Genomic DNA, 144,179 nt, shown 5'->3' with positions numbered 1-144,179 from the left:
CCGGCCTCAGGGCTAGGGGTACCTGGGCCAGTAGTTATTTTGCTTCACAGTCCTGGATGACTGTGGAGCAGTGAGGAATAAGACAAGTTTGTCAGTATGTGTCCAGCTCAGTCGCCATTTTATTCTCACCTGAAATAACACAATACATTTCACCAAAATTCACTATATTCAATTTCAGTCATTACTCAAATATGTTCTGTATCAAAAATAATAGAAAAATAAAATGACATGCCCTTTAACACCACTTCCTATAGTGCCTTCAATTCTCACTCAAAGATAAAATTATATTCCAGTCAAATAATGCACATTTCACATTCATAGTATTGTTAACTGTTCCTCCGACTGTCACATAAGTTACTTCAATTACCAGTATGTGAGCATTTAATGAACTTCTATCTAACTAGACACTTTTACATAAATTCAGTGTCAAAATGTATGAAAGTGTTGACACAAAACAACAAAATTAACAATCAAACAATAATACATATATTTCTCTTCTCTCTAGAAACTAACTTACTTCAGTCTATCTACATGACCAACGTGACCCGATGGCCACCATTACAAAACTACAACGCCATTAATACTCTTCCGCGGTCATTTCATCCATAACTTATGAACTCAAAACTAATATTTTCCCTGACATAAGAAACTGATACTCTCCTGTACCTATTTTCTTAAGAAAATGAGCGTAACATCCACAAACAGTCACTTTACGCTGTTACCTCTTAGTCATTGCGAGTTACACTATGTAAACGATAGGTGTTAACTTAAAAATGCTACACTCGATACAAAACTACGTCTAACTCGACCATTAACCCTTCATTTCTCACACACATCCAGCCGGATGGTTCATTAACACCTTATGAGTCTGTAAACACAATATTAGTCAATTTACACTATGTTTCACGTACCTGTGGAGCAGTGAGGAATAAGACAAGTTTGTCAGTATGTGTCCAGCTCATGGATCTATAATATATGTATTAACTGGATGTATTAACTAATAACACATCCATGGTCCAGCTCAGTCGCCATTTTATTCTGACGTGACCTGACCGATGCGGCTGAGCTGGGTGTTCCCCACTGAACCAGGCATTATGGCGACACCTAGTGTCACAAACAAATCATAGCATTTAAATGAAATGAAATGAAATGTAGACTGTTTATATTGTAGCTTTTTAAGAGTTTTTTTTAAAAAAAGATAAGGGGGGTGTCAACATTTAGTTTGTTTTTAATAGAGGTAATTTTCCAACCCTCTACACTCGCAACACTTGGAGGCCCATAAACCATTGTGTGATGGTCAGTTATGTTTGAAAATATGTTATTATCAAGTGAGTCATCAAATTTGTACACGTTATCTTGGTGGTTGTTTGTGTTACAAAGAATTTTTTCAATGGGAAAGAAGTCAGAAATACAGCTACAGCCATATTTTAAATATTCCTTTTGAGAAGCTGCAATGCGAACAGGGATAAAATGTAGCTGTGGCTTTTCTTTTTTGACCCTTCCAGAGGACAAAAATAACCAAGAACACTTTGCCGTTGATCAGACAATCTGCCATCCATCTTCACTATGTATACAGACAGAGTGGTCCACTTCAGTGGTTTGCTTTTACCTGCTACCTGTTTTTTTGCACTCGCCTGACCACCAAAGCAGTTATATGGACATCCTTAGAATATCTTAGTTACTATGCTTTAAATAGCCATATGTCCCCCTTCATGCAGTCTAGTGAACCTGTGTGCATGGAGGAATGGTCTACATACTGTATAAACCACTTTGCTGCCTGACTCTAGATAAATCTCTGTAGACATCATCATGGATAAAAAACTTTTTTTTTTTAATCTGTGTATTAACCCAATGAATTCATTATATGTAGCCTTTTATTTGTTCCTAGTTCCAAGTTAAAAGGAACATAGACTGGTGTGATGATCTAAGAGGGAGGGGTTTTAGCTTGTGTTTGTGTATGAGTCTGCTCATCTCATAAAAAACAATCACAAGCAGCAGTGACACGATTTCTAATACATTATCAATGTGTTTTCCTGCCTGATTCACTCATGGCATGCAGAATAAATAGAACTGATGCCAAAACAATCACTGCAGATGCAGCTGGTCTCGTAGCTCTGCTCCTGGGCAAGACCACACTGTTTAAACAACCTAGTTGGCCAGGGTGGAAGTTACTTATCACATCTATTCATTTTTTGGGGTACTTGTCCTTATTTGTCCTGAGTATTTTTTCTAAGTCTGTAAATTTAGTTACTCAGTTACTTTTGAGATGATAATTGCGTACTGACAATTGACAGAATTAATATCTCAACCTTCAGTCTGATCACAAACAGGCCAATAAAACCCTGACACAGAACAAAATAACACTTTGCAGCAATCAAAGGTTTGGAGAGGTGACCATGACCATGGAACAGAAAAGCACAAGAGTAATTTAGACTAAAGATTTGCTTTAGTCTTTGCTGGCAGTTCTCAGCTTCTGAGAACTGCCAGTATGCAAGAAAAAGTCATGGTATGTCAAAGAGTGAAGTCCCGGAACTGTGTACCGGTCAGTACCGGCCCACTAAAAGCAATGGATGTGGTGGATTAAACACGTTTAAAGTGAGAGGATTACATTGTTTTGCTCTCATTATAGCTATGCTATCAGTATGGTCTGTCAGTCGATCAACCACTTTGGTCAATATATCCCAGCAACTACTGAATATATTGCTATGATATTTAGTACATACATCCATGGCGAACAGATACAGTAAATAATCCCAATGACTTTGGTGACCCACTGACCTCTCCTGTGTCAACCATGAGGTTGAGATTACAACTCTCTGACTAATTGGAATGAAATTTGGCACACATTTACATTTTTCTCAGGATGAATTGTCACAACTTTGGTGATCCCCATGATTTATCATAACCATCATCAGGTCAAAGATGTAATTCCAATAGTTTAAATTTATAACCTGCAAAACAAATAATTTACCCATCAGCATCATCTCTGCTTTGTATTTAGTGGTAGTGAGCTAAAATCTGAAAGCTAACATGCTAAACTAAGATGATGAGCATTTTGATCTTTATTCTGTCCTGTTCCTATTCCCCGACTTCCTTCCTCAGTCTCTGGCTCTCTCCTGGAAGTCCATGAATACATGGAAACATTTAGGATAATGAACTCAACATAGTATATAACAAAGTTCTAGTTGTTTTTAGGCATTAATTCAGAAATGTTACATATTATATCTTTAAAATTTGAATTGTGAAAACTATTAGCCTCCAGCTCTAAGCACTACTATGCTAAGTACAACTTCACAGAGCTGTCAGCCGGGTCTGTATTCTTATTAGGAATTAAGCAAGTCATTTCCTGTTCGCATTGTGTGCCCTACACGATATTATGGATCCCGCTGCTTTTCTTGCAAGCCTCGCTCTGCTCCACTTCTGAGCAAACAATGGCCATTTTGCCCTGTTGGTCTGTTTGGAACTGCTCTTCTATTGGTCACTCATCCTCCAGAGCCGCTTTTTGCTACCAGAGTGTCTCTGTTAGGCCAACAACCTAAGCAGCAGAGCATCCAGTTTAATCCAGTGGAGCTGGAAATATGAATACATGCCAATGCGAAGACGCAGAGATTAAAAACAACTGTGAGTTTTTGTGCTTTTTGCTGCTAGTTTTACACTGTAAAACATCGTCCTTGTTGTTTGCTTCTTTGTGCTCTCTCCCATTGTCTCTCTCTCTCTCACACACACACGCTTGTTTATTGTTTGAGTTTGTCTTAGTGTTTTAGTTTCATTGTTTAGCTGCTGTAGTTGATTGATAGATGTTTGTTGATTGAAGTATTATTGATTATTGATCAATTTACTCACATTAATAAATTCTGTTATATTGTACAGAGCAGTTTAATGTGATTATTCTTGCATATGCTTTGTGGTAACAGCTGGTTGGGATGGTCAGAGCTTGGATTCATTTCATTCACTGTTCCTTTAATTTGAAATATTTCACAAATATTTACATTTAAAGTAAACCCTTCTTTTTTTTTGAAGAACATATGTTTATTATTTTGAGAACAAGAGCAACAACAACAGACAAGGAGAAAAGGAGAAAAAGGAGGGAATGGCTGTTTAATTTTTCTCTGGAGCAAGTCTGTGTATAGTTTTAAACTGTGCCACACCTAGATATGTAAAGTTATCATAGACTGTAGAAACTGGCATTAATTCGCTCTTGTCCCAGTTGAAAGTGAGTCCTGAAAGACCATTAAAATCATCAATAAGCACCAGAAGGGGTGGTATGGCATCCACATATAGCAAAAGGTGATGTTTATATCCATATGTGTCAGTGGGAGATATAAGAAGGCTCTGTCCAATGCTGGCAGCCAATGGCTCAATAATAACTGAAAACAGAAACGGGGAAAGGGGGCAACCTTGATGGGTGCCACTACAAGTTGCAAAGGGGAGAAAGATGTTCTGATTATTAATAATTGAGGGAAATAAAGTCGGGTGGGAATAAATGATCTCAATCCATTTCATGAATGAGGGTCCAAATCCTAGCATTTTGAGCATAAACATCATATAAGGCCACTCAGCTTGATCACACGCATCTAATTAAATAACAACAGCCTCATCTGTGTATTTTGAATACAAACATTTAAAATAGGCCACGCAAATTGAAATACAAATGTCTACCTGGCATAGTCGGTTTTGTCAGGATGAATAATTGAACATATGTGCTCTCTTAGGCTGTGTCTGAAATCACTCACTCATTCCCTACTCCCTAGTGACTACATAGGGAGTCCAACATAGTGGAGTGGACTATATAGTGAGCTCATCGGCAGAATTAATTAATTAATTATTTATATAATATATATATATATATATAATATATATAATTAATTAATTACGTCACTTCTGTCGCACAGTTGAAATGTCATACATCGATGCCGGTTGTGGACTATCCATAATAAATACTTATATATATATTAAAATGAGTATTTAAAAAGTACACCGTTGATATTGAGTCAAAACACAAGCATTTTAATGTACATCCCGATGCATGTATGTGTATATCTACACACCATTTTTGCGCAACATCTGTTGTCTCTTTTATCTCGTGCCGTGCGATCAAAGAGCTATAGTTAGACCCCATTTACCTCGCAATTGCATACGAGTCTCAGAGCTCCCCAAAATGCAACAAAATAAGTTAAAAACAGCTTATAAAAACACACATGAATAAAAGGGATAAAAATAATAATTATTGCACAATTCATTTTATGACACTATGTTATCAGTTTTATTTATTTTTTTACAGCGTGAACAACCATCTCACTACTGTAGAGTGAACTACCAGCTCCCTGTTTTGGCCTTGTACGTTGATGGCCAAAGTGACCTCTGCCCGGACTTCCGCCTCTCCAGACCAACAGTGGCCCATCTTGTCCGCGTCCTCTGCTGTCCGTTTGACCACGGCTGGAGTCATGACCTCAAGGTTCTCGTCTTCTTGTTTTGGCTGGCTCTGGTTCTTAAAATTACTCACATTTGTAGATCAGCTCCCTCTCCGCGACCTCCATGCGCTTGTCCGCCATTTTTCTCTCAGCTCAATGCATGATGGTAAATATTGCTTGGTTAGTGACCATCAGTTGTACACTACTTGTGAGTAGCGAGTGACTTCGGACACAGCCTTAGTCTTTTCTAAGAATTTTAGTTTCCATGGGCAACAATGATATGGGGCGATATGACGAAACCACTACAGGGTTGCAGCCTGGCTTCAGAATTAGTGAGATGTTGACTTTATATAATGTAGGTGGTAACTAGAGTTCTGCCAGGAGTGGTTCAACATATGTTAAATCAGAGGTGATAGTTTAGAATCAAATACTTTGAAGAATTCTGTACTGAATCCACCTGGGCCTGCAGCTTTATTATTAGCAAAGGAGGAAATAACTTTCTCGATCTCATCCAGATTAATATTAGCATCTAGTGCATTAATTGAATCCACCGATAATTTGTGAATATTGACGGGCCAGTACTCTATGGGGCTTATGGCCAAGCTCAAAGGATCTCTGTCTGGTTTTTACTAATAATTTTCGAAACATTTTTGGACATAATAGAATTATATTCATACCGCAAAGCAATAATTTTGTTTTAAGTATTTCTGGTTTCTGTTCTGCTCTGTAAGAGATTTCAAGACTAACCAATTGTGCCCATTTCCGTTAACCTTCCTTTGGACCTTTTCTTTTCTGCTGCCTCATATAACATTATGTGGCCTCTGAGAACAGCCTTCATGGCCTCCCAAAGTGTGGAACTGTCAACATCACCCACGTCAATGGTGCTGAGATATAGATCTATTTTACTAGAAAAATAGGAGGAAAAGTTCTTATCTTTTAATAAGCCATTATTTAAGCACCAGCTATATTTGCCTTTTTGTGGCTGAGTTTAAGACGTAGAGACACAGAGGCATGATGAGTATATTATGGTAGGCGCAATCAACTACCGACATTAACTAACAAATAATCAGTCCTTGATTAGGATTTGTGCAACACAAAAATCCTTTTTTGTGGGGTAGCAAAGCCTCCAGATACCTACTAAATTACAGGATTGCATAAGATTATTGAGCATCCCGCTATTTTTGAGGGAGCTTACTTGGGGGTGCTGCCTGTCTAGGATAGAATCAAAGTCGCAGTTGAAATCTCGATCAATAATTATGTTAGAATCTGACAAGTTTGGTATAGTATTGAAGAGATCTGGAAAAAAGACAAAGTTTGGCCCATACACATTAACTAACGTCATTGGTATGGAGTTTAAAGTTCCAATAACTATTACAAAACTTACCCTCTGGTCAGAAATCGTTCGAGTGTGGATGAAAGTAGTATTTTTCTTAATCAGGATCACCCCTAGTTTTTGTGCTAAAGTTCGACTGATAAACCTGGTATGCCCATGAAGAACACAGTATTTTTGCTGCAGTTTTTTTAATGTGTGTTTCCTGGAGAAAACAAATATCATATATCTTTGAGCGAGCGTAGTGTGCATACACTTTCCCCCTTTTTAATGGAGTATTCATCCTTCTTACATTCCAGCTAATTAACGAACACCATTGCTGTACTACATGAATTAGGTAGTATGTATTGGACCTAGTGTTTAAAGGTTGTCTTGTCTTAACCTGTTGTCTGACTGTGGAAAAAGTGTACAACAACTTGAATTAATGGATGTGCAAATAGGAGAAGGAAAGAATAAATGAAAAAATGCATTTTTAAAAAAAAGACAACGGACTTCCATGGCGCCATGCGGTAGGAAGCAGGAGGCAAAGTTGCTCTTAAGAAAAACAATTTAAACTAGCTCTTAAACATAAAATTTTAGCAGGAAGTGAACAAAAGTAAAGAATATCTAGTGGAGAAGTAAAGTAAGAGAAATGGATAAAAAAGGGAGGCCTACCAAGAAGGAAAATGCGAGTTATAAGCACACCGACAAGACCAAGGGTACCAAGCCAGAGACGGCACTCGAAGGCGGGGAGCAGGACTCGATAATATTAGCAGAGCAACGGAGGCTACGACAAGAGTACGCAGAACAGCTACAGGCAACAATGGGGCTCTGACAAGACTAGAAGCAAAGGTGATGGAACTTATGGAGACAATAACTTCATTGGAGCAACGTACAGTCGATGTGGAAGAAACGTTGGGAGACATGGAAGACAGGACAGCGCAACTGGAAAGAGTGGTCGCCTTTCTACTTCACCAAGAGGCGTACCTGTCTGCTAAGTGCAACGACTTGGAAGCAAGGTCAAGACGCAACAAAATAAGGATACATGGGATTCCGGAGGGCACTGAGAAAAACGACACTATTGGATTTGTTAATGACTTTAATCGTTCAACAGTGCGCCTCCCGCATGATATGGCGCTCCGCATTGAAAGAGCTCTCCGCTCGCTGACCACCAAACCAAAAAAAAACACAGCGTACGCTTCCTAGATTACCAGGGCCCAGTTTTTCAAACATTTTAATCTGGATCAAATTGATCCGGATTTGGAAATCCCATGTTTTGCTATCCAGGATCACCTGATCCATCTTACTTTTATGCCAGTTTTTTAAAGGAACATTGGATTGGATCACTGTGATCCAAATACCACATTTCAAGATTACCAAATCCTGTTTACCAGAGCCTTAAATGGAACCAACAGTGTAGCCTACTGGCTTAGCAAAGAACAACAGGTAGGCAAAATACCGGTGGCAAAAATAGCCATTGTTTGTTTTAATTTTAGGAAACAGAAACAGTGTAATAAAGAAAAACATTTTACAGTCCTTATTTTTTCTAATGTTAAATAACAAAACAAAACACAAAACTCAAACTCATAACTCAAACTCAAAAAACATTCACAGGACAGATACCAGCTCTTTTCATCTCTTCCTTTAGGAGTTGTATCTTCATATGCACTTTTGTCTGCTGCAGCTGGGTAAGCAAGATTTGTGCTTTACCCAGTTGAATTCGTACTTCTGCTCTTTCGGTTTCCCGTTTCAGAAGCAACTCATAGCTGTCACCATCCTGGTTTGTAGCTGAGGAACGTTTGCATTTTCTTGAAGGAAGGTCTTGGACTGTCTCCCTTACTTACACTGGGGATCTATCTTCCTCCTCAATCACTGGAGTCAGGTCCAGCACAAATATTTCCTCTGCAGGCTAATTTTGCTCGCATTCTTCTGTCATAGTCTCTGTAATTGTGGCCTATCCATCTTCTTCTATGCCTTCAATGCCATGGAAAACCTTTTGATTTTTCTCCTCCTATTATATCAAGGACCATATCAGTGAATTCCCCCCTCTTATATGGCTTGTTACCTGTTTGGGGGTTTTTGGCTTCAGTAAGGTTTTTCGTTGCCTTGGCCCTAAGGTTCTTCCATCGCAACATCACTTGTTTTATTGTCCTCTTCTGGCCATACCCAGTGGCATTGACATGATTGGTAATGTCCTCCCAAATGTTGTCTTTTCCTTTCTTGGTTACTTCTCCACCCTTTGCAGAGCTGAAACCTCCTACTATTGATGCAGAATTGCCCCGAACACCCTCCAGCAGTGCACAGGTTTCTGCCACACTGAAATTATGCCCTTTTGAGTCCATGGTTCTTTGGTGTAGCCAACAATGACCTTATAAGCCTTGAGCATGATTGCTTAGGCTTGTGCTCAATTAGGCTTACACCACTCAGCTCTTTGCTCGTTAATGGGTGAGACCAGTTAAACACATCATGGCTGTGTCCAAATTCAGGGGCTGCAGCCCTCGAAGGGCGCATTTGAAGGCCGCAGCCTGCCTTTCCCTCTTTTTGGGGGACGCACCGCTACTATCCTTCGCGGCCTGCTATATCTTAAGCGCCTTTGCGCACCGCTGCTCAGAGATGATGGCGACATCAAGCGGTGCGGACGCAACATTCACATGTAAGTATCGTGTTCACACTTGTGACTCATTTGAACATCCAACTTCAGACATGTTAAACATCAAGGGACTAGAAAACCCCCAAATGCTATCTTTCAGTCATATGTGACGCTGGTCACGCTCAGCATTATGCCGTTGGATGTAAAGCCTTAAATGCTGTCACTTTCGATATGTTTGACGGAAAACGGAAAAAAAGTCCAGTTCAATGTTTGGATTGAATGAATAGCTAAGTTCAGTATTATTATCATTATCATCATTGTCATCATTATATTTTTGCGACATTAGAACCCTTTTGTCTGTTTACATAACACAACACGCGTGTTTCATTTCATTTTGTCTTAGGGAGCAAGGAGCAGACAGCGGCGTTCATCGCCCTCTGTGGACAGCATGACCACCTGTTCACGGGGGCGAAGAACTCGGCCGCTGTTGGATGGAGGTAAGGCAATAACGAATAGCCCAGTTGTCAGTGTCCTGGTGTCACTTGTAAATCTTTGCATCCCTGTGTGAATGTGGTCTTGTGTTCACATGTTCTCTTGCTTCTGTCTGTGTTCAGAACAATCCTGGAAGAAATGGGCCTGCAGGGGAAGGTCAAGCCCCTGCAGGCCAAAAAAAAATGGGACAATCTCAAGAAGAAATATAAGGTAGGTGCAGGTTTGAATGATGATGTGGAAACTACATTTAATTTATTTTACCCATGCAAGTTAATGAATACTTTGCTGGAAATTGCTGACATGATTGATGTCCACTGCCTTAGGACTGCAAATATCCAGCGACCAGAGAGGGGGTCGCCGGGAGCTCCACTGCTGCGACTTGGCCCTGGTTTGTCCACATGAACGAGGTATTGGGACAGAGGCCATCCATCGCCCCCCCCCCCCGTCCTAATTGCCTCATTACCTGAGGACACACCAGGGCCAAGTGCGGCGGTGGACCATGCAGGCAACGCCAGCAACCAGGAGGAGGAGGGGGGCCCGGGCCAGGAGAGAGGAGGAGGAGAGGCAGGGCTTCCCTCGAGGAGGAGGAAAAGCGATGAACTTGTCGAGCTCCTCAGGGAGGACATGAGGCTCCAGAGAGAGGCAGATGAGCGGAGGGAACGCTCGAGCAGAGAGAGGATGGACAGATTGCTCTCTCTGCTCGAGCGGATGGCCGACCGTTAATTTTCTTATTTTCTTTTGGATTGGCCATCACTTTTGATTTATTGTTAATTTATTAGTTCTATTTATTCACCATTATTTCTATTTAGTCATTATTGTTTGTGAGATGTTTTTATTTGAGTAAAATATTTCCACTTGTCATTCGTTGTCCATTCCATTCAGTATTCACAATGTTCATAATATGAACATGACATTAACAAGTCACATCAAACCTGTCTTCTTTCACCTTCTGTCCCATATTGCACCTTCGACATACTAAATATAGCTGTTATTCACAAATGGGTTAATGTTAATTTTGCAACGTTGATAATCCAATTCAGATTTGACACATCTTGTTGATTTTTGTACACATAAAAGAATGTACACGTTTGATAGATTTCAACCAAAACAGACTTTAATGCATCTCTTAACTTAAACTGAAACATAACGACATTAACCCTTGTGCCCTCCTCAAATGTACTACCCTCTGGACACCTTTGTGGCAAAAATGTACACGCACAGAAAAACTGCTATAAAATCATCATACATCAATAGTTTTTTTTTCTACTTTTTTTCATAAATCACTTAAGCAACTTCCCACTCATTCAAAACTACCAAACATTCAATCAGGATGTCATGCCTTGGCCTACAATGGGAAAATGGTTCAATCTGGTGGAATACAGTAAAAATGTCAAATATCACTACTTTTCTTCAAAATGAAATGCTGACATTAGATAATGCATGGTTTTATACTGTAATGGCAGTGAGATTACAAAATGTGGTTTGAATGGCAGTCAATGAGTGTATGAGAATATTATGAATACTATGTCATATTGTGAATACTAAGTTCATATTGTAAATACTATGTATATACGAGTTAATGCTATTTCCTATCTTCTTATTATATTGTTTCTTTTTTACTTTTTATTATTGTTTAGTGTGATACTGTCCTTTGGCTGCTGTGACTAAGAAATTTCCCCATTTGCGGGAGACATGAAAGACTTCTGATTCTGATTCTGATTCTGATGAGGCATTCTTGGCCACGAAGGTGTCCAAAGGGTAGTGAATGCATAAATAGAGCATAAAAGACATGAGAGTAAAAGACATTGGATATCAAAATTTCATTAAAAAGAAAAGTTTCATGAAATTCATGCCATAAGCTGTAACACAGCCAAAATGATCACCAAATACAAAAAAAAAAAAATGAGAAAAATGTGCAAAAATGCCCGAGGAGGGCACAAGGGTTAAACAATGATAAACCAAATCAGTTGGTCAGGCTGAGCAGGAGTCCCTGGCAGTGCTGCTGGGCTGGATTGGATGCCACAATAAAGACCCTGGTGTCAGTGGGACATCATCTGGGGTGGTATTCAGGGTGTTTGGGGGTGTAGTCTCCACCACATCGTCCATCAACAGGGTTTGCAGGGCTGACTCGATCGACGGCTGCCATGCCACTGAGAATTGTTCAGGAAAGAGGCAAGAATTATGACTTCATAATGTGATCATTATATAATAATGATGACTGATAACGACGAACACAACTATCTACCAAACACTTTAAATAGGAATAATGCCATCAAGATTATTTTACTTGCCAACTAAAGATAGCCGTGGTCAGGGATCACCTCCTCCAGGGCAGACACCTCTGCAGACAGCTGGTCCTGCCATGGAGCACCACTGGCTGCCTCCAACACGTTCTCCCCCTCATCCTCCAGCATGACGTCCTGCAGCTCATCCTCTGGGGGCATGATGTCACCTGCCCCCAGGCAGATGTTGTGCAGGACGGCACAAGCTGTTACGACCTGACATGAAAGGGAATTTTCATCAATTTTGATTTACTCTGCTTCAGTACTCAAAGAAACAAAAAATTAATCCTGTTGTGTTCTAACGTACCTGAGGCACAAAGGTGTGGTGCACCTCCAGTGCTTGCAGGAAGATGGACCTGAACCTGGTCTTCATCATTCCAAAGGCACACTCAATGATAGAGCGATTCAAAGGTATTATTGGTTTTGTTATTTAGTCTGCCTGTGAGTTTGTTGATACAGTCCCAAACCTTTTTTCCATTCCCTTTGTGACTCTCTGTTATATTTATATACAATTTGGCTTTTGCCTTTCTTAGGGTTTGGGTTACTAGGTTTCTAGCATGGGTGAATTTTTGCCTGTCCGTGGTCAACCCCGACTTTAATGCCTCTTTGAGAAGTTGGTCTCTTTTTTTCATTAAAATTCTAGAGTGGTCGTCTATCCATGAAAGGGTTACCCTCTGCCCTTTTCTATGGTTCCCCCTTCTGGTAAAAGCTTCCATCACTTCGCTGATTTTAGACAGGAAGACAGAGCAGCCGGAATCAATGTTATCACACAAAAAGATTTCGTCCCACTCAAGACGCTCTAGGGCTGCCACAAAATTTTGTTGAAGATTCTTTGGAATGAAACTGGCAGAAGGTTGGGGCCTGTGAGGTCTGTTTAAGCGTTTTTTTGATAATTTCCTGGAAAAAAAAATTATATTATGATCTGACATTCCAGTTAAAAAATTATAGGTTTTAGTAATCCTTTAGTAATTAAAGTTCAGCTTTATTAAAGTTCAGCTTTTTCTTCAAATTCATGGCCATTCATTCTTGTAGTTTTATGCATTTCCGGCAAGTGCTTTCCAGTAGGTCTACATTCAGCAGATTTCCGAAATCACTTCAGCCTTCAGCATTCACACTGTATTTTCGCAGGAAATGCATGTTTTTCTAGTTATTAAATTGAGGTCGGGTCTGTCAATCAATTATCACTGTTGTATGGCATTCACCATATGTGCCTTTCTACAGTTTATATGTCTATCATTTCAGTATTGTATTGGCATGTTACTGACCCCTGGCTTATAATGATGATGATGATAACATTACTGTGGAATGTTTAACCTCTCCACGTTCCTCACTCAACTGGAGATACACCAGCCGGCAGCATCTCCTCTTCCTCCAGGATGAGTAATATTACGAAGAACATCAGTACTTCCATCAGGTCAAACATTTTCGTCGGACTCTCTACTCGTGTTTTAGATTTTGCGGGCCTGGGCGGCAGATATAGTGACGTAAGGGTGGGGCGGGAACATCTGATGGCCAACCAGGAAATGCTCCAACGGCTAGACCGTCCCATTTCACAACGGTTGACGCGGCCTTCAAGGTCTCTCCGGCCTTGAAAACAATTAACTTAAAACATTATAAATACAACATAAAAATAAACTATTATTAAATAAAAGTCACACAATTTACATAATATCAGATACAACAATACTGTATCGAAAAATATAATAATGGAGATTAATGAGGAGCTCCATCTTAAAACTTTGGAATGAAGGACGGCTGTTTTTCAGTCAGTGATTTAAAACAATGTACCAGAGCTACCGCTCCTCCAGTAAGCACCGCTTCTCATTAATAATGATGGACGAGATGAGAGGGAGAGAGAGAAAAGAGAGTGAGTGAGTGTGCGTGTGTTGTGGTGGGGGAAGAAAGGCTGCTGTCATCGTCATCTGTGATGTCCATCACACTGGCAGCAGGACTGGGGCTTTCTTCACGAAGTCCGGGTCCGGGAGGCGCAACACTGGCGGGAGCAGCGGTGGCCGTGGATGTGCTTGGCACTGGGTCGCAGAGTTTGTCAAACACGGTGCACAGTTCAGTTTTTAAGTACACGCCGTGTGTCGCCAGGTGTTTCATCAAATTTGACGTGTTACCCCCCTTGCACGCGATTGTTTTGCGGCATTTATTACAGATCGCGGAGTCTCCATCCTTAGGTGTGTAATGAAGCCAGACTTTTGACCGTTTTCCTTTCGGCATCTTGTTGATCCTCTCACCTTCTCATCAGCGGCACCGAGCAGCGTCACTGACGTCATACGCAACACGTGCGACGTCGGTGCCCTCAAGTGCGGCACCGAAATGAGGCACCGAAACTTTTGTTTTTATTCGGTCCAGTGACTACCGTTTACGTCGGAACCGGTTCCATACTCATACTGGGTTTCAATACCCAACCCTAGTCAGTAGCACTGGGCAGTCTGATCAATCAATTTGTTTCCTTTCCCAAGGATGACCAGACAGCTCAGACTAAGTCTAAGTTTTTTCAAATGGGGAACATGCCTAGCACTATTGATTGCATTGTGCATATCCAAGCACCTTGTATAAGGGAGTGGGAGTATGTCAATCGAAAGGGGAGGCACAGCATCAACATCCAACTTGTGGGAAACGCCGATCTCATAATCACCAACTGTGTTGTGAAATGGGCAGGGTCTGTTCATGATGCACACATTCTAAGAGAGAGTGCACTATACAGACATTTTCAATCCCACCGACCAAATGGCATGGCGTATCCACTCCTACCATTGCTAATGACCCCTTTTCCAGTTGCAAACACACCTGAGCAGGCACGCTTCAACTCCTCACATTGCAGAACAATATGTGCCATTGAAAGCCTAAACGGAGTCCTGAAGAGAAAGTTTGCGTGTCTAAACTACTTGCGCGTACAACCCAAGGTGGCATGCAACGTAATCCTTGCCTGTATTGTTTTACATAACATCGCCACCAGGCGTAATGTCCCTCTTGATGACAATTTTGATGGACCTGAGCCTGATGTAAGAACCACAACAGCCGCCAGGGTTCTTACCGAATGAAGGACACACTGGACATGCAATTAGAGATGCAATTGTGAGAAATTACTTGACTGAGTATATTTTTTTGTTGTCATCGGCATTAATATACTGTGGAATCATAGAGCTGTGAGCAACAGTGACATTTATTTGACAGCTGATAGCTTTGAGATTTTTTTTTATTTAACATATCTCATTAGATGTGACATGTTTCATAGATTTTCTTTATATCCATGGTCACTGTCTTGATGAATGAATAATATGAAGAAATGTATATATCATCAGTAAACATTGATTTTGTGATAATTCACTTAAAAAAAAAACCTCTCTGATTTTATTTGGTTCAAAAGATCACAACTGAATCCACCCTTCTGATGGGATCAGGATAATCCTGTTTTTTTGGATCAAATACATCGCAAACAGAGTTCAAAGTGTTGAAAAACCCAAAGGGCAGGTTTGATCCAGATCAAATGTAAGATCGGATTACATGATCTGATCTTATCCGGAATCCCTCTTTTGCATTTGAAAAACCCATTTCCAAGATTTGATCCAATCTGTGATGCGAAACCCCACTGGATTACTTTTGAAAAACTGGGCCCAGGTGAAGGACCGAGTGATACAGAAGGCATGGAAACAAAAGATCACATATGAGGGAAGACCATTTACTTCAACCAAGACTACACGAATGAGATACAAAAAAAAGGAAACAAGTGAGGAGAGGTCATAAATAAACTAAAGGAAAAGAATGTGTCACGGTGCTACTGTGGCAGTATGGTTGCTCTTCTGTTTTCGGTTCTCCCTACCTGCTTTTCCCCCCTCCTTTTCTCCCTCACCTGCTCCTTCTTCTGTGTGTTTGTGTCTGTGGGCGTGGCAGCAGCAGCATCATCTCATCACCCTCTGGCTTTATCTACCTGGTCTCTCCACCACTTCGGCGCTAGATTATTACATCCCATACAGTGACTGTAGTGCTGCGATTTTGTGTTCTCTATACACTCAGTGTTTTTTGCCTTCTGTGTTTTTGCCGTTGCGCTAATGCCCTTGCTCTTTGGCTGCAGAAATCTCCAGTGCCGTTCTGCACTACTTCCAGTTTGCTCTCCTGTGTTCCTCCATGCCAGCTCCAGCCAACCCTGCTTGCCTGCCTGCTTGCCTGCCTTCCTGCCCGCCTGCAAGCCTGGTCTTCTCCTCCCCATTACCCTCTGGAAATCACAGTTTGTAAAAAAGTCCTTTATTCGCTGACTTCCATTTGGGTCCTAAGAAAACCCCCCACCGTAACAGAATAATCTAGCTATAAATATGGACCCAGCAGTTACTGGCCTGGAAATGATTTACTGGTTTCAGGACATGTTGATGAATCCCCCTTGTGTGGCTCATCAGGGCCCAGTATTTCAAAAGTGATCTGACAGGATTATCCTGGTCGGATTGGATTGGATTGAATCTAGATCTGATCTGAAAACTGGGTATTTCACAGATCCAGAGAATCCTAAAGATCAGGATTCAGCTCTGGTAATCCAATCCTCCCTTGAATCCAGATAAAAGGCTGGATTTGGGAATTTCAAAACGCAAGGCAGACATCTGGATCAACTTGATACCAAAATTTCAGGATCACTTGAATCCCACCTCAGAGGATGATTTGACTCGGATTGACAGTCTCATCTCCACTTCTCCTAGATATTGTTACTCAAGGTGTTCATTCAGGGGTCGCGTATTTTCCGTCATTGACCGTTTTTTTAAAAGGGTGACGGAAAAATCTGAGGGCCATCTGTCATTTTGACAGATTGCAATTCACACCACTGACCACTTGGTGGCAAAGAGCATATTACAGTAATTGGGTCTTGTAGAAGAAGAAAAATAGAAAAGAAGAAAAGAAGAAAAATGTCACGGCAGTTGAGTGTCAGAAGTTTCTTTAAAAAGCCCAATAACGATGTTGATAAAAGAGGTGAAAAAAGAGGGATAGATGCATATGAAGATGAAGGACAAACTCAGCCCTTGGCCTCGGTGGAGCGAGGAAGCGGCAGCAAGGAGGTTAGATGGGAGTACAGAGTTCAGTGGGGGCGGGAGTTCTCCTGGCTGAGGAGGGAGGATGGAAAAATGTTCTGTGACATATGTACAAAAGCGAATATGAGCAACGGATTTGTCCGAGGATGGACGAACATGCAGAAATCAGCTTTAACTGACCACAAAAGTAGCCACAGCCACCTTGAGGCTTCGAGGGTGCTCAACCAGAGTGTGGCTATGATTAAGCATGTGGAGAAATCACAGGTTGCCTGCAACGAGGCATTAAAAACACAATTTAGAGCCAATGTGATGGTGGTCGAAAGGCCGGAGTTGCACAGCAGTTGCGCCAGAATGACTGTCCCTTCCTCGTAAACATTCACTGTGGTGCCCACAGGACACGGCTGTGCGTCAAGTCAGTGCATATGTCAGCACTCTTAATAACATATACACATACTACAAGAATTCCCCCGTACGAACATACAGACTAAATAAACTTCAAAAAGAAATGGGGGAACACGACCTGCTGAGCCTAAAACAACCATCGACTACATGCTGGCTGTCGCTGGAGAGGGCAGTCAAGGGCATACGTGCCAACTGGGCTGCTGTGGTGTCGGAGTTGAGGGAGGAAGAAGATGCGAACAACTGCCCGGTAGATAAGGGCATCAGAAAGCGGCTTCAAACATACACGTTCACTGCTTTGACTCACTTGCTTACTGACGTTTTGGCCGTGGTGAACCACATGAACCTCATCTTCCAAAAAGAAGACGTCAATATCTCGTCCATCTCACCTGTCGTGAGCATGACTCTGGCCAGTCTGGAAGACCTGATGAATGGGCCAGGTGAGGCGGAGAAAAAATTCAACGAGGCCTCACAAGACGGCAGGTTCTGTGGCGTCACAGACACATGTAGACACGCAGACATTTTCATCTTTACGCAGTACGTTGCGGAGGTGATCAAATCAATCAAAAAAAGATTCCCATCTGAGCATCATTTCATCATTTCATTTCACGCTGACAGCGCGTTAAAGAGCTATGGACAGGAGGCTTTGGAGCACGTCTGTGACCACTACGGGTCACAGACCGGTGCAGCTGATCCACTGGTGCAGAAGGAGCGCATGCTGCGGGATTTCCTACCGCTGAAGCAGGTGCTTGCAGGATCAGGAAACCCCTCGTTCAGAGAGTCTTGCCGACTTCTGATCACTTCACTTGGAGAAATGTTCCCTGATTTCAAAACTTTGGCTGAAGTGGCGCTTGTAATTCCAGTTTCCAGTGTGGCAGCAGAGCGCGGATTCAGTCTCCAGAACAACATCAAAACAGCCATGAGAAGTCGTCTGTCCGAGGAAAAAGTCCAAAACCTCATGACAATAGCCTCTGCAGCAGTCCCACTTGAGACATTTGATTACGCGCAAGCAGGCGTGCGATTCAAGTCCATGCGGACCAGGAGGAAGGTGTGAGACTGTGCGTTTAGGCCACAGGTGAACTGTTCATATTTCACTATTCATTGTTCATATGTAGCTACTGGGGCCACACAGTCAGATGTTTTTGTTACTGCGGAGAAAAAGTTACATATTCTTCTGCTTGATGTGTGTATCCATGGTGTGGATTATTTGTTCAGCTTGTTTGGAGTGAATATTAATTAAAAATTAATTAAAATTAAATGCAATTGAATATTTCATTATTATCATTTAAAAAATTAAAGTGACCGGTAAAAATAGATTATGACGGGATTTTTATGACCCTGTCAGTCAAAATGACAGACAACGAAAAAGTCTAGCGCAACCTCTGTGTTCATTACACTTAATCTGAAGTGTTAGTGTTTTACTTTTAATAGTTAAATTGTAAGAAATTTAAATCATAGTAAAATATTTGACCACACTTTCTGAAACTGCTGTAAATAAAATTACAGACCCATTTCTCAAATTCTAGTTCAAACATTGTAACTTGCATGTACCAAAACATCAGAGAACGACAACAGGAATGCAGGGTCCAAACAAAGTTTAATTCCAACAAAACAAAGACATTCCAAATAATGTGGCCACTAACTACCTAACCCATCTCAAAGGTCAGAAGTGAGCCGTTTCTCCAATAGCTTTATTTTCAATTCCGTTTTTTCTTTGCTGAAGCAGCGTCAGCTTTATTTGTTCGTTGGCCAGGTCAATTTGTTTGACCGCCCCCTCGGTCTCCATTTTGAGGTGCTTTTCATAGGCATCCTCATCACCAGCATGACTCTTCCGTCGCCATCTCTCTGGCGCTGGCTCTGGCCCACGAGCCTCATGTGGTGGATCGGGTGGAGCAATGCTGGCACTTGTTGATGGTTCACCCTCTGGAGCCTCCACAGGTGTGAGAAACACACACTCAGACGAGAGGTTGTGTGGCTCGTCAGCTGGCTCCCCAACACTGGCTGGCAAAATCCCATGGAGGGCGTGGGAACTCTCCCCTCCAAGGATGTCTAGGACAGCCTCTGAGAATTCACCAGCTTTAAAAAAAACATTTGTATTGCACATTTCATATAAGACATGTAGCTCATAGTGCTTCACAAAAGTGACATGAAATTAGTACATTTACCATTAATGTAACATAAAATGGGATATAAGTGCACTGTAAAAAAGGAAAAGTATGAAAACTGACAAACCTAATTAGGCAACTAGCTGCACAGCCTTGTTGAGTTCACTCAACTTCAGGGCCCATTGGTTGTGTGCACTAACAAGCCCTGAATTTCAGTCAACTCCATAAGGCTTTGCAGCTGTTTTAAATAGCTTAAATTGGTGACAATTTAATACCTAATATTGTACATATGTGATATTATATCATAATTTAGAAAATAGACAGTTAAGTCTTACCTTTTGAAGGTCTTGTTCCCAGTTTGGGGGTTTTTTGCCTCTGCCTGGTCCTTGGTGGCTTTTTGTTTCAAATTCTTCCACCGAAGTCTCACCTGCTCCACCGGCCTTAGTTGACCACTGCCAGTGGCATTTATTTGTGCTGTAATAGCAGCCCAAATCTCTCCTTTACTTTTTGCAGACACATTGGTCTGGCCAGGGGTGCTGAATGTGCCAAACAAACTTTTGTAATGTAACCGCACCCCATCCAGCAATGCATGGGTTTCAGCAGCCGTAAAATTCAACCCCTTACTTTTTTGGGCCTCCGTGTTGTGTGGAGGTTGCCAACCGGTCACTCTTTTATACCATGCCAGTGAAATTACTTTCAGGTGTGAGAGTATCCCAGGTTCATTGGGAAGGGCTTAAATTGGGTTCTCTGAGCATGAATGGTTCTCTTTACATCAGAAGGAGGAACAGACAATGACCTCAATTGTACACCGGCACCAAAGGAGAAGGTATAAGCCACGACACTATGCTGAACGCCCCAACCTGCTCGAGCATTACTCCAATGATGAGCTTTATGCACAATACAGATTTGGGCGAGATGATATTGCTTTCATCTGCAATATGCTTAAAGCGCTACGTTTTTATGCATGTGGTTCCTTCTTTGAGGTAATTGGGGATGGACTGGCGGTGACAAAGTCAGCAGTGGGCCATGTGGTGCATTCAGTGTCATCTGCCCTTACCAGTCTTCTGGGTCAATTTGTGAAATGGCCTGAAAATGAAGATGACATGGCAAGGACCAAGAGGAAGTTTTTCTCATTGTGGGGGATGCCCAATACTATTGGTGTTATTGGCTGTACACATGTGCATATTCAGGCACCTCATGCCAGGGAATGGGAGTATGTCACCAGAAAGGGCCGGTACAGCGTTAACGTGCAGCTTGTGGGGAATGCAGACCTCGTTGTCACCAACTGTGTTGTAAGATGGCCTGGGTCTGTTCACGATGTCCGTATTTTGAGAGCAAGCCACCTCTTTCAAATGTTCCAGCAGACCGCCCCAGATGGCATCCTCCTCGGTGACAGCGGTTACCCCCTTCTATCCTGGCTGATGACCCCTTTTGCTACTGTCACCAATGACTCCCAGCAGAGGTACAGTGTCCATGCCACAACAAAAGGGACAATTGAGCGCCTGAATGGTGTGATAAAATGCAGATTTGCCTGCCTGAACGATCTCCGTGTGGAGCCACAGAAAGCCTGTCACATCATCTATGCCTGCATTGTGCTCCACAACATAGCACAAACGAGTGCCACTTTAGGAGGCTCTCATCGATGGACCTCCTCCCTGCGCGGAAGTCCCTGATCCGCTGCCTCCACCACCGCCGCCTCCACCTGATGGTCCTGCTGGAAGAGCTGTGCGAAATGCCATGGTTAATCTTTATTTTTCCAATTAAATGGTTAAACTCTGAGATGTGCGCACTTGCATTTTTTCAGTGTCAGTTTATATCATGCTGCACATTGAAGCACTTTCCAAGCATTTTCAAGGTATATTTTCATGCTTCTGATTAAATGAAGACAAATTTGACTTCAATCAGAAGCTTAATAATACACTTTTAAAATGTTTGGATATAGCTTGAATGTGATTTTAAAACATGCAGCAATGTATTTCAGTAAGTGTTTGTACACACTGATTATTTTACTTCATCATATCAGATCCTTTTATGTTAAGTGAGAGCCTTCTATATACGGGAGAGAAATTAGGATGAAAAAATGTTTCCAATTGTGTCACTGACCAAGGTATATACCATGAAAGTAATGCTATTACAATTTTGAGCAGTTTCAAGCACTTTATTCATACTTCAATTACTAGAAAACCTTAAATGTATCAATACAATTAAAGGATTTCCAGCACTCGCCCTGTTGTAGTTGAGTGGTCCATGGCTGTGAGTGGACTCTGAAAGTAGAAGGTGTATGAGTATCTTAATCCACAATCCCAAATTGTGTTTATGTACAGAAAAACATGATATCATCACCAGCATTACTGTAGCATTCTGACACTTCTGAACAAACCGTATAGTTAATACTCATACTGTGTAGCGTTATGTTTTCTAAGTACTGCAGCAGGTCTACACATGTAGCCTATTTATAAGCGGTGACTTTAATAGTTGCATCGCAGACCTGAGAGACTGTGTGGAAGAAGATGATATTCCGCCGAGAGTGAATTTGGACACAGGTGTGAACAGTCATGGGGGAGTTTTCATTGATTTTTTGAAAGACTCAAAATGCTGTGTGCTTAACGGGAGGTTAAACCCTGAGAATGATCATTTTACTTCTGTTTCTGTCAGAGGAAAGGCTGTAGTGGATTATATTGTGATACCACATGTTGACATAAATACATGTATTGAATTTAATGTTTATACTCCCTCCGACCTTGTTGTGATGTCTGGACAGCAAGCTCTTAGCCTGATTGATGGGCGCAGTAGACTGCCAGATCATTCTATTTTGTGTTTACGATTTCAAACGGGGAGCCCAATTAATAATCCTCAAAGTGTGCATTCTGAGTTGAAGGCTAAGAGACGAAACAGAAATTTCCCTGTGAATTTTTTATCTTCTGAGATGTGTTGTAAGGCTCTTCTTGAAATTTTACATTGTCTGGAAGTGGACCAGGAAAAACAAGATAATGTTAACCTGTGTTATGATCGTTTTTGTGATCTGCTGTACAAGGAGATGGATAAGAGTGGAACATCTAAAAAACAAGGCCAGAGAAAGTGTCTTAGAACGAAGCATCCATATTGGAATACTGAGCTAAATGAATTATGGAAAAAATTGCTTTCATCTGAAACACTGTTTCTTAAATGTAAGGAGCAATATAAGAAAAGGATTTTGAGAGATGAATTTAAAATGTGTCGATTTAATTTTGATAGAAAGCTGAGGTAGTACAAAAGATGCTTCAGAGGAGGGCAGGCTTTGCGGGTAGAGCAATTACAAAGCAGAAACTCACAGCAATTTTGGAAATAAATAAATAAACTTGGACCTCAAAAGAGTACATGTATTCCACTTGAAATTTTAAAGGATGATGGTGAATCTTCTTTTGAAATTGGTTTAATACTCAAGCAATGGGAAAGGGATTACTGTAATCTATATGCAGGCAATAATCTCACACCATTAAATGACCATTTTTTAAATGAAGTGTGTAGATTGAGATGTGAGTTGGAGAATATGAATAATGTAACGTATTGCTCTGATTATATATTGAATAATGACATTACTTTAGAGGAGGTGCAGAAAGTTATCAATAAAGCTAAATTAAATAAAGCTGTTGGAGTTGATGACATCCCTAATGAGGCTCTTAAATCTCCCAATATGTTATGGTTCTTACATGGTTTATTCCAGAAATGTTTTCAGGAAGGCATTATTCCATCAGTTTGGAATAAATCTATCATCAAACCTATTCCCAAATCTGTAAAGGCTGATCCCCGAGTCCCTTTAAATTACAGAGGCATCAGCCTGATAAGTACAGTGTATAAATTATATTCAGGTGTTCTGAACAACAGACTAAATAATTTTTTGGAGTCTAGGGGTGTGATGGTGGATGAACAAAATGGTTTTAGGGACAATAGGGCATGTATCGACCATATTTATGTTTTATCCTCTATTGTGAGAGCAAGATTACAAGAGCATAAAGAGACTTTTGCTTGTTTTGTTGATTTTAAGAAAGCCTTTGATTGGATAAACGGAGACCTTTTGGAATATAAATTAATTTCTGCTGGTATTGGGGGTAAATTCTATAATGCGATAAAGTCCCTATATAAAGATCCAGTTGCTTGTGTTCAGCTAAATAATTTTAGGACTGAATGGTTCCCTACTCCTTTTGGAGTTAAGCAGGGAGATGTCCTTTCCCCAACCTTATTTGCTTTTTATATAAATGACTTGGCACAAGAAATCAAACAAGCTAAGCTTGGTGTAAGTGTTGGTGAATTAAATTTAAGTATTTTGTTATATGCTGACGATATTCTGCTGATTGCCGAGGGGGAAATTAATTTACAGAAAATGTTAAATATTATGAGTTTATGGTGTACTAAGTGGCGACTTACTGTTAATAATGAAAAAACACAAATTATGCATTTCAGAAATAATTATGTGCAGCAAAGTAGCCATATATTTCAGTTTGGGTCAACACCCCTGTTGTATACTTCTTCTTATAAGTATCTTGGTTTTGTTTTTAATAAATATATGAACAACTCAGAGGGAAGGAAAATACTGGCAGAGTCAGCTGGAAGAGCGTTAGGGTCAATAATAAATAAAATTAAAATGTGTCCCGAGCTTGGTTTCTTAACCTTTTCCAAGCTTTTTGAGTCAATGGTAGGCTCAGTTTTACTTTATGCGGCTGGAGTATGGGGATTTGGGGAGTCACCTGAGAGCCCTGAGATGTTACCTTGCACTGTTAGCCCGGATTTCATTTCTACTCAAACAATCAATTTCAACGTACATAGATAATTTAAGTTTGATTGTATAACTATCAAATTTAAGCGCAGTGTACTAATTCGAAGTAGAATATACTTACATTTGAAAGTAATGTCATCAATGAGTAACTTTAAGTTAAGTGGGATAGAATTTTTTTGTTTTGGTCATGACCACGCCTCTTAAATTACCGCTGCATTCAAGTAGTGTAGGAAGGTTCGGTGTCCCGAGGTCATTTTTCAACTTTGTGGATGCTACAAAGAAGATGTTTTATGTTTTAATACTCAAAACATTTAAAAAGACATGGTTAGCTCTTTCCGGTGATAATTCATGTTGTTATCAACTATGCAGAAACACTTTTTAAGCTTTATATCAGTGATTTTATCCCAGACTTGTTGTTGTATTCTACTAGTAGACTCTACAATACCTAAAATCACAAAAAGATTGACTTGATATCAGGATTTATGGAAATAAATAACTCACTAATCTATTTTACTCTACATGGGCAGACATTTACTGTAGCCTATCAGTGTTCGTGTGATTTTTGTCAGTCGGAAAATCATTAACCCGATTATTCTGACACCACTTGAATGTAGCATAGGTAACCTGAAGGCATGTTGCAGCATGTCACGTCTCCTGCGTGTATTTTCAACTGTTCGCTGCAGTTGTGTCCGACAGACATTTTACAACTTATTAGGTTTTTTTTTATACAACGAGGAGTAGTTTGTAAGCAGTGGCAACAGCAGTTCCACTACCGTGGAGCCTGTAGCTAATTTGATCACTAAACAAGCCATTGGCGCCGGTGTTGTGGCGGCTGCCCTGCCAGAGGACGTGTATGTGCCTCGAGTGGAGTAGAGACGAAAAAAGAGGGCGACACGACAGGACGACTGGATCTGGTGAGTGAGCGACCGCGTTTTACTCTGTGGTGGCTTTTGATTTAAAGTTAGCACTAGCTCCAATGACTGTTAGAGCAGTTCATTAGCTAAACTGACGTGGTAATGTTGAGACACATTTGGCCAGCAGTGTAAAGCATTTTAACGACAGTTTTCTCTTCTAAGACACACATAGCTTTAGTAGCTGTTTGTGAGCAGTGAAAACGACGTTTTAAGTATTTACACTGATATTTTCACTTGTTAGAGTGAGCAGTGAAGACCCCCGCTCAAAACCGGCCACAGCACTGGACTCCCGCTCAAAACCGGCCACAACCTCCAGTGTTGTGGCCGGTTGTAAAGGTTGCTTAAACAGATATTTTTGCTCTTGCCACGCTAATTGGATATTTTTTCACTTAAGATAATTGCCATTAATTGTTAGTAAATCACCTGTCAAATGCTAACTGTATTCATGTGACCAGGCTGCGATATTGCAATGTGTATGTAACCCTCTTTACTTCCACAAAGTAACATTACTTTTTAAGAAGTGAATGTCAAACAAATGGCATTATACAGTTTTATCACTATCCAGAATTAAGAGTCTCAAAATACAGATAGATTGTAGAGGATAATCTAACATTACTTCCCCTTATGTTTTTTTCTTCTTTTTAATTTTTTTTTTAGTGTTTTATTGTGTCTATTTAACCATATAAAGTATGAGTGTACTTAGTTATGTCCACTATCTTCCAGACCACTGAGCCAACAGACATCAGGTGCCTTTGTCTTTGGGGACTGCCAGTCGTCTTGGGGGATGACCCCTCTGCGTTCTTCAAAACCTGCTCGGTAAGTAACTGAATTTGTTTTGAATATCTGCATTATTGATTCACAACACGACCATCTGATATGAATTTACTATAAAAAAAATAAATGACTACTACTTACTCAAAATTACAAACACATTAACATTGTACAAACTTTCACCTTTGTCTTTATTTCTGTGAAATTGCCATCAGCTAGTGTGAGATGGGGCCACAGGGAGGGACCCTTCTTTTTATTTTGCTGAGGACTATGAAAAACCCTTACATAAGTTCTTACTTTTTGAGATTAAAGGACAATACTGGTCTTAAATTTGTATCAACTGCAACAATTGCATCTGTACTGGAAATAGTTTTTACACAAGTTTTCAGCTTGACTGGGACTGAAAAAGCTTTCCATCTCTGCTGAGCTACAAAACCATTTCAGAACACAGGTTTTCAAACAGCTCGTGTAATGCACAGTTCAAATTATGGCGATTTAAAATTGGTGTTGTCCGTTCTTAATTTTTGTGGTCAACACAGCATTATTGACATTACAATGTCCTCTCTTTGTCTGTTTCATTTTCTGTTAGGATGCAACTGACAAGGACTTGTAAAGTGAAACTTCAGGGGGAATCCTCTGCATTGACGAACATCCTCAACTCAACCCATCCAGAGTGAGCATTGTCTTGGAAGGGAGTGTGGTAATGGAGGAGCTGGCCACAGGTTTTCTGTGTCCTTTTTGGACTGATGTATGCCTTGCACTTGGATTACCCCAAGTGCATGAAAAGCACCTTCCACTTTATTCAGCAGGTCAGGCTCAACTTGGGCAGAGGTGAGCTGAAACCCAAAATTAAATCTTTGAAGAATCAGCTATCTGTTTAAAACAGGGTTCTGCATACTTATACCACTGCTCTGGATCTGAGTGCTTGGTTATTTGTAATGTTGCACTTTAAAAATACCATGTTTACTTTTGGCACTGTTTGATATGCAAGTTTTTCATGCATTGCCACTGATTTTGCGATTTGATTCCATGCTGATTGGTGTATGATTTGTGTTATTAGCGCTGATCTAGTTTAATTCCTATTGCTACCTATGTTGTATAGCATTGGTATTGATTTTGTAGTTTAATGCCATCCTGATTCACAAGAGTCCTATTTGATTTTTTGATTGCAAGCCTATTTTGCTTGATAACATGATAAAGACAAGTTTAATAAAACATGTCGACAAGAATGTACTCTTGTGGTTTTGCTTTTCATTTTCTTAATTAATTTAATCTGTATAGTTTATTTTTTTTATTAAACAGATTTTATTTTACTCTTCAGATAGTGGAGTAATTGGGCTTAAAAGGAATTTTTAAGGTAAATCAACTTGGAGGTTAGTGTATTCAGCTTAAAGTTATAAGTGACATAAATATGTAAAGCAATTGATATTACTAATGTTTTTAAGTTTAATCATCTTGGAGGTTAGTGCACTTAACTTGAAGTTTTCAGTGGAATAAAGGGGCAAAGCAATTGATTTTACTAATGATTTAAAGTTAAACAAACTTGGTATTAAGTGTATTGAACTCAAAATAACAATGCCATCCACTATTTTTTTTAAGTTAAATTCACTCAAGTTTTCATCAAACATTACTTAATTTTTTTTAGGGCAACCAGTTTCCTAAATTTTTTTAAGTAAACTCAACTTATCCGGGTTTACAGTGTGGTGTTCATAAATTCACTGCCAAATGTGCTGTAGAGGGGGACACTGGCTGGGTACCATGTCTGGTAATGCAGAGGTGTGAAATATTTCGGCTCTGGAATAGATTAGTTCAGATGTCAGATGAAAGGCTGACCAAAAAGATATTTAATTGAGACAGAGCCAACAATTTTCCCTGGTCCAGAGATGCATCTGCAGTATTCTCTCTCTCTGGGTTGTATTATGTCTTCGCCAATAATTTGCAATGCAATGTAAATAAAGTTAAACAAAAGTTAGTTAATCTCTATGAGAAACAATGGAAGGAGGAGATCTGGAGCAAACCTAAACTTAGAAACTATGTTCAAATCAAAGAAAATGATTGTACGGAGTCATATTTAATGTTAAACTTGGGGAGGAGACAGAGGTCCCTCTGCGCACAACTGAGATTTATCACTTTGCCCTTGGCAGTTGAAGTAGGAAGGTTCAAAGGTATACCAGAAGAGCAGCGCTTGTGTGTTCTGTGTGACCTTGGCACTGTTGAAGATGAGTTGCATTTTCTCTTCCACTGTCCTCTGTATGATAAATTGAGACATTCCCTGTATGAGAAAGCCCAGATGAAGAACCCAGACTTATTCTGGATGTCTGAATATGATATGTTGTGTTGGCTTTTTAACGAGGAGATTTATGCTCTAGCTAGATTCATTGATGGAGCTTGGAAATTAAGACAGGGTGTATTATATCCCACGTAAATCCCACGTTTGCTGCTTGCTGTTCTATATTCTGGAAGCTTGTTTGTTTATTCCTGATCTGTTGTGCTCTGTTTGTTTGTTTTTGCTTTGTTCTGCTTTGTTTTGTTTTGTTTTCTTCTTCTTTGTTTGTTTTGTTTGATTTTCTTTCGCTCTCCTCCAAAATGACACACCAAAGCTATCTTTGAATGTATTTAAATAATGAGTGTCTTGTAAGCCCATGCGGGCTGGGCACAAAAAGATGTGCATGACACTTAAATAAATAAAAATCTAATCAAATCAAATCAAAATATAAGTCTGCTGTGTTGCCAATGACGTGACGCTAATGATAGCCCGCTAGCTGCTTAACACACGAGTCAATGGAGCCGGGTTAGCTCCCGTTAGCACAGCCGTGGATCAATTAGAGATCGCTACGGCCTGGTTTTAATAAGGTGACAATTCAAATAGTTGGCTTGCATGATATGTTGGTTGGCAGTCGTATGGTCTTAAAACCGCTACACATTAGACAACGGTAAACTTACACTTTTGACGTGAAAGTCATGCTCTTAGCTACTCCTTTCGTGAAGTAGTCCGCCATGTTTCAGATCCCGGAGGCGGAGACTTGAGATTTGGCAATCCGTATCCGGCCAGGTCGGGATCACGGTGGGGATTCTCCCCTTTTGCTCTCACATCCTGATAAGGTCTTTACAGTATATTTCTTACTGAATGGATTACTATTTAATTTCTCACACTATCCCGTTCAGTTCACCTCCAACACAGCCACACGGCTTCAACAATTAAGGATACCTACTTGGGGTGCCTCAACTACAGTCGCACTATTGTACATTCGCTGCTTCAAGTTTCGTCTGCCACATGAGGATCATCTGTATGTCGCCACTGCACAAACCATCCCCCTCAAAAATCAAAAATTCAAAACAAACTAAAAAAAACTCAAGCCGAATTTCTCCCTTCACTCACCTCTCCTTCACTACTCCATCACCAGACGTTATTCCAAAGGCCACAAGCTCTGTCGCCTCCATACCCTTACCCCAAGGCATGGACAAAAAGGTAGACCAGTGCTGCAGTTAGGAGGTTAAGCCATCTGCAATAATCTGCAATAAGTAACGGATCTGGCTGCAGCATGCCTCAGTGCAGAAAGCCTCAGTTCTGTGGCTTTGGCCACTCTCGACCTGCCCATCTCCACAAACCAGCCAACCAAAAATTAACCACATCTGCTTCAACGTCCATCAACATCCCAGCACTGGGAAATTCAATTAAACATAAGTCTTTCCATTAACAACTTCTCCTTACCTAACTGCTGCAAGAACGGCAACCACACTTCCTTTTAGATTCCTCAAGGTCGTTCAGACTTTCCTCACCTGCTGTCACTGGATCCACTTACCATCACTAACAACACAGTCGCCCTTGACTGCTCATCCAAAGATGATATATGCCCCTGGAAACATGTTCTCATAAACTGGAACTGGAACATCACCTTCTTCTATGAAGACCAACTGTCTCTTCACTAATGCTGCCCCTTCTGCTGGTTTGGGGGTTTCTACAGCCAATGCTGGGTCTAAGCTGCATGGGCACCCAAGTTCTCGAGTTCTTTCAAAAACCTCTTCAACCATCTTTGGCAGTTTTCAAAATCAACCCCATTGTAATTGCTGTTCTCCTGCGGGGACACAAATGGTCAAGAAAATCCATTCCTGTTCACTTCAATAATGTCGACTCCCGACCTCTTGTCCCGCCACTTCAATGCCCTACGTCCTAGCCTCCAACCTCACCATCTAACCCAATCAACATTCCCATCGGCCTTCTTTTAAAAAATGTGAAAAGAGTCAGGTTTCCTTACAAGTTTCCTTTGGTGCTCAGAGTTCACCATATCGTCTGCTAAATTCAATCCTCATCTCCATCCCTCCATGTCTGACCTTGCATCTCAGAAGACTGCCTGGTCTACATACTCGATCAATGCAAAACCAACCAAACTGGCATTCAATTCCTGTAATGTACTTCAAATTAGACATGCACCTAAGCCCATATGAGTCGCTCGCACATCATATGCAATTCAGAAAATCTTGAAATGCTTCTCCTTCCAACCCCTCAGTCATCACATAATCTGGTGAAGTCGCTACCTGATCATAGTTTCGTTCCAAACTTAGGCAGGTTCTAATTGGAGCAGCCTCGACGGTCTCCAGCCATAGGGTCCCAGAACACGATTAAAGCCTACTAACATTACATCCGCTCCCATTTCCAAGATCTGCACAATGCCCAGTCTTATCTGTCTTTGAGGGAGCTTTTTGGGGGTCTGCCAGCCTGGGAGCTGCCATTGATCCCTAATGAAGCCTTCCACACCGCAGCCGCTCAACACTTAATCAACATCGCACTCGTACTCATTTGACTTCTTCAACATCGTACTTATATTCCACGTCAATAAACTATAATTTCCATCTCACTGATGGTGTGGTCCTTGCTCGTGAAATGGAGATAGTTTGAGCTGAAGTTCAGGAGCAGGAACACACCTCAATCACTCTATCCCTGTCATGTGCCTACGTAAACCTTGCCACACTTCATGCCTGCCTTTCTCGTTTCTCATGCCCCACCCTCCCGCCCTCCTTTTTTTTTGTCTTTCTCTCTCTTTCTTATAGGCATCTGCCAGCCCAGGAGCTGCTGTTGATCCCTAACAAGCCTGCCCCACACCGCAGTCGCTCAACATTCATCAAGATTGCACTCATACTCAATTGCCTTCTTCAACATCATACTCATATTCCACCTCAATAAACTATAATGTACTGTACATGTCATTAATGGTGAGGTCTTTGCTCGTGAAACAATTTCAAATGAATAAATAAGTAACTGCACAGGTACCTTTCTGGTTACACTGAAGTACTATTCAAGCTACCCATCTCTCCATTAGGTGCTTCTATTATTCATTAGTTAGATCTCTTGACCAGCCCACATCAAAAATAGAAACATGATCAAGATGGTATACAGGACAAAGTGGTGGACCTCAAGATTCTGATGACTTACCTGTATGCCTACCTCCTCTCAAGCAACATCAATTATTAAAGACATGAGGGAAGCTGAAGGAGCAAAGTTACTGAAGAGTGCACTGTAACTCTTGTCAAACCACTTAAGAATAAAAAAACTGAACTGACTGAAACTGAAAATATCGGATGTTGTTTTCTGGATTATTTCCAGAATACAATGGAGCTCAAATACAGACTTTCAGGCATTTTGACAGTAACATTTTAATGTCTTGTTTAAGTCTGTTCCATTTTATGTTGCTCCAAGATTGGTATAATTAAAGGGATATTTTCCCAATCAGTAAACTGAGTCACTGTAGCCAGATTCCTTCAATTGTATCACAGCACTCACAAATACAAACGCCTCGGCACCAGGAGAGAAATTGTGTTAATTCTGAGTTGTGAAAACCCACCTTGTTGTCACCCATTGGTTTGTAGACTTCTATATTGAAGTTTGAGTTAGCCATATGGACGTTGCCATTGTGGTTTTTTGGATGATACATTGCCATGCCTCTATCTTGATTGGATCTGACCTTTCAATCACACAGTAACCATGCCCTAAACTAAGCATACCCTGCTTCATCATCTATTTTACTCTTAATGGGGCCATAATGTACACAACTAACATCGTTCTGTATTGATGAAGACTTAACTTAAAGCTATGGTCTACGATCTGAGAAAGATTTGAAAAAAGCATCCCCCCACACACACACCCCTCCCCTCTGTTCTCCTTAATCCCTCCCCTCCGAGCAGGTATCGCTCTCCCCTCGGAGCCTGCCGCGACACACCCCCTCCTGCAACAAGCAACAAGAGCAACAAGCTGGCAGAAACCAAATACGGCGCCAGCTTTGACTGCAGACTAACGATGTCGGATTCACAGGTAAATTTATTACAATGCACGTTGAAACTAATGTAAATCTTGTAAGTCATTACAAGTCCACAGCTAAGCTCCACAGCCAAGCTAGCGTAACGTCATTAGCATGTTACAGCTACGTAACGTTACAGCTAGGTAATAAGTTACTATTTATCAACAGCTAAGTTAGCCACTTCTAAAAGTTATTGAGGGCCAAGAGACTAACAGATGCTGCCGTCAGCTTTAATCACAATGATCGCTTCCACATTGTGGCTGAAAAATAAACCCTCATGAGCCTCGGACCAGCTGTGTGTGTCCCAGCTGTTGTCTGAGTAGCACCAGACTGTGACACAACCATGCCCGTAAACTGTAATCTCTTGTTTATGACAGATAAGACACACAATACACACATCGTAACGCGTACATGATAATCCATCATATTGATTTAGCAAAGGCTTCGTTGAAAACAAACGGACAAGACCGGGAGGAGGGTTAGCAAAACATTTGAGTAGTTACCGGGCAAGAGGTTGTCATGGAGAAATAAATCCAGACAGGATGAATGAAACCCCAATGCGAAGTGGCCGTCACGCTGGAATCTTGATTGAAAATCAATGTAGTTCTATGGAAGCTCAGTGGCGCTGTTTTCAAATCGGTTCAACTCGACCGCAGCAGAAGGGTGCGTTTGATTTCAGCTCCGGGCGGCAAAATGACGTTGACGTGCTGCTTGTGTTCCCGCGGGGCTCATTGGGGCTCCGCTCCGGTCAAACCTTGTGCTGAGCGCGAACGCACCTCACTGGCGCAGAGCGACGCGGTGGTTTCATTTGCTGCTTGGCGACAGGAGGACTCCGCGGCACGCTTGAAACAGGTGAGGTGAATTATTTCCCATAAAAAACACAAAGTTTCATACAAAAAACCCATGTTTCACCCATATTTAATGCTTCACAGACCTCATAATGTCGCGGAAAATCAGCGACTTTTTTAATAAGAAAAGAGCAAGAGAGGATGAGGAGGACAGGTAGAAACCGTGTAGACGGACAACAGCTCAGGATATAATAAATAAATCAATTAAATCTTATCAAAGTCGGCTGGTAGTATTTTATCCAGAAATATTCTATATTGACCTAAGGATTTTTATTTTATCTAAATGTATGATGTCTATTTTCCTACGATTTGTGCAGTGAAATGTCTGTCAGTAAACCCCGAAGTCCGTTTGACACACAGCATCTTCACGGAGCTTTCACCACCGTTTAAATGATGACCCAATGTTTACCCGGGTTTGAGACCTCTTTGTTTCACATCTCCGCTTTGTGTCTGTCTTTTCAGTGACAGACTTGCGCTTTCTTTCAGCCTTTGCCGGTGGGGCAAGCAGAGGCCGCTTGCTGTCGCTCTGCTTTCCCTCCATACCTGAACTGCTCAGTGCAAAACAAACCTCTTGTCTGCTTGTAGTTTCAAATGCGGAAGTGGGTACGGACGAGGCGTGACCAGAAGCAGGAGAGTGAGCGAGGGGAATGGATGGGAAAATTGATCCAATAGGAGCCATGCAACCCGCATCTTCACATTGTGTAGGTCGTACTATTGGGCCATAACCACCATCTAAATGTTAATAATAATGACCAATCTTTCAAATCGTAGACCATAGCTTTAAGCAAAAATAACTACACATACAACTGGACTTCTTTTGCAAACCAATGGGGTCACCCCATGCTTGCCATTACAATGGGTCGTGCAACGTGGAAATGATTTCAGATATTTTCTTGTTTTTGATTGTGTGAGAATGAGCAGACTTGCCAGCAGCCACTCTTACTTACAGTAGAAGAACAGCCTACATAAAAGCGAGTTTGCGTTTCATCTAGAACTGAAATTATTGCTGATTAATAAACCTGTCAATCAACAGATATTGATGAGTTAAACACTTAATTATCATTAATAAACGGTATTTATCGTTAGTTATTTCGATAGTTATATAATTGTTTCACTGTAAATAAAATGGTTGGTCGCACTTTATTTTACAGTACATTAATAAGACGCAACAAGCCGTACTTTGTATCAAATTAGACAAAAACAATAGCCAATAAGACGTAACAAGCTGTACTTTGTATCAAATTAGACAAAACAATAGCTAATAAGCCCTAACAAGCCGTACTTTGTATCAAATTAGACAAAAACAATACGCTTATAAGATGTAATAAGCCGTACTTTGTATCAAATTAGACAAAAACAATACGCTTATAAGACGTAACAAGCCGTACTTTGTATCAAATTAGACAACTAGCTTAATTAGATGAATGCCATATTATATTGGGCATGGCCTTTATAATAGGCTATTCGGACAAAACACACAGAGTTCTGAGGAAAATACATTTATTTGAACTTTATTTAACATAGTTTCACTTTCTTACAGAGTCATTTATAGGCTGGATCATTAGAAGAAAACTGCACCTTAACTAAAGTCAAACCACATCGGTTAACATCTGGTGCTACTACACACGTCCCTGGTAACCTGGATGTTCTCCGGAGTCTTGTGGAGTTTGTAGGTGGCTCCCTCGACGCTCTACTCCCATAGTTAAGACATCAGACCATTTAAAGCCATGTCACTAACCAACCCCAGTAACATTAGACATTGCATCTTTATTTCCCATTGTTAGACCCTTATTAGAGTCTTATTAGACTTACTTAAAGGATAATTAGTGGCACATTACAACAGAACTGCACTGTAAAATAAAGTGGTCCTCCTCACTGTTAGACACTTATTAGACTTTCGTAGAGGGTCGCTTTTCTGACCCTTGTGGACTGCCTCCAGTGCTCCAGAGCCCCGCCAGCACAGGGCTAAAGGGCGCTGTGCGGCTCACGATGCGTCACTGTGGCCCTCTCTTCACACAGGGGCCTCCGCGGCTGTTCGTAGCCGAGCTCCAGCTCAAACACACGCTGCTCGTGAGGAACTGATGGTCGCTCTCTGGAAGTCCTTCTCTGGAGGTTTGCTGAAGCTTCCAGAAAAACAACGTTATCTTCTAAATTAAGGAACAGATGTCAGTGAAATAACTGAACTGCTCAGTGAAGTTCACTGAACAGCTAACCAGTGTAGCATCCCCAGCTGAATGATGGTCAGACTCTCTAACTGATGGTCCAAAGTGTTTATTGCAGGAACCTTGTACACTTGAGCTATGAAAAAAAATAAAATAAAGGTAGGCCTAATCATCTTCCTTCATGCCCTTTTTGCATCATAAATTCACTCCAAATAAAATTATGTATTTTTGTATTTAGCTGCTTCAATCACTGTTACATTCACGGAAAAATCATATTTTAATCTGCTTTAACTTAAATGAAAACCTCTATTAGAGGGCTGTAATACAAACCACACAAAATGCGTTTCTTTATATTAATAAACAGAGAAATGAAACAACCAGCCTCATCTCTGTTCTTCTGACCCAACAGGATAGCTGAGCTAATGCTAATTAGCGTTCCCGCTAGCTCAAACAAGCTATATCAAACTGTACACAACCATAAAAGTTACCACGATCTGATCTAAACATTAAAGATATTACGATGACAACTGACCTTGTGCCCTTCATCAGCCAGGTGCTAAGTAAACAAAATGATTGTTTTCATCACTTTCAGCAAACACCTGCAGGTACACTTCCAACACGCAGACACTATCCACAACAACACCGGATATTTTCGGTTCACAGTGAGACGCTTTCAAAATAAAAGTCCCGCATTTAGCGTCTAATATACAGGTTATTAATGAAATAATAACCCGGCTGCAAACAATATCAGTAAACTAAATGAAAACTAGATCTTGTAAAATAGTGTCTAATAGTGTATTAGGATCTCTGATTTGGTTTGTAATCACAGTATAATTTGGTGTAATAGTGTCTCAGTATAGTAGCTTATATTTTAAGTAATAAGACTTTATATGGTGTCTAATAACAGTTTAACTTTTCTCATTTACTGTCTAATTAACATAACATTATTACTAATTGTCTAAAGTAGGCCTACGGCTTGTTACGTCTTATTAGCTATTGTTTTTGTCTAATTTGATACAAAGTAGGCCTACGGCTTGTTACGTCTTATTAGCTATTGTTTTTGTCTAATTTGATACAAAGTACGGCTTGTTAGGTCTTATTAGCTATTGTTTTTGTCTAATTTGATACAAAGTACGGCTTGTTAGGTCTTATAAGCATATTGTTTTTGTCTAATTTGATACAAAGTGCGGCTAGTTACGTCTTATAAGGTATTGTTTTTTTCCAATTTTGATACAAAGTGCGGCTAGTTACGTCTTATAAGGTATTGTTTTTTTCTAATTTGATACAAAGTACGGCCTGTTACGTCTTATTAAAGTACTGTAAAATAAAGTGCGACCAAATGTTTTATAAAAAAAATTGTAAGCAATTATAATGGTTTATAACATCAGATGCACATTTATAATGGCCATCCAAATAATTTTTTTTAATATCTGAACCACATAGTATTTATAAACCATTAAAAAAAAAAAAAAAAGTTTTACAAACAGTTACAATTTTGCAATAAAATAATTTCTTAAAAGCATTTCATCTTCATCATTATAATCAACTTAAGTTTAATTAATTGTCAATTTATCATTTATTAATCATGTTATAATGAAGTTTTACCAATTCATCATTTTTAAGCAGATTGCTGAAAACTCACTAGTTCCAACCTCTCAATTGTAAATATATTCAGTTTTTCCCCCCTGAATCTTTGTTGCACAATCGGAGACACTATGCTTTACTACCTTTTGTACAATTAATTATTCTTTCACACATTAGAATAACTCTATCCTAAATTCTTAGATGCTAGGATTATAATCATAGTTAAAGCTACTGTTCAGGTGTTCCTTCTTTGTTTTCAAAATTCCAATATTTTTGATTAGGAATACCAAAATATTAATCAATAGCTCATCTTGATATGCTAGTGAACGGTTGTGATATGATCAAAGCACTCTTTTAATTTGTGGTTAAGCTTTTAAATAAGCATAAATAACCAAATTATTTTCAACGCATTGATTTATTTCTCCTTTTTTACAGTTTACATTATACAAAAATAGAGAGCCCCAAAAATGTACAGTGTCCAAAAGGCAGTGTTCAGTCAAATTCACATCATTTGTATTCAGCAGAAGTGTCTTTTGGAAACAAAACAAATCCATTTAGGGATCCATTGAAAAATTGTGAAAACAAGCTTTTCTGTCACGGCACATGGTGAAGATGTACCCTCCCCCCACCCCGCCTCTAACCCAAATATACAGAAACATATTTGCACAGTTTACAAAAGCACGTATTGTACATTTACTGCATGCAGTCATAGTATGCAAACACCCAAACTTGAAAACATATAATCAGGGCTGTTTGTTTCATGTTACATAACTGCAGATGGTGAGAAAACACATTAATTAATTTCTTGGCATTTACAATTTAGAACACTCAATATGCATTGCACAATTTACAGAACAGAGTACTTTAAATATTAACAACACTGTCATGGAATGTGACAGACAACCTGATCGTATTTGAATTTGTTTTAAGTTTCATCATTGTTGAGAGCCCTATGTGTAGATTTCTGTGATCAAAGAATTATTTATATTATTGTGATTTTATTAGGCTTCTTCTCTGGAATGCATGAATTTCACAGGAGAATCCAATACTGTATTTTCACATGCGATTGGCTATCTACATATGTAAAGTAAAATGTGAAAATAATGTCACATGCAAAATTTACATTTTCACATGTGAATTACACACATTCATATGTGAATTGTTCATATTTAGGTTAGAATTTACACACATGTAAACAAAACATGACACATGAAATCACACGAAATTTTAATATTCATGTCTGAATTCCACATTTGGGATTGACTTTTTTCACATGTGAATAAAAATTTGAAGAGATAATAAAAAATGTCACATATGTACTGGTCATTTTCACAAGTGACTGGCTTTTTCACATATGAGTGAAAATATCCTGACAGGAAATGTACAATTACATGGGAATTATGTACACTTGTATGCATTTTTCTTAACATGTGGATTAAAAATATGAATTTCTGACATAACCATAGAGATGGTATTCATCTGGTACAGTTCCAATTAATTGCTTTCATAACCTCGAGATTCTTGTAGTCAGCTAAGAGCAGGTCAGTTGAACATGCAAAAATGTCACATTTATCTACCAGCAAACACATTCAACATATATGGTGGATAAAGTTTCTAAGAATATAGGAAAAATAAATTAATGAAATACATATACTTAGATTTAAATGAAGCAATTCTATAAAAACAAAACCTTTTTTTTAACGATAATTTGTACCAAATGACATTTTTCCAGATTTTTTTTTTCCAGAATTTTTCCAGGATAGAAAATTACTGGGAAATAATTGAGAAATTACAAACCCCTAAAACAAGTTATAACCAAATTTGTATATCAAGGAGTCTGCAAGCATAACACGTACATAACCCACAGTTTGTTGAAACAAGCAAAAGAATTGTGAAAAACAGATTCATACAAGCACTGGCAATGTTATCCACTCAACATTAATACCTGATACACAACAGTCATTCATATGGATAATTTACAGTATCTAGGTCATCTAACCTGCATGTTTTGGGACTGTGGGAGGTAACTGGAGCACCTGGAGGAAATCAGTGCATTCACAGAGTGTAAAAAGCCAAATAATGTGTTGCTCACCATTACTTGTATTAAAAAATGTAGAAGAGAAAATAGTCAAAGTCCAACATCTTGTCCCTAATGGGAAAAAACAATGTTTTGCATATTTTATCAAATAACAAAGTTATAACTTTTAGCATTGCTGCAAATATTTTGTACATATAAGTCTTACAGATGTTTTTCCTGCTTTTGGGCAGCCATTACTTTCCATTCATTTCAGTACACAGTTAATAGAGTTAATACATCAGTTATATATATTGTTAAGCAACCTTTTTGTTGCATGGCATTGCAGGGGGACTCATTTAAAAAGCCTGTGGCTGATTTATGGTGTGTTCATGTTCTGGTGAGAAGCTCTTAAATATACAGTTAGAGGTGTATTGTACTTGGCGACAAAAGAGTGTGACTGCAAAAAAATACGCCATATGTTTAGAAAATCAAATAATTTTGTTTCAGCAAATATAGATACAAATGCCCCAGCCCAGTCACCAGAATGAAATGTCTTATGTATTTCAGCAAACCACTGATACGTTCACATCTGAATGTATCAGATGTACCATAACAACATTTCCATTATACCTGTCACATCACATTCACATTACAGGCACATCTGTTGAAGTTTTGGGGGATGCTGGTGCCATGTCAGCTGGGCTGCCAAGCAAGAGACCCCTTTTTGAGGCAGCGTTTCAACATTTGAAAGTGTGAAACCACTGGATATTATGAGAGGACATCAGAACATATTGGATATTTTCTGACAAGACATTGGGACATTTTCCAGCCAGTGTTTGTGGCGAAATAACCAGGTATTTTAAGACAAAATATGATCTTTTCGTAACCCTTACAAAGTGTTTTTTGTCCTTAGGAGCAATTTGTATGATATGGCCAGAATAATAGTTTAAAACATCCCAAAAAATGTACGTACATTATCAACAGGGTGTGAAAAAACACCATTGTACCCCTTATATACTGTGCTGCAGAGATCTCTTCTGAAGTTAGCTAACCAACTACCCCTGGCACGCCCTGTCTGCAATATCATATTGTACTGGCAAGACGCAATAGTCCAATAACCCCTGTAGTTTCAGCTGGCAGATATATGCCAGCTGTTGGCAGAATAAACAAACCAAAAAACTCACATGTAAAAAAATTAAATAAAAATAAATACCCTTCTTTCTATTTTCCATACTAAACAGAAAACATACAACCATACACCTCCTGAATTCAAGTTTCTCTCTTTAACAGAACTAAGATGAGCTTAATTGCCTTTTAACTCATTGTAAAATACACTTAAAATACACAAATACACTAATTAAAACTCACTAAACATTCTTGGGTTGTCTTTCCACATCAATTCTGTGTTGGTCATAATATTTACATAATTCACTGAGTAAGATGTGAAAATATTTCAGCTCTTCACTCCATTTTCACCCGCTGCTGATGTCCGACTCTCTGTCGCTTCTCTCCCACTGCATGCCTTGCCTTGGGGATGACAAGAGAAGGCAGGTCCCCACCTGCCTGCCTTCTCTTGTCATCCCCGAAGTAAACTCATGGTCAGAGCCACTGTACAGCTCTGTACCGTATCTGCTGGTGCCAAACTGACATAAACATTAAAAAATGTGTTTTGCCGTTATGACATCGCTCTGTAGCTCCTTTAATCTTTGCTACATTTTCACTACTTTTTCACCTTCTACTGAAGCACACTTTACCGATGATGAAGATGCACTCATGTGGTGGTCTAGATTATTTCCACCAACGCCATCTTCTGAGCTGCCAGCCAGGACCAATGGGACAAAACATAACAGAAAGAATAGCGATCATCCCAAGAAAAGAGGAAAGAGAGACAGCATCAGAGCTAAGCTGACCCGACTTTGACCTAAAGCTGTTCATCTACCAAGACTTCTTTTGTCTAATGCCTGGGAGCAGAAGGATAAAGTGGTCTAAATCTCTAGTAAGCCATATCAAAACATCTGAACATTACCTCTGCCAACTTCTATGATAATAAAGTGAATCAGAACAAAATTAGAGAGGTTTTAGCACAGAGTACTCAGGCAGAATCTCCAAATGGGCTATTTTTTTTATTTATTTTTTTAATTTAAAATTTCTCATGTACCAAACTATATATTTCACTTATGTTACCCTAGGTGCTCAAAAAATAGTGCTCTACTTAGGCTTAACAGGTTTATCAAACAGACTGAGAGCCGTTTTACCTATTTTCTACCAGCATGCCCAAATCCCCACCAGAGGAACAAATATCCTGGATCATGTGTATACACATATTCCTGGCAGCTACAAAGCCCTCCCACATCCTTACCCTGGCCTATCAGATCGTAGTTCTCTGCTTCTTCTGCCTTCTTACTCCCAGTTGATCAAGAGGGTCAAATCATCAGTAAAAACTGTAAAAGTGTTGACAGATGAAGCTACAGCAGCCATTCAGGACTGTTTCGACTGCACATACTGACAAATATTCAGATATGCTGCCACTCAGGATAACAACTTCAGTCTTGATGAATATATGTCTTCAGTGACATGATATGTCAACAAATGTGTTGCTGGTGTGGTAATCACAAAGACAGTAAGATAATTCCCCAACCAGAAGGCTGAGATGAATGGAGAAGTGAGGGCTCTATGCAGAGCCAAAAAAGCAGCCTTTCATTCAGTCAGGTGACAAGGAAGCATACAATACCACCAGAGCAAGACTGAAAACTGGCATGAAGACGGCAAAGAGGAGATGTCATCAGAGACTGGAGAGGGACTTCAACACCAAGAGCACTAATGACGTGTGGCAGGTGATCCAAATGCAGGAGCATCCCATCATGTGTGAGGCCACTCTGCTGGATTCACACATTACATTGTGCTCGGCTGCATAATTAACAATGATGAGTGTTCATAATTAACCAACAATTTTGCATAGTGGTGCACAGAGTGGTTGAACAATCAACGTGAGCAAAACCAATGCACTAAATGTTGATTTTGCCACTGGCTACATCAGTGGAGCTGAGGTGGAGCAGGTGAACAGGTTCCTTGGAATAACCATTACTGAGCGCTTATCTTGGTCATTACACATCACCAACCTGGCTAAAAAAAGAACAGAAAAGACTGTACTTCCTCCAGAAATTTAGGAAGGCTAAATTCTGGAGCCAGATTATGATCAACTTTTACAGAGGAGCAAAAGAAAGCATCCTGACTGGAAACATCACCAACTAGCATCGTTCTTGCACAGCCCAGTACAGGGAGGCTCTACAGTGGGTAATTAAAACCGCCCAGAGCATCACTGGTACCCATCTACCAAGCATCAGAGACATCGGTGAGGTGAGATGTCTGCACATAGCCGAAAGGATAGTAAATGACACCACCCAGCCGAGCCATAGTCAGTTCACCCTGCTGCCATTTTGAAAATGATCCGCTGCCATAAAACCAGACTACGGTGCAGCTTCTTTCCCCAGGCTGGAAGACTCAATTCATTATCAACACTCCATTTTATAAAATAGATTGATTTGTTTTTGTTTTTTGTGAATGCAGGACAAAGGACTTAAATATAGTTTTGTTTTTCCAAATCCTTGTGTTTTAAAAAATGATAAGAAATTTACCTTATTAACATGTAACCTTGTAAAGTTTCAAAATAAAGAAGCTTACATTTTTGAATGAAATATCAAATGTAAAGTTTCAAAATATCTGTAGTTTGCAGGAACACACATTGCCAACATTTACTCTGGCGATTGGGTTGAACACAAACAGTTATATCAGTGAACACGCCTAAAATCTTCATATAATCTGATGACAGAAAAAAGTCCACAAATTGGCATTTTTAAAAAAGTACAGTACATACTAAGAGTGTCAGTGTTATTTTTCCTTTGAAACATGAACATTAAAGCCAATAAGCCAGAGATCTGAAAGTCTGTTTAGTTCTTTCCTCCATTCACACACAGTGAAGGATGAAGTACAACGCATTATTCTTTTGTTTTATCACTTTTTTTGTTTTTCAGTCTTTACTGATGGCAATCCAAACGTATGTGTTCAAGACAAATTATCTACAGCATCATCAAGTCATCTGAACCCACCTGTTGAAAACAAGAAAAAGGAAAATCCCCAAAACAATCTTCAGTCCAGTGGAAGTCCAGGTACATCTAATGTCTGAAGTCTAGTTTGAACCCTGGAACTATGTACAAGCGGAGCACCTCAGGGTGGGTGAAGTGAGAGGAAGGGGACACCTGCACCCGGCTACACATAGCTCTTTGTTGATGATTGGCTCATTGTTTGTGCAACCAGTGAACCAGTCACGTTTTCTTTCACCTCAAACAACAGAATCAGCCTTAAAATGGGAGAAAACACCTAACCCGTCAGCTTTCACAGGAGGCTTTGCGAGTATTGTGAAACAACAAGCATTTGAAAAACTCCAACATACTCAAGCTGTGGCCACATTAGCACAAATTTCAATTAATATTCAAGCCTGTACAAGTGATGAATTCAAGGATGTGTTTCTTGTTTCGGTGCGCAACCAGGCCGACTCTAGCAGACTTGTGAGTCGGAGCTCACTTTATTGTTCAACTTTGTCATGTAAATTTTGACTGTAGGTCATTACCCCTTTGACACTAGACAAAAAAAACGCTAACATATGGCTTGTGTCTTCTAGGGAAAGGGTACAATCAATATTTATTCCTGGGTCAAAAAACACTGCAGTAATGTTGGGTGTTAAGCGGCCACAGCTCCATTCGGTAGTGATGGACATGGGACAAAGGCAAAAGAATCAATCGCCTATTTTTAGTGGATTTCATCTATTGAAAAAACATGCATGTAGACGCTAAATTTGGTGTAAAATGGTATTATTTTGGTGAATATAACACTAACAGAATACAAACTGCAGCATCACTCATATCGGCTGAGTACAGTCACTGTCTAATAAGTGTGTGGTTAGGACAGGTAACAGAAGGCTAATGGAACCAAACTTCACTAACAAACATTTTCACTACAGCGCCAGCTCAAGTGTCTGAATAGTAACAAGAACACAGTAGCATGTACAGGAATTTCTTTTTCTTTTTTTTCGTTTGTACTCAAGTTGTATGCAAAAAAAAAAACGTGTCCAATGAATGCTCTGAATTTTTATGACTCTGCCATAGATGTATAAAAAGAACGATGCAGCCAGAGTTTACTGTACAAAAGAAAGAAAATATTTTATGGTTTTCCCTCCAATTTCCTGTTACAGTAATGAGGCAAATACAGTAATGAGGCAATTTATGGGTGTCCTACCAGATACACAGATTCTGGTAGTGACGTTACTAAAGTAAGTGCTAACTGTTGCTAAATGTAGCAGCTTTGTTTAGTTAGCTGTGCAGCGAGTTTAGGGGTCTATTTGCTGTGTTCCCTGAGAGCTGCCAGTCCACAAAGTTAGCAGCAGACTGGCAGCGTCAGTGGCCGGGGTGTAATGCACAAGAAACTGCTTATTTTACAGGAAACGCGTAACTATGCCGAAGCAAATTTCACTCCACAAGCCATTTATTCTGTTTCCAACAATGTCACATTGAGTTACTACACACAACTTGTGAATTTGAAGTACCTTCTACTAAAGAAATAGTCCTTGTTTAACAGTTTGCAGTAGGGTCTGTGGACTATCCAAAGTCAAGTTTGCTTCTGGAAAGAGATGTTGCTCAATATTGTTTTAGTTTCTGTCAGCGCATATCTCAAAATGTAGATAAAGAAAACCAAAAATATCTACATGGCAAGATCACAAAAGATGAGCGTAATTTAGGTGAACCGAGCCTTTAAGATCTCATTAACTGTTCTACAAATTTGAACGGAAGAGAAAGGCAAACTGGATCAGAAGAGAGATTTTAGTGTCCACTTGAAGACTCTCTCAGCCACTCTTTGATAATCAATCAAAATCTTGTTGTATTTTATGAACAAGGAAACACTCCAGGGTGGTGTTTGGGTGAGTAAAGAGGGTTGGTTTGTTTTTAGAGGCTGGTTGCGTATTCTCAGCTGTGCATGTAGCTCCTGCAGGGGGAGTCTGGATGGAAGTCATACTTGCTGAGGCCGGTAGGGTAATAGGTCGTGGTGAACATGTTGCTGGAGGCCAGCGGAGAGGGGAAGTGGTTGCAACTCTCTTCGTTCACATGGAGATTGTTCTTGTTTAGCGTCTGTAATGAGGAGATATCAGGTAAAGGCAGAAAAGTAATGACCTTTGCAAAGACTGATCTGGTTTGATAACAGGCAGATTAAACACAGCATTACAAATACTTAAAAAAAAAAAAAATTGCGTGGTGGTCATAAACATGCCATTAAAAAAACACAATTACTGATGAAAATCTAGCTACGTGACTCAGGCACATATGTTTATGAACAAGGTAATGCTTTAAAATGTAATTCACGTAATGGTTGGTCTTGTTTGCCCTTCCTCACTCACTGATGATGGAATTCTCTGGGTTTGAACAATGTTGGAAACATTTGGGATAATGTAAGAACACCAATAAAACTCTAAACTCACCAAAATATATGACAAAGGTCTAATTGTTTTTAGATATTTTGATGCAGAAATCTTACATATTTTATCTTGAACTGGCTAAAAGAGGTGACAGTAGATTATATTATAACCAGCCCACCTTAAACTCCATGGGGATGTACTTCTCATTCTTTGGCATGCTGTTGCCCTGCTTGTTGTAGGTGAGGTGGTTGGGTGTGCTGGGGTGGATGACTGCTGACTCTGCTGACGGTCGGTTCAGGTAGTGGCAGTAGGAGTAGGCAAGGGCTGACAGTAACGCTGCTGCAAAGAAACTGGCCGAGCCCACAGCTACCAACTGAAACAAAGTAAAGGCTGGAGAGGGGATGGGATGGTAGAAAGCAAGGTGGATTAGTCAGTTAAGGGGTGTAGCACCCTATAATGTAATAATTTCCTGAAAATGTAATAACACCTGAAAATGTAATTAAATTTGCACTTAACTCAATTGAAAATGTAATAAAACCCAATGATGTAATAACTTCACCAATAATGTAATAAAATAATCTGACTGATATTGTAATAAAATTTTTACCGATAATGTAATACCTTATTACATTATTGGGAATTTATTACATTTTCAGGAGTTTTTTTTCTCTTCAAAACTGATAATGTAATACTTGACAGATAATGTAATAAATATGTTCATTTTCAGTCCAGAGTTCTACATTTTGTGTTTTGAGAATCTAAGAATGTTATATACACTGGATTTGAAACAACAGAATGACTATTGGGTTAAATTGCAGACCTTGAGTACCATACGCCATATGTGCAAATACTCAGGGACATGCAACAACATCCTGGTCTTATTGAGTGGGTGATGGACTTACCTCCTTGGGAGCCCAGAACTCCAGCTCAGATATAAGCTTCTGAGTAGCACTGGAGACCCCAGGTAACTCTTCCCTAAAGGTACCTCTTCACTCCACATATTTCCAACAAATCACTACCTCATGAAAACAACCACAAACCAAAACCAAAGCAACTTTCAGTAACACTTCATTTGAAGAGAGTATACATAAGCATTCATAACACCTGCATAAACATTACATGACACCCGACATAAACATAGGCCTACAAATCCACTCATAAATGGCTATTAAATCAATTTCAATGTCAAATTGACATCTCTATGTCAAGTGACATAGTGGCTAGTTGACATACTGTCATATTGGTATATGAGATTTACTTGTATAAAAAAAGATTAAATACAAATAAAAGAAGACACCACTTCCGCCTGTGCCTCTTCTCAGCACTGCGCAATTGACAGGCAAGTCTACAGGCGTAAAAGAGTAAAAAACAGGCGTCGCCGGGAAAGACTCAATAATGAGATGACAGAAGATCCAACGACTGCCAACAAAAAGAAAGCTGTTTTAAAGAGACTCCGAGGAGTTTGCTTTTGGTAATAAAAGAGTCTCATTAATGTGGATGAATCTACGTTGCCCACTTGTTAATGAGTCCATTTTCAATAAATATATTGTTTTGTCTTTATAGTTATTTTGATATCATTATTTAGTGGTCGGCTTGCCTAGCATTTCCTTGTTTTGGTTTCCCAGACGCTGCCCGGCGGGTCATGGGAATAACGCCGCCGGATCGCCGTTTATGGTCGGAACTACGACAGTATCTGTTCGTCTTCGAACCTCCGACTTTCATTCTTGATTAATGAAAACATTCTTGGCAAATGTTTTTCATTTTAGTCCATCTTGCGTCGGTCCAAGAATTTCAACGTGTGCACAGAGGCTCATGGGAAATGTAGTGTGAAAACACTTCGCTTTCAGAAACTACTCATAGTCACTTTAAAAGAAAAAACAGTCCTGTTTAAATAATGGGTTCATTGCAACAGGTGATTCACATGCTCCAAGCCCGCTGTGTGTATTAAATGTGGCGACCGGCTCTGCACCGCTTCATCACTTCACAGAAAACTTAAACTCTGCCTGCGTTCTGGGTTAAAGCAGATTATCCTGAGATGGCCACAAAAGCGCTGAAAACCTGCTTCCATTACAAACATATTATCTTTGTGAAGCGAGGAGTTTTCCGAGGTGACGGCAGCAAAAACGAGATTACAGAGAGTATATTATGGTTAGTTGTAACAAAGATGTATTTATTGAATTACAAATGATAACAGAAAACCATGTGACCGTCTGCAATCGTTTTTATATTATATGTGTAATGTAAACAGGTAAACGTATGTTAGTCTTTTCTAAAACAACTTTTTCACTTGAAAAAAAAAAAATTGTCCATCCGTGAACGGTCCACAGTGAAAAAATGCGAAAAAAATGAGAAGTAGCCAAGCCTTGGCTAAAGTGTCAAGAAGTTAGCATCAGTAAGAACTATGGTAATACCCCCCCTTAATCCACAGGACCTTTTTGAGCAGGCGACTATAAGACAGGCAAATGCTATTTTATCGGACAGTGCTCATGTATTGAATTGTGAATATGCTCTCCTGAATTCTGGGAGGAGATAAAGGCTCCCATTGTGCAGGCACAATCGATACAAACATTCTTTTGTTCCTGTATCAACTAAGCTTCTTAACAGCCTGAAATGAATGCGATGGTTCTGCATATGGAAATGAATGTACATTCATGACCCCAGCTAGTGTATGGATGTATGCGAGTGAATGGTTTGATGAATGAAGGCTGTGATAGAGTGCTGGGATGTGTGACTGAACCTATATTTATGACAGAATGAATGTTTTGGTAGGTTGACATGGTGTTATGGTGAGGTGATGTGGTGTGAATGCTAATGTGAATGCTTGTGTGGATGTATATTTATGGCAGTATATGTGTAGGTTCATCCAGTGTTTGTCCGTGTCTATTCCACCACTGTCTTAACCTGATGTACGTTGTACTGCATGTTGTTTTTTATGTATTTTATGTCCGTTTTGTGCTGCAACTTCTCCCTATCTCCGAGACAAATTTCTCCCTGGTGGAGACCAATAAAGTAACCTAACCTAACTAGCATGTAGCCACATGGACAATAAAAACTAGTCTAAAGCCTACAGTACACTATTCTACCATTATCAACCTTTTTCTGGTATCCTACAGAAATCTGAAGGTATTGATGCTGAGACGTTGCATACTCACTTACCAAGTGTTCACATAGAAGGAGATATGTCTTTATTGGCCAGTCACCAGGGCCTGCAAGGTAGAACACGATCTAGAACACGAGGCAGCCCATCTGCCTGTAAGTGACATTACCAGCAGACGGCGTTGCAGAAATGACGTCACTTCAATAAAACAGGATTTAAATGGACGTAATACCTTTATACAATTACTTTCCCCAAATTTGAATTGTACTATCATAGACACATCATACAACTTCAGAAACCCTGTATAAACCCCAAAAAGGATGCCAGTTGTCATCAAGTTTTGTCATTTTGATGCTGACATTTTTATTAACCTTTATTTATACAGGTAAATCTCATAATATACTATCAGTATGACAGCATGTCGGCTGACCACTATGCCACTTGACATAGAGTAAGATGTCCATTTGACATTGAAAGTGATTTAATAACCATTTACAAGTGGATATGTAGGCCTATGTTTATGTCAGGTGTCATGTAATGTGTATGCAGGTGTTACAGTATGAATGCTTATGTATACCCTCTTCAAATGAAGTGTTACTGAAAGTTGTTTTGTTGGTTTGTGGTTGTTTTCATGAGGTAGTGATTTGTTGGAAATCTGTGAAGTGAAGAGGTACATCTAGGGAAGCAATAGTCATTCTGTTGTTTCAAATCCAGTGTATATAACATTCTTAGATTCTCAAAAAACAAAATGTAGAACTCTGGACTGAAAATAAACATATATATTACATTATCTGTCAAGTATTACATTATCAGTTTTGAAAAAAAAAAAAAAAAAAAAAACCTCCTGAAAATGTAATAAATTCCCAATAATGTAATAAGGTATTACACTATTGGTAAAATGTTATTACAATATCAGTCAGATTATTTTATTACATTATTGGTGAAGTTATTACATTATTGGGTTTATTACATTTTCAATCGAGTTAAGTGCAAATTTTATTACATTTTCAGGCGTTATTACATTTTCAGGAAATTATTACATTATTGGGTGCTACAAGGGGGACTGTAAATCACTAAGACTTCTGTAGGCTTTTCAATTGTTGTTCATAAAGGACCGGGTACTGATTGATAGATACTGCATAACACTGAGAAAGAAGATATTATTTGTGTCCGCTTTTGGACTGGACTGGTGGCCCAATTTATCTAAAGGACAAGAAGGATTATTAACCCCATCTGCTGTTTGCCCTAAGCTTCCGGCCTCCTTGCAAGTGCATCCCACGTTCCATGTCTCAATGTTGAAGCTGGTGTTATCCAGTGACCAGTGAAATAGGTGGAGATTCACTGGAGAGCATAAATGTCTTCGATGTCTCTGTATTGATGAAGGTTCTCAGTCATCCAGGTCATGGTAATTCTAGGTGCTGTATCATAGGCAACTGGACTTGTTTCGGCTTCTTCAGCTCTGTGTGGGAGTGTCCTTACAGAGTAGTTAAGGACACGTGTGAGCTCTGAATTTCAGAGTCGTTAGGGCCACTTGTGGGTCGTTGACCCAACCGGCCTTCATGTGGGTTGCTAAGGCTAGGTGAGCCCAGGTATGAATGGCTGTTAAGCTGTCTGGGGAGAGAATTCAGTACTGTATTGTAGGTAGGTGATAAGTCATGTCTTAGGCCACCTCCTCTGTTCAAAGACCGTTGTTCCAGTTTGACATAGATGGATTCTTCTATTTCTCTTTCAAACCATCTGTCTTCTGTGGCCAAGATGTTTACATTGTTGTCTTCAAAGGAATGATTTTCGTCCTTCAGATGTAAGTGGACAGCAGAGTCTTGACCTGAGGAGTTGGTCCTCCTGTGTTGTGCCGTTCGTTTATGGGGAGGTTGTTTTGTCTCCCCAATGTACAAATCTGTGCAGTCCTGGCTGCATTGAACAGCATAAACTACATTAGTCTGTTTATGCCTGGGTGTTTTGTCCTTAGGATGGACAAGTTTCTGCCTTAGTGTGTTGGTAGGTTTGAAGTGAACCAGGATATGATGTTTATTGAAGATCCTCCTGAGTTTCTTAGATGTTCCTGCGACACAGGGAATGACAATTTTGTTAGGTTTTCTCATCTCCTCCTCTCTGTCTGCTCTGGATCTTTTTAAAGGATTTGACAAAGGTCTAGTTTGGGTAACCGCAGGTTTTAAGTGCTCCCCTGATGTGCTTCTGTGTCTTCTCCTTCCCCTCTTTCTTTGTGGGCACGGTCTCAGCCCGATGGTTTATGGTTCTGATGACCCCCAGCTTGTGCTCCAGTGGATGATGAGAGTCAAACAGCAAGTATTGATCTGTGTGTAGGTTTTCTGAATACCTCAATGTCGAGGCTTCTGTCTTCTTCAATGTGTACTTCACAGTCCAAGAAGGGCAGTCTGCCTTGTAGAGATTACAAATGTTGAGAGACTGTGAATGTGTAAAGCCAGTGTGGATGGTCATGGCAATTTTAAAGCTGACAATTTGACTTCCGGGTGGCACATAAGGAGAGATCAACTTTTCTAAATAGAAAGGGTTAATCCTCTGAGCACCATTAAATTAACAAATGTAATGGATGTGGATATTTCTTTTGTACAATGGAAGTGGACATTATGGACTAATGGTATCTTCAGGAGGACGTGAACAATACAAGTCATCCACTGGGGACCATCAATATGTGGCGGTGCTAGCTGTAGATTGCTTACAGGCCAGCCCAACCTACATAAAAATATGAACAAAAACATGTAAAACTACTATGTCCACTACTAGGACAATAAACAATAAACAAATGCCTCTTCCCGCTATAATAAATAAATGTGCTCCTCCTACTAGCTCCAGGGAAATAAAATTATGAAGGTGTAAAGGGGCTTGGGTTTTAAGGGGTTCCCAAATAAACAAAGTTCCCTCAAGAAAGATGTTGGCAGCCAAGAAAACAAAATAGGGCCTAAACAGACCAGAGTTTCTGGCTGGTAATCTAAGGGAGAAAGGCGAGATTCAGACTGGATCAGGGGCAGATTCAGTATGAGGGTGAGAGCCCCCGGTGTGCCAATTTCCACCTCTTTTAAGCCTTTCAAACAGGGCGTCGTCACACCCTGATTAGCTGGGAGGGAAATGCCCCAAGCTGCTTCAACTCCTCAAATCAGGAGTCAGTCTCCCCACCTGATCTGAATCACTTGCAATCAGTCATGATCAGCCCAAACAAAGAAACATAGCAAACAATTGAACTGCTAAAAATATCCAGCAAAGTTCCTGGTAATAGAGCCAGGGATTTTCAGAGGTGTCAAATTGAGGGAAGATTTTGTCTGATGGTGGCTCCAGACAAATTTTTAGAAATCAGGGGCTCAAGACTATTGGTAGGAACCATCATTTGGGAACCATGCATCACCACACGAAATATCATGCGAGTCTGGCCACTAAATACCAAGATTTCTTGCCTTGGACCAAGGACAGACAACTGACATTGTCACTGTCATTGCAATCCTGAGGCCCTGCTGCCAGGAGGGCTGTAAAAGAGGAAACTCAGTCTGCATTATCATTATCTGCTGCTGTAAAAGGCCATCAAAAGGCCAATACCAACCCCACACTAACCCAGTCCCACATATAAAAGCCAATATGCTGTGTTGCACACATCTGATTGTTTCCACTTACTTCCACAGCTTTGGTCCTCCTGTCCGGGTAAAATAACTGGAGAGCGATGGACAAAAGAAATTAAAAAGGAGAGACAGAATAAATATTAATGTAGGGAAGTAAAATCACTCCAGCTCCAAAAGATCAAACAGCAAAAATTGCAAAACCAGTTAATTTCTCTCAAAGGCTTGACATGCTGGCCAAGATGTTTACATTGTTGTCTTCAAAGGAATGATTTTCGTCATTTGGGAACTGCTGACATGCTGACATCTTCATTAATTCATCTTTTAATTGCTACACAGAGGGATGAAGTCAGCCTTTACTATGTCTGATTAAACTTTTGTGTAACTAGATTTTTCCAGTTTATATCAGCAACACTCTGCAGAAATATTCAGCAAAAATGCAATTTTAACTAATGAAATGAAATGAAGATGTGCTTACCTGGCACCTCATGAGGTTGGCATGGCCTAGACTGGGTAATGTTGCCCTGGCAAGAACTAGCCTCAACCTCCTGGTCTTCCCCACAGTGACGATTGCGATGCTGCAGACCCTCGTCATCACAGTCTCCCCACTCTGCCCATTCACCCCAGCCTGATGACCAAAGAAAAAAGAGTGGACAGAAAGAATGAAAACTTGCGATTAAGATAGACAAACTGAGACAATACAATAGCTTTGTTCTGTCTAGGTCATTGAAAAAAGTTGATTGCATTGTGTAGACTGCCGATACTTTGTAAATCCAGGAAGCTAATCTTACTTAACTTTTCATGCAAGCTTTGGATACTAGCTAAGCTAATTCAGTGTCCAACCTGTTTTCAAACATCTTAAAAACTGTCACTGTCACAACATATAATCTACAGGATTTGTGCGCATGGTCACAAGTATTGAATTGTTTTTGTGACTCTCAGCAGGTTGTCTTTCATGCCTGCACCACGTGTCTTTGACTGATGACACTACATTTAGGAACCACACCAGAATGCAGGGATGGCAGTCAGGTTGTTAGGTTTAGGCAACAAAAGCACTGAGGTTAAGGTTAGGAAAAGGTTCACTCAAAAGTTAAAATTCAATCATTATCCACTCAACCCCAAGCTGATGGAAAGTCAGGTCAAGTTTTTTGTAGTGCACAAAACATTTGTGGATCTTTAAGGCAAAACAGCATTGCAGTATTATCCGAAACAACTATAGTAGCTGGGGACTTGCTTTAAAACGTTAAAAAACAACATAAAAAAAGAGCATTAAATGGCTCCATACAACTCATCTGTAGTCCAAGTCTCCATAAGCCCTGTTAGTGTGCACACCATTTGACCCAAGTTTCTAGGAAGAGTGCCAGGCTTGAAAGAAGCAGCTGTAAAACAGTGGACACATTTTTTGAGCATCACAACTCCCATGAAATGACTCATTCCATCATTCCACACAATTATATCCTCATTCAAGTTAGCAGAGGGCTAAACTGGAAGTTAGCTAGTTGGCAAGCAGAAGCTTCCCGGACACACACTCGATTAACCCAACAATGCAGAAGATCCAAGTAATTTTATACCCAGGAAGTTGATTTTCTTTTGCTTCATGCACCACTGAACAGATTTCATAAAATGTTCACAGTCTGACCTCTATGATCACTTGTCATGGGAGTAAAAAAATCTTTTGAAATCAATTTCAGATCTCTGGGATTCAAGAGACTTGGATGAGCTGTAGGGAGCAATGTTTTAAAACATGTCCCCATATACTTCAGTTGCTTGGGAGAAAACTACAATATTGTTTTGCTGTTAAGCTCCAGAAATGGTTTGTGGACTACAAAACTTCACCTGTCTTTCTATCAGCACAGGATAATGAATGAATTTTCATTTTGGGGATAACTGTTTCTTTACGTTTAGGAAAAGATTGTCATTTAATTATACGTATTGATAAAGGTTCTTAGTCATCTAGGTCATGGTAATTCTAAGTACTATATCATAGGCAACTGGACTCAGTTTCTTGAAGACGTTTCACCTCTCATCCAAGAGGCCTTTTCAGTTCTAACTAACTGGAGGGGAGTTGTGGACTTTTAAACTCTATCTGGGAGTGTCCTTACAGAGTCGTTAGGGCCACTTGTGGGTCATTGATAGGCTCAGTTTGTTACTGAAATGATGCGTGTTGTTTGCTTACACAGAGGAGAAATTACATTTCCTGTCCATGCATTGTTATTGCGCCATCTTCATGCAATATTACTGCAGAATTGGTCCGGACACATTTTCCTATAAATCCTTCACAATAATACCTGCTGTAAGTAGTTATTTAAAAGCTTTTATTTTGAAGCAGTAAAATCAGAAAATGTTGGGTTTTCACCAGAAGTAACTGGCTTGACTTCTGAAACAGCCGAGAGAGAAAATGAGGTCCCAGCTATGAGTCAGGCTGATATAGGTGTCAGCTAATTTCAGTTTCAATGTTAATGTGTGGAGAAGAGCCCTGAATTGGGGTTCGGAATCTGTGGGACCCAACACAAGTTTCACTGAAACTAAAACACTGATCTTCCTTGAAAAATAGGGGAATATAGAAAGATTATGGGGATGGTCTTCCATTTCTATAGCACTTTTCAAGTTTAGTGACAGCTCAAAGCGCTTTACAGCACTTGTCACACTCACGGCAGGGGTTGCCATGCAAGGCCTGCTCATCAGGTGCAATTTGGGGTTCAGTAGCTTGCTCAAGGATACTTCAACATGCAGCAGGGAAAGCTGTGGAATTGAACAAGCAACCTTCCAATAACTGGACGACCACTCTGAGCTACAGCCACCCCAGACAACTGTCTTTCCAACTGTTCTTAAGTCATAAATTGTTAAATAGAAATAAATAAATTGATTAAAATGTAATATTGTTAAATATAACATTATAACACAGGACTCACAATGAGGATATGGAGTCTAACAATTGTGCGAGAGCTATTACTGGCATTAATTTCAGGCTTTGATCATTTATACATCATTTATACACCATCCAGTGATTGTAAGGATATACCAGGTCCTGACTAGAGAAGGTAGAGTGTATATGCATGTGCACTGTAGTGCACTGTAGCTACACCGGTCCAATCAAACAATGGTCCTGATTCATACCGATGTCTTTTGAAGATTTATTTGCTCTCTCTCTCTATTTTAGCAGACACAGTGAAAACTTCAACAAAAATAAAAGACATAAAAGTTTCAGAAATTACATACAACTCCCACTCACTGTTTAAGTCTCTTAAGCTTTTGTCCATTGAGCAATCCGGAACACATTAGCATAACGGAAATGTGCTGAAGGAAACATAAAAATGACCATGTACGGCTCTTGGACCACATATAGAATATTGATAGTCTGGAGTCGTATGTTCCTCTCCTGCAGCCATGTTGTTGTGACCCACAATGCTACTGACATGACCTCACCACACAACATCACTTTTCCCACAATGCCCTCAACTAGACAGTGATCATGTTACATTCTGCAGTAAAGACCTTATATAAAGGGCAATACATTTTTAAACAAACATTTTTAAACATACTCCCAGCACAGTCGTGACCACTGGCGACTTCACACACAACAACTATATGAAAACTAGAATCACACTTGGCGAAATATGCACAGTATTCATTTTTTAATGCTATTTGATGTAATCTTGGAATTCTACCATCAATGATGAACTTCCATAAAAGTATAGAGTATTAGAGGACTTTCCATTTAGAGTAAACCAAGTTTTACAATTTTGCTGCCCCAAAAAGGGAGCAAGAAGTAGCTTCTTCTGATAAGGGATCTCCAGTGAAACTGATTGACCTGAACTGTGAAAAACTGTGTGGAGGGTCACCAAGTCTGCATGTTTAGAATTTTTGGCCACAGTATAATAGTCATCATCAGCCAACAGCCAGTGACAGTTCAGCCTCCTTGTGTGCCTACTTGGGTTACTTTGTTTACTGAACAAGAGTGTGAAATAGATGAGAAACTGATGGCCTCAATATGATTCCCATGTCTCTTCTTTAATTTAAAAGAGTAAATTGTAAAATGTAAAAAAAAAAAAAAATTAACATTCCTTTCAGCTTATTTTCTGACTTTCAACCACTGCATGCTGGGATAGGCTCTAACAAAAACATTATTTGCCTACTTAACCCAAATGTTGATCCTTGCTGAGTGGAGAGATTTCCCATCAGTGTCCAGATAAACGCCATTATTTAACTGTGGGAACAGCTGCAAACTAACTAGCTTTCCTCCTGTCAATTTCAGCCCTGATTTGTTGTTCACAATGTAGCATCATTAGGTGAAAAAAATGTGATGCTGTTTATATTATTAATGCAATAGGCTCTATTATATAAAATTCAAAGTAAAAGGAATATAGGAAGATTGGAATGAAAGGTGAAAAAATAAAATGGCTTAAATAAAATCACTGTAGTCTAAGCTTTTGGACAATTTTGTCTTGGCTGAGTACTCATTCACATTGTATCTGTAATTAATCACTGACGATACAGTTTAAGTGTGGACTTTCAGTTTTAATTTGACCCTTTTTACACATTTATCTACCTAAAATATTTTTTGATGCAGTTAGAATCTGCTATCTGAGAGAGTTTAGAAGATTGTTATGTCTACAGACAATATACCCTAAATTAATCATATCAATAAAAAAATAATGTTTCAAATACTACTTTCAGAAATAGAGTGGGACATATATATCTTTTATGAAATGCACATCTGTTTACTTCCTGTCAGCTTTATAGTAATGTTACCTTTGTCTCCAACCTCTCCACAGTTACCTTTGTACATATTGTTAACAATAGTTACCGTTTGTTTTTGTATACAGGATTTGATCATTTTGATAATCACCTTATTGTCTTAGACATTAGCTAGTCACTCAGTGTGCCACTAATGCTGACTTGATTTTCTGAGCTGACCTAGAATTATGTTGCCGCATCTCTTTTTACACTGTGCCTGAAAGAGCTGAGAAACATTAGAAACATCAGAGTTGGCAGGAAGTAAACAAACATGCGGTTCTTAAAACGGGTCGACGTCACACTACATTGTGCAAGCAAAGACGTGGACCCAGGATTAACCCCTCTCAAGTCGACCTTTTCACATGAAACCAAAGGACAGAAATACAGTATATGTTACAGCTCTACTACCCACAAGGGGTAGGCTGCTGTTTATTGTTTCACGCATATTTTGAGTTTCTCTAAAGGCTATCTGGTTTTACACAAAAACCTTCCATGATGAAGCTTTACAGATGCTGTCATACCTTCACAGACATGTGTATTACAGAGCGCCTCTTCAGTGTGTAGGCCTATACAGATGTCACCTCCACTGGCAGGGGCTGGATTACTGCACATCCGTGTCCGCTGGTAGTGTCCACCCCCACAGCTGGCTGAGCACTGGGACCAGGAGGACCAGCAAGACCAGGCTCCATTCACTAGAACAGACATAATAAACTTCATTTATGTAATGTACATATTCTGCTCTAGCAACCCTATTCTGCTATAGCAAATAAGCTAACAGCCAGAACCTCTCTGTTACCTGGACAGGGTTGAGTGTTGCAGTCCTGATACTCCACCGGGGATCCTATACAGGCGCTGGGGTTGGTCCTGCCCTCAGCTGTCGAGCAGCTACGTTTGCGAGTTCGGAAGCCCTTAGAACACGGTTGAGAACAGCTGGACCACATTTCCCATGGTCCCCAATGCACACCTTGGGGCTGCGAGAGAGTTTGTCCGCTTGTCTTCACCAAGTCTTCAATCACAGCTGGAAAAATACAGAGAAAACACATTTTATTTGCTTTTTAGGATGTAAATAAAAAGGGATTTTATCGATCGGCCACATACACATAGGCATCCATCACAAATTATTTACACATGAATGAGGAGTACATCCTGTTGTTTCAATGAGGCCAGCAGAAATAATGTCATCAGGTGGGAGAAGTTGCAGAACATTAGATGAAATGATAAAATGACATTCTCACCTTGTCAGCTTGAACTATTTTGGAGAAAAATTGCGGAACTGATTTTCAGTCCTTTTTTTTTGTATGAAAGAGATTCCATGAAGCCTGCATGTCTGGAGGAAGTGGACATGTGCTTCCCCGTGACGGTTCAGTGATGTTGAACAATCTGCTGATCGATGTCTACAGGCAGTTTGGCCACATCCTGCTTTTGAATAAACCAGCTGTGTTTATTGAGGCACATTGTGAGCTTTGCCACCAGCATCACTTTTTCAAGCCCAATCACATACTTGTATAAATGAAAAAAATGTAGAGGTAGGGGATTCCTGGAATCAAATCTATTTTTTAGTGGTGCTCTTTGGATAGGGATACATGACATAACAATCACAAAAAAACCCTCCAAGGCAGTCTCTTTTTAAAATACCCTTATTGTCAGAACTCTTTTGTTCCATGAGCTCCATGAGAGTTGACTCCCTTGCAAAGGCTTGTTGCAGAAAACTTATGAAAGTTTGTTTTTAAGGTCTAACATGACCATGTCCTGACCATGGCCTTACCACAGTGTTTCTACATGTGTAAGCATGAAACTAGGGGACATTTTTGGCAGTCACGTTTGTGCCAACAACAACAACAAACAAAAAAAATTAACTTAATTAGACCTGTTTGACTTCATTTCAATGCACCTGTTACTATGTGTCTATAACTCTCGGATCAGGAGCACTGTACCAAATTGATCACAGCTGTAGGTGTGACACCAGTCGCTGCACTACAACACTGCGCACCTCATAATGCTCACACATTTAGATTTACACTACTGTTAATACTGACTTACACACTCCACATCTGTAGTTATTGATTTTCAGTTCTTTACTTCATTATAATAAATGATTTAATTCCCAGTCATCCATTGTGTCCATCCCGTATTTTTCATGGCCAAGAGCCAGGTTATGACACTTATTAGTTGCCACTCATGACATTTCATACTGAATTAATAATGTTTATCATGCATTTCTGAATATGTGATGTTGTACTTATTCATGCATTTGATATTTGGTATAATTTAATAGCTGAGAGTGCCACCTTGTCAAATTTGTAAACCTCAATCCCTTAAAAGACATTAAATAAATAGTTGTCCAAATGCAAATAAATATTTGTCCACAATAAATCGATTAATAGATAAATAAATAAATTGGATTGGTTTAAAAAGAGTAGTTAAAATACATTTGTCATTGTGTTGTAAAATGCGGAGTTCATGGTTAAAAATGCTAAAAAATGGTTTTAAAAAATGCTTTATTTCCTTTGATTGTTACAAATGAATTAAAATATCTTTCTGGAGAAATGTTTGGAGTCACATGGGTTTGCTTATCACAGCATGTGTGACAGAAAAAAGAGAGCAAGGAGGGATAACGAGTGAACACGTTTGTGTGGAGGTGTGTGAAATTGTACAGGAAAGGTTTGTATCTCCTTGTGTTTTTCATTGTCGGTTAGCTAATCTGCAAAAGGACATGCTTTTGTGAGTACCAGAGAATTTCCACCTGAAGTTTCTTGTGCTGTTACCTGCAAGCAGCCGCTCGTTAATTAAGTGAGTGGTCAACTAGCAATGAGAACAGACTGTAGCTGCTGCTAGCTAGCCCCACACAACAGGTGGCTCCGTCTGGACTGTTTCCGAACTGGATACGAGAGACTACAACCAGATAGCACTCTGATCCACCCGGGATTGCTCAGAGTTCCTCTGGCAGTGCTGGATAACCACCGAACTCTATGACTCTTCCACTCTGCTGCCATCCTGCTCATGGACAGATGCCTATGGACTGCTAATCTTCTCTGACGTTGAGAAGCGACCGGTATGTTTTTGGTCTCTACGTTCACAAGCATTGACACAGGCCTGAAACGATTTTATTTTTGAAATATCCCTTTGCCAAGTGTTTATTGATGTGTGCATAATATGTTTTGAGTGACTTATAAGTAAAAAGAAAAGCCCAGGAAAGCTATTTAATTTGTCGCAAAATGCAAAAAGTTCATATTTTTGTTTATCTTTGCCTCATAATTAAAGTAAGAAATTACTTCTTTTCATTTTAATTTTATTTTGTGTTTCTTATTTTAGAGGGTAAGGGACATATTCATTAGACTGATTAGACTTTTAGATTAGATGTTTTTGGTTGTATCTCAGAGGTTAAAGGTTTCCAGAGTGACCCAAGATAAATAATATTAAGTTAAACAGAGCTAGTTGAATGACATAAAGAACTTATCTACCTACATATAGAAGGTAGATGGGCTGCACAACCAAGAACACCTGCTGGCAACTGACAGGAGGGAAAAGTAAAAGGGGAAAACATATCTACTTTTGCTAACAACACTGCACAGCAGGAAGTAATGTTCCTAGTACTCACAGTCAGTCTTGCAGACTCCAGACCCATCATTAGGGCAGAACCGCGTCTCCACCTTCTTCTTGCCCAGCTGGAGCTGCTGGGGGTCAGGTATCAATGCCCGACAGGTGTACCTAAATCTCTGCTCTTGCCTCGATCCATCATGACTGATGTTGACTGGCATCCAGGGGGTCCAGGGGGTGTTGCGGCGCACCTCAGGGCAGGCCTCAAGGTTACAGGCCTTAAACTCCTGGAAAACAGGATGGAGGAACATTTTTACCATTAATGGAAAGAAAAAGTCTGAACCGAGCTACTGCAGGTTTTCATCATCTCCCACAGCCACAGGATCCCACTGTTTGAGTAATTCAATATAAACTGCTTGCAGAGACACACATGCTGCCATAATACATTCTATTAGACAACACAAAACTTGCAGATCTTTCTGGAGGGACTTTATTATGCAGCTAATTTCTGTGTTTAATGGGACAATTTAAACTCCAGTCTGGTGGCTGTGAAGGGGCAAAATTGAAGGCAGCATGGAGAGACAAAATGATTACTTCACAGGCAGTTTTGAGTTTTTCAACCACTGACAAGCAGCACTTCTGGCTCGTCCATGGGTCCAACAAAACACAATTGGCATTGTTTGTGGATGGAAAGCCAGCAGGAGCTTCTGCCTCTTGATAATCAGCGCACCTGTGGCAAAGTAGGTAGAGTAAACCTTGTTACACTTTCTCTGCGATGCTCCTCAGCAGCAGGGGGAAATGAAGCAGTTGTGGAACTTATATGTGATTTATTTTTTGAATTTTCCACAATTACAGACACAAACCCTCGCACACAGACCTGGACAGAAAGCATGATTACAATTGGAGGGGGGGGACATTATAATAAAGTAAAAGACAAGACAAAACAAAACAAAAATAAGTAGTGTTTCCCACACATGGACTAATTTGTGGCGGTGCGCCACAGAATCAACACCGACCCCCACATATTGTGTTTCGTTTTTTGGGTTTTTTTTTAATGCTATTTAAAAACGCAGCGTATTCGTTTAGCTGCATTTCCTTCACCTGCTCTCCCTCCGTCTCTCTGTCACACACATTGAAATGACCAATTCTGGAGTGTCTGAGGGTGAGGGTGAATATAATATATCAAATAACCATCTGACGTTGTGAAAAGAGTGCCTATCGTTAATAAAACCTGTTTGGTCAGTTGAAGTAATGCTCGCCAGAACTGATTCTAAATGTCTTGCCACTATCTTAGCCAATAGCAGCAGATAGATAGGGTGAAAATTGCTACAGTAAAGGGGATCTTTGTCCTTTTTTAATAGAAAGAAATAGTGGCGTGGCGTAATGTGGTGGGGAGAAGGTCAGATTGTAATGATTCATTGAACATATTTAACAGTAATGGAGATAGTTTATCAGCAAATGTTTTTAAAAATTCAGCCAGGAAGCCATCGGCCTGGGCATTTCCTACTCTGCATCGACACTAAAGCACTTTTATGTTCACCGATTGTAAAGGGTTCATTCAAGCCAGAGGATGTTTAAGGGCCTAAAAAAGTTTTCATATTGCGTCTCATTAGATGAGCACTCAGAAGTATATAATGAACTATTAAAGTCCCTGAATTGGTCATTAATGGTTTTACGATTAATAGTTGCTCCACTGGTAGTATTTATTTCTGTTATATGTGTTGACAAAGAGGACTGTCGTATTTGGTGAGCAAGCAGTCTACTTGGTTTGTCTCCGAATTCATAGCAATTATGCCGGGGTTTTAATATTGATGCTGTTGCCTCATTAGAGGCCAGGGCATCAAATTCAGCTTTTTTCATGAGCAGTTCCTTAAAAAGATCTGCACTGCGTGAGTCTGTGCATTTTGTTTGTAGTTCTGATACAGCTCTGATGAGACAAGGACTCCTTTCAACAGTAATCTTTCTCTGGTAAGTGTAAGAGTAAGATATTACTTCTCCCCGCAGATAGCATTTACATTTAGGGCGTTTAGCAGCTGCTTCTGTCCAAAGTGACTTACAGTATTCATACATACATTCATACGCTGATGGCAGTGGCTGCCATGCAAGGCACCGAACAGCACATCAAAAGCGCCGCAAAGCGCCACGCTCGGAAATTCTCGTGCGAGCCACAGCCCACCAGACGCGAATTTCTCCGCGCCGGTTGGCAAGCAGCTCTGCTCCTTGGCTGTTCTGTAGTCACAGTGTTGGAAGCTGTCCTTGTAGAATGTATACTGGGGGACATACAACTCCCTGTACTTCTCCACTTCCACAATCAACTTCACATCATCCATCTTCAACAACTCTGGCGTCTCTCTGCCTCTCTCTCTCACTGTCTCTGTTTGCGTGAGTATGCTTTGACACCCCACCCCCACCCCTTATAGCCAGCCCACTCTGTGTGTCTCTCTCTCTCTCTTTTGAGTGTGTGTTCATCTCATGCTCTGATTAGATACACACACACACATACACACACAGAGAGACATATATATGGCATTCGTCAAGCAGGGTGTTTAATTAATGAAAATAGTTTTATTTTGAAATTTGTTTTATTTTGAAAATCGACTCTCTCGTGGTTGCTTTGTTCGACTTCCTGCCCGGCTTGACACCAGGTTCAGACAGGACGCCGAAGCGCCGCGCTCGGAAATTCTCGCGTGAGCCACAGCCCTTCTGTTCACACCAGACACGAATATCTCCGCGCCGGTCGGCAAACGGCTCTGCTCCTCAGCTGTTCTGTAGTCACACTTGGAGGTGTTTTTTCACCACAGGAAAGTAAATAACCACATAAAATTACAACACCATGTTTTCCTGACAACTGTAAATGTATGTCCACTTCATAGTAATGAGTAGTTTTCTGTCCATCGGGGTGTTTAATTATCGAAAATAGTTTTATTTTGAAATTTGTTTTATTTTGAAAATCGACCGGATTCTCTCGTTGTTGCTTTGTTTGACTTCCTGCCCGGCTTGACACATTCGGCCGCAGCACGCGAAAAAAATAGACCAGACGCCGAAACGATCGCTGCACGGCGCGCGCCGGCAGCGGAGCAGGGCGCCGCTGCTACCTATGGAAGGAAAATGGCTCCGCTCCACAGCACTTCGCAGCTAATCGCAGTGCTTCGGAGTCCTGTCTGAACCTGGTGTAAGTCAGGGAGAGAGAAAAATAAGTTTTTGAAAAAATCCTCTTTGTCCCAATTTAGACCATACACATTCGCCAAAGTCAGATTATTGCCACAAATTTTCCCTGAGATGATAATAAAGCGCCCGTTGGCGTCTGATATGACCTTAGACACTGAGAGCGGGACTGATTTGTGGACAAGAATTGCAACCCCACAAGCCCTACTTGAGAAGGAGGAGTGGTAAAGCTGGCCTACCCACCCTCTACGGAGTTTAAGGCGATCTGACGGCTTGAGATGAGTTTCCTGTAAGAAGGCAATTTTAGTGTTTAGCTGTTTCAAATGGTTAAGCACTGTATTATGCTTTACAGGAGAGTTCAGCCCTTTGACATTCCAACAAGTAAACCTTAAGGCTTCCTTTGGTGTTGTCAGGGGGAACTTAACATAGAATGCTATATGGGGGGCTGGGTCGGTGTTGTACCAGTACTCCTCTATCCCCAAGACTGGCGCTCCCCGCCTGCAAGCTAGCAACCTGATAAGAGCAGACATGGCACCTGACCGGGCTGAGCGCATCTAGTTAAAAACAACAAAAACAGAAAAAACAAACATCAAACATACAGGCCCCTCCCACCCATCCCCTCCCCTTAGCCCAAGCCCAATCAAGTTGCTGTAAGGAACGACAGCAACCCATAACACTCTGATACATAGATCAGCATATCTTAATACTTCCTTAATCCTACCACTCAATTCCCACATTGTATTGTAATAAACTTTAAGCTAAACCTTTTTAAATACCTCTAGCAACGCATTAAAACGCTTGTAACAATTGTAACAGGCACTTGTAGGTTATCCTGTTTTCTTCCCTACCAAAAAAGCATCGAAGCCTTGTTAGTGTAATGGCCAGCTGAATAAGTAAATAAGTAAATTAATAAATTAATAAACACTAGGGAAGTTGGGAGATGACTGCTATGTGAAGCAAAAGCAGTGATATGTAAATAACCACCACGATAATAGGCTGATGTGGACAAAAATGTTTTAAAAGTACAGTAGTGACCCGATAAGCAAGAGGACATAACTTGGTGAATTGTTAATGGGAATAGTGATAAAGTGCAGATGGGCTTAGTTAAACTATATAGCGTGTGTCAAAAATGAACAAGCAAAGTTACAGATCAAGACAAAAAAAAAAAATGTTGCCAGAATGCCAGTTCAGTTGCTTACGGATCTGTGTTCAAGTTCTGGACAAACTTGACAGCCTCTTTAGCAGACAGGAGCCAGGTCTTCTCTCCGTCGGGCATGGTGATGCGCATCTGGCAGATACAGTTCGGCCATGGCACTCGGTGCGCTGCATTAGCACATCGGGGCTATAGTCATCATAGAAGCGGACCTTATGGCCTTCGTAGATCAGATCAGGGTTGGGTTGCCAGGGAACCAGTTTCACTATGTTGTATTTTGTTTGATTATTTCTTCTTCTTCTTCTTCTTCTTCTTCTTCTTCTTCTTCTTCATCCAGAGAGTTTTGTTGAGTCACCATAATAATGGAGGTACTCCTCTACTGTTGGAGCATGATTGATCCCAAAAGAGGACCAATAATGCATGGCGACAAATAAATGAAGAGGTTCGTGTGCCAGGTTTTTAGCCGGTTTTGTGACATATTTTGTTAAAAGACATTTGAACCACAAATGTTATGCATGCACTCTATGTGTTATATAGTGTGTCCCACAGGAATTAATGGACTTAATGCAGTATTTTTGTGTTCTGCAACTATAACTATATTGTAATTTTTAAAAATACAGGTAATTTTCACGAGATAACTTAAATGGCTATGCACTCGAAATTATAGTAGGCGGAAGTCACCATGGAGTGGAAACACAAAAACACATTTAAATTGTGAAAGACCTGAGTTATTTTATCTTAATTGACATTGCAAGTCCTGGGATTGACTGTTGCACATGAGCACATTGCGATGTTGATGCTAAAACAAAGTATTTTGTGGAGCCCTAGTGTAAACCATATTTATCCTACAGTGTATACTGATTTTTTGCCAAACCCTGCAAATCAGTCATATCAGTGCAGGTTTAGTAGAATGACACTGAGCATTAGGATCAGACAAACAAACACCATTTACCTTGGGGATAGTTATTTCATAAACATAATATCCCACAACAGAATGTTTACATTTGTTAATACATTAATAGAGCTGATCACTTTTTCAGTGTTCTTCATAGATAAAGCAGGTGAACTGACTTATAAAAAAATAAATAAACAAAATAAAAATATAATAATAATAATAATAATAATAATAATAATAATAATAATAATAATATAAAAGCACTATATTACCATGGAACACCCAGGACAGCTGTTGCCATTCTCACAAATTCTGGTCCTGGAGTGGACCCCCCCTCCACATTCTGCATTGCAGTGAGCCCAGGATTCCCATGCTGTCCACAACACTGGCAGAGGACAGGGCTTTTTCTCATTGCACAGCCTATAAACACAGAGACACATATATATAATTATAATAATATATATAATATAGTGATGGCTGTTAATGGAACTTCTAGCCATGCTGTTACATATTTTGTTATCAGTTATTTTTTTTATATTACAGTACATATTATTTCAGTTCTTACAGTGCCTTAAAAAGTATAAACCCCCTTGGATGTTTTTTCCCTATTATTGCTTTTATAAATGGAATCATGGTCAATATAATTTGGCTTTTATTTTGAGAAGAACAAAGTTATGTCAAGTAAATAAAAATATATCATGTACAATAAGTGATTGCATAAATATTCACCCCCTTTAAAGTGACAGTTAGCGCTAGTAGTCTCACAAGTAGTGAAATGGAGATCACCTGAGTGCAGTGAATGCATCTCAAGTGATTTTAGTGATGGCTGTTAATGGAACTTCTAGCCATGCTGTTACATATTTTGTTATCAGTTATTTTTTTTATATTACAGTACATATTATTTCAGTTCTTACAGTGCCTTAAAAAGTATAAACCCCCTTGGATGTTTTTTCCCTATTATTGCTTTTATAAATGGAATCATGGTCAATATAATTTGGCTTTTATTTTGAGAAGAACAAAGTTATGTCAAGTAAATAAAAATATATCATGTACAATAAGTGATTGCATAAATATTCACCCCCTTTAAAGTGACAGTTAGCGCTAGTAGTCTCACAAGTAGTGAAATGGAGATCACCTGAGTGCAGTGAATGCATCTCAAGTGATTTTAGTATAAAGTCCCCTGTGTCTGAAGGTCCAGTCACTGGTTAATCAGTACTCCTGGCTACAATTACACCATGAAGACAAAAGAACACTCCTAGCAACTCTATGAAAAGGTAATTGAAAAGTCAGGGGATTGATACAAAAACGTTTCCAAGTCACTGAACATCACCTGGAGTTCAGTTAAATCCATCAATAACAAATGGAAGGAATATGCAACGTGTAAATCTCTAGAGCAGGCCGTCCTCACAAACTGAGTGACCTTGCAAGAAGGAGACAAGTGAGTGAGGCCACCAAGACACCTATGACTACTCTGAAGGAGTTAAAAGCTTCAGCAGCTGAGATGAGGGAGACTCATCTGTTGCCCAGGTTCTTCACCAGTCAAAGCTTTATGGGACAGTGGCAAAGAGAAAGCCACTGTTGAAGAAAGCTCATTAAATCTCAACTAGAGTTAACCAGAGGCATGTGGGAGACTCCAAGGTCAACTGGAAGAAGGTTCTTTGGTCTGATGAGACCAAAATGGAGCTTTTTAGCCATCAGACTAGACGCTATGTTTGGCGGACACCAACCACTGCACATCACCACAAACACACCATCCCCACCGTGAACATGGTGGTGGCAGCATCATGCTGTGGGGATGCTTCTTGGGGGCAGGCCCTGAAGGGCTTGTATAGGTAGAGGGTAAAATGAATGCAACTATGACTTGGTAGAAGATTTATTTTCCAGCAAGACAATGACCCAAAGCATATAGCAGAAGCTACACAGAATAACAAGGTGAATGGTTAGGAGTGGCCGAGTTGAAGCCCAGACCTCAATCCAAAATAGAATTTGTGGCTGGACTTGAAAAGGGCTGTTCACACCCAATCCCTGCGCAACCTGTAAAGTAGTAGGAGTAAAATGGCAGTGTCCAGATGTGCAAGCCTGATTGAGACCTATCGACACTCAGTGCTGTAATTGCAGCCAAAGGTGCTTCTACTAAATACTTACTTGAATGGGGTGAACATTTACGCAGTCACTTATTTTACATTATATATTTTTAATAAATTGACTTAATTTTGTAGAAATCTGTTTACACTTTGACATTAAAGAGGTTTTTTTTTTTTAAAATTTGTCTGAGTATTTCTGATTCTGATTCTGATTTATTTCATTGATGGCAACAGTTTTGCCTCTCGGTGCAGAAAGTGATCTCACCTCTCCTCTTGACCCTGGCCGACACAGATTCGACCCCCGTGACGAGGTGAGGGGTTGTTGCAGGACCGCTGGCGTACTTCAAATCCGATACCACAGCTGCTGCTGCACTGGCCCCATGAAGACCAGGGGGTCCAGCCGCCATTCCTGAGGAACAGAGCCTGTGAGGTTCCACTCTTATCAACCGTGTTTCCATCAGCAGTTGTTAACTACTGTTAGGTATTATATACTAGCTCGCAAGTCTAAAATATGTGCCTCATATTTCACAATTAATTCAACTTCACATGCTTTTTCCAACTTATCCACTTTTTAACAGTTTTTTAGTCCTTTATGCACTTTGTAGTTCTAATTATGTAAGCACAAATCCATGAAATGCAACTACCTAATGACTCATTATCATTCCTTTCACAAAGCACTTTATTGATAAAAGAGTGAGGTCTATAGATTTGTTAGGCCAATTTTGCCTCGTTAAGAAATCAGTAGCTGACAATAACTGAAGCAATGAAAGGTTAGGGTTAGGGTTGCCAGTACAATACGGTATTTCAAGGGTGACGGTTTAGATTACTATCTGCATACTGTACCTGGAACAGTTTGCCACCTGGATAGTCGAACCCTTACATTCAACCCCGCCACATCGGGCCGCGGGTCCATCACACATGCGGGACCGACACACACAGCTGCTGACAGAGCCCTCGCCATCGTGGTGATTACAAGGCTGCCATGGTGCCCAAGGACCAAAACTGCCATCCTGTGTCAGGTTCCTCACCTCCAGAGATTATTTAAGGGGAGCTTAAAGTCCATGCCACATGCACATAAATAAGTAACATTTCCCTAAATGTACCATTTTGGTGTATATCTACAACTAGATACCTGTCAGAATTGATTTAAGGAAAAATATTACTATAATATTGTTACTTAATAAACAGCTGAATCAACTGTGCAATAAAGAAATGATAATTAAATGAATGCGAAATGCATTTTAGATTTGATATTACTATAAAATCACTCACATTAAGGGTGCAATGTTTAAGATATAGCCAGATTAAAAGCTAGCTCGAAAATTATAGGAGGCAGCATTTCACCAGAGCAAATGCAAACTGATGCTCACTGTACTCATTGCTAGCTATCTTTGGCTGTAGCTAATTGACATTAGCTAGTTAGCTTTGTAAACCATGGAGATTAATGGCTCTTTTAGCCTGCTTGAGTTTGCCTGTGATGATTGGGGGAGATACTACAAGCAACTGGGCTCAGCTCAATTTAGCCTCCTCCCAGTCAACATGGCTAGACACCAGACTGGGACGCTTTTCCCTTCAAAAGCCACAAATTTAACTTTACCAAACCAGAGGTAATTCTGGAAAGACAAACCAAGAAAGTTTTGGTGAGTTTTATTTAATTTTATGTAGAGTTGACAATTTGTTTTAAGTTAACGAGGGAATTAAGCTTGTCTTAGTTTGGTAAAACGCATACATTTGAATTCAGATTCAGAATTTGGTTGTATTTTTCTGTTAACTGGGAAAATAGATGTAATATATTTATTTTCTTGTCATTTTGTGAGTTTATTTTATTTACTTATAAAACAACTAAAAAAGGCTATTGTCTCTTGAAGAACAAAGTGGTATTACGAGACTGGACGGCCAGGGTTAGCTGACACCATAGACATCTTTGACATACATTTCTTACATTCAGTTAATAATGTTAGTGTATTTTCTTTATTGTTTTAAGCTAACCTTCTGGCCATATCTTACATATTGCACCTTTAAAGTTACAGTATTTTTTTTTTTATCATTGAACAATAACCTCCTGTAAATCAATAAAACTGATGTAAAAGTTAATCATTAAATTCAGTGGATATACTGTAAAGACCAATATGCCAGGACTAACTCTGTGTGTCTTACTGGGCACTCAGTGATGTTTTGGGTCCACTGGTTCATGTTGGAGCTCCCCTCAATGGTGGTACAGCGCTTCTGCTTGTGATCCCAGCCACAGTAAGGGTCCCGAGCTTCCATGCAATGACTAAAATGAGTGTAGACAGACATTTAATCAGCATTTATCTAATCTTAGTCTGTCTGGGACAAAGTCTTGTTTGCTTTTAAATAGTAATTCAAAACAATATGGAACACTACAGTCTACAGTCAGTAGGATGCTTGTTGTTGTTGTTTTCTCTGTATTAAAGAACGTTCATTTATATTTAGGGCCATGGTCAAGCAATTGAAAATATTATTCCAATTAATTCCTTTGTGACTAATTATTCAAAATGAATTGCACATACCAATATTTGCTGTAAGCATTTAAACATATTTCAATACAAATTTGTTTTAGTAGGAGAGTAAATCAATGAATAAATAGACATTCTAAACTTTAAAAGGAGGTGATAATTGAAGCTTGAACTACTACTGTTTTATGAAGCCCCATTCCAGTGTATTTTGGTATTTTTATGATCTTCCCTGACAGTGTTTTTAATATAAGTTAATTTTGTGCTTAAGCCTGTCACTAGAATTAAATGGACTACACTAGAGTCTGGGACTTTTATGTCATCCACCAAGCTTGTTATAAGAGTGCTGTGGCTCCTTTAAGAATTGGACAGTTTGTAGTGAATGAGTGGAGAGCAACGGTCGGTGGCTGCGCTCAGAGCAGTCGCTGGAGCAGACGGAAAGTTTATCAGTGAAGTTGAAGCAGTGAATGTACAGTGCAGGTTACAGTTTGCCCATGAATAAACTCTGCAGCTCCTTAATATACAAGAAGACATGCTATTACTGTATATCTGTGCTAATACCCCAGCTAGTGCTATCCATCGTAATGATGTAAATCATGCTGAAACGGCAGTCTAGTACTATCCAACTACTAACCACAACCCATTCTCGCTTTAATAAAGAATGTTAACTGTTAGACAGGAAGAAACAATGGTTGGAGTAGGATTTTGTTCCATCTAGGAGGCCTCTACTCAGCAGCAGCTTTTAGTCATCTGCCTCCATAATGTTTACAAAGCTACTGTGGAAAGTGAAGGGATTGTGTTCAGTGACCTAAGGTCACGGGCATCATAAAGAGTGATTAACCTGCCAAATTTTTTTTTAAACGCATAATTTTTTTGGAATTAATTATTCAAGTTACATATTCCATATTGACAGGTACTGACCCACTGGGGCAGTTGATGTAGATATCTCTATGCACCTCTCTACTATGTGGCCCATGTACAGACTTTAAAGGTCCAGGTGTGCATGAATTCACTGATTAACACTGACTGGAACCGAAACAGAACATTCTTATACATATTCCATATGTACAGGAACTCCTATGAGACACACCACTAGGAGACCAAAGAGACAGCAGATTGGCTCCCTAGATACTCCTCTGGATTTATGAGCCTGGTATTGAAATGAGACGTCCCCACCACCAGAGTGCTCTTAACAGTGTGCGTCAAAACAAACCCCCTGTGAAACACTATATACAAATACACATCTTATATTGGCGCACATTAGCCAATCACGCCAAACGGTGAATATCACTGCCTCAAGTGATATGCATCAAGCATGGCCAACCCCGCAAGACACAAAGGTTGGTTGTGAAAGGCCAAGCCTGTCTCTGTGTCTGAAACTGCTGTCAGACCACCTCTTCAAAGTCTGGGAGAAGAGGTTTCTGGGAGCGTGTAAACCGACCCCCATCATCGTTTTTATACCCCAGCCCATGCAGGGAGGTCTTGCCATACTAGTCCAGGTGCCATACTGACGTCAACAAAGTGAGCTTGCATGCCGTGGTTTACGTTTGTGACCTAACTGTTGCTGCAGCACTTTTCTCAGTGCGTTTCTCTCTTTTTTGATTGCCTGAATATGCCAGACAATGTGATTTATGTGATTGTGATTGTTTTACACACAGTGTAACCAGACCATACTGGCAATATACCCTAGGACACGGAGCGAAGAGGAGTGCCACACCACACCCACTGACTAGGTTAGCTTCGGTAGTGGAACATACCAAGGCACATTAGCCAAGCTGATTTTCCAAAATGCTATACACTACCCCTCTCAGTAGGGGTGTATATCTTTTGCAATCTCACAATTTGATTTGATTCGACTATTTTTAGTCTCCTGCTCCAGTATACTATATGCTGAACCATTCACTGGTGTCCTTAATCTGCTGAATGTGTCCATCGTTGTACAAGATGCTAAGCAGGTTTTGAGGTAAAACAGACTGAGCACCGAGTTATTTCATTTAAGTTATTAAATGCTGTGGCGTGTGTTGGTCACCTAGCTCCATTAATGTTAATCATGTGGCATACTCTTGCAAAGCTAATGTTTCAGTCATTAAATTATAGAAATGCTTGCAACCGCTGCCTTTTTTGCAGATGAACTACAAGACAACTCAATAACTTATCTGGGTGCTGCACTACGTTGGCAGTCCCGCTTTTTTGTTCCGTCAACATATCTCTTTTAATTAACATTCAGAAAATTGATTGTTGACATTTGTGGATCAATTCTGAATCGTAGGAGGCAAGATTCTTATGCGAATCCTTTTTTTTAACCCACCCTACCTTTTAGGCCCTTTTTCTTTTCAGATATCCATGTCAACTGCCCCCGTGGGTCAGTCATCGTACATACTGTATGGAATACGTATTTGTGTGGAGAGATAATCTCGATACAATAGAGGACCTCTATTGTAGGAGCACTACTGATACTGAGAAACTGATGTACATTTACTATTTTGTAAGGTTGTCAACATTTTCAAGTAGTCCACAAACTCACTAAATGCCTGCTTATGTAATGTCTGCTCTGAGTATTGCCAAATCATGGACTGACAGCTGTAACAGCAGTTTGTTTACAGGGGGGGAAGAATACATTTATGTTAAGAATGGCTCTTAACATATTATCTTTGTGAGTATTTACTGCGTGTCTTTGAGGATTGGCACCCAACACGTCTTCAATGGTGTTACACTCATAAATGAAGTATTTTCAAGTTGAGTTAGTAAGTTTGCACACTCACCACGACAGCAGCAAACTTAGAACTGCAGATATTGGATTATCATCTGATTTACACACATTTATATTGAATCATATTTACATTCTGACATCTGCTATATGTAGGTTAATTATAGCTTCCTACTATAATCAATTATAAAATAAGAATAATGTTATTTTTTGAAATTACATTTGACATTGCAGATTTGAGAGTCCAGTTCATACCGTTCAGTTGGATAGCTGGAGCAGCGCTCTAATGGGATCTTCACTAGTCTGTCATCAAGCCCAACAAACAAAGATCTGTCACTGTGGAGGATTTGCAGGCTCTTGATTTGTCCGATATGCCCTTCAGGGAGGATTCTGAGCTCCTCCAGGTAGCAGCCATGATGGCTTTTATTGGTTGTGGAGAGAGTCTTCAGGATGGTGCCGTACTCTTATTGGATAAGATGAACATGGAGAAATGTTCTGGGATGAAAATGATCTTGTGCACTGCATACTTTGACAGTAAAAAAATTGGTTCTTGCTTTTGATTTGAAAACTATTGCAGTTTTTCCACAAGCACTCGCACACCGCTGATTTGCTTTTCCATTACCAGTTTTACTGTGCAGAGTTGAGCCGAGCTGCATTAGCAATGGACCTGCTCTGGAGCAGGGCCAAGCCGCAACCAACCTGCCTCCAAGCAGGCAGGCCATGGTGATGTCTCGTGACTGCAGCCAACCCGTAACAAGCACCCATCTCCCCCTTAAATTGATACTCAACTCACATCTGTGTAGGAAACCTGAGAGAAAAACTTTTTTAAATGTCTGTGTTGAGCTCTCAGTACTTTTGTAGCTTCTAACTGAACTGGTCACACCTTCAAGCAGGTAGCCCAGTTGTGATGGAAAAGCAAAACCCCAGCCGCACCGGGTTGCCACTCCGAGTCAAACCAAGTAGAGCCAGGCCAGCACAAACATTACAAATCAGCAATGCAGTTAACTTTTTTTTTTTAACCCTGCCCCAGCGCTCTTCCCTCTTGCTTACCAGTGCTGACGTACATTACATGGTAGAGGTTGTCTTTGCCCTGTACGATGTCCACTACCATCTTGGAGAAGCGCAAGTTGTCCTGGGTGAGCAGAGGGTTTACAGTGACCGGCTGGACCACATCATTCATGAGGAAGAGTCGCTGGGCGTCTTGAAGGCTGCGCTCTGTCAGGTTCCCCCCAACGCCTCCCTCTTCCAGTGTGCCACACTGCACCAGAGAGAGAGGAAGTCGAGCAATCAGCAGCGGGTGAAAAACAGTGTGTAGTGCTGGAATATTTGGACATTTTAATTGAATTGAGGATTTATCTTGACCAGACAGAGGTGATTGTGAAAAGACAAACCAAGGCTGTGTTGGTGGGGTTTGACTTTTTTATGTTGAGCTTGAATGAAGTGCATATTACGATGGGTTAACAAGGCAGTTAAGCTCATCTTAGCTTGGTAAACGAGAGAAATTTGAATTTAGAGGGTGTACTGTAGTTTTCTGTTTAGATAGTAAAGTGAATAGTGAAAGTAAAAATATTACCTTTTTTGAAATGTTGGTTATTTATTTTGTTTACTTATTCGACTAAGTAGTGAACTCATTGCTTTTACATCTCCCTGCTGAAACTACAAGGGCTATTCGACTTTCCCCTCTTGAGGTACAAAGTGGCATTAGGAGAAAGGACTGGTTGTGGCTATCTACTTAGCATGCTAACTTCAGTAGACATCTCTGCATGCAACATGATACATAGACTTCTTTAACATAACATCTACACTGTGGTTCCTTCACACACTGTTGATAATGTTCGTGCATTTAGAACTAATCATCAGGCCATATCGGAAAAATTGCTCCTTTGATGGATTCATTTCAGTTAGATGTATCACGAACATGGCTTTGGTTTTGTGCATGCTGGCTCACAGGAACCCCTTACTAACAGATCCTTCATGAATGCTACGAGTTACATGTCAGTTCATGCTTTGTTTTTAAAGAAAAAAATGCACAATGAGTAAGATGAATATGAGCTGCAGAGGGGCAGTGTTAAATACAATGCAAATACGAAATCAAAAATAACAAAACTATTTAATAATGTAAAAAAGAGATGACATTATCTCAATTCTCCCTGCAACCTAATTTGCATTTTGTATATGTGTTGACAAACTTACTTGTAGATGTGTTCACGCAGGTATATTTGGAGGTATATTTGATGGAGCTGAGCTAGAATTTTCTGTGCGCTATAATGCAGCAAACTGTCTCTGTATTTTACACACAAAGATGAAATGGATGTCTTTCGAAAACGTCCTGCAAGCACTGGAGTAAAGGCTGGGGAAAAGAACTGTGTAATGTTCTCACATCTATCATTGTGTTTTTGTCTGTGCTTGTGATTTACCTGAAAATTGGGTATGGGGTTTGGTGTAGAGAGCCAGGCAGTGCGGGGATTCTCCTGGTAGCGAAAGGGTCCATTGAAGGCCTGGGTGATGGAGCTCAGATTGAAAGCACAGACAGCAGAGGCTGATATACTGTTCCTAAAGGATATAATCACAGTCAGATCACAGCAATTTAGTGAGAAAGAAAGAAAAAAATGAAAATCAGTTGGTTCCAAATACAGTTTTTGCAAGCAGACTTTTCAAGAAACTAAACTGTCTTAATTTACAGTAGCTGATTAACATCTAGACAAAACCTTTAAATTGTTGCATGGGTTGGAGTCAGAGATGCCATTTATTATGTAATGCAGTCTGTAATTCTTCCATAGATGGTTGGAACTTGCAAGTCTGAAGCCACAGATTTAAGAGCTCGTTTTAGCAGTAAAATGTATTTCTATCAGTTATCTCTTTAGTATGAATGGGTGTAATATTATATTACTGAGTAGGAAGAGTTCCCATCATGTTTTCAGTACAGTGTACAGTATCATCATTCATTCAATTTGATCTGGCAGGTTTTTTCTGTATGCACAAAAGACTGAAAAAAGAAGTTTGTTTTCCCATCATTCACTTGAAAGGGAAAATCTAATAAATAAGGAAACAAAAGTAAGTCAAATTTATATTGTTCTTTATTTTTATTTATTGGCTCCAAGCAGAGCTGATGCCGTCACCTACACAAGTGGCCTACACCGTAGTGATTATTTAAATATGTGCACTGGTGTGTCTGCATTGCTGGCGGTGGTGAGCGGATTGCCATGCACTTTCCCTTTCAAATGCATCTCCTCGGCTCATGGCTGTGTCTCTGGGCTAAAGAGGGCCACCTTTCCATACAAGTCTGGCTTGAACGACTTGGTTTCGGCAAGCTGGCGTTTGCTACCGGGCTGCTTGTTGAGGGTCAGCCTGCCCTTCCTACTAGGGTTGGGTCCAGGGCCGCCCCTGGCCAAATTGGGGCCCTAAGCAGAATTTTATTTTGAGCCCCCCCCCTCCCCCCCCCTTTACAAAATGACTGTATCACGAAATGCCATTTAGGTTTACAACCTTTATTAGTAGGAACAAATCAAATGAACAGCCTCTTTCAACAATGGAACAAGCCTTTTACAGATGCAGGCTGCTTCAGTAGACATGGTGCTTGATGGCCCTTGTGAGGTACTGGCCGCTGGCTCCGTGTCACCCTTGGTAACAAACTTCAGCATGGACCCTGTTATGACAAGAAATCCATCATACAAACAGATTATTAAGATTTGTTTTGGTCTTAATGGTAAATTACACAATGAAATTAATGTAAATACTAGCCTCACAAAGATTAAAATGCAATTAATGCAAATACGACTACAACTAATAATAATATTCATTATGATTTGATTTGATGATATTTCTATATTTGAATATTTTTCTATACTTATTTTTACATTTAGTACTTAGGTTCTATATTCACACTGCTGTTTGCTGCTGCAACGCTTTACATTTCTCCATTGTGGGTCAAATAAAGGATTATCTTAATTTTTCTTATCTAATCTTATATGACTGTTATGAATTAAATTCACCAAGAGATGGCGACATTTTACCTCCATAAAAATAGCCCAAAACTTCTATTGATAGCATAGATTGATAGGCTATAAACCTGAGCCAACATACGACCACCAACTGGTCAATTAACCACTCCTTTTTCAACAGAGGTGAATGTAGATGCAGTTAACAAGACATTCAATAAATGATAATCAGGGCCGCTGGAAAATTTAATCTCCAGTCCACATCTAGACAGAATTATCGTCTCTTCTGTCTCATGATTAGCATGCTAGCAGCTGGGCTGTTTATGCCACAAAGTTTTCTTTTCTATTTCAACAACATACCCACCTTCAAGTGAAGCACGAGCCTCCTCTTGTTTTGACTTTGTCTTTCTTTTGCTTGCTCCCAATTCATATTGCCGTTTGGACGCCATCTCTCCACCTGCATCCAACTGCCTGTCGGTGCATCTGACCGCTGATTGGTCAGATGCTGCCTGCTGTCAATCATTGCGGCAACATGTGCGTGTTTCTCTCCTGCCTCGGGCTGACTTGGTGCTCTACGCGCCTCACGGCAGCGATGCACATACTTTGCGCATTTGCAGAGAATGCGTCCCCTTGCGCAAAATGGGGCTCCCCACGGATCGTGGGGCCCTACGCACAGCGCGTGTTCTGCGTCTAGGGAGGGGCGGTGCTGGTTGGGTCGATGAACGATGTCATTGTCCTTCGCCGATGGCTGGCTACCATCAATTACTAATCCCTGACCATCGTAACATTGTAATTCAAAAGGCTCCCCACCAGAGAGCACAATTAAGTGGTGTGTCCCCTCAGAGTTGTGGTAGGGCCAGAGCTGTTGTTAGTAGGGCCCGACCGATTTATCGGCGAGCCGATTAAATCGACCTCATGACAAACTCCATCCACTATCCACTAACCACCTCACAGCACAGCAGAGCGAGTAGGCGAGTAGTTGAAAACGCTTTTCTGGTCCGAGTTTGATTCATGATAAATCCGTGGTATATTACTGAGATGATCAGTCGGTCTTCCTGTCAGCGTGAAAAGCAGTAGCCTACAGTATATCGAGTGTTCCTGATTTTTTCTTTTTTTTAAACGTTATGATGTACGTGAGTTAGGTTTTTTTATTTTTATTTAGGCTATTTATTTTAGAGGATGACGAGTGTGTGAGTGCGGGAGGTTGACAAATCAGACTCACACTTACACCCGCTACAGTCTGAATAATAAGCAGAGAAGAATTAGTTTATCATCTTTATTACAGTTAAAATAAATAGCCAGGGGTGTAGTGTAAGCCATATTATTAATATGCTGCTTGACTCAGCAATAAAAAGGATTTTAAATTATTTTTCTGCCTTTAATTCTTTGTAGAAGTGTCTGAAAGGCTCAAAAGCAGCCATTTGTTAAAAAAGAAATAAGTACATATGTAGATATATTACTTAAATTAATAAAATTTTAAAACCTTATAAAAAAAGAGAGCTTGTCTGTTATCAACATCCGGGGTCAAACTAGCAGTAGCAGCTACAGGTAAACAAGCTGGCTGACATCTTCCAGGTCAGAGGTAGTAGGTCAACCTACAGACCCCAGATGTTGATAACAGGCAACAGGCGGACTCAGAGGGGAATAGCACTAGCGTATCATAACAAAATATTGGTGAAATGAACTAGTTTCGTGGCAGATAATGCTCATAGAGGCTGCGATTCGGTGCCCGAATCACTCGCATTATATGGATATACGCGGCGCTCCACTGGATCTAATTTCGTCCGAACGACACCAAATGACACCAAAGTTATCTGGGTGAGTAAATAATCATATTTTATGCTAGAAATAAGCTCCAGGTTGTAAAAAACGGTAGTTCCCCTTTAAACTATCAAAATGTTTGATGTTTCATGTCTTTAGGGACATGATGGCTACAACTTTTCACTTTTCTACTTTTTAAAATAAGGTTCTTTTTCTTTTTAAAATAACATTCTTTTTTACAATGGAAGTTGATGGAGAAATCTTCAAATCCTCTTCAAACCCATGCTACTTCTAACTGCTTCTGCTTCTTCATAGTTTTAAGATACAGACATCATTTTAAACAGGTCATAAAACTTTCAACAATTAAACTTTTTGAAATCTTTCACCATTTTAGAAATTTTACAGTTTTAGTTTTAAGCTCCACAGTGGGGACCTGTCCACTAGAGTGGAGAGCACATCTTTTACTACTCACACTATTGGCTGTATAACCTTCCAAGCAACAAGAGAACAAACAACCTTCTCATAGGCTCTTCTGGAGGAAAGCAGACAGCACCACTTTTTATCAAATGTTTTTTTCTACAAACAGAAAACAGACATCAATGTATTCAGCAACTTCTCCTGTCCCTCGTGATGAGATGAAAAACTAAAAACTACAATATTAGTAATTATGTATTTTTTTATGCATTATATTTATGCTCAACATTAGATATGTATTCATACATGGACAGTGCACTCTGTCTTCAGTGTTCATGTAGTCTGTATTTATGCCAGTTTTATGAAGCTTACAGATGCGAACAAAATGGAGCAGTACCACCAGAGAGAAAGGGAAATGTAGCCAATTAGTTCAAGCTAGACAACCATGGGACACGACAAACAAGTTTGAACAATGGCAAAGTACTGGAGATTAAGTTTGTTGTCAGTTTCTGTCATTTGGTAATAGTAAAGAGAATTCTCCATCCATGTCACAATGTATTTATAATGGCCCTACAGAGCACTGCAATCTACATTATCAGATCCTTCATTGCCATGTTTGTTGTGAGGAAACTATTGTCAAAGAACTGTCAAGTCTGAGCTGCCCTCTCGTGGATGTATTGCTCAGCATCCATGTCCAAGTATGTGGGCTGTTACTGTTGGAACATTTGCGATGGATGTAAATATTTTCATACGTAAAAGGGGCAAAAATGAGACTTAAGCCTTCAAACCATCTGTACCAGTTCAGCTCCAAAGAGAGAAGAGGATTGTTTTAATGTTACTGATGAACATTACTCACACATTAGTGGTAAAGATGCCATAGATCAGGTCTTGCTCTGGTAAGTAGAAGGTACTCTGCAGCTCATTGTAATAAAAGGGAATTTCTCCCGAGCGTGAGCAGTTGAGTCGTGCCTTCATGAAGGTGGTCCACGTGTCTTCCAAAAGGAAGCGTCCACCCATGTCGTTCTTACAGACCCGTGCCACGCGAGAGAACACCATCTTCCCACAGTCATTTTCAACTGCTGTTTCTCTTAAGAAGAAGTAGGCAAAGCGACCAATCTCATACACAGAGACAAAATGAGGCTCTGAAAGAAACATGACGGGAGAAAAGAAAATATCAGTGTCAGGCTTGACAAAAGGGCAAAGGAGTATGGGGCTTTGTTTACCGTTGAGCCATTTGGAGTTATACTGGGCGGTTCGCAGTGGTGGCATGTTCCCCAGGCTCCTGTAGATGACAGGGTCACGTCCAGAGAAGTCGATCACTGTGGCGGCATACAACTCACCCCTATCTGTTACCATGGCCGTGGAATTGTGGCGTGGGTCGTAGGGACATCTGGCAACACCATTCACTGTGTCCAGCACTTGACTGATGTTACCAACCTGACATAAAGAAAAAGGTGTAAACACAACTCAATTCACAACAAACGTACACATAAGACAGGGATTCTGCTGCTTCTGTCTTAGTGTTTGGTTTGCACTATGGGTTGCAAATTAAATTATTAACACATAATTACATTAACTTTAAACATTTCTCTTATTTAACTGGAGAGAATAATGCAACCTACAACCATTTCCCAAATGCACAAAGCATTCACAAAAATGTTCAACTCAAATCTGCTCTTGAGGGTTTAAGGGTTTTATTTTGAAAGATATAATCTTCTTCGTTTCTCTGTTTTAGCCCATTTTTGTGGCATAAATATATTTTACATGTCTGCATTTAGATTACAAAATGTGTTTTCCCAACTTTAGATAGCAACTGATTTGTTTTCAGTTCACTACAGTATAAAAGTACTGATTGAGTTGTAAGTTGTACATTTGAAATTCTGGACCTTTTTTTTTTAAACTAATTTTGATTGATGATCCCGATGGCTTAAACCTGATCTGGTTGCTCACAGCGCATGATAAATTGTTGTACCTACCTGCCTGGTTATGCACACAGGGGTGAAGGCGTTGGTCCCACATGTGAAGAGTGTCCTCCCACTTATCAATAAAACCCGGATGTAGTTTTGACACTCGTCCTGTAAGCAAACACGTAACAAAACAGTTTTGGTGGGTCATGACAATCCTCTATCATTAATAAAAATGGCAACATCTACTTCAGTTGAATATCAAAGACTGAGTTTGACCATCATTCTATATCGTGACGCAGAACACACTACCTCAGACTTGCCCTTGCTCTGACATGAGTGCTTTGTCTCCATATCAGGTGCCCATTCTCTCACCTGCACAACAAAAAAGGAATTATTTTGTGTCAGAGAATGTGGTTTTCTTTACAACCAAATCAACATTAACAGTAAATCAGAAAACAGTGTGATTATTCATTCTTTTACTAAGCATTAGATAAAAATACACGACTTAACACTCTACAGCTTGTGTTTCATCCATTAACAAACTTTGTGGACTCCAAGAAGTCACTGTGTCTGGCCAAGAAATAGTCCAGCTCATAAACCCAAAAAACCACAACATGTCAGATAAAATGTATTAATTAGAGCGCTTTACAGGTAGTGCTGGTAGGCATATTTTGTTGCCGTTGGTAAGACTAGCTGCATGCAAGCTAACCAGCTGCTTGCTCCAGCTTCACACAACATAATAACATAAGAGTGGCATTGATCTTCTCATGTAAAAGGGGCTCTTCAGACTTGGAATCAACATGCGTCCTGAGTTATCCGAGAACAAGTGGACAGCTCTAAGCACAGGTGTGAGGGCCCTCAAGATGCATTGAGGATTTGATGGCACTCAGACCACATTCAGAGGTTGTCTTAGCCGCATATGACCAAATTCTTTTAGCAAAGTGTAGAAGCCATACTAATAGGTAGAATGGATTGCACACTGTCTGATTTCCATTAGGTTCACTGTAATGGACATTATGGGCCGTATTTGAGATGGTCTATGGAGCTCAGTCTAAAGCACAGCGCACTAGTGTGTTGAGGCCTTGTCTAAGTCAACTCCTAAAATCAGAGTGTATGAATGGTGTGAAACCGCCTGTGTAAGTGCCTCTAATGTGTCCTTTAAATAGCAGGAAACAGACTGCGCTTTTTACTTTCGACCAGCTTTTTGTTGGTCTATGGCGCAGTCGCTTTCTGCTGCCTCAAGATAGCAATCCACCATCAGCGCGCCTGACCACGCCTCACATTTACACAACATGGGCGCTGGGCGTGAAAATGACAACTGCATTGGTCTGACACTAGTAATGACAGTTGCGCTGCGGTGTGCGCTGCTTTGTGCCAAGTGTAAGATAGAGCCCTATGGGTTTGGGCTCTCTTTACCTGCCAATGTTAGCAACAGATATTTGTGAGCACTGTTTCAACTAATCTAGTAATTGAAATAGTTACAGCTATATCCCTTGACTCCCTTACAAATTGCACAAATTTGAGGGTCGCGTGAGTAGAATCTAAAAAAACTTTGCATAACAGGCACAGCCAAATTCTAAATCACTCGTGCCTCCTTTCAAATTTGGCATTAAATTTAATACGCTGTTTCTTTCCTTGTAAAAAGTTCCAGTTCTTTGTGGCATTGTTGTACCAGCCTGTCTGCTTCAGTTTCCAAAGAGGGTCTTTCTTGCTGACATTTAGCAGCTTTTCAACACACAGTTTCAACTGATTCCACCATTTATACTACATTTTTGAAAGAAGATAACATTTTATTGACAGTAAACATATCAAACTATAACCACTTTAGGCTACTTCTGTGTCACCCTGTGCCTCCTTAACAAAAGAAAATCACTCAATTTTGTGAGCTGTTGAGTAAGGAGAAACTTTATAAACACCGTCTATGACAAATTCTTGATGCTTTGGACCTTCTTATAAATTTGGAAATTGTTATACTGTACATTTTCATGTAAATTCTTTCTTTGTGTAAAAAACATTGTGTCAGTTTGTCCCAGCAAAGTATGTGTTTATTTGCATATAGAGCGGGGAAGTGAGTTCTGATCACAAGCTGTCACTCGACATGTTAATGCCAGGTGTCAAGTGACAGACTTAGAGCTGTCCACTTTTGATCAGATTGCTCAGGACTGAGTGTTATACTAGGTCCGAACAGCCTCCAACTCTAAGCAAGTTGGCAAATACTTTTCCTAAATGTTCAACTAATCCTTGAACAAAAAACACTACTTATTTGGAAGACAAAGACAAACATATTTTTTTGTATTTGAAAAAATGTTACATTCCATTAATGTTTTAAAATTCTAATGTAATTTTTCGACATTGAAACATTATTTATTGATCAATTTTAAACTGTTCTAAAATAAAAGAAAAATGAACTAAATAAACTAAAAACGGAAACATCTTTCTCCAACATCAGCTATTGTCTTGGCTAAAGTTACCTGTATGAGTGAGGCATTGCTCAAACTCAGTCTGAACAGGAAGTTTCTGTAAAAGAGATTATTTTATGTTAAAGGTACAGTAAAGCAGCAGATAGTATAGTATGACATTATCTTTTTTCTCCCAGTTCTTTCCTGATACATTCTTACCAAACCTTATTGTAATTATCATTTTACAACACTGTACAGTACATTTGGCAACACGTGTTGACTGGACATAGTTATGTGTCACCTTGCTCCCACAATGAGCTGGTTTCTGCTCAGGTCCAGGGCCAACTGGGAGAAATCCTTCACTCCTGGATGGAAGAACTCTGATAGCCACGGCCTCAATGCTGGAAAGAGAAAGAACAAGAGGATGAGGAGAATTAGGGCTGCCACTAACGACTAGTCGACTAGTCGTTATAGTAGTCGATGACTAGTCGACTATCAAAGTAGTCAGATTATGAATTGCCCAAAAAACAATGGCTCTTATTTAGTTGGGGAAAATGAGATGTCTCACTCTGAGCTATTTCAATTGGCTATGGTGAAACACTGTTTAGCGTGGCATTGCATGCCGTGGGATACACACACGATGAAGTCACTAACGACTAGTCGACGACTGATTGTCGACTAGTCGTTGCACCCCTATATTTCATTAAAGGTTTAATGAACTATCATCTTAATTGTCTTCATTTTTAGTAAGTAACACTTCAAGCTGAAAGCTAATGATTGTTATATAAGAGCAGCTGCATGCTGGTGCGATAAACTGTATGTTATACATTCAATTTACGTATGATCCGATTAGTCGACTAATCGAAAAAAATAGTCTGTGATTAGTCGACTATCAAAATAATCGTTTGTGGCAGCCCTAGAGGAGATATATGGAGACATTCCATTATATGAAGTAGTAAGAGTAAAAGGATAAGAGCAGAAATAGAGGAAGAAAGCCGGTGGATGAGAAAGAGAAGAAAAAACGTAATAAGAGAAGAGAAGAGATTATTAAGCTCCATTGTTTCCGTGGGAATCTGTGAGCGACCGGTGCGGCCTCCTCACATAAAGGGGATCCGGCCAGACTAGATCCAGGTCATAGAGGTTGAAACCACAAGCCAGCGAAGCTTCAAATGCCAGAAAAAGGCTTTTTATTTTCCACACAACAATGAAAATAAACACACATACTCTGAGGGCAAAGACAGGCAAAGAAAGGCAAACAATGGCAATAGCATAGCCTCGCACCAGGCTACTTCCTCTCAGAGACCCAGGGAGCTGAATGAAGCTCCCTTAAATATGGCAGCATGCTAAGCCCAATTGGGGCAAACCATTAATGAGGGGGAACACCAAAGCCATAATGGTCCACATCTGCCATTATACACATGAATATCCCCCAGAATAAACAATACAAAAACCCCTTTTGACTCACACAATATTTCACCTGTCAACACAAAACCTCTGCATGATAATCACCCAAACCACTATACAGTATCAAAACTAACACCCCTGAGTGCCCTGGGACGCGCCCCCCTTGCCCCGCGCTCGATAAAGACCGCCCCTGCAACGGCGCTCGCTTCCGCAGAGGAGCAGTGGAGCCGGACTGTGAGTGCAGGTGAGTGTATGTGAGATGAAGAGCGGGACGAGTAGTGGGTACCTCACTACACGCCAGGATGATAGAAAGGAGTGAAAACTGTCACAGGTGAGTTGTGGGTGTGGTGAGTGCGAGCCGCGGCGCACCGCATTCCCGACGTCGGTGCACTGCTCAAGCCACCCACGTTAACAAAGCATGGCACAATACCCACATATCATAAACATACATCTTCTGCCCTCGGCTAAACTGAGTGCTTTAGCGTATGCAGCGAGCTAAACATAAATGGCTTCAGTAACCACTCGTGAGTCACTTGTAGCATTTTTCTGAGCTTTACTGATGCACCATTTCATTCAGCATTCAGTTCCAGTGTAAAAATATACATTTCACATTCAAAACTATTGCACTGTGTAAAATAACCAATTTCCGTTCTTAACATTAGCAACAGATCCTGTATTGAATAGCGACCAAAAGGCTAAATCATAACACGTAGCTTTTATTGATTTGAATAGCATATCGGCTGTAATAACACGAAATGAAAGCACCAATACACGTCCATAATCAAGCATCTTTGCGCTGAATTTACAGATTATGACCTTCTCAAGTGCAACAGGTGAGGAAAACAGCAGACTTCACACAGGAAAGACATGTTAGGAGGGCTCGGATATACTCAATCTCCCGATACAAACTCAATTCCTGCTTTACGCCACTAGATGGCAGTGATAGTCAACAAACTCAAAATCCACTTCTCTTAAAGGCACAGTTACCGGATTAAAACAAGAGCAAAATAGCTGGAATGTGTCACAAAATAAACCTCAAGTGCAGAATATACTAACAAAACAAGACTGAGAGACAGAATAATACACATCAAAATAACATCTTCATAGAGTCCTTAGAATCATATGTGGGAGTGTGTGGGGGTGTATGAGTGTGCGTGCGTGTGTGTGTGTGTGTGTACAAATGTCCGAGCCAAGTCTCTCTTCGCTCCCTCGTGGGCCATGCCACACACTGGCGTTCACCCAAGGAGACTGTGAGAAGGGGGGGAAGGTTGCTCACCTTCTCACATTTCCCTCCCCCTCTGGAGTCTGCTAGAGTGTTCTGCTTGCCCGTCAGGTACTGCACCGTAAAGTGGTACGGCTGCAACACCAAGAACTAGCAGGTAACACGAGCATTGGAGTCCTTCATGCTGCCCAACCACTGCAAGGCGCGGTGGTCGGTCTCCAAGGAAAAGTCTCTACCAAGCAGGTAATACTTTAAGGTGTCCAGTGCCCACTTCACGGCCAGGCACTCCAGCTCAACTGCTGCGTACCTGGTCTCCCGGGGAAACAGTTTGCGGCTAACGTAAGCCACAGGCTTCTTGTCGTCCCCCTCACCCTGGAGTAGCACTGCCCCAAGACCAACACCAGAGGCATCAGTCTGGACAGTGAAGTGCTGTCCAAAATCAGGGCTCTGGAGCACTGGGTCCTTGCAGAGCGCCCCCTTCAAGTCCAAGAACGCCTACTCCTGCTCCTCCCCTCACTGGACCTGGGAGGAGCCCGATTTCCGGGTCAAGTCCGACAAAGGTGCTGCTCAACGGGCAAAGTCCGGCAAAAAACGGCGGTACCAACCCACCAGTCCCAGGAACGACCGGACATCCTACTTGGTCTGGGGCCGTTGGCAGTCCAGCACCGCCTGCACCTAGTCTTTCTGTGGACAGATCACCCCCCAGCCCAGCACATAGCCAAGGTACTGCACCTCCTCCTTTGCAAGGGTGCACTTCCGTGGGTGGATGGTCAGGCCCGCCTGCTGGATGCGCTGCAACAACTCACCTAGATGACACAGGTGGTCCTCCCAGGTGGCACTGTACACCACCATGTCATCAAGGTAAGCTGCTGCAAAAGAGTCTGTACCAGCAAACTCAATGTCCATAAGTCTCTGAAAACTGGCCGGTGCCCCCTGTAGACCAAAGGGCATCACAACAAACTGAAACAGCCCCTGAGGGGCACGAAAAGCTGTGTAAGGCCTGGCCTCCTTGGTCAGAGGCACTTGCCAGTAACCTTTGCACAAGTCCAATGTAGTGATATATGATGCTTTGCCAAGGTGCTCAATCAAGTCCTCCAGGCTCGGCATGGGGTAAGCATCAAAATGGGACTGGGCGTTCACCCGACGAAAGTCAAAGCAGAAGCACATGGTGCCATCTTTCTTGGGCACTAGCACCACTGGGTTGCTCCACTCACTGGAGGACCTCTCAATCACCCCCAAGGACAACATCTCCTCCACCTCAGTCTTGAGGGATGACAGGAGACGCTCAGGCACCCGGTACATCCGCTGCCTTACCGGGGTAGTGTCTTTGAGAGGGATGGAGTGCTCTACCACTGTGGTGAAGCCTGGCCTCTCCTGGAAAAGGCCAGAAGGGACAATTGCTTCCAGCTCCCTCTGCTGGCTGGAAGTCAGATGAGACAGGTCCATGACGGCTGACTGCTGGCCAGTGGGGAAGAACTGCTCAGGACTCTCCTCCTCCTCCACCACAGCCTGCAGCTCAGGGTGCAGGCTGAAACATAAACTTATGTTATCACAACAACCCTCCACCTCCCTTCTTCCACACCCTTAGGAGGGGGAGGTTGGAGATGGGTTCCACCTAGACAGGTGGAGATGTGGTCGAGATGTAGTCCCATTTCCCACATTATCCCATCCCCAATGGGATAATGTGCTTCGGGGGGATTTGTTATTTTCATGAAATATGTAACGTTAGCCAACTTAGCTACTTTTGTAGCTTGTATTAGCCCAATGCTAACAACTCTCCTCTGCCCTGCTGACGGACTGTCTGATGCCCGTTCAAGTTTGTGGGGGCGGGGCTTTGGTCGGAGCACTGACGGGAGGAGGAGAAGGGGATGGAGCATGTTGTATTATCTATAGCTTTTTATTGATTAAGAGAGGAGGAAAGGCTGTATCGGATTGATATCGGTATCAGCAGATACTGTGTATGTACTGTATGTTGTCTTATCGGTATCAGACATGAAAAAGTGGTATCAAGCCATCCCTAGTTGACCCACCTGAAGGACACTAGATTTCTGGGAACCACAATCTCCCGGGACCTGAAGCGGTCCTCCCACATAGACACTATCCAGAAAAAAGGTCCAGCAGAGGTTGTACTTCCCGTGACAGCTCAGTAAGTTCAACTTGCTTCAGGAGCTGCTGATCCAGTTCTACCACGGCATCATACAGTATGTTCTCTGCACTTCCATCACTGTCTGATTAGGACCTGCAACCTAACAGGACGAGACTTGTCAGTTAAGGAAACGGGCAGGTAACATCTCTACAGACCCCTCACACCCCTGGCATAAACTGTTGAAGCGCCTCCCTTCTGGTAGGCGTTACAGAGCACTGTATGAAAAAAAATGACCAGATACAGAGAGAGTTTCTTCCCCCAGGCTGCTCTGATGAACACTAACCAGTCAGAGTGTCAGAAAAACACTGTGCAATAACCCCTGTAAATACTGTTGGAAATTCTGCCAGCTTTTTTTATGTAAATACTGCTGACAATTCTGCACCATCTTGTACATATTATTCTTAATTTTTCAATATTTTTTTTTCTTTAGATGTTTATCATACTTTTCCCTGTACATTGAGAGCAAACTTAAACTGAGTCAAATTCCTTGTTTGTACTTGGCCAATAAAGCTGATTCTGATTCTGAATAGTCTTAACTTGTTGCTGATTGACTTCAAATTGAATTTGCACTATTTGGGGAACATATACTTTTTTCTTGTCAAACTGAAGTTAGAGCTATGGTTTGACATTTTGGGAAGATACTGTATATACCACTCATATCTTACTGTGTAATACTATAAGACTACAGCTAGCAGAGAGTACGCTTAGCATAAAGATTGGAAATGGAGGGAAACAGCTAGCATGGCTCTTCTGTTACAGCATGTGTTGGTTTGGACCCAAGTGCAGACACAGACACAAAGGGGTAGATGGTAAATTGGTTTAAATAAATATAGGGGCAAAAATGTGGGAGGTGGAGGGCGATGGCGAGGACTGAAAAAGGCTGTAGAGTGGGTGACTGGAGAAGTCTGGCTGGTGGCTAAAGCAGTGAGCTTGAGATGGGTAGGAGGCAGGTGGTGTGGCTAGAGATCAAATCAAATCAAATCAAATGTATTTACAAAGCCCAAAATCACAATCACGTTGCCTCAGTAGGCTTTACAAACTGTACAGTGAATGACATACTCTGTCCATAGACCCTCGATTTGAGTGAGGAAAAATTTGCCATATTGAGAAAAAAAACCCTTTTAACAGAAAAAAACCCTTTTAACTTGAGATCACTCAGTGCAAGTACAGCTGGCTGAACAATCTGGCGATGAGCGGAAGGAGAGCTGGGGTACTTGAGCTGATGAGCCAGGTGCCAGGTCAGGTAGCCATGGCCATGAGACACACCCACTCACACACACACACACACACACACACACACACACACACACACAGACAAGAGAGGAGGTGACACAAGGGAAGCAGGGAGAACATAGAGAGGATGAAAAAACACCAGAGACACAGGTCTTGAGTCAATGGCGCAGTATTTTTCATGCTATTTAAAGAGTGCATTATTCAGATAGTAAGATGTGAATTCTTACTATCATTTAAGCAGCTAACTAAAAGCTGTAGTTTAAAACTTGGCAGGACAGAAGAAACTCTCCAGAAGAAACAGAATTAAACTTTTATCTTCTGAAATAAATATTTTTTAACAGCTCTGATGGACCTTCAGGATTTCTTATCCTGGCACACATGCGTGCTCTCTCAAACTTTCTTTTTTTTCCCATATATTTTATTGGATAGTGTTCAGTTTACATTTCCAACATGACAGAATAAAAAGTCTCCATTTTTCTTCCAAACACATGTACTTTGCAAAGTTTCAACCCCCCATAGACTCAGAATTCTCTGTTGGGCAATTACAGAGGTAAAAGCAATGACATTAACTTGAGGTGCCGTCATTTTTTTTTAATTATTATTATTTTTTTATTATTATTATTTTGGCCTTTATATGGCTTTATTGATATGACAGCTTCAGAGATGACAAGAAACAGGATGAGAGAGAGTGGGGTGACACGCAACAAAGGGCCTTAGGTCGGACGCGAACCTGGGGCGGCTGCAGCAGCGAGGACAATGCCTCTGTATATGGCCCGCACCAGGAGACACCACCTGTTCCTGCGGCCACAGACACCATGCCCCCGTTGATGGACACCACAGCCTTCCCTCCACTCACGGCTAGCTGCCCTCCAGCAGGTGGGTGTCCAACATGGGGCCGTCCGCCTCTGCCGTCCCACTTCTCATTCCAGCGAAAGCGGCTCGTCAGGGACGCGGTGCGCTGTCACTCCTCCCGTTCTCCCCACCAGGTGAGGGATCACACCCGGGGCCCTGGTGTGGGTGGCGGGGTGGCTGAGCTGGCTTGCTCCCCTGAAGACCGAGCGCACGCTCCCACAACCCTGGTCATCGGGGACTCAATTGTGAGGCACGTCCGCATGAGGGGGGCGTTCACCATGACGTTTCCCGGAGCCACCGTTATGGACATAACGGGGAAAATACCTGACATCCTGAGCTCGCATCCGCAGGCAAAAAGGATTATCATTCACGCAGGTGCAAACGACATCGCCAGGCAACAGTCCGAACTTTTAAAGCGAGACTTCGCCCACCTTTTTAACACCGTCTCACAGTCCCAGGTGGCTGTTTTTATCTCCGGCCCCACCCCCACCTGCGGCAGAGGGATAGGCAGCTTCAGCAGGCTGCTCAGCCTCAACACCTGGCTCTCCTCTGCCTGCAACTCACACCATGTCGGCTTCGTCAATAACTTTGACGTGTTCTGGGAGAGGCGACATCTCTTTGGGCCAGACGGGCTTCACCTGAACAGAGCAGGTGCCCGCATGCTGTCAGCCAACCTGGCACACGGTGTACAGCATGCCCATCTCCCCAAACCAGCACCAGCTGCTCTGTCTGCCACCGATTGATATCCCCCAGGTCCTTGCTCCTATCCATTCAGTTCCACCTCTAACCACCATACACACCGGACTTGGACCTCATATTCACATCAACACTTCACCTATTCCCGTAATCATTACACTCCATCAGCACATCAGACACTGCCATACCCACTCTGTGAACTTTCATAACCTTAGACCGCTCACAGAACAATCCACCTCTCCAGTCAACAAGCCACCTGTCACCATCAACATGGCACTTTTTAATGTTCGCTCTCTTTTAAATAGAACTTTTTTAATGAATTATGTGATTTTAGATAATAAGTTAGACTGTCTTCTTTTAACTGAGACATGGCTTGGCACTGACGCACCTGCTGTTCTCACCGAGGCTTCCCCACCAAATTTTAAGTTTTTATTTTCTACTAGAGAGGGTAGAAGAGGAGGTGGGACGGCATCCATCAACAATAACTCACTGACCTCAAATGAAGTGTTTTTTAACAGTTACATGTCATTTGAGCACCATGACTTTACATTTAGCAGCCCTCAGATTCTCTGCATTACTGTATGTAGACCACCCCATCACTCTAGTTCTTTTATTCATATATTAAATTTTGTTCTTTTTTACGAGACCTGGTCATAACCCATGGCCTGTCCATCGGTGTGTCCTCTGTTGTCGACCTGGCTGTGTCCGACCACTACTGTGTATTTTTTACCTTCACCAGTTTTAACCAAGAGGAGGCTCCGGTTAAAACAGTGAGGAGGCGCTATCTTACTTCTGAAGTGGCTGCAAATTTTATGGAGATTTTACAGAGCACTCCTGCTGAAATTTTACCTGCACCTTGTGATTTTATCGTTGATAATTTTAACAGTAGACTGAAGTCAACTCTGGACTCAGTAGCTCCACTTTCAACTAAAAAAATAAAAATAAAACCTACACCCCCCATGGAGAAAAAACGATGAAATCAATGAACTGAAAAGAAAATGCAGGAGTGCTGAGAGAAGATGGAGAAAAAGTTAATTGACAGTTCATTATGAGATTTTATGTCAACAACTCAAAATCTACAATAATGCAGTCAAAAAGGCACGAATTTCCCAATTCTCACAACTCATCACCAACCATAAAAACAACCCCCGGTTCCTCTTCTCCACCTTCGATATTTTAACAGGCTCTAATTCTAATAAAGTTTTTTAGACACCAACGGATGATCTTTGCGAAAAACTTTGCAGACCACTTCAGAACCAAAATCAAGGACATCAGATCCTGCCTTTTATCCCATCAAATTTTACCTGTTAACATACCTGAACTGTTGTCCTTGCCTGAGGAAACACTGGAGAGTTTTGCCCTGGTTGATGCAAGGACACTTGGTCAAGTTTTCTCCCAAGTAAACCCAACAACCTGCCTTTTAGATCCAATTCCCACATCAATCGTTTTATGGTTTCTTTGAGGAACAGTTTTTAAACATCATGAATTGCTCTCTTCAGACGGGTGTCTTTCCCACCGCCTTCAAAACGGCGGTGGTGAAGCCCCTTCTTAAGAAGAGCAATTTAGACCCCAACGTTTTTAATAACTACCGACCCGTATCCAACTTACCGTTTTTAAGTAAAATTTTAGAAAAACTGGTTTTTAACCAAGTTAATGACTTAAACAGAAATAACATTTTAGAGAAACATCAGTCTGGTTTTAGGAAAAACCACAGTACCGAGACAGCACTTTTAAAGATTTTAAACGACATCAGGTGGAATTTAGAAACAAAAAGCTCACAGTGTTGGTTCTACTGGGTCTAAGTGCCACTTTTGATACAGTAGACCATCACATTTTATTTAATAGACTCAGACATCTAGTCGGCCTTTCTGGTACTGTTCTTAACTGGTTTTGTTCATATCTCACAGACCAATGCTTTTATGTAAGTATGGATACATGTTCCTGAGGAACCCATGAAAGTGGATATGGGGTTCCCCAAGGGTCAATTTTAGGTCAACTTCTTTTTAATCTTTACATGCTTCCTCTTGTGGACGTCATCAGGAGACACGGTCTCCTGATGACACAGGGCCAATTGATGCCCTTTTTAACTGCATTGTAGACATCAAGTCATGGATATGAATCTGGGCGTGATTTTTGATTCTGAGATGAATTTTATTCCACATATCAAAAATATGACGAAAATAGGTTTTTATCATCTTAAGAACATAGCCAGAGTCCGTCCGTCCGTCAGTCCAGCTGGAGTTAATTAGTCGGCTTCAACGTCCGGCCTCTGCTGATAATTGGCTGCGAAGGTCGTAGCCTCCTCGGGTGAAGGTAACCTCTTCTTAGCTCCGTTTGTTAGTGTAATCCGTAAGCAGGCTGGGAATAGGAGAGATGGTCTGAGGTCCAAGTTGTACAGTGTTGACATGGTGTCACAGTACTTGCGGACTGCGTACCTTCAATAGACTACGGGAGTCCAATTATCCTAATGTTGTTTCTGCGACGGCGGCTTTCGAGGTCTGCCATCTTCGCCTTTAGCCTTTAGCATTGCTCTCAGAGATGCTAGCTCTGTGGTCTTCCAGTAAGCTAGCAATGCTAGCTACGCAGGTGGTTGAGGTCTCTCCTTCAGTGGACTTTTTAGTGTTTTTCCCCAATTTTGATATCATGCCAGCTTATATTAAGTTAATGGTGTACACTGTATTACTTTAGGCTAGTGGGGTTAATGAATAAATAGATATTTTCAAATAAAGTTGTGGGGGAGCGAGATCGCCCTGCCATTCACCTAACCGGAAGTCCCCTGCATCAAACTTTTTTTTTTATCAATTGATGGTTTAAGGGTGTGCTGCAGCCCTCTCAGCACCCCTACCTCCATGTTCATGGTCCATATGCAAGCTCTCTGCTTAAAAAGCTCATTTTATTTGGCTGCCATCTGAACATTAGCAAATTTGAACTTCCTTAGATTTACCAATTTGCCTCTCACAGATGATAGTTGTTGGATGAATAGATGGCTGGATGGATGTAAGTGAGGTAAAAGCAGACTGATATTGATGCACTCACCTTGGTAGGAGACGACAGGATGTTCCTTTCTACTACAGTCTGCTGGTTTGATGTGAGGCGGCCGGGACAGACACACAGATGAACAGATGACCAGAACAAGGCAGCAGGGGGAGAAGGCCCACACCCCCCACCCTGATTTAACCATTGTTACAACCACATCCAGTCTTCTATCAGTGCGTCAGGAAACACCTGTTGGAACAGAGGAGACATCTGTCAATTTACACACATGACCAGCAAGAAACAAACACCAAATAAAATGAAAGAAATACATAAAATCAAGAAAGGCACAATACGTTACATATGCACACTCTGCCCTGCTATCTGTCTGCCTGTCCATCCATCTAAATTAGTTCTGCCAGTCTCCCCAACCCAGTGGTCCTTCTGCTGGCTCTCTGCTCTGGCTGTCCAGCCCTTCAGTGTCGGCAGGACTTTGTCATGGCTAATTCACCTAAAAGGCCAGAGCTGCCAATCTTTGTAATGCTGACTCTCAAACCGAGGGTGCCATCAGCAGAGATCTTTATGACTGAGGAGACCCTTTCAGGGATGAGCCTGGGCCCAGAGCCAAACAATGGCTGTGAACTTTGAGCTGTGAGCCACATGAATGGCTTGTGCCAACATCAAAATCCATGTATGCACATCAAATCTGCTCAGAGATGATGAGCTGCTGACGGAGCTGAGCTGATCTGATGCAGTCTTATTTTGTATATATTTGTATATATATATCAGAATCAGTATCAGAATCAGAAATACTTTATTATCCCCAAAGGGAAATTGTTTACGTTACAGCTGCTCCCATTCAAAAGTCAGAATATGCAGAAATAATAATAATATTAGTAATAATAATAATAATAATAATAATAATAATATAACTTTTTCAAGTTCATGTTATGGATTTTGAGAAAATTCATGTTGAAACTTCTATTAAATTCATGGGACCTTGCAAAATCCTATAACTGTACTTCAAATACTTTTAACTGCCTCTCTGTATGTGTATTCTAAACCTAACCAATCGCTAATTTTTCACTAGATTGTATCATCTACGGGACCTTAACAAAACTTTCAACATGTTTTCATTTAAAGAGTTGTTGCTGAATGTACAGTAATCAAATTATAACAGGAAGTCATTTTTTACCCTTCATTTTCAGAAATTCCACTAGTTTTCTCTTTCTTGCAACCAGATTTTGGTCCTGTGTAAATTTAATGTAGTTCTGTCTCATCTAGAAGTTATTTGGTCCTGCATAAAAATCTTACTAAACACAGCTTCAGAGCTGAAAAACACACTTTTTGGGTTATTTTGACCATAGATTTTCCCAAGAAGGATTATTTTAATTTCCTAGAAACTTAAGTATGTGAAAGAGTTGATATTCATTACATAAATATAAAATTATCAAATATTACTCCTTCATGGTTCATGATTTTTTTTTTTTTTTTAATTAGCAAATGTTCACACTTTTCACTGGCTGTAACATAACATTCAGTGGTTCTATTTCATTAGTAGATATTTGTACTGTGTTGACTTCAAGGTTTTCTAACTGTCTGATAACTATTAAGCCTGTTTTCATTTGGTTCTGGAAATTTGCAAGTGAGATGGCTTGGTTTGTTGCATATAGGTGATTTAATCCTGTTCTGTGTGTCTGGACAAAATATTAATCTTAGTTCCTTCGCTCAATACACATATATCATAATTTCAAACTCTCTGAATTAAATAATCATAAACTCAGCCAAAACGTCTTAATAGGCTGTCTTGTGACAGGTTACAGTGCCTATAAAAAGTATTCACCCCTTTGATGCTTTCCCCTTGTCAGGTCAAAAGTCAAAATCAGTCAAAGTCAAAGAAACCATGACACCTGTAGGATGAGTGGTGCAGTGTATTGCCTCCCTGCTGAGGAGAGGAAAATCCCCAAACTGACACCAGCTGATTAGCTGACTGAGGGCACCTGCCTGCAGTTTTTCAGCAGGATCACTCTGCACTTAGGTGTGGCTTCAGACAACAGAGGAGAAACAACTGTTCAGCTTGGGTCAAACCATGAAGAAGCTACTGGTATGGATGAACTGAAATTATATTGATGAGAAATGTTTGTTTTGTTGCTGAAAGCAGAAAAGGTGTAGTTTGGTTTCATGTTTGATTAGGATAGACAGCAGGCCTATTCATGTTGAGCAGCAGTGAAGCAGCCTGCTTGGTTTTGTCTCTTTGCTGTTACAAATTGATTTCATGCTTTAATGTCAATGATAATTGATAAAGAATATTTGATGATTGATAAATTGGAGGTACATGGTAATCACATATTGTAAAGATTAAAACAGTGAATATTCTGCACTTTAAAAAAGTTAAGTTAAAGTTAAAATATTTGAATAATAAATTGCTTTTAAAAATGACTAAAAACATTTAAGACATTTGTTTGTTGAAAGTGATGATGGTTGTACATTTCTGTTTCTGTTTAAAGGTTTTCAACCTAATATCTCCTCCAATAAGAAAATAAAATTTGAGAAGAGGTAAAGAGTTGTCCCATTGCATCCTTTATGGTTGGCCAGTCCATTTTTTCAAGTTTGGGCAGAAGCTGAGCAAAGTAAAACACATGATAACTTGTCACCCCTTTTAGTGCTTTTATAAATAGAATCATGGTCAATATAATATTACTTTTTTGATGAAACAATTATAAAAACAACTCTTTAATGTCAAAGTGAAAAGAGATGTCTTAATGTCAGTAATGTAATGTCAATTAATTAAAAACATATATGTAAAATAAGTGATTGCATAAATATTCACCCCCTTTAAAGTGACTGACCAAATTCAAGAGAGGTCCAGCCAAATGGTGCTAGTAGTCTCACAATTAGTGAAATGGAGATGACCTGAGTGCAGAGAATGTGTCTCCAGTGATTGTATTATAAAGTCACCTGTGTCTGGAAGGTCCAGTCACTGTTTAATCAGTATTCCACCACAATTACACCATGAAGACAAAGGAAGGCTTGTAAAGGTAGGTGGTAAAATGAATGCAGCAAAATATAGGGATATCCAGGAGGACAACCTGATGCAGTCTGCAAGAGAACAACAACTTGGGAGAATATTTATTTTCCAGCAAGACAATGACCCAAAGCATACAGCGAAAGCTACACAGAAATGGTTTGAAGACAACAAGGTGAATGTTCTGTCAAAGCCCAGACCTCAACCCAATCGATAATTTGTGGCTGGACTTGTTCACGCCCCAAAGGTGCATCTACTTAAAACTGATTTGAAGGGGTTGAATACTTATGCAATTACTTATTTAAAATTATATATTTTTAATTCATTGACATTGCAGAAATCGGTTTTCACTTTGACATTAAAGAGTTTTTTGTCATTTCTTTTGTGTTTTTTTCAGTTCGAAAGCTACATTTAACAAGATATGTGGCACTCAGTTTTTTATGCAGGGCCAAAAAACTTCTAGATGTGACAGAACTACATTAATACTAGACAGAACCAAAATGTGGTTGCAAAAAAGTGAAAACTAGTGGAGATAAGAATTTTGAAAAATGACAGTCTTTAGTCAGGTAAAAAATGACTTTCTGTTATTAATTTGATTACTGTAAACATTCAGCAACAACTATTTAAATGAAAACATGTTGCCAAGTTTCCTTAGGGTCTCTTGGATGTTCAAGACAAATTTCAATTGAAAGTACCAGGATGTATTTTCTACAGGTGACAATGACCTTGGTTGTACGACACTCATTGAACATCTTATCCCACTCCTACATAATGTCCTAAACATTGGAATCCCCCTGTCTCAATTTGAAATGGTGAAAGCACACATCAAACAGTTGCTACAGGCACAGGTCATAAGAGAGAGTTGCAGCCCCTATGCCGCACCCCAGGTCCTAGTTCAGAAAAAGGCCGGCTCCCTAAGGATGTGTGTAGACTATACGCAACTCAGTGCAAAAACACAATGGTATTCCTATCCACTGCCCAGGATTGAGGAATCACTAGATACTCTAACAGTTGCTAAAATGGTTCTCTACCCTAAAAGCAATGGGATCGAAAAAGAAGGTATTCTTTATCGGCAGGTGGAGTCAACAGAAGGGGGACCAGCTACAAAAACTGTGAAAGGATGTCCTCCTCAGCCTACATTAAAACCATGACCACCAAGGTCTGGATGGGACCACAGACCTGAGTAGGAGCAGATGCTACTGGTCAGGTATGAATGACACAATAGAGAACTACTGCAGAGCTTGTGAACACTGCTCATTGTCTAAAGATGTTCATACCACACCAAAGAGCTCCATCGGAGATTTAATAGCATCTAGGCCCAATGACCTTCTGGCCATAGACAAGGATCTTAAAAAAAAGGAAGGGTCATTACATTACTGAATCTTGCTTTAGGGCCAGACTGTGGTGACAGCTGAATTGTTCTGCTCTGAGGTTTCAGCCTGTTAAAAAGGCAGTTTTTTCAGTAGCCAAGTGCTTGCTCATGGGGGAAATGTTGGGTCTCTGTAAATACATTAATCAAGGAGTATGGTTTAGACCTGCTCAATTTGGAAAGTGTCATGAAATGACTTGTGTTGTGAATTGACACTATACAAATAAAGATTGATTGATTGATTGATTTAACCTACTCTACTGAAGCTCTCAAAATATGTACAGGCCATTCCAACTAAAGACCAAACAACAGTTACAGTGGCTGAGGCTCTGGTAAAAAAAATGGCTCTCTGGTTTTTGAGTCCCTCTCCAGATACATTCTGATCAAGGATGCTGTTTTGAGGCTAAAGTAATACAAGAGTTGTGCCATATGTATTATATCATAAAAACTAGGACCACACCATTACCATTACCTCAAGGTAATGGCCAATGCGAACAGTTTAACAGAACCCTTCATGACCTACTCCTACACCTTGCCAAAGGAAAAGAAAAGGCAATGGACAGTGCACTTACCTCAAGTAATATTTGCTTATAATTCTAAAAAAAACACAAATCCACAGAACATTCACCATACATGTTGATGTTTGGACAAGAACCATGATTGCCTATTGACTGTTTATTAAGTGTTACAGGACAGCCTGAGCAAGTAACAGTAGACGAGTGGGCCACACACCATCATGACAACTTGGCCAGGTCTATCAGGGGGCTAGACAGCGCTTCAGGCACCTGTTGACCGTGAGCAAAACAGCACAACACAAAGATAAACCAGATACTTTGCAGCTTGGACAGCTGGTTTTCTGCCAGGACCACGTCCACAGAGGATGACATAAGATACAGGAACACTGAAACCCAGTGCTGTACAAGATTGTGCGGTGTACACACAATGGAGGGCCAGTGTACACCATCAACTCCGCTGAGGGGGAAGGGGCCCTGAAGCAGATTTACCGGTCTAAGCTACGCCCAGCTGCAGGTAAACAAAAAGATGCGTCAGTAATTGACCGACAGCTTCCTAAAGATCGGTTGTGCGACAATGATTACGACACCACTCATAGTCCAGTTGTTGTAGAATTTTCACAGGAGCTGGATGACAATTCCCCCACCAGCCCTGGGGGGGGAAGGATGTTGAGGACAGGTCCAGTGCAGAGCAATGGGATTATGGCGTTCTTAAAGGACTACAGCGGGACAACATAGAAACCAACATCACCTCCCCAAATCAACCACCTCTCAAGTAAACCAAATTACTGCTCCCTGTCCCAGGTCTCATAGGCACTGGCTTTGAAGTTCATCAACAGGACATCTATTCCATTCCAGAGGGCAGATTGTAGCAGTAGTTTTAACTGTTAAGTGCAGGATTGATTTTGTTTAGTTTAGAGTTTATATCCTCTGTGTCCTTGTGTTTCTAGTGCTGCAGCTGGTGGTGGCCTCCAGTCAACAGTGTGGGAGTTCACTCACTTTTATTGGTGATATGGTTTGTTGATGCACATTTCTATTAGTGTGGTATTTTATTTAAAGTGTGATTTGGTTTATGTTATATTTTTCAAAGGCAGATTGCTCTGCGCTCCATCAGTGGCTAGTTAACTTTCCAGTCGACGTATGACAATCTGTCCTCTTACTGTTTCTTTCTTAGTTTTAAAATGTTAGTAAATTGTTTAATAAATAGCCAGTTATGGCAATGCCCAACACTGACTGTTGTGGCCTCTTCATTGAAGCCTCTGTGTCTTAATTCACCCATGTTACAGAGAGAATACGAAATCTTAGTTTTAAGTTTAATGGAAACATCAAAGTCTGTTTACAGGTCTTGGGGATCACAACTACATTTCAATCAAGAGAGACTAGTGAATAAAGTAAAGAAAATGTTTATTACAGCAGATGGTATGTGATAATGAGTCTTGTCAGAAAGTCTTTGGCACTTAGGCTCCTCAGGGAGAATTTGTGATCGAAGGGCGTCTGCCACGAGCAGCAGCAAGGTTTGTTTGCAGAATGGTGGGACAGGGTGGGACACAGCTCCAGAATAGGTAGGCTTGAATGTTTGGCTGCCTTTATTTCCTACTTTTTTTTGTGATCTGATCACTCATGCAGCGTCCTGTATTGGAAAAACACCATAAAGCTTGAACAAGTCTCCGATTCATGCGACCTGTAAGTTGTTTGCACTGTGGAAGGAAAACAGAGGAACACTGCCAAGGTTTTAACCCTCCTCCTGCTCTGAGTTTACCACTGAGCCACTGTCAATAGCGACTGAGACGTGGTCTTACTGTATCAATAGACCAAAATATGACGAGTTTATACTTCATCTTTTAGCATCTTTTGCAGCTGTTTGCCTTGCCTTTGATCTGCAGATCAATGTTTCTGCCTGTCATAACTAAGATGCTGATGTGTCTGCTTAAAGTTTCTAGAACTATCAGAGATACACAGGTCTGTACTCCACCCTAAACATGCTAACAGTTGTTTAAGTTAAACCCTTATTTTGTAGTACATTGTTTACAATGGTGTATAACAAATTTCCTAAATGGTGTCCAAAAACTCGAACCAACTCACACTGCTACTGAAAATGAGCTGTGTTGACTAAAGCATTGATTATAACTGGCCTTGAAGTCATAGTGCATGTCCCTTTAAAAAAAAAAAAAAAGATCCTCCAGCGATAGATCAGCTAATATTTTTTATTAAACACAGGATGAGGCCCCAACGTGGTTTTATAAAAAAAATTATTTTATTTTATTGATTTAAAAATAAACATGCAAGTGCTCCCTTGTGGTCAAACTATACAAACATTTTTTCTGGCATTTCTGGTTACTTATTGGCCATACTGTGATAATCTTGAACTGTGTGTAGTGTTTTTCCTGTGTTTTTGCCTGTATGTGGTTGAGGTGTTTTTTGGCTAGCCATGGATATCCTGGTGGCTGAAGCCCCTGTTCCTCACACACCTGCAGCTCATCTACTCATCAGTCACAGCTTAAGAACAGTGGTCTTCTCTCCACTTGCTGCAAGATTGTTTCTGCTCGTTCAAGTGGTATTTATGGCTAAACTTCTCGTGAAATTCTCTAGTGTTTCTTGCTTCAGTGTTACTATTGGTCTTACACCTGTACTTTCCTTGTCGCTTCCAGAACCTGTGCAACCTCAGAGCTCCAGCTCCACAGCCACATGCCGCCCAGCCTCCTCAGCCTCAAGGCATACACCTCCGTGAATCCACCTGCATCTCCACTCTCCAGTGCCTCAACCTCCACCGCCCAGTACCGCGAGCCCCAGCTGCATCACCAGCCTTGCCTCTCCCCTGAGCCTGAACCACCAACAGCTACCTTGTCTCCTGGGCAATTCAATAAATTCCTTTTTTCCCTTTTCCCCTGTCTCAGTGTCCACTGTTGGGTCCTAAGTCAACCTCCAAACCGCAACACATAGGGCAACCCTAATATGCCTGTGATAAACTACTATTGGCTAATAACCATATCTAAGACTCTCATCCAAACTTTTCTTTTGAGGGCAGAAAGCCACACATAGAAATCTCACACTACTGTAGACTGTGGGATTGCCACACAACTGTGGTCAGAGGTTCCAAAAAACTTTGATGTATGACACCTTGAAAAGAAGGTGGTACTCTATCACACAGGAAGTAGGGTGTTGGTATAAGACTGCCACTCGCCAACTATTTTTAAAAGAAAAAGTATTTTGGCATTTTCCTTCGCTTTCCAATATCTGCGTGTTATCAGGCAGTCCCCTTTGCTACGCAAAACAACAACAACCTCTACACAAGCAACCTTACAAAAACGCAGGCCTACTTGGTCCTTTTGCAGGGATTTAGCCATTTTAATAAAAGGGCTCACCTCCCCATGTGCAAATGTTCTACCAAAACAGGTTTCCCCCGACACTAGAGGATCAATAAAGATTCTTGACATCTTATCTTATCTTAAAGAAATACAAACAAGCTAAAGTGTTATTTTCCTCTGTATCAGAATGATAATGGGTGCAACCCTTTCTCCAGCGCTGGCTCAGTGCTAAAAGGTAGAGGTCTGGCTATGCAAAACTAACATGTTAGTGTAGAGTAAAATTAAAATAAGTAGTTACTGATAATGATTGTTGTATTTGCTTAATGATAATCAAATGTGAAGGGATCATGATAAGTGGTTGAAATGTATGTTAATCCACACCAACTGATTGAATGTGCACATATCAACTGAATTTACTGTATTGTAAACCCTATGGATGTGAAATGTAACCAGACACAAGAGTGGAATCATGTAACTAAATGTACAACACTTCTATTATTATTTTTTTAAATGCAGTAAAAAGAGTAATTGAACATACTGGGATATATCAAGAAGGAAACTTGGGAATACCAAAGAAAAATACTTTGTCAGCAAAGTTGAGGTATAGCTATTGGAAGAGTAAGGATTGGATGAGACCATGAGGCTATAGGAGGAGTTTGGTATTTCCACTCCCAGTTTTTGGATATAAAAGATTGGCTTTATTTATCCCACAACGGGGAAATTCACGTGTTACAACAGCTTGAGATGCAACAGTACAAGTAAGAATCAGAAAAATATGCATAGAAATATTTAATAGAAAATAAAGAGAAAAACACAAGATATTTACAAAAAACAATAAGATATTACAAAAGCAAACAAGTGGGTGGAAAGTGACTGTTCATGTAGTGCTTGAGTTAAACAGTCTGATGGCTGTGGGGATAAATGATCTGCGGTAGCACTCCTTCTTACACAGTGGGTGTGAGAGTCTGCTGCTGAAAGAGCTGCTCAAGGCCTCCACAGTTTGGTGCAGGGGGTGAGAGGAGTTGTCCATGATTGACGTCAGCTTGGCTAACATCCTCCTCTCACCCACCACCTCTATGGAGTCCAGTGGACAGTCCAGGACAGAAATGGACCTCCTGACCAGTTTGTTCAGTCTCTTTCTGTCCCTGTCTGTGCTGCTACCTCCCCAGCAGACCACTGCATAAAGGAGCGCTGATGCCACCACAGTGTCATAAAGATGACACCTACTGTCAATGTTAGGTCATTCCTCATAGACTTTGTCTGTGTATGTGGTCTTGGGTTTTGCTACCGGTAATAAAACTCTACTGCACTCAGCTTTGAAGACTCCTGGTGATTTTTGAGACTCTGAAAAACTTTTTGAACAAAAAAAGAACGAGACATCGATACACAACATTAGCAACACTTAAAGGTTCTCTGTGGAGTTTTGGACCTCTAGTAGCACTATGGAGCTCGATCCCTGTGAGTCCCTGTTTTGCATGCATATGCATGTGGCAGTCACACTCCAAAATATGCTTCAATGCACCAACAAAGACATGGAAGAATACTGCTAACAAACAAACATAGATGTAAACAATGTAGGTTTTAAAAGTTCAGTTTTCCAAGTCTTACATTATGAGGGAAACTCAACGCATTTGTCATACATCAAGTATACACACAATGTGTCTGGTGAGTAACACTGAATATAAACATAATTTTTGAATGTTTATAAGATGTTTATGTTTTAAGCTGTCAGTATGCTTTATCAGAAGTGCTGGGTGGTCGATAAGCTTTGGAACCCGAACCTAGTAAGCATAGTAGAACTAGTTGCACCCTCCACAGCAGGGGGGCCTACTTTGGGCAACCCTGTTCCAGAGTCTCTGCCTCAGTGCTGTGACACTGTTTGGACATACAGTGAGTCCATGCAGCACTTCATCACAGCTGTACAAAGTTTGCACGCTGCAGCGGTTTTTGTTAGCCTCCATTTTTCTTTTAGAAGCCAATACGTAGTTAGTTATTGGACATAAGGGGTTTGTCACTATGCTTGTGAAAGTGACTCATCTGATATTGCAACTTTCCCCTAAAGAATCACAATTCAAACCACTTCATGTTGAGTACTGCTGAACCCAAGGGCAGTTCAAGCAATGTATTAATGCCATGAATAAATCCTTATACCACCTCCCCATCACAACCATCTCTCCTCCACCAATCTAAAATAAAGGAATCTCAAGACTTTGAGACTTAACCATGCTTTAATTAATGTAACAAACAACTTGAATATGTTTTTGTGAGCCTCCCTTCTTTTTTTTCCAAGAACTTTCTATTCAAGCACTCTTGGCTTTGTCTTTAGACAAACTGAAGCAGGAGAACATTTCAGTCTTTTTGCAAGCCAAAGGGATGGCCCTCCCATGGTGTGTGTCACTTGAATACCTTCAACCTACTGCTTATATATGAATGAGTTGATTGGATGGAGTAGAGCGTAAGGCATGGTTGAACCTCTTTTGTGGCGATGCAACCACTAAGTTTACTAAGCTTGAATACATCAAAAGGGCAGCCATACTGATACAGTGGAAGTGCTATTTCTCTTTCTACCAGCAGTATGAATAAAGCCATGTCAGTCATTTTTTACAATGAAGCTATTTTCAGGGAATTATATGTTATGACCTGACTACAAAACAAGCAAAAATTTAGTGAACAATCACTCTTCCACCAGAATAAAATGAGCATGCTGAGACATTGGGTATACCCATTAAGAAAGCTTCATTAAAATCATGACAAATCCTCTTTACTCAGGTGATATACGACAGGGAACTGCATTACAAGTCTTTATTTCCCAATTCAGAGTTCTTTATGGCATCAAAAATAAAAGGAGGACGTCCAGCATCTGACCTTTGTATATCAGCCTCTTGTCTAAACTATCTTGTACTTGGACTTCATCCAAATATCATCAAAAGAAACTGTGAATCCCTCCCACCTCCCTACACCAGAAATCGTGGGATTCCAAACTCCAAATTCCTCCTCTAATCATTAGGATTTGCAAAACAACAGCTCCAAAAATCTAATGATAATCAATCCCAGAAAGTTTCTCTGTTACAGAAGCAGCTACCTCACAGTAACTGAGCCCTCACCTATAAAGAGTAGTAATATGAATTACCAATGAAGTCACTTCATGGAGATTTGTTAGTTGGAGCAAATAGACACTGAGAGGGCATCCAAAGTCTCTCCATCAAAATATTCAGAGAGGACCATTTCCGAGGCTGTGTTTTCAGCTCCTTCCTACTGGGTGAATGGCCTCTCTGTGCAACCTGCCAACTATCTGCCAATGGCCGCTCTCTTTTACAAGTGAATAGACTGAGTTTAACCACAGTTAAAAAGACACACTAATGTGCCATGACTGCACCACAATGGCCGTGTGGGTAATTTGCCAAACCTAATGATCCTGATTTGGCCCCTGCTAGAGGAGGTAGAGAGCAAGAATCCTAAAGAGGCACACAGCTGCACTGATCCCTCTCTTCTCTTCTCCCCTCTCTAATCTCTGTCTCCCCCAGTTCTCTTATCATCAACTCAATTTATTTTGCTTTTTGGAAAATTACACCACTAGGGTGCAAAAAATGCATACCCTCTGCATTCTTGTACATTGTTCCACTATCAAGACATTTAATTTCATGCCAACTCCCTAGGTGAGTTCATGCCTCCCAGTTCATGTTATAGATTTTCTTGAAAAAATTTATGTTGAAATGTTGAAAATCCCATAGCTGTACTCTTATGAATTTGCCCCTTTTTGTGTCATCTAAGCCCCAGCAATCACAAATTTTTTTACTGAGACTGGGTTGAAATTTGTCCTGAACATCCAATAGGCACTAAGGCCAAAACACTATGCCAAAAGAAGTATAAGTATACATGAACTCAAAATAATCTCTTATTTTCCACAGAAACAAGAATTGGCTTAACTTAAAATATTAAGATGTACAAAAACTCAAAATATACATTCACTACTCTAATCCTTTCATTCGTATTTAACACATACATTACAGTAACATTAATTCTACACTTGCTTAATATACACAAGACCTTTCTACCACATACACAATACTCTCATACACTTGTACTTAACCGCGGCGCTTAACATGTGGCGTGACCCCGCACATGTTAGCGAGTAACTCAAAATCAAACTAGTTTGAAAATAGCATCCTTCTTCACCATTTACTTACAACTGCCTGCTAGTACTCTTAACACTCTTTAAAACACATTTTCTTACACCAGATGCTTGTGTCTGTAACTTACAAAACTACTATAGCAATCTGAAATTCACAGATAGTGCATATTCAACATGGCGACGTCCGTCGTGATACGAAGCTTTAAACTTAAAGCTATGGTCTACGATTTGAAAGATTGGTCATTATTATTAACATTATTTAGATGGTGGTTATGGCCCAATAGTACCACCTACACAATGTGAAGAGTAAAAGGAGCCAAATAACTCCATTCTCTCTAGCGCCTGCAAAAAAATAGGAGCCATCCGGTCTGGATGGCTCCTATTGGATCGATTTTCCCATCCAATCCCCTCGCTCACTCTCCTGCTTCTGCTCACATCTGGTCCCGACCCACTTCCGCATTTGAAACTTCAAGCGGACAAGAGGTTTGTTTTGCCCTGAGCAGTTCAGCTGCCTCTGTGTATTTGTGTGTCTTATCGATCATAAACAAGAGATTACGGTTTACGAGGCACGTTTGTGTCGCGGTGCCACTCAGACAACAGCTGGGACACAGCTGGTCTGAGGCTCATGCAGGTTTAGTTTTCAGCCACAATGTGAAAGCGATCGTTATGATTAAAGCTAACGGCAGCATCTGTTAGTCTCTTGGTCTCTTGTTAGCTTTCTCCTTGTTATCCCAGTACCAGAGCTAACTTAGCCGTTGATAAATAGTAACTTATTACGTAGCTGTAACATAGCTGTAACATGCTAATGACGTTATGCTAACTTGGCTGTGGAGCTTAGCTGTGGACATTGTAATGACTTACAAGATTTACGTTAGTTTTAACGTGCATTGTAATAATGCTGCATTCCAGTTACATGGGAGACCACTCGCCCGAGTTGCTCCTACGCGAGAACGTGACGTCATTTCCTGGCTTGTAGCACAAATAGCGTTCCCGTTTGTCATCACTACACGACGAGACGGAAGAACATGGACGCCATCAGGGCAGTAGCAGGCTAGTCATTGTTATTGTTATTGTTAGCTACATTAGCCTCTTTAGCAAACCAGCTCGAAAACAAAACTTTACATTGTATTGCACGCAGAGCAAGACCGTGCAATGCATAAATTGGTGACAGGATTAAAGCAGCAATGTAATCAAGTGTGTAAGAGCATTTAAAATCGACATTAAAATGACCAACGTGGTACAAATACAAAGAAAATACATCAATTACGGGCGCAGCCATCTTTGTTTGTCTAGTCGTTTGTCTATCCTCGCTTTACTCCGTGTACTCTAAGGAGCCCCGAGTCGGACAGCGGATATTCCGACCAAAAGGGGGCGTGCCTCGGTGAAATGTCGCGTGACAGCTGCGAGATTTCCCACTTTGCAACTTGGGCGAGTGGTCTCCCATGTAACTGGAATGCAGCATAACTTTACCTGTGAATCCTACATTGTTACTCGATACCCAGTTTGTTGTTCCTGGAGGGGGTGTTTGTGTCGTGGGAGGCTCCGAGCGGAGAGCGATACGACGTCGGAGGGGAGCAGATTAAGGAGCACAGAGGGGAGGGGTATGTGTGGGGGGGGAAGCTGAACATAGAAAAACAAGTTTTGCAGTAGGCTACCTGAGGATTGATATAGAGAGGACAAAAGTTATCGTCTTGCTCAGGCCAGTGCTCGTTTATTTCTGAGCTGCTCATGAGTTGAGCATGTAGCTGCAGTCTCCCTAGCGGATCCACAGTAGCACCAGAGCGCCATCTACTGACTAGTGTATCAACTTGATGTAAAGTCTGTATAAACTGTGTTAGAATAATTCAAATGTTTACCGAAAATTAGGGGGGTGTCTGTTTACATAACCCAGATAGCCACCCAGATATCATCGGTCTGAAAGTAGGAAATACAGAAACATTCATTAGCCTTTATGCCAATGACGTGATTTTATACTTAAAAAATCGGTTACCTCACTGCTAGATCTAATCATCATCAGCCTTTTTTAAAGAATTAGATTTCATAATTTTGTCTTACATTTGCAACTATAAAACACAGGATCTCGAAATCTGATATCCGACATTTACAAATCAGGCATTACGTCCAGTCCAAGATTTGAAACTTTTAAACACTACCGGGTAAGCACAATTTTTTTGATGTTTTAAAGAATCCCCCTGACCCCAGGCATCTAAGTCTCTAAGTTTGCGAGTCTGTTCAACTGTTGTACCATAGCCTCCACTGTCAAAATGATGGATGTTTGAAGAGAGGAACTTAGCCGAGAGCTGTCTGAAGCTGTATGGGGTAAGAGTTTGTCTATTATACAGTCCTGCTCTGTTAACAGATCCAGTTCAAAGTTGGCCACAGTCTTCACTCTTCTAAATCACGTTTGCACGAGATTTATCCTTCTGTCTCATCAATGTGTGACAGTTGCAAAATGACTGATGGCACATTGTCCCACGCTTTCTGGTTCTGCCCTTCACTACTGGATTCTGGCCCAAAATATTCAACTGATGTTCAAAGGCACACGAGTTGTGTGCAAAAGGTCATACAGGGGTTTTTCTCAGGAAGCTTTCCTGAAGGACGTCAGTAGCATATGTTGGTCAACCACTTATGACGAAAAAGAACCAGATAAAGCACTAGCAGTATTTTTGGAAAAGTTTCAACCAGTCATGGACAAACATGCACCTGTTAGGAAACTTACAGTGAAAACTCACAGAGCACCGTGGGTTGACAAAGAGTTAAAAGATCATATGGCTCTGAGAGATAAGGCAAAGGAAAGAGAACAAAAAAAGTGGTAATATAAAGCAGTGATTCTCAAATGGGGGTACGCGTACCCCTAGGGGTACGCAGTGGTACTGCAGGGGGTACGTGAAAAAGTAGGCCTAAACAACAACTTGAATGAGAATGCAAAACCGTGGGTAAAATATGGAAAAGTGGCTTCTTAAACGAGGGTGTCAAGGAAATGATAAAGAAGAACCAGAAAAAAAGAAAGAAGGGGAATTACAGAAATGCCGTCAGTTCCGTGACGAGTACATTGGGATGGGGTTCACCTGTACATCACAGGATCCCCCGCTAGCTCAGTGTTTTTTATGCAGCGAGCTAAAAGCTAACAGCGCCATGAAGCCATCCCATCTTCAGCGGCATCTCCGGACTAAACACCAACCATACGTTGGACAATGGACTTTTTTAAGAGAAAACTCAGTGAATTTAAGTCATCACCAGAGAAAATGCAAAAAGCTACAACAACATCAACAAAAGCGCTGGAAGCATCATATTCAGTGTCGTTACTTTTGGCAAAAGCCAAGAAACCATTTAGTCTTGCTGAAGAACTTATTGTCCCAGCAGCGGCTGTGCTTGCAGAGACTATGGTGGACAAAGCAGCGGCTGCAAAGGTCAGGACTGTATCGCTGTCAAAATATACGGTTTCACGGAGAATTGACAAGATGGGGACAGATATCATGGCGCAAGTTGTGGAGAAGCTCAGAGCTGGTGAGTTTTCATTACAGCTAGATGAGTCAACCGATATCACCGGACAGGCGCAGCTCGTTGCTTTCGCAAGATATGTTGACAATGATGACATCCAAAAACACATTATTTTCTGCAAACAACTAGAGGGGACAACAACTGGTCAGGACATTTTTAACATAGTTAATTCTTTCTTTTTGGACAACGGAATTGACTGGAAGTCCTGCATCAGTGTGTGTACAGATGCAGCAGCAGCGATGACAGGCCGTGTCAAAGGACTCATCGCACACATAAAGAAGGAGAACCCTGATGTGATATGGACACACTGTGTTATCCACAGAGAAGCCCTGGCTTCAAAGAAGATGAGCCCAGAGCTTCATTGTGTTTTGAATGATGCCATCAAGGTGATCAACTTTATTAAATTCAGGCCGCTAAATTCACACCTGTTCCAGAGATTATGTGAAAACATGGGAGCAGAACATACGCAGCTCATCCTACACACAGAAGTACGGTGGCTGTCCAGAGGCAAGGTGCTGAACAGACTGTTCGAACTACGGAATGAGGTATGTTGCTTTTTGTCAGAGAACGCGTCTCCTCTTGCCGCCTTGCTTGATGACACCCAGTGGCTTGCAAAGCTTGCATACCTCGCGGACATTTTCGCGAAATTTAATGAACTGAATGTCAGTCTGCAAGGCAGGGACAGTACGGTTTTAAAACTATATGACCGAGTCAGTGGCTTTCTCAAGAAAGCAGCACTATGGAAGAGATTTTGTGCAAAAGGTGACTTCAGCTGTTTTCCTCAGTTTGATGGCTTCATCTCCAATGAGCAGACACAGAGAGAGGCAATCAAAGTCGTTGTGGATGGCCACTTGACTAACGTAATTGCCAACTTCAAAACATACTTCCCTAACCTAAAAGAGAAGGCAGAACAGCTAGACTGGGTCCGAAACCCATTTACAGTGTCTGAAAGCAACTCTGGTTTGCTACCTGTTCATGTGAGGGAGGAGCTAGTGGACGTGTCCACAGACCGTGGACTGCAGGATAAATTTCAGCACAGTTCACTAACTGAGTTTTGGGTGTCTGTGAGGAGGGAGCATCCTGAGTTAGGAAAAAGAGCTCTGGGACAGTTGCTCCAGTTTGGATCTACATACCTATGTGAGGCTTCATTCTCAGCAATGACACAGATAAAAACAAAACAAAGAAATAGACTCTGCCAGGGGCTTGAAAATAGCCTAATAACAGCTGTGGCTTCCCTGCCACCAAGAATCTCAAAACTCACGAAAGAAGCACAAGGCCATGTGTCACACTAAAATGGACTGTAGTGGACTGTGAATCTGCACACTGTAAATGAACTGCAAATAGTTTTAAACATAAAACTGAGCTGTTACTACTGTCATTGAAAACAATAGTTATTGTTATTATTTTACTGTTACTCTTAAACTGACTGACTTTTTGTGAATCTAATGATCTGCAGTGTTAATCCAAATGAAGTTACAAAAACCCTGACTATTACAACTGTTATTGAATAGAAAGCTATACTGATTTGCTGTTATGTTGTGTGAATCTAATGATCTGCAGTGTTAATCCAAATGAAGTTTTAAAAAAACCTTACTATTACAACTGTTGTTGAATAGAAAGCTATATTGATTTGCTGTTATGTTGTGTGAATCTAATGATCTGCAGTGTTAATCCAAATGAAGTTTAAAAAAAACCCTGACTATTACAACTGTTGTTGAATAGAAAGCTGTACTGATTTGCTATTATGCTGTTTTGTTTGTAACACAATGACATCAAAACTTATATGGTCACAGAAAAATAAATCTGCTGAGGGCAATAACTGCAATCCTTTCACTCCATTTTTATTTGTAATGTTACATTCTTAAAAGGTCAGTTATTATTCATTCATTGCATCATATGCTAGCTATGATTTTCTCTTGCCGTTTTCTAAGCAAAATGTTGTAGTAAAGTAAAGGGGGTACTTGGATTCAGATATCAGGGAAAGGGGGTACTCAAGCCAAAAAAGTTTGAGAACCACTGATATAAAGGATAGACAGGAATATTGTAAACTGAGGAATTATGTTACAAAGCTAAACCAAAAGAAAAAGAAGCAAGACTATACCTTACAGTTAAATCAAACAAAGAATGATAGCAAAAAGCTTTGGAGCACACTGAACAGTATAATGGGCCGAAAATCATCGCTGCAACCAACTTATATAGACTGTGGAGGTACCTTTATCACTAAACTCAAAGAAATTGCAAACTATTTGAATGACTATTTTAGAAGTAAGATATATAAATTAAGGAAAGAATTATCACATGGGACAGACAACAGTTTATCCATCATGAATATAAAAAAAATATGGAAGATAAGTTATGCCACTTTTAATTTAGTGAACTAAAAACAGAAACAGTTGAGAAATTAATCAAATTAACATGCAATGACAAACAACCAGGAATTGATAATATAGATGATAAACTGGTTAGAATAGCTGTCAACTATATAGCAAACCCTATATGTCACATAACTAATATTAGTCTGAAACAATCCATCTTTCCACAGGCCTGAAAAGAGGCAAAAGTAATTCCTCTGCCTTAAAATAAGAAAAGATCATTTAGTGGCCCTAACAGTCGTCCCATAAGCCTATTACCAGCAATAGGCAAGATATTTGAGAGGGCAATATTTGACCAAATACAAGAATACTTTTCTGTAAATAATTTGATGACAGATTTCCAGCATGCTTATAGAAAGGGACACTCCACATGCACTGCATTAGCTCAAATGACAGATGACTGGTACAAAGATTTGGACAATAAAATGATATGTGGTGCGGTCCTGTTAGATTTAACAGCGGCATTTGATGTAATTGACCACAGGCTCCTCCTTGAAAAGCTGGAGACCTATGAATTTACACAATCTGCAGTTGCTTGGATGGAAAGTTATTTGAAGCATAGATCACAGAAAGTCTTCTTTAACGGAGATTATTCTGATAGCATGTCCTTAGAATGTGGAATTTCTCAAGGAAGCTGCCTGCCTTATGTACTCCATCTATACAAATGATTTACCTCTTGTACTGAAAGATGCAAAATTAACAATGTTTGCAGATGACACCACAGTGTATGCATCAGCAATAACATCCGATGATCTGTCATCTTGAATAGACAGCTGGATACAGTTGAGAAATGGATTTGTCAAAACAAATTGATACTTTATACAGCTAAAACAAAATGCATTATATTTGGCTCAAACCATTCTCTCAGGAGACAGCCAGAACTAAACCTTACTATAAACAAAACATCTATACAGCAAGTTGAGGAAACTAAACTCCTGGGCATCTCTCTTGATAATAAGCTCTCTTGGTCAAAACACATTGACACTGTTGTACATAAAATGGGTAAGTCACTGGCAGTGGTAAGGCGATGTAGGAAATACCTCACAGCAAATACAGCAAAAAATTGTTTTAAATAGCATTGTACTCTCACATCTGGACTATTGTCAGATAGTATGGGCAAAAGCTACTCAAAAAGATTTGAATAAATTACAGCTGGTGCAGAACAAGGCGGCACACCTTGCTCTGCAATGCCCATACAATAACAGAATCAACAACATGCATTTCCGTCTACAATGGTTAAAAGTAGAGGACAGAGTCAACGCTTCATTACTTCTCTCAATATGGAAAACATTACAGTTTAAAACACCTTTATACCAATACAATCAGCTAAAACACAATCATGATTCATATACATGTGCCACCAGACAGGCAACACAAGGCCGGGTCACGCTTCCCAAACCAAACACCAACTTTTTGAAGCATACAATAGAATACAGATCAATGAAAGCATGGAACTCCTTGCCACTGCCAATAACTAAACTCACACACAAATTAACATTCAAAAAGCTAATAAAAAAATTAGGGCCGGGACTCGATTAAAAAAAGTTATCTAATTAATTAGAGGCTTTGTAATTAATTCATCGAAATTAATCGCATTTTTAATCGCATATAAATATTTGACCTGAGGACAGTGAGAAGTAATTTTTTTCATATAGGTTTTAGTATACCATTGAATAATGACTGAATAAAAAAAAAAGAAAGAAAGAAAAAAAGTTCCTTTGTAATATTTACATTTTTGGGGATACTGAATTTTAGGTCTTCATTGAATGTTAGCCATAATTATTACTATTAAAATAAACTGAATAAATAAAGACACGGGATGTTTCATTCGGTGTGTAATGGACATATACAGTATATATAATGTATTAGTTTCACTTTTTGAATTGAATTAGTGACATAGGCCTTAATAAACTCTCCCATGACATTCTAATGCACCTGTACATCAGAAACAATAGGAGTGATAGGTACAGTAGGATATGCAATAATTAACTACTGCATACATCTTGACAGCTCTACTTTACACTGTTGATTTGTATAATCCCAACAGACATGTCCAGTGATTTTCAGCTTTCTGTCTTTACATGTGTCTGTCTGTTTTGATGATACAAGTCAGCGGTCCTAAAATGTGTGTTTCTCTTCTATAAAACACATTCTACATCGCGGAGGCAACGTCTTTCCACTTAGGGCTTCCTTCACCTTTGAAACGGGGCAGAGCTGCGTGGGAAACACCTGCCTGACACAGCAACGTAGGGAACCGTGCACGTCCGCGGTGCACAGCTCCACGGACATGCACGGGGGGAAAAAACGGCATCGCCGTCGCACCGAATGCACGCGGCTACGCGCCGCTTTGGGTTGTGAGCGCGCATGTCGCGCGTCTACATTGGAAGCTAATAGGTAGGCTATTATCAGTATAGTCAGAGGCAACCATGAATGAGTTCGCCTCAGTTTCACGTGATTGTCACTGTCAGCCTGTTAATTCTACTGACCCGAACTGAGACGCACCACAAGTGTCGGCAGCTTTTTAACTCGTTTAATAATTGTGCTCCAGTATAATCGGTACACCTGAAACTCATCCAGTGAGAAACGTTCCGCGGTGCAAATATAAGTGCGATTAAAATGCGTCAAATTTTTTACGCTTTAATTTTTGTGTAATTAATTAATCTTAATTAACGCGTTAAAGTCCCGGCCCTAAAAAAAATATCTTGGAACTTCATATCTGTAAAATAACATACGCACACATACACATGTACACACATACACACAAAGGGTTTTATGTAGGGTAGTAGGGTTTCTTGTTGTCAATTTTCATTTGTTTAAACTTTTTATGTTATTCTATTTTATTTTATGTTATTTTATTTTATTTAGTTTTATAACCACTGTACATTGGAAAATCTTACATACGTTCTTTGATGTAGATGACAATCCGATTGTGCAAATTTAATGTAAGTTTTTGTTGACTTGTCTTCTCTTTTTCGTGTTGTGATTGTCGATGTATGTTTAAATGGTTTTAAATGTGGACCCCAGGAAGACTAGCGGTGCTCTAGAGCGCAGCTAATGGGGATCCGAACAAATAAAAACAAAAAAACAATATAACTATCCAGCAGGAAGCTGACCTTGCCATCTTCTTGACCCACTCATTTTCCCACAGCTATGCAACAATCTTTGATGCTGGGGATGATTGTTGCCAAAAGACTAATTCTGAGGGACTGGAAATAACCCTTCCTTCCAGAGATGGATAACTGACATGATTTCAGTCATACAGATGCAAAGACTCAGGTTTCTGAGAACCAATTAATTAAAAAACTTCTCTGCTAGATGAGGCTAGGGGATGTCAAGTGACACAAGCCTTGCCTAGTTAATTTTTCTGCCCCCTGCTTGACATCTAATGGGTCATGTGAGTTTGCCCATCCAGTCTATGTGTTTTGTGGACTTGGATAAGGTCTATGACCGTGTACCCTGGGGAGTACTGTGGGGGGTACTGTGCAGTATGGAGTACCGGTGCTGTTGCGATGAGCTATGACCAAAGTCAGAGCTGTGTCTATATACTCAACACAAAGTTGAACACGTTTCATGGACAGGATTTTAAGGCACAGCCGTGGTGAGGTGTCCAGTTTGGGAACCTTAGGATTGCATCTCTGGTTTTTACAGATGACGTGGTTCTACTGGCTTCTTCGGTCTGTGACCTCCAGCAGGCACTGGGGCAGTTTGCAGCCAAGTGTGAAGCAGTCAGGATGAGGGCCAGCACCTCTAAGTCTAAGGAAATGATTATCTGCTGGAAAATGGTGGATTTCCCCCTCCAGTTGAGGGGTGAGCTACTGTCCCAAGCCAAGGAGTTTAAGTATCTCGGGGCCCTGTTCACAAGTGATGGGAAAGTGGAGTGTGAGATGGACAGGTGGTTTGGTATGGCATCGGCAGTATTGCAGGCGTTGCACTGGACAGTCGTGGCTAAGAGGGAGCTGAGCTGAAAGGCAAAGTTTTCGGTTTACCAGCCGAAAGGAGCCAGTTGAGGTGGTTCAGGCATCTGATCAGGATGCCTCCTGGGTGCCTCCCTTTGTAGTGATGTGTCGGTCGCGAACGAAACGGCTCTTAGAGCCGGCTCTTTGAAGTGAACAATCGGAGCCGGCTCCGGCTCCCAGGCAAATCAGCAGGAGGAAAGCTAGTTATCTGTTAGTAGCTGATGAGCAGCAGAGTCCTTTGGTGTGTTTGGCTTTGACGTTACAGCGCCATGAAAACTCTGTGTTTATCTGATCAGCTCATCTGATCAGGCTTTATCAGGACCACCATTCAAACTTTTTACAACGAATATCGATCCGATAATGATTGTGGCCAATAAGACCACTGGAGCAATGGAGCACTTTTAGCTGATGGGTGACAAGAGAAACATCTGACAGTCAAAAAATCTTATATATAATCGGGTATAATAATAAGCTTCACAGAGGCAGCACAATGCAGTTTTATTGTATAGGATTTAATTGGATTGTTGCAGTGTTATATATTACTGTCCTCCCATTGAGGAGGTCTTGTAATTGGGAAATTATTTAAGTTATTATGTTTTAGTGCATGTGATTTGTTTTTTATTTTCTCAGTATGATTGTTTTCCACTTGTTTGATGTTTGGACATGCTCATCCACTTACTATACTCACTATTCAGCTCCATATTCAATGTAGTCCAGTGTAGTTTATTTTTTTATGCAAAAAAGTGATTGCTACAGAGTGAAGGAATGCAGAATTGAGCTAACCAATGTCTTTGATCATAGTGTACTATTTGACAGTTCAACTAGATGGAAGGAGGAGGAATATGGTGTGGAGGTTAAACATGGGTATGTTAAATAACAAAGCAACTGTAGAACAGATCAAATTAGAAATTAAAGAATATTTGGAAAAAAAATAACAATGGGGCAGTAGATCCATCTATATCTACACCAAGTCAAATAAACTTCAGGGATATCAATCTGTCCATTTAGGAAGCACAAGTGATCGTGAATCAATTTCATCTGCTTCGGTGCAAATGAAATTGACAACAGGGGCAATGGAGAGGCAAAAGCAAGACAAGCCCCAAAAAGGGAAAGGTTTTGCATCTGGTCACAGTAGGGCATTAACAGAAAAGCCGATGGATTTTAGAACTGGGTTCTTAGCGGGGGGCTCTTAATTTGAAAGTAGCAACCGTTCGTAGCTTGCCGCTACACAACAAGCTGACAGCAGCTACTAGCTGTTTGGTTGTGTCTGGTAGCTGTCAGCTACAGAGGCCGAGGAGACGCTAGCATCTCCCGGATCTCAGCAGCTTTCCAGTTGCTCATCTTGACGTCCGCGGCTGAAGGTTGCACGGGTAGTCCAACTCCTCCAGGATGGCACATTCATATGTGCGGTCGAAAGAAGGTTTGTTGTGTTTCCCAGCACAGTCTCAAGAGCATGGAGGAGATACCAGGAGACCGGCCGTTAGACAAGGAGAACTTGATAGGGCCGTAGAAGGGCATCAACCCTGCAGCAGGAGCGGTATCTGCCCCTTTTAGCGAGGAGGAACAGGAGGAGCACTGCCAGAGCCCTTAAAAGATGACCTCCAGCAGGCTACTGGTGTTCATGTTTCTAACCAAACTATCAAAAACAGACTCCATGAGCGTGGCATGAGGGCCCGACCTTCTAGTGGGACCTGTGCTCACAGCCCAGCACTGTGCACAGAGAACACCATTGACTGGTCCTCTCATTCCCCTGACCTAAATCCAATTGAGCACCTATGGGACGTTATGTATCGGTGCATCCGACACCGCCAAGTACTGCCACAGACTGTCCAGGAGCTCACTGATGCCCTGATCAGGTCTGGGAGGAGATCCCCAGGGACACCATCCACCGACTCATCAGAAGCATGCCCAGATGTTATCGGGAGTGCAAACAGGCATGCGGGGGCCATACACACTACTGAGTCACATTATGAGTTGTGAGTTGGACCAGGTGTTCAAGTGGAAAAGACAGTACCAGTGGCAGCCAAATCCAGGAGGCAGCAAGAGATGGAGAGGCTTATCAAAGACAGAAGACAGCTAAGAAAGCAGTGGAAGAAGGCCTCTGAGTTAGAGAGGGAAATTTTCATACCACTCCAAGCAGGCATCAAGAACCGGCTAGCAAAAAAAAGCGGATCCATCAAAACAGGAACTGGAAGAACACCTGGGAAGTCCACAGTGATGCAGAAAGGCATTAGCAGATAGTCATCCCTCATGACATCCCGGCAATTCATCCTCCTGAAATCAAACTGGACACTGGCCCTTCAAAATGGAAAAGGAGTAGAGAACGTAGTCCAATGAGCAAGAACAGCATAAGCACTTGGGCTGAAGAGAGTACTATATATGCTCTACAAGAATACAGTGGATGTGCTAAGCTTTCTTTGGAGGCTCATGAGGATTTCATGGCAGAAGCAAGTAATACCTAAGGTATGGCGAGCCGCTGGTGATGTCCTAATTCCAAAAGAAAAGGATGCATCAGAGATCAGTCAGTTCCGGCCAGTCTGCCTTGAATGTTGAGAGAAAAATCTTTTTTTAACATGGTTTTGCCAGTTTCACTACAGCAGCACTTAGAGGTGGGCATCATGGCAGGCTGCACAACCTCACCCTTGGCTTTAGTAATGGCCATGGAAGTCATCATCAGGGCCTCAAAGTAGCACCTGAAACTTAAGGAAACACAAAAATGAACAAAGCGCAAGCAAATGAAGATAGCGTCTTCACCAATTTGACAACACAGATGAGAACTTTCGTAATGGCCATGGAAGTCATCATCAGGGCCTTAAAGTGGGAGATGAACGAGCAAAGACTGGGTTCCGTCTGCCACCTATTAGGGTGTACATGGATGACATGACTATGCTGACTACTACTGCAGCATGTACCAAGCAGTTACTTGGAAAGTTGCAGGAGAATATCAAGTGGACCAGGATGAAAATCAAGCTGGACAAATCTCGAGGCATCTCCATTTGAGCAGCCTGTCAAAGGACAAAGAGCAGGTGCACCAAATAAAACAGGACATCGTCAATGGTCTGAGGAACATCAACAAGACTCTCTTTCCCTGGGAAACTCAAGCTTTGGTGCCTGCAGTTTGGATTACTCCCCTGGGTTATGTGGCCACTCACTGTCTATGAGGTTCCATTCTTAACCATGGCGATTTAGTGAACCATTACATCATACGTGACGAAGTGGCTTGGTGTCCCACAATGTCTGAGTATCAGTATCAGTCTCTAAGCGTGGTCCTGGAACTGCCTTTCAGTAGTCTGACGGAGGAATACAAATGTTCAAAAATAAGACTCCAGTTAACATTGAAGGATTCCAAAGACCAGACCATCAGCAAGGCTGCACCGCCACTATGAACTGGCCAGAAATGGACACCATCCAACACAGTACAGAAAGCTACATCAGCCCTGAAACATAAAGACATTGTGGGGCATGTCCAGCAGAGAAGAGGAGGCTTTGGCCTGGTGGCAGGCGAACCAACTTAACACAAGGTCACAACATCAGAGTGCAGGATATTGGTAGTTGAGGAAGTGCACCAACAGGAGGAGACTGCCAGGAGTGCAAAGTTTGTCACTCTTGCTAAACGAGGCCAATGGATGCGGTGGGAAGGTGTGGAGAGAACTATGGGAAATGGAAGCAAACAACATGAGCTTTATCATTAAAGCTACATATGACATGCTACCATCACCAACAAATCTACAGCAGTGGTTTGGGGAGGATCCAACCTGTGCCCTTTGTCCAACACCAGCAACTCTCAAACACATCAAGACATGAAGTAAGAACAGCCTCACGCAATGCCGCTACACCTGGTGACACAATCAGGTCCTCAAGAGCCTGGCATTAGCTCTTGAGAGCAAACAGAGTGCGACCAACTCCTTGCCCCCGAGGATCACCACTGAGGACAACATTTTTGTTGGGAAGGACAGGAAAGACCCAAACATCCTTCTAAGAAGCCAGAAACAGGACACCTAAGCATGGCCCGTGACGGGAAGATGCTGGTGGATATTAGCCAGTAATTAATTTGTCCACTCAAAACTGTTTGTTTTTTTCCAATGGGGCTGCAATGCCAAAGTCTACCCGGTCAAAATGGAATGCAGAGGGTTTGTGGCATCTTCTGCCATCAGACAGAGCACTAGGAATCCACAGGCAGACTTTTCAGCAGACCATCAGAGCAGTCTCAGAAGCAGCTGAAAGAAGAAGCCATTGGATATGGCTGAAGTGAAAAGACCCTTGTTGGGCTCACAACATGTCAGAAAAAGGCCGCTTCAAGGAGCTTTAAGGTTCAATAAGCCCTTTAAAACAAAAATGATGGTCCAACCACAATAGCACTTCAGTGCAAAGGTGTATTTATTTTAGCCGTGCAAAACAGTGACAAAAAGAAAGAAGCCACAATGGATCCACATGTGTGCTCAAAATGATGAGAAACCAAAAATTAGTATTATACAAAACGTCTCTCTCAGGCTCAGAGATCCTACTCCCTTTAGGACCCAGCCTCCACTCATCTTACCAGGTTTCCTCAGCCAGCTTTAAGCCCAGTAACCACAAACCCCATGGTCCAAACCAAAAATGCAGGGATGTCATGTAGACATTAGTGAGTTACCAGTTAAACATAAGCATATGATATTAAAACAGCAATCACACAACATGAAAAACAGTCTCTTTAGCAAATGCCTGAAAAACACCTCAATTTCATATCTTCATTCTTCACGTATGCTCTGGGCCAGTTTATTACCTCAGTTATTTCCCCCTCCCCCATGAGCTCACCTAAATTACCATTTTCCCGGGACTACTTCGCTTAAAAAGCCTCACTAGAGCGCTAGTCCGGTTTGTCCCGACGCAGCACCCGTACCCCGAAGTGCAACCACGGAAACGCGGCCAAACATGGAAGACCAGTCCCGCGTCTGCCGGTCTAACACGATAAGTACCCATCAAAACTGCATAATTGCTGTACTCAGTTTCAACCAATAAAACCATATATGACTGACTTACTGATCTCGTCATTTTATTTCACGGAGGGTTACATGGGTTATGTGTGTGTGTTTTCTGAAAGGGTTAGCAATTAGCTGCTAAACGGTGCGTGCACTCACTGCTGCAGCTAACAAACAGAGGGGAGATTACAGGTGTGTTATGAGGGGGAGGCTGCCGTGTTCGGTGACAGAGCCCACTGTCACACAACAGCATGATCTTATCGACGTTCCCCCCTGCTTTTCAAGGTGAGTCTTGTGAGCAGTTGTGTACATGACACAAGCTCAAGTTTGATCACACCAGTGTCCAGTGTATGAAGGCCGAAACACCCAATGATCCGGAGTAACAGTACTGATGATGTGTCCCGTCCTACCTGTTTATGTACCCACTGGAAGTGCTCACCACTGCAATTTTCTGTCTTTGTCTTTAATTTTACTCACTGGAGTTTTACTTGCTTTTCTTTAATTTTATATGATAAATATTTAGGTAATATTAACATAACATTTCATCTACTTCTACTTCTGCAACTACAGAATGATAAAATACAACAGACACTTTTAAACAACAACACCTTTATTATCTTTTCCAACATACAGTACACTGTCTGGTGCATTAACAGACAAAACACTGCACCTAGATTTGATGCTGCTAAAAGTACTTGTTACAATTTCTAAGAGGCTTAGTCTGAGTAAAAGCACAAACATTTTTAAAATAACAAATTTGGCCCCTCTACCTAGTCTCTAAATGTTTATAAACATTTAAGATTTACAGTGATCAATTTTAGTACACCTCAGATAAAATATTCAATGAAATTTTCAGTAAGTATTATTTTAAAGTGTCACAGCTTTGCAAGAAATATTAAGTGCAGTAATTCACTTATAACATCCTTTTAGGTTTTAGAGAGGTAACGAAAGTTACAGTTGTAACTACGGTTCTATGAGTCCCGGATGACCGCCAGAGGCGGTGCTTTAAGCACTGGATAACTCCGCCCGCGCTACTGCATGACCCCCGGGAGGCTATATCTTCCGGTGTCAGCAGGCAATCGGCTCCCAAAATCTGCTCGCGATCGCGCAAGGATTCTGAGTGACAGAGCGCTCTGGTGGTCATCCGGGACTCATAGAACCGTAGTTACAACTGTAACTTTCGTTCTATTTCGTCCCTACTGACCGCCAGAGGCGGTGCTTTAAGCACTGGATGACATATACCCAACGGGTGGGGAGCAGCAACATTAAGCTGGTAAAACCGATGGAAGGTACCCGGCGACGACCAATTGGCTGCAGCACAGATTTCATCCAGGGGTACGCCTCTCAGGGCAGCCCAGGACATGGAGACACCCCGCGTTGAATGGCATCTGACCCCCGTCGGCAATGCTCGACCATTGACCCTGTAAGCACAAGAGATGGCACAATCCAATGAGAAAGGCGCTGTTTGGAGAGGGTACAACCCCTGTTATGACCCCCATAGCAAACAAACAACTGTTCCGACTGCCGCAGATGTGCAGTGGCACTGATATAGGCAACCAGGGCCCGCACAGGACACAAAGCACGCAACTCATCATCAGCCGCTGAGGGATCAAACCGCGCCAGGTGAATAGGGCGGTTGACATGGCCACGGGGCAGGGTCTTCGGCAGAAACGCAACATTAGGCCACAGGGTCAACCCTGAACCCTCAGGCCCCCAACGCAGGCAGGACTCGCTGACAGACAGAGCATGCAACTCCCCCATCCGTTTCGCTGAGGTGATGGCCAGAAGAAAGGCTGTCTTCAACGACAGCCACTTGAGGTCAGCCTGGGCGATAGGTTCAAAGGGTGAAGAAGACAGGGCCTTCAGCACCAGGGTGAGATCCCATGCTGGAACCCTGGGGGACACCGAGGGCTGCAGCCTCAATGCCCCCCTTAGAAATAGAGACACCAGCCGCTGGCACCCTACAGTAGCATTGTCTACCAGGTCATGCTGCCATGAAATGGCTGCCACATACACCTTCAAAGTGGAAGGTGCACGGCCGTCATCCAGGAGAGACTGAAGAAAGTCGAAAGTCCAGAACGGTGGCCACCGGACAAGAAGTGGGGTCCTCCCCCCTATCAGCGCACCAGGCAGAGAACCTCCTCCACTTGCTTTCATACTGGAGATGGGTGGACGATGCACGAGCATGCGAGATGGTTCGTCCGACAGGCTCAGTGCAACCGGTCAGAAGCGTGTCGGGCCCTGCTGTGGCCAGGCCCACAGCTGGAGACGGCAGGGGTCGGGGTGCCAAATCCGATCCCCTAGCTGTGATAGGAGATCTTTCCTCCCGGGGAGACGCCATGGCGAGCCGCAGCAGAGCTTCCGCAGCAGTGGAAACCAGGGCCTCCCTGGCCAGAACAGGGCTACCAGGAGCAGGCGGTGGCCCCGATGAAGGACCCGCTGCAGCGTCGGGAGGATCAGAGGCAGTGGTGGGAAGGCGTACAGGAACACGATGGGCCACTTGTGCCCCAAGGCATCCTGTCCCAGAGGACTGTCCTCCTCCATCCAGGAAAACCATAGGGGACAATGGGTTGACTCCCTCGAGGCAAAGAGATCCACCTCTGCCCTGCTGATCTGACACCCCAGATCAGCTCGACAACCTCTGGGTGTAGCCTCCACTCCCCCGGTGGAGGCTTGTGCTGAGAAAGGAAGTTGGCCACCTGATTCCGGTCCTCCGGGAGCCACATCGCTCACAAGCTCAACAGACGGGGAGCAGCCCATGTCAGCAGGCGCTGACCTGCAACAGTTGCGCCGACTTGGTGCCCCTCTGATGATTGATCTGGGAGACCACTGCCTTGTTGTCTGACCGGACCAGCACGTTTCCCCTGCAAGTGCGGTAGAAAATGTCGGAGAGCCAGGTGGACAACCCGCAGCTCCAGCACATTGACGTGCTGCGTGCAGTCCTGAAGAGACCACCGTCCCTGGGTGGACCTGCCACGCCAGACTGCACCCCAGCCTAACTGGGATGCATCTGTGGCAACCATCTCTCGGAAGGAAGGAAGTACCCCCAGAGGTGCGCCCCCCAGTAGGAACGCCCTGTCCTGCCATGGTGCCAGGGCGCAGACGCATACCTGAGACACCCCGATCAGCTTGTGCTTGTGAAACTTGGGGTCCAGATGGAAGCTGTTCAGCCACATCTGGAGCGGGCGCAGTAGCAACAGGCTGGAAGGTATGGCAGTTGATGCAGCTGTGTTTGCCCAGGAGCTGCAGGAACGGAATGTAAGGTAACCGCCTGCCACTCTTGAAGAAAGGAAGGAGTTGGAGGATGTCGTCCACACGCTTCCCTGACAGATAGGCCTTCATGGCGGCCGAGTCCAGAACCAGACCCAAATAGGCAATCCGCTGAGTGGGGACCAGGCAACTTTTTGCAATGTTGACGGTGAGGCCCAGTCGGGCCACATGCAACAGAAGACGGTTGGTATCCTGGATCACCTGGGCTCGGGAATGCGCGCACACCAAGTCGAGATAGGGCATGACCTTCATGCCTCCCGCCTGCAGAGGCGCCAAGGCTGCAGCAACACAATGGGTAAACACTCTTGGGGACAGGGAGAGTCCAAAGGGGAGCACCCTGAACTGGTAATGGTGGCCCTGGAAGGCAAACCTCAGAAAGGGCTGATGATGAGCAGTGATCGGGACATGAAAGTACACGTCCTTCAAATCTATGGACGTGAACCACTCGTTGGGACTGACCACACACTGAACATCTGCTGCAGTCAGCATGTGGAATGGCAGAACTTTTAAATACCTGTTCAGGCCTCGCAGATCCAGGATGGGCCGTAGTCCGCCATCCTTCTTGCGGACGAGAAAGTAGGTCGAATAGAACCCCCCGAGATGAAGGAGGGGGTCAACCGGTATGATGGCACCTTTGTCCAGGAGGGTGGACAGCTCCTGGGCTAAGGTTTGGGCCTTGGCCGGGTCGTCGGTGGATGTCATTTTCACCCGGCCGAAGGCTGGGCCAGCCACACATGGTGATGAGTGTGGACAAGCGTTGACATAAGTCGACCCAACACTCTCGACTAACAGGCGAAAGTCTGCAGTGAGGCATCGCAGATGTCACGTATGGAGTCATCCACCTGAGCATCCTGCAGAGAAGACGAGAGGGCCAAAAGGATGCGCGCTGCCGTGTTGTAAGCTCTGCAGATGTAGTCATCAGTGACCTTACACTGGGCAGAAGGGCACCTGGGGTCCGACTTCATTGCCTCCTCTGGAGATACAATCAGGGCAGCAATTGCAGGTGTTGTAAGCTCTGCAGATGTAGTCATCAGTGACCTTACACTGGGCAGAAGGGCACCTGGGGTCCGACTTCATTGCCTCCTCTGGAGATACAATCAGGGCAGCAATTGCAGGTTCCACCGCTGGCATGTGGAGAAGACCAACTGCCTCAGCACCTTCCATGGCAGCTAAGGCTCGCTCATCCGAGCCTGGCCTGGTGAGGGCTGACGTGTCTCCCCAGCAGGAATGCAGCTCCTTCAAAAAATCAGGAGAGTGCGGCACCATAGTCTTCGCCAGTTGGGGGTTGCACCTGTAGAAAGCGCTAGGAGCCTTTCCTTGACTCGGAGCGTCAAGCTGCAGGCATGCCAGGGCAGCCCGGATGATTGCCCCCATGGAGGAGTCATCAGATCCTCGCCGGGAATCCGAGGCCGAAGAATGTGAGGAGCCCGCTGCAGTCGGAGTCGTCAACCTGACCTGGGAATCATTAAACTGGCTGGATGAAGCTGCAATGGAGATAGCATCGTCCACTGGCAGTGGTGACCCCTGAGCAGCTGCAACAGCAGCATGTGTCATCCCACCAGCAGGCTGCAGGCTAAGAAAAAGTGCCTTCATCTGCTCCATATCAGCAGCCAGACAGTCAACCTTAGAGGAGAGCTGGTTATCTGACTTCCCCCGCCGTTTCCCTGCGGGGACCCCATCCCCGTCCTGTGTGGCAGACTGCTTCTGTGCAGCATCCCGACAGGAATCCACCCTCTCAGGTTGGAATGAAGGCAGGCAGGATAGTGGATCCAGTTGGGCCAGCCTGGCCAGCCTTACTAACCTCGGCATGATGCTGGCATTATGCAGGCTTCGTCAGTGATGGCCTCCTGCAGGTGATCCACGCCAAGACAGGACACACACCGGTCATGGCCATCCTCAGGCTCCAGGGACGCCATACAGCTGCCACAGGCATGCTCCATCCGGAACCAGGTGGAGAAGTAGCCAAACAGAAAACAAAACAAAGTGTGACGCCACCGGGACGGGAACGCCAACTCTTTGAACACAAAGCCAAGTTGGGAGAGGTGCGCAACCTTCACCAACAAGGTTAGTAGTTTTAACACAAAACACACAACTGTGCTTGAAGAGGGACTGGAACCCTACCTCAACAACACAGTTGAATCCTTCAATAATACTTTGAACACTAAACAGAGAAACACAAAAAACAGTTATTAGCATTCAAAGCAACATCAACCTGCTAGTAACACAGCCCTCAGCAGCTGTGTGCAATGCTGGGAGGTGAGGGGCGGAAACGCCACCAAACCAGCAAAGCCACCCCACCAAGCAGGTAACAACATACAATGTGCAAAACGCTGGCGACATCCTCTCGGAGGACGAGCGCCAGCCCGTTACTCCTGCCACGGAGGCACGAGGCTGCACAAAGCCAGCAGCACACCAGTAACAATTGTACCGAGCCATTTAAATGGCCATGCTTTACTTACGTACACCTCGACGTGCGTTCGCGAGCAGATTTTGGGAGCCGATTGCCTGCTGACACCGGAAGATATAGCCTCCCGGGGGTCATGCAATAGTCACAGGTGACGTTGTTGTTATTCGTACTCGACATGCGCTAGCGCGGGCGGAGTTATCCAGTGCTTAAAGCACCGCCTCTGGCGGTCAGTAGGGACGAGATAGAACCCCCAAGAGCTCAACGCACTGAAACTTAAGGAAACAAAGAAATGAACAAAGCACAAGCAAATGAAGATAGCATCTTCACCAATTTGACAACACAGCTGCAGTTTATAGAAAAAACACTTTGAAAAGAGAAAACTTAAACAAGCACAGAAACACTTCAAGTGTCCTGTGTTGTCAAATTGGTCAAGATGCTTCCTTCATTTCCTTGTGTTTTGTTAATGTCTTTTCTTACATTGCAGGCCGTTGAGCTTTCAGTGCAACTATAAACTTATCTTATCAAACTTATGATAAACTTATCACCTAATCTGCAATGTTTCCTCACCCCAAGTTTGGGAACCATTATCATAACATTACACAATGTGCAGACGTACATAGTGGTCTTAGGCAAAATGTTTGAAAGAGTACACTGAATGTGATCATGGGCTGTTGGAAAAATGAATTCCCAACTGGGAAAGTTCATGTGAATGCTGCCTCTAGTCACCATCCATTTTGGTTTTCCAACTTTGACATCATATGTGGAGTCCTGTCCCTTCCAGTGAGCCCCATGGGCCCTTATTTCATACACAATTTGTACAGTAGTCAATTGGGAGAGACAGATAATTTGTGTATCTTGTTTAAATTGTGCCATGAATAGCACATGATGTTTGTCAATTTAAAAGATATTTTTTCTAGTCAAAAGAGTCAGTTTGTTTTAAAGATAGTAAAATACCATTTACTTTTGTGTAAAACCGCTCATGGCACTATTCAAACGTATCAAAAAATTATTTGTCTATTGCCATCACTATCGTACAAAGTTTTTTCTGAAATCAGGTCCCATGGTGGTTAGTGGTTTTAGGGAATGTACTGGAGGCAGAAGGCAAGCCTTTCTCACATCTACAATCATCAATGACCTCAGTTCGCTCAATGATGATGGAGACATCGGCAGGGGTTGGGCCTTCATGTGCTGCACTTCCACGGAGGACACAGATCTTCAGGACATACTCAGCATAGTCTCTTTGATGGTTATTTTGTTGACATCCTGTCAAAGCACGTGAATTGGTGCTCAGATGCAATATACTGTTCATGTTTTCTTTAAAGTACCTGAATACATAAGAGGTTATTCACTTGGTTCAGGAGACCATTTAATTCAGTCTACACCTACAATATTCTAACAGAAATAAAATGCTCAGAACAGGACAATGGTTAAATATTGAATAACTAATTAAGTACCTATTGACTTTCTTGACTGTTCTGAAGTATACCTGATTCAGTGTAGCATCATGAAACAAATTAATGAATAAATACAATACAGTAACATGTTTGCTTTTATTATTTCAGGGCTATTAAATGTCAATTTAATTAACCTAAAGTAACAACAATTTTTAAAAACTTAATGGAATTTTTGTTTTTCATGTCTTACTCATTTGTGGAATTATTTGTCTATTAGAGGTTAGATTGTTAAGTTGAAGAACAGACATGTTTAACATGGACAAAATTTACCTGGTAGTCTTTGATTAGTTCCTCAGCAGACTCTCTGAGGAACACCATCAAGCAGCAGATGAATTTTCTTGGGGGAGGACTCCCAACCTTCCCACAACATACATGCATCTAAATCTTCCACAAACCTAGAGTAAACAGTTATATTTAGCAAGATTAGCTGTAACATAAGTAAATATAATTTGAACACAAATAAGGTAAATTAAAAAAAGTAGCAGTACACTATTAACATTAGCTTACATTAGCAGGAAATTGGCATTAATAGCCAATAATGCCACAGCCCAAAATAAAAGCTCCCATTTGCACTGTTCCGCCACACACAACTGGCAGACAGATCTCATCCCATCATCTAGGAGAGGACACATACTTTAATATACCACATTATCATCTAAGTCAGTGTGTTATGGCAGTATATAAGAACTTACAATGATTATAAACTTATACTTAGTCAAAAAGGATAAATATATTATTGACAAATATTGTAAGTTACTGTCGAAGCATTTCAATACATTATCCAGACAATAAAATTACATAAAATAATGTAAAGTATGTTTAACTTGGTATAAAATGCACAAATCCTCCTCCAGTCTTCCTGGCCTCATTTACCAACACCTGTGTTGCAGTCTATTGAAACAGATAATTCAAGACAGAGTAGCATATTTGTTTTCTCATGTGTTTATGTGTTTTAACGGGCAGTTTCGATGCACATTACACACACTGTTGTCTACAAGGCATTGAGAGGCAATGTACTATGTTCCGAATAGGGAAGAACTTTGCCTTTACCTCACCACAGGATAACAGTATGGAGACACATTTCAACTGCATCTGAAAAATAATGTTTTCAATGGTATCAAGCGAACTCCTGCCTTAGTGCCTACTGGTGACTGGTGAGTGTGTTACATGTCAAGCCAGGAGCCACCATCCCTTTAATAAAAGACTCTTCGGCTCAAAGAGTGCGCCAGTGCCACACCACCTATTCAAAACTGTGAGTTTAGCCATAAGATGACAGGTCTGAAGCTCAGAAGAAATATTTTACCTGCAACTGGCCACAAAAAGTAGTGACCGTGACACATGCATGCAACCAGGTCAAGTTTGCTAGTTTGCACGGTAACAAGCTAGCTAAACGGATTGACCAATGTTACATTTTCAATAGCAAAACACTGACTGCTGCTGACAGCTAATAGGAAGTCAGCCGAAGTCAGTCATCCTGGCCTGTTTTGAATTGACCCCTGAGGTAACAAGCAGAAATTCGCCTCTGACATCATCAGCCACTGTGCACACAGTTAACCTGAGCAAGTACTGTACATTTTACTTGCTTTTAACAAGTTATATGGCCAATACATTATTTTAGTAAATATTATAAAATAAATAAATATAAATAAATATCAAAATGACGATTCAAAACAACTTGCAAACAGGGTAACACATTCAATTTTGAGGTGATATTTTAAGTAAAAGCATTTTCATTAATTAATAAAACCAAGGTAATATTTACAGGGCCAAAAGAAAACATTTTTATCAGTGTACGTTTTCAATAACCAAACACTGAGTTCAGCTTACAGCTAACAGGAATGTGAAAAAGTTAACCAGGCATATAAACATACTTACATCCAGTCCACTTCCACAAATATTCAAGAGTGTCCAAGCCTTCATCAGTTGTCCTGGTACAAGTCCTGGCCTGTTTTAAATCAACCCTTGAAGTAACAACTGCAAATTCTCTGCTGACGTCACAGACCATTTTATTTGGTTTTAACAAGTTATTCGGCCAATACATTACTTTAGTAAATATTTTTGTTAAAATTTAAAGGAAAAGTGGGAATTAGAAATGAATGTCGTGATTGAAGACCAAATTTGGGAACAAGTGTGTGAGAACGGGCATAAACTGACCAGCAGCCCCACATGGAAAGAATTCATATGGAAAGTGAATCTCCGCTTTTTCAAAACCCCATTTATCATCTCCAAATTTGACAAAACAAAGACAAATCTTTGTTGGAGACAATGCGGACAAATTGGAGATCACACACATATTTTCTGGGATTGTCCTAAACTGAAAATGTATTGGGAGGGGATCCGGGCGGAACTTTCTAACATCTTACAAATTAGCATAAAGAATGACCTGCTGATCTTTGTTCTTGGAGTGCTTCCCTATGACTTTTTATGTAAAGAAAAAATGTACCTACTCAAAATCCTCATAATGGTGGCAAAAAAGATGATAACTATGTCCTAGTGTAAACCATTACCCCCGACCGTTGACCAATGGAAGGAGCAACTTATCAGGTATATACAATGGAAATAATAACGGCAAAGCTCAATCTTGACGTGGCCTTATTCAAGAGGAGGTGGAATCCACTAATTACTTACTTTGGACTAACATTACAGGACACCTAGGTGATCCAGCATCATAGAGGCAATTACAGGCCTGGACCCTCTAAAGTAAAAGGGTGTGTTTTTTGTTATGTTTTCATTTCATAAATATCAACCAATCACCATGGTAATTCTACTCAATCTTATTTACACATAATTATCAATAATATTATTTATCCAATCATGTATTTTAATTATCAGGATCTGACACTGTCATAAGAATATGGAACCACCTTGCCGACAGGTTCGCTGTTCATGCTGTTTCTCTTTTTTTTTTCTGTTTTTTTTTTCTTTTTCTTTTTACTCAGATGTGGAACAAAATAATTTAAAGCTTTTAATAAGGAAAATTCTGTAAATGTGTTTAAGTATGTAAAGCTTGAAACATCAATAAACATATTTGTTCAAAAAAAAAAAAATTTACATATCAAAATGAAGATTCAAAATAACATACAAACGCTAAGTAACACATTAAATAAAAGCTGACATTTTAAGTAAAAGCACCAAAATAATAACTTCTTGTAGAATTTAAATGTAAAACAAGGGTAATATTCACAGGGCCAAAGAATAATTTGTATTAGTGTATAATGGCGTGATATGAATGTTTTATTCTTACTGTGGCTAAAACTGAGCTAAGCTATAATGAAATATTATACACGTGGTACTGGTTAAGATTATAAGATTGTCTTATTTTCACTGGCTCCGGCTCTGCTGTCAGTTTTTAGTTGCCCACATTTACACATATGAAAAAACTTCCAACAGGATTGTATTCAAGAGGTGCATTTCCTTGAGAGCACTGTGAACCTATGTGAAAGTGTAAGAAGCAGTGGATAAAGTGAAGTCTCCATAAAATGTAATTCTATGTGTAAACTTTTTAGTAGAGAGAATAAAAAAGATAACTAAATACATTTTGAAAACATATGAACTAAAAAAACTGCTGGCCTATCACAGATACATTGTACCGGCATCGGTGTATATGTACCGGTCTGAGGTTATTGGGGGAAGAATCCAAACCAATGCTTTAAGTGCATTGTTTGGTATTACTGCATTACTACTTAACCTTCATAAGTCCAAAAAAGACGTTGTAGCTTTTACCACTCTCTTGGCTAGATGTTTGATATTAATTACTTGGAAATCAAAGACACTTCCCCATCACAGGCGAAAACATGTCCTATATTTTATAAAACTGGAAAAGATTTGGCTTTCAAGTAGTGGTTTGTCTTCTAAATTTGATGTCATCTGGGGTTCATTTTTCCAATATTTCAGGATGTAGGCTGGGATTTTAGAATGATAGGGGTGGTGTGGTACTGCAAGTATTAATAGATTGATATTCTTTGTCTGATGTGTGTATATTTAGATTGATTTTGTTTTAGTTAATATTACTAATTTGTCTTCTTTTCTTTATTGTTCTTGGTGTTCAGTGTGTGTTTGGTTTTCCTTTTCTTTGTTAGGGCATTCCACAGATAAGTTTTCTCTTTGTTTTGTTTTTGTTTTCTCACTTGAAAACCATTTATGTATTTTTTGATAAAGGCCTCCAGAGTGGGTAAGGGTTACAGTGCAACACATAAACATTGCAACCGAGTCACCAAAATATAATCTTGGCATTTTATATTTCAGCAAACAACTGACATGTTCAAATTTGTATGTCATTTGTATCATATTGAAATGTCTGTAATATGTGTTATAAAATGTATACATAAAATGTATACAATGTAGCTTTCATGTCGGGAGATGGAGGGGATGGTGGTGGTGTTTAGGCCAGAAGACTGGTAGGCCAGGGACCATTGTGTAAGACTGCATTTAAACATTTGTAAGTGTGAAAAATCACTGGAAATTTTTTAAAGCTGCTATAAGCGTAGACATAATTGTTGCTTACTTCCTGTCCGTTTTGCAGTTAGCAATGCTCTCCCTCCTCTCTATGTCACCACACTTGCACTACTCCTTTCTTTGTGTCAAGGAAGCTCTCCTTGCCTCTTTTGGTAGTATAAGCCATCACTGTGAACGCTGGAATTGGAAGCTTTCCCTGTTACCCCTTTGCCGATGTAGGTGCCAGAACAGGAGGATCATGCTCTTTGCGTGTTGCTGGAGCAGACAGGACCACCTCTTTATGGAGTTCTCTGCCCTGATTGGTTGAAGAAGGCAGATTCTCTTTTACTACATGAGAGGGGGGAGGAGAGGCATGGGTTACCAACCAAACACTACAACAGTGATTACTGTTGGAATATAGAGCTATTCAACCCTCACAGACGTTGGGACATTTCACACCGTGCATAAAATTGAAAACTGAACCTGAAGAAACGTTAGGTTGCCACATAAAAAAATCTAAAGTTTCAACACATCTGTGGTCTGCAGAAACGTACATCGGAAATATGACAGGTCTTTGTACTGTTGACAGAAACCTCAGTCAGGCATGGCTGTAAGAAGTGGATGCCAATCTGAGAGGGCAAAAGGGTGACCTCCCATTCAGAAATTAATGGCACCAATAAATCATATTCAATGAAAACTGACAGGATCATTTAGCTTCCTGTGTGCCCAGCAGAGCATAAGAGACAACACTTCCAGGCCTCATCCCCAACCTTCACAGAGCAGGACATTCATCTCTCTCAGACTCAGTCGCACCACAGCAGAGTACCAAACTCCCTCTAGGAGAATGAAAGGCTTGTTCCTGTGCAAACTTCAGGATGACCTCCTCCGGCTCTGTTTTTACAGACCCGTCACTGCTGAGGCTAAAAGATTACAGCCACAGTGAGACGCAGGGGAGCGCTGAGCAAAAGCCGAACTACGATCAGTGAAAAGTGACAAGAGCAGAGACTTCAGGGTGGTGAAAAGAAGGCCCCCAACCTGTCAACTAAATGAGTGAATAGTAACTTCTATATTACCTTGTATGATTTTGAAAATGTGGTTTTGAGAACACTAAGCTACCTATGATTGCCGCTTAGTGCCAGCATCTTTTAAAAAGCCCAAATAACTTGTGGTGTGTTCACTTTTAAGCACAAAAGGTTAAAATCAAGTTGCTGTTATGAGCACCTTTGAGTATGTAATGCACCATTTGCATTGTACATTTTTGATTATCTGCCTATTGTTGCAATCATTTCAGTCTCAGATTAGTCTAATTTTAAAATATCAGTGTGTCTGTTGATCAACTAAACCCATAGCTGTTTTTGTACAGCCAAAACTCATGTTTTAGAGACACATGCCCAATAATGAAAAAGTGTGTTTTTTACTTAACTCTTAAAAACTGAAAAGTTGAAACTGCATTAACTAAATTTACTAAAAAATTTTTTTTTTTGACAACTTGGGGGCAGCTGAACCACATTAACACCACGGTAGGGCATTAGTGACTTCAGATTTTTTCAAGTCGACTTATCCGTCAATAAAGTCGAAGTCGAGTCGACACGCTTATTTGATGACGTCATCACATTGACACAGCGGAGGAACACCTCCATACATGGGATGTGTGTCTGGCCCACAGCCGGAGAGTTTTAAAACCAGGAAACAGCTGATCACAGCAATCAGTCCATCACTTCAGCTGTGGACGTCAAGATGAGCAACTGGAAAGCTGCTGAGATCCGGTAGATGCTAGCGTCTCCTCGGTCTCTGTAGCTGACAGCTACCAGACACAACCAAACAGCTAGGAGCTGCTGTCAGCTTGTTGTGTAGCGGCAAGCTACGAACGGTCGCTACTTTCAAATTAAAAGCTAAGAACCCAGTTCTAAAATCCAATGGGATGCAATGTAAAGCTCTTATTTTGAAGACAAATTCGTTGTCACTGTTCACTGCCCAAAAAAAAAACACGACTTGTCGACCACTCTCAGGGGTCGTCGACTTGCGCCACTGATGTCGACGTGTCAACAAATCGGCTTTTCTGTTAATGCCCTGCACCACGGTGATATATATCCAGGGAGGAATAGGCTGCAGGAAGCCTGTGAATCGTCAGTGGCCTCACAATTGCGTTCAATTACAATTCAGCTGTCAACGATTCGAATGCAAAACAATTCTTGAGGCATTGCGATGCATCTCGATGCATCTCAGTGTGGCATCCTCAATGATCTATATTACTGAACATGGCTACTTTTTCATCATTTAAATTCCCCTTTTATTCAGAAAGTCCTTCCAATAATCAGACTGCAGCAGTCTACAAAATAAAAGCTGCATCTTTTCAATACATAAACTACAAAAACTAATTATTTATCCATCTGCAGTGCCTTTCACATTTGTCTACAAGCAGCTTTAAGATAAGGCATTTATTGACTCTGCTGCTCATACCTTTCTCTGAGCTAGACAGCAAAGTTGACAGCGCGTCCTCAGATCTTGGCTGAGTAGCTGGGCTTGCTGTAACAGTTATTATTTATGGCTGCAGACGTTAGCTTTAGGTGAAAATGGCTAACATGATTAGTAATTGTTGTGAGGCAGAAATGTAAAAGTTAGCTAATGTCCGCCCATAATTCAAAGAATCGGAGCAACGTCGGCCGAGGCCTGACAATCAACAATCAGCATAAGCGCCAGACTCTCGATTATGCTATGTCTCTGCATCGATGCAGAATCTTCCACGTCTGCATCACGATGCATCTTTTTCCACACCTTTAATACTGATTACATAGTGATGCCTGGGAGTGCAGTCATGAGTGTACAGTGTGAATGGGAGGGGGCTAGGCACACAGCCCTGAGGGGCTCTGGTGTTGAGCAGTAACGTAGAGGATGTATCAATCCGTACTCTCTGGGGTCTGCTTGTGAGGTCGTCCAATATCCAGTTGCATTGTTGTAGTCAAGCCCAGAGTGTTAAGTCTTCCAATCAGCTTCATGGGTTAGACAGCAATAAAACAAAACAAAACAACACAAAACAAACAGCATGAACTACATTACTCTGCTTATGTCTGGGTGTTTTGTCCGGGATGAGGTGTTCATTGAAGATCCTCCTGAGTTTCTCAAGTGCTCCCCTGATGTGCTTCTGTTCCTTCATCTTCTCCTCCATCTATTGGAGAAACTGAGTCCATGGCACAGACAGAAGCACAGCCATGCTTCTGTCTGTCGAAACCTTCACTGTACTGGAAGTAGGTGGTCGTCAGGCAGAAATCAAGTAAGGCACAAACGGGTCTGGGATGAAGCTGGTTCTGCTGGAGTGCTGTCCTGTAGCAGCGTTTCTTTACCATATTTACCGCTTCTTGGGTGGTAATGCATATAAAAAGTGAGGTGAGATCGTAGGAAACCATTGTTTCGTCTGAGTCCAGTGTTATTTCTCTTGTCTTGTTTTGAAAATCCTGTGAATTTTTGATGTAGTGTCTTATTGTGCCACACACACACACACACACACACACACACACACACACACACACACACACACACACACACACAGAGATATCCATATTAATGTCAGACTCACATTATTCCTTTTAAAATTTCATCACTCAAATATGCAACCTAACACCAGATCTCTTCTCAAAGATCCCTAATATGACAGCCTTACTGAAAGGACATGAGCATCCTTCCTAGAAATAAACGATTCCCCAATGTCATCAACAACTCTTTTATGGGGAACAGGAAAAGCTGTTTTTAGAGAAATAATAATTTCTTACAGCCTATTAAAAAAAAATAACTAAATAAAATAAAAAAAGAAACAAAACAAGAAAAAAAACAAGAAGCTGAACTGGAACAAAAAGTCCAATAACATGAAAACATTAATGTAAGTAACCAAACAGAAGAAAACCCAGAACAAATTAAGAAAGTACAAATTCCAAATGAATGAAATCATAAATAAGACAACTCAATTCCTGATTCCATCATCATAACAAATCTGGTAAATACTTGGCAAATCAATTTAAACAAAATGAAAAAAAAAAAAACTCAAGAGGACATCCACTCAATTCTTACCAGCATTAATTTATCGCAACTCGACATGACCGACTCACCAATAACAGAGATCGAACTTTCGAATGCCCTCAAGCTCATGCCCAACAACAAAGCACGAAGACCTTCCCTGCTGAGTTCTATGAACACTTATGGTTGATTTTAGTTCTGATCTTCAACAGACTAATAACTTAAATAAAACAAAATTCAAGTATGCCAGCATACATGAACACAGCCACAATTTCACTCCTCCTAAAACCCAACAAAGATCCCACACTACCATCACGTTACAACCCCATTTCTCTACTCAATGTGGACATTAAAATAAATTAAAATCAATCCACCTAGATCAACCCAGCTTTATCAAAGGCAGACATTCATGAGTAGCACACACATACTTTTTAATTTAATGGATTATTCATCAAAACAACAACAAGAACCATCATTGTCTCATTGGATGCAGAGAAAGCTTTTGACAGATTAAAATGGTCATTCTTCATATCCACAATGCAAAAAATTGGCTTTGGGGAATCATTTATTAACTGGGTTAATATTCTATAAACTGCACCTTCAGCAACTGTAATCACCAATAGACTAGCAGAACAATGCCTCACACTGCATAGGAATAGGGACTAGGCAAGGCTGCCCACTATCTCCCTTCCTTTTCACTTCTTTCTTTGACCAGCTAGCTGCAGCCATTTGTCAGAACACAGACAATTAAGCTCATAGAAACATACTCCAACATCTCTAATTACTCCATCAACGTCATAAACGTGGAAACAGTGTCAAAATCATACGGAAGACACTAAAACCCTCTGTAGAGATGAGGGGAAATACAGGTTTGATAATTCTCTGTGGGTTGCTCATCATAAGCCACACCTTTCAAATTACACATAGTTAATTGATCTATTGATAGAACTATTGATCATAGTGGCTTTAAGTAAAATGTATATCTTACATCTGCAATGATAAACAGTAAAAAGTACAACCTGGGATAAAAGATCACCAGTAATGCAGCTATAATGACTAAGTGGGTAGAGGCAAGTACAGTATTAGAACAAGACAACCAATACAGCCCCTTCCTCTGCCGAAGAGGAGCACCTCTTCTTTCTCCCATTCTCCTGCTCATACCTCCGCTGCCTTTCCAAGCCACTTCTCTGCAGACAACTCTGGCCACCACCTTGCAAATCATCGATGCACGCCTTCAAACACTGGAGAATGCTTCACCCTCTGCCTCATCTTCTGCGACCATTGCCGCCACCCAGGCCTCGATGCTGCCTCGAAGCCGCAAACATATCACTCCGGCTAAGGTAAAGATACTCCAACATAAAGACATCAGTCTAGTCAGTCTCATCCCGCCTTTCCCCACGTGTGATATATCCATGGCCACCAGGGAAAATATCGCAGCATTTTTTATGTCTGTAGATCCCCAGGTAAACAGAGACTTGTCTATCAGGCAGTTTCTTTGCTTTCAGCATTTACTGCGACATCATCTGCTCTGTTTACCCCGAAAGAAGGCATGAACTAGATGCCTATTTGGCCCTCACTGGCGACCTTAACCTCAAATACGGGAGGAACATATTCTACCTGTACCATACAGCCTTCGCCGGCAAAGCCACGCTCAACATCGTCCAATCCAACATCCACCTAAGCTGGTCCATACTGGACACCCAACTGCAGGTGATGATTGCTGGAAGCAGACCAATAACTTCCTGCAACACCTGCAGAAATCCAGGCCACACCGCTTCCCTCTGCCCCACAGTACAGTTCCAGCCTACAACCGCTAGGATTCCTTTCCTACCCCATCCTCAGCCTGCCTCTGACAAGCAAGGCTGCCGGTGCATCTTTTCAACAACTTGCCAATATGCAATAATTTCAACAAAAACGTTTGCACATACCATAACTGCCATTTCTCAAAGTCATTCTGCAGCCACTGCAAAAATTGTAGGCGGGCATGATGACCACCCACAATCTGTCGTGGAAACTGTCGGATTTCGCAGCCTGTTGGAGCACTTAGAGCCCAGGTATAGTCTGCCATCCAGAAAAGACATTTCACAGACTGCTATATCCGAACTATCGCAGTTAGCTGCACAGTTAGAAGATGTTAAAGCCATGAGCTTGCTTGAAGGTTATTTTGATCATGTAGATATTTATTTCTCTACAGCTTTGCATATCAAATATTCAATTTGCAGCTGTTGCTGCTACCTGTTTCAATGTGAAGCCTAACATAAATAAATTCCTTTGGAATACATTTAAATCCAGTGCATTTGTGTGTTTTTTGTGTGCTGTGTGGTTTATTTCAGCCTCATGATGTAACCTTAAACACAATACCAACAATAATAATAATATTAAAATAAAATGAGTCCTTGTATCGGAATCTGTATCGGTATCGGCGGTTGTGAATCGGAATATCGGAACTGAAAACATGTGGTTCGGCCCATCTCTAGCAAAGATGCCCATCTGGCCACAGCGCACCATTCCACCACAGAACCCCCGGAGAACCATTGTGGTTCAAAAACATTCTGAACTATCATCCCTCTACACCAGTAAATGTTAATTGTCTAGCAGCAGAGCTGTCCTTTCACTCTGATTCTGTGTTTGTCAATCATCCCTCACTGGCCTTTCTCAAGGATTGCAGGTCTGGTTCCTCTCTTTCCCCACAGATACATTCATATCAAAAAATCTACAGTCAGCAGTGAAATTTACAGTTTTCCACTTATTTGAGAAAGAGGTCAACAAAGGGTACATTAATGGTCCATTTCAGTCTTCTTCCTTCCCAGTATTTTGCACAAGCCCAATAGGTGTAGCCACAAGAAAATACTTGGGGAAGAAAAGATTAATTTTTGATCTGTCCACCCCTTACGACTGCCCCTTCTCAAGCGTTAATAGCCTCATTCCACCTGAGCCCTTCTCTCTCCACTACGCCACCACCAGCAGGCCAGGGCACGTGGCTTTCCAAAGCAGACATCACCGATGCTTTCAAATGCTTTTCAGCATTAAGTGAGATTCAAAATACTATTTTGCAGTGCACCTGACTTTCAGATGCAGGAGCAGCCCGTGCATCGTCAACCAAGCTCTCTGCTGGATTCTGTTTAGCATAGTTAAGATCCCTTCCTTGCTTCACCTGCTGGATGATTTCCTCCTCACAGATCCCCTTCAGAAAAATCAGAAATCGTTTTTAAAGTTAAAGATATGACTACACTGATATGCAGACCTCTACTGTGAACCGGTCAATGGCCAGATTTTAAATAGGTGTGACCCACCTCCACCCCATCCACCTCCAGCTCTTCATATCCAGTTCTCCTCACCAGAATCAACTCCCCTGTCATCAGATCTCCAGGATCTTTCTTCCTCCATCACCACCACCAGTGTCTAGACTCCATCATTCTACACACAGCTTCATCACCTCCCCAAATATAACTAACCATCTAACCGCCAAACTTTCTCATTCTTTTTGTACACATGGCAATAAATCTTCATGTTCACTTGAAAAATGTGAGTCTATCCTGATTGAAATAGGCTTGAGTAGCTTGAACTTAACCATGTGTGGGACAGAAGATGCTAATTGTGTTTTCAATGCCCTGTACACTGTACATCCATCCACCTTAATATCCATCCATGCAACCCTCTGGAGCTAAACCATCCCACTTCCTGGATTATAAAACACATTGCAAGTAAACCTAATTTAGGCAGATTAGATTTTTTCCACAGCAAATTTGCAAGTTTTGCATTAGCTAATCCCCAGTGATTTCCATTCATCCATGACCAGCTGCAAAAGAGACCTACAGTGATTACCCAACAACTCTTAACCCCCCAAACCAGCACCCAACCCCAACCCACCCAGCCCGTCAAAGCTCTCAATGGATGCCTTGTCCTGCACATAGCACTTCACTGTTAGACAGGTCTGTGTGTCACAAAGAATCATTGATTTATAATACTTCAAACACTCAGTTCACTCCGTTAAACAAACCTGGCTGTGTTGATTTTTTTAAATCCCTGCAGTCACTGAGGTCAACCTTTCTACTGAAGCAATAAAGTGTGCTTACAGGAGTCACACACACACAAACACACATACAAACACATACACACACACACACGCATACAAGCAGATATGGGGTTAGGTTGCAGTGTAGAGGTTATTTGCAAATTTGCGATTAAAATTCATATTTATCTTGATTAATTTGACAGTTTGACATTACAAGAAATGTGCCAATGTGCTAAATACGTAGCATATTCCGGGATGCCTTTAGCCTAGTTTAACATGAGCTAGGAGCAGGGAGGAGCTGCTAGCCTAGTGATGTCCAAAGTAAAAAAAGAAGCCTTCTGACAACCTCACGTCTTAAAAACAAAGTGGTTTTTTTTTAAACTTATAAAATGACTCCATACAGCTTGTTTGGTGTCATGAAGCCCTGGGATCTCCCAATTTTTTTGAAAAGACGTCATGCATGCCCTTTTTGAGCAAAACCCTTCACTGTAGCTGTTAAGCTAAAAGTGTAAGTGCACCCCGTCTGAAGTGGGTGCAGAAGTTGGACTGCATGACAAGGGTGTAAATAACGTCTTTCAAATGAATTTGGGAACTGAGGGTTCTGGAGACTTGGACTATGCTGGGCAAGCTGTGTGGAGCCATTCTGTTTTATTTCATCTTTTATTTTTTTTAGGCTAACTGAATTTTGGGGAGAACTTTACCTTTAATCTCTCTCAAGTTTAACAGTGGGTAAGGAGTTTTGAGATGCTAGCCTACATAAAATGCTAATACTCACCTTTGGTCAATTTATAGCTCAAAGGCTAACTGCTCCCTAAAACCACAGTCTCTCATTTTTACATTTCTATTTCTACACAAGCAAATAAACAAGATGTGAAGTGTAAATAAGACAGGTTTCAGGCAGCACCTTTTCTCACTTTGTTATTTTTGGGTGAAATGTTCCTTTAATGAATGATCTCCTTTGCCCCAGCAACCACTATCATGGTCCCATACACACGGTGCTAAATGGCAATAGCTCATATGCCAACAACGAAGGACTGTGACTTTCTCCTGACTTTTCCGAGAGAAATTCATGAAGTTCTAACAACTTTCCCTGAATAAATAAAGGTTGAACACAGTTAAACACAGTTTCAGAGTCTGAATCCTGGGCTGTGTGAGAGAAGTAAACCGTAACACCTAGCCGCCTGTCCATCAGCCCCTTTAGCATTGAACTTGCTCTTTCTCCCCTCATCCATCTTTCTTTCATTTTCCACTTCAGCCTGACATCACATGAAACTCAGAGGTCTGTGGGTAACATATTTAGGCATCCAGTTTAATATTATAATGCCATTTCTATTTAGGGGGGTCATATATTAGCAGCAGTAAGTCCTTATACGTCCCTGTAGTCCCTGTCAACCATCCATTATAATTGTATACATTGTGATCTCGTTGATCTGCTCTGTACATGCGACATCTATTGCACGTCTGTCCGTCCTGGGAGAGGGATCCCTCCTCTGTGGCTCTTCCTGAGGTTTCTTCCGCATTTTTTTTCCCTGTTAAAAGGGCTTTTTTTGGGGCAAGTTTTTCCTCACTCGAATCGAGGGTCGAAGGACAGAGGGTGTCGTCTCTGTACAGATTGTAAAGCCCTCTGAGGCAAACTGTGATTTGTGAATTTGGGCGATACAAATAAAATTTGATTTGATTTGATTTGATTTGATTTGATTTGTTTACATTCAGCTCCATGGCAGATTTTAAGAGTTTATAAAAGTTGCAGAAATAACATTTAAGAAAAATCGACTGTTTGATCAGCTACAGTATATTTTCTAAATCAGTCCTGGTCTGTTTATAATGGCTTATTTTTTACAGGTTTTAAAAGCACCCATCAGGACACATATTGTGGGCAAGGAATGAGAATGGAGAGAATTTAGTTGTGGGCTGCATGTTTATCTTTGTTTATCACCATAAAATATAGTGCTTCATGTTTATGAATAATGATGAACTAACTTCTTCAGTTCAATATAAAGCAGCATACATTTTGATTTTCAGAATGCGTTTTGGTTTAGACTAACTTTTCTCCACCATGAATGAGATTAAAAAGCAACGTTTTTCAGCATTGATTGGTCAACCACAGCTTCTATGTCATTCAGAATTAACCAGAAGAACTTAACAAATATTGGGAGTAGCCTATAGCTATTTTTTCAGTCAGATATATAGCCATAAAGATTGCACATCAGACAGCCGTGGATACAATAGCATACAGTATATACGTTACGTTAAACAGGTTAACGAGCTTGTATACCGATGGGCCTCACTATATGGCCTATCGTGACCCATCACATCGAGTGATTAGGACATCCAGGGGTAGGGGGCCCAACAGTGGGCTATTTGGGTCACACAGAGTGATGGGTTACGGAATTCATTGTAACTGCGGCAGATTCACAGACTCTTTTTTTTGTGTACCCCACTTAAGTTAAAGGTTTTATTTTAACAGACAGTCAATTTCAAAAATGTCTTTCTGCTGCCTGCATCAAACACTCGTTTTTCAGAAATAAATCTTACAGCAGTAACTGCTGCTTGGTGGACTGGCGCCGAATTGGAGAGTGGACCCTAATTATATGTTTGTTAAACGTTTTAAGTTGAAATGTTTGTCGGAAAGCTCTGCAACAATAAAACCTTCTTTTTTAAAAAGGAGTTTGGTGTTAAGTATTTAAATGCCGGAGCAAAATGGAACAAAAAGCGATAATGTTTACCGTCTTTTAAGCTTACTCATGAATGAAAGTTAATGCGATTAAATTAATGTCAAGCTTACCCTTCACTTCGGATCCATCGCGGGACTCCTGCTGCTGCGGCTACAGTTGCAGAGACAGAGATGATGCAGATTCACGGCAGCCTGCTACTCAGGTCTGAACTCTCATGTGGCTCTGTGACCGGTACGAAGTTACAGGTTAGTTCAGACCAGTAGGGGTGCTGTCCTGCCCAACTCGTCCTGTCAGAAGCCAGATTGGACCAAAGGTGTAATAAACACTGTCGTGGTAGCTGTGCGAATAGGACCGAGTCTTAACTGTAAGCACCCATTATATTTGACAGTCTATAATGGGTCTATGTTGCAGAACGATCAGTTTTAAAAAACTGATTTGCTACCATTGACACAAATCTATAGCCTTGTACCCTATGCATCACTGGTAAAAGTATTATAATTGACACTTTCATGCATTAGAAAGCAATTCTTCAGTAGCCTACCCTAAGTAAACTAGGTTGTAAAACACACAATGATTTCGCTGGCAAAGGTTTCCTGGTTCCACTGGCTTGGCTTTGCTGCCATCTACTGGGTCATTGCCCTATGCAATCCAGTGATTCAGTGCAGCTTTAAACACAACTTGTTTTAATCATATACATCACACTTTCAATAAAAAACAAAACAAATCCAAGAAAGGCTGTGTACAAAGAATCTGGTTTGGCATTCTATACTAAAGCTCCCAAACATAACAAATTATATTGCAATGTGAAATATTATTACAGCAAAGCAAAATCATAGCATCTTTGGGTTTAAATATTTCATTCATGGTAAGCATAATATAGATTTAATTAGTTGATGGAAGAACATATAATATATGTGTGTGTGTGTGTGTGTGTATATATATACATATATATATATACATATATATGATTATCGCCAACAATTGTCTT

General features: G+C 41.1%; 1 protein-coding gene, 2 long non-coding RNA genes and 1 pseudogene across 4 annotated transcripts; 2 read left to right on the top strand and 2 right to left on the bottom strand.

Moving 5' to 3' along the window:
- Positions 1-14,011: 14,011 nt before the first annotated feature.
- LOC311252986 (putative nuclease HARBI1) lies at positions 14,012-15,246 on the top strand (annotated as a pseudogene). Its single transcript has 2 exons — positions 14,012-14,140; positions 14,508-15,246. The product of its transcript is annotated as a putative nuclease HARBI1 (transcript).
- Positions 15,247-34,686: 19,440 nt separating this feature from the next.
- On the bottom strand, positions 34,687-35,953 carry LOC311253106. The gene is made up of 2 exons (XR_014621618.1): positions 35,886-35,953; positions 34,687-35,338 (listed from the first exon to the last, which is right to left on the bottom strand). It is a non-coding gene; the product is annotated as an uncharacterized lncRNA (long non-coding RNA).
- A 2,194-nt stretch (positions 35,954-38,147) lies between these two features.
- LOC311253303 (semaphorin-5B-like) lies at positions 38,148-143,381 on the bottom strand. The gene is made up of 22 exons (XM_084347175.1): positions 143,302-143,381; positions 93,862-94,050; positions 83,574-83,673; positions 83,345-83,390; positions 81,183-81,245; positions 80,943-81,041; positions 80,190-80,403; positions 79,823-80,108; positions 75,271-75,406; positions 73,904-74,111; positions 73,109-73,316; positions 69,830-69,947; positions 68,516-68,700; positions 67,938-68,081; positions 65,861-66,008; positions 60,437-60,662; positions 57,635-57,856; positions 57,360-57,530; positions 52,580-52,729; positions 52,160-52,195; positions 45,596-45,807; positions 38,148-45,133 (listed from the first exon to the last, which is right to left on the bottom strand). Exons 2-22 carry the CDS (start codon positions 94,004-94,006, stop codon positions 44,972-44,974), a joined length of 3,279 nt encoding a protein of 1,092 aa, XP_084203301.1. The 5' UTR covers positions 94,007-94,050; positions 143,302-143,381; the 3' UTR covers positions 38,148-44,971.
- Positions 95,827-99,954, top strand: LOC311253237. Its single transcript, XR_014621650.1, has 3 exons — positions 95,827-95,902; positions 97,900-98,030; positions 98,876-99,954. It is a non-coding gene; the product is annotated as an uncharacterized lncRNA (long non-coding RNA).
- Positions 143,382-144,179: the final 798 nt, after the last annotated feature.

Source organism: Pagrus pagrus (genome assembly GCF_965226575.1).
Source record: "Pagrus pagrus genome assembly, chromosome: 24".
NCBI lineage: Eukaryota > Metazoa > Chordata > Actinopteri > Spariformes > Sparidae > Pagrus > Pagrus pagrus.
The sequence above is the reverse complement of the archived record's forward strand: the minus strand, read 5'-3'. Positions and strand labels throughout refer to the sequence as shown.

Bases quoted from the DNA above. Each gene is read 5' to 3' on its own strand.
- LOC311253303 (XM_084347175.1), bottom strand. From the start codon at position 94,006: ATGGTTAAATCAGGGTGGGGGGTGTGGGCCTTCTCCCCCTGCTGCCTT. The intron at 69,948-73,108 runs GTATGAACTGGA...CACTCATTTTAG, and splicing joins TCCAGCTATCCAACTGAACG to TCATTGCATGGAAGCTCGGG. The intron at 66,009-67,937 runs GTGAGATCACTT...CTGTGTTTATAG, and splicing joins GGCCAGGGTCAAGAGGAGAG to GCTGTGCAATGAGAAAAAGC.